This window comes from Pipistrellus hanaki (genome assembly GCF_964339955.1).
Source record: "Pipistrellus hanaki genome assembly, chromosome: 1".
NCBI classification, from domain to species: Eukaryota; Metazoa; Chordata; class Mammalia; order Chiroptera; family Vespertilionidae; genus Pipistrellus; species Pipistrellus hanaki.
Genome location: NC_140503.1, coordinates 8,447,172 through 8,577,517, shown reverse-complemented (window position 1 = coordinate 8,577,517; position 130,346 = coordinate 8,447,172). Strand labels below are relative to the sequence as shown.

The window sequence follows — 130,346 nt, the reverse complement described above, 5'->3', positions numbered from 1 at the left end:
AGTCCAAAGCTCTTAGACAAAGAGCCCAGCAGTATTCGATGGTTGTGTAAAAAGTACAAGAAAATTTCAAATTTGTGCCATGCAAAAATAAAGTGACCCGTTGGATTTTCTCAAGGCTGCTCACCCAGGAAGTGTCAGAAGAAGGAGGGAGGGAGGCATGTAGCCATCCCCTCCTGGCCTGACCTAGTGGTGTTCTGTCCAGCTGCCAGCTGAGGGCTGGGGGCTGCCTGCAGAGAGGGTGGGGTCACCTGTGGCACCAGAGGGGCTCTCCCTGGGAGAACAGCAAAGTGAGAGCATTAGAGATCGTCGGACAGACCTTGGGAAGGAAGCATCTAAAGTTTATCAACCAGCCAGAGGAAGAGGAGGGAATATGTTTACATGTATGCACACACACGTATGTATACATGTATGCACACAGTCCATCGATTCCCTTAGGAAGCTCTCACTGGTTTTGGCCAACCAGGTGCATTTACAGCCACCTATGCTTGCCCTCAGCTAAGGGATGGGTGTGTTTCCCACGTGAATCCCGCCATTCACGGCCTCAGGCACTCTTGGTTGGGGCTTCGGCTCCTCTCGGAGCGGCTCACTGGCCCATGGTCATGTAGCCAGTTAGAAGTCACAGTGAGGTTTGGACTCGGGGCTGACTGACCCCCAACTCTAGGGTTCTCTTTCCAGCCCCATGCAACCTCCCGAGTGACCTGTTTATAGAAATCCAAAGTCAGACAAGCGTCGCCTGTCACAGGGCCCAGCTCTGGGGACCTTCCTGAGGCAGCCGCCTTGGTGAGCATCACAGGGCTGAGCTAACCAAGAGGACCAGATGCAACTGCACGGGCTGTGCTGCTCTCGGGCCCAAGCAACAGGTCAGCAGTCTCGAGTGTGTGTGTGTGTGTGTGTGTGTTTGCGTGCACACACACAAGCACATGTGTGTGTCCAAGGGTTATGAGAGCACAAGCTATGACAAAAATCAAGCTCTTGTTTGTGTCTCAGCCCTGGCACTTGTCCCCTTTCCCCTAGGCAGACTGCCTGCACAGTGCCAGCCCCCTGCCTCCTGGCGAGGACATGCTATCACTCTGCCCTCACCAGGGTGGCAGCAGGGACCTCAGCAATTATTATTTTATAAGTAATCTCCATTTTAATTCCTTCTCACTTTTGCCTCATTGGTTTACTTAGGGTAATAGCTGCCCAGAACCCAAGATATTTGGAGATATTTCACCCAATACAGTCAACATGGTCCTACCTATACCCTGCCTTCAAAATATGCAGCGGGGCCCTGGTGGTGTTGCTCAGTGGTTGAGCATCAACCTACAAACTAGCAGGTCATGATTTAATTCCCAGTGAGGGCACATGCCCTGGTTGTGAGCTCCATCCTCGTAAGGGGCGTGCAGGAGGCAGCCGATCAATGATTCTCTCTCATCATTGAATGTTTCTATCTCTTCCTCTCCCTTCCTCTCTAAAAACAATAAAAATGTATTTTAAATAAAAGTGAGAAAAATCTCATTGCTTTTATGTATATTACTGAGGTAAATTTTGCTGATACCCAACTTACAGCATCATCTCTGAATGATTTCCTCAAACCTGCCGGTACAGTTACTGTGTCCCCACAGTGCTGAGTCCCTTCCACCTTTAAGTGTGAGCTGAGGAACCCTTTCTGCAGTGGCCTCGCAGCCTACTGCAGGAGATGACTTAGCACAGGATGAGTCTGAGGAGACTTTTCAATGTCATGTCAGGGAAGCTCACAGGAGACCAAGCGCACAGCCCGAGAGCAGCCTCCGTGGTGGGGGGAGAGGGCATCGGGCTGGCGGCTTTGCTTGGAAACTCCTTGGTGGAAACAGAATCTGTTCACCTGCGATGTGTGTGTTTAACCAGGATGGCGACTTTGCAGGTACATGGAGAGTGAAAAACAAGGATCCTTGTACATTTGTGCAACTTGAGCATTTGAGGTGTCTTGTTATCCAAGCAGTTATTCCTTTTACATTTAAACCAGCCAGATTACATATATATCTTTAATTGATTTCAGAGAGGAAGGGAGAAAGGGAGAGGGATAGAAACATCAGTGATGAGAGAGAACAGTTGGTCAGCTGCCTCCTGCATGGCCCCTATGGGGATAGAGCCCAGGTGCCCAGAGTAGAAATTGAACTGTGACCTCCTGGTTCATGGGTCAGTGTTCAACTGCTGAGCCACACCACCCGGGAGAACCAGCATGACTGAGAGTTTGTAGGGTAGAATGCTTAAATAACTGGTTCCAGTGTTAGTATACGGGCTGCTGACGCGAGCACAGACTGCTTAAAGAGATGGCTCGGCGAGCTGCGTTCTCCCGCTGAGGCTGAGATGGGGATTCTCTTTGCTTTGCTTCCTTGGGCTCCTTCCAACATTACGTTGGTGCTTCACACAGGATGGCTGTTGACAGCTTCTGGGGGCAGCATCAGATGCTTACTGTGGGCAGGAGCTGGCCAGTGCAGCAACAGGAACAGGTGGAAAAGGAGATTGTATGGACCCCCATCTCATCTGTTAATGGGCATCCTTACATCTACACATATACATGGCATGGGTATATCTCTATACATACATGTGATATGCATACATATCTCCATATAGATGGTCATCTCAGCTTGTGGCTGAATAAAACAAAACCGCTGGACCAGCCAGATAGGGTGGTTACCAATTGGTCTTGTCAAAGCCAATGCTTCATGGACAGGATGGATTAACTCCATTTCATTCTGACAACAGTACTAAGGAAGGTCTTATTATCCCTGTTTTAGAGATAAAAAAAACAAAAACAAAACTGGAGAGTAACCAGCTTATGTACCTTGCCCAAGACCAGTTGGCTGAGCCAGGAATTGAACCCCAGCAGGTCTGAGCAGAAAGACGTGGCTCTTAACCACCAGGCTGCACTGTCTCCTTCACATAGTGAGATGCAAGCATGTGCTGGTGAGCAATGTATAGGGGCCAAGGGGAAATCAGATGCTGGAGGGCCTCAGAGAGGCAATGGTGCACTTGAAACACAGGATGCACACCCAGGGCTGGCCTAGATGGGCTACAGCTGTCATGTGCAGGGAGCAGAGGCTGGTAAGGCCTACTCTCAAAGGCTTGAACAGAAAAGATGAAACACATTCACCGCCTTAGAAGGAGCCAGGGCCTCCTGTAAGAGCCTTGTGATGTTCTGTCCTCCCCGTGGATGCACGTCCCGCACGCCCCATTGCCAGTGGGAGTCCAGTGTTGTCCCCTCCAAAGTCGTAGTGATCAGCTGTGAAGCTTGCCTTCAGGAGTCAGTGCCTTATCTTGAGGGGCAGCTGGCTTGGGGGGCACAGGCACGTGTGAGGAGTGGCCAGTGGCAGCACTGGAGAGGATGGGAGGCAGCAAAGTCAGAGAACAGGATGGCAAAGAATGGGCAGTCCATTTGGTTTGGATCTTAATGGTGGTAAAACACACATAATGAAATTGACCACTTATCCAGGTTAAGATTGGCTGGAGAGGACACACTGAGGCTGTGCGGCTCCCTGCACTGCCGCCGCCCGCCAGCAGGGGGCCCCGCCCCGCTCCTCACAGAGCCGCTCTGCGCCCGGAAGTCCCGCCCCCGCAGGAAGTCAGCCAGGGGCCTCGGGAAGATGGCAGGTCCAGGGCCTAGGAGGGCCTGGCCAGAGTGGCTGCTGGCAGCACGGGACCCGGGAAACCTTGAGGGGGACGTGAGCCTGGGGCAGCAGGCGACCCCGGCCGTGCTCACTGGGGAGTCAGGCAGCTTCTGCACAAGATGGGGAGCGGGGGCCGCGGGGCGCGGGCTGAGGACCCCGCTCAGGCCCGGTCCTCCGGGTGGACGCCCCGCTATGCGGGACCAGCCGCTCAGGGCGCCTTCTGAGGCGGGTTGTTCCTGAGGAGACGCCTCCTCCCAGCCAGGCCGCTCCCCGCAGAGGGCGATGGCGCCTCCTCTGCCTGTGGCCCCCTCAGGGCGCTGCCCCAGGGCTTCCCGGCCCAAGTCCTGGAGGGACCGGACCCCCCTCACCAGAGGCTTTGGGCTCAGACAGAACGGAGCCATCGGCCTGACCACCTGCTGCAGCTCAGGGTCCCCTGGCCGTGAGCACAGGAGGCCATGGCCGCTCCCCACGGCAGCTGCCCTCCTGGCCGGAAGGCCACCGGGAAGGACTCGGTGCGGGGCCTCCTCATGGCGCCTCGGCCCATGGCGGCCCTGAACCCTGTGCAGAGCCACGAGCTCTCCGGGGGCGGCCAGGAAGCTCCAGTTCTGTGGTGACAGGAGCGGCCTCGTGGGGCCCAGTGAGTGTCCCGAGCCCATGGGTCCGTCCCCGAGCTGCTCCTGAGTCATTTGGTCAACCAAACATGAGGTCTCTGCAGGGCTGTGTGAAAGCCCCATCGGAACTAATGTACGTGCTTAACTCCTTCAGCAACGTGAATGGCATTGCTCCTTTTAAATGCTCTCCTAAGTTATAGTTTATTTTGAAGACATCAAATACATTCAGAATTTCAGGTATTTGATGTAGTTAAATAATTCCAATTGTGTGTTGAAAACATTCAACCTGAGAATTTTATACATAAATTATTGTTCAGCAGAATTCTAATTTCTCTATTTTAATTTATCTTTCTGTTGATTTCAGGGAGGAAGGGAAAAGAAGAGAGAGAAAAACATCAATGATGAGAGAGAATCTGATGGTCTGCCTCCTGCAGACCCCACATTGGAGACTGAGCCTCAAACCTGGGCCTGGGCCCTGACCAGGAATCAAACCTCGAGCCCCTGGTTCATAGGTAGACTCTCAACCACTGAGTGATGCCGGCTGGGCTAATTTCCCTTTTCTAAGTTACATTTGAGCATAATGTGTGGTCAGAGTATGCTCTGCAGGTTGGTTTTCGTGAAGGGGCTCAGTGGGGAGTTTACACGTTCCATTATTATTTGTTACCCACAGAGTGTCCCCTGTCTGTGGGCGCTGGCCTCTGTGAAGTCACTCCCTCCTGCCCATCTGCGCCTTTCTCTGGAGTCTTCTAGCCTTTAGTGTTTGCCCTTCAGCAATGGCACGTGTGTATCACACTCTCACCTGTCGGGTTGAGCTCACCTGCAGCCACAATTGAAGCAGCCCCCCATAGCCTGCTCTTCCCCTCCAGGTTTCCTCTTCCAGCTCTTGATCCTCGGAGTTTAACCTTTTATATCCAGTGGCCGAGTGGCTGGCCACAGCTGCTAGTTCTGTCTCGGGGTCTTCCTTCCCAGGTCCCGCAGGTCTGCGACTGTGGAGGTCTCACTTCCCAACTGGACCATGGACACCGCTGCATGCCTCCTCCAGGCTCAGCGCGCCTTCAGAATGAGTGCTGTTAGATGGCAGCCTTGCAGACAGCCGGGCGGTGGTCCTTCTCCAGTGAGCCAGGTGGCTGCTGGCCGAGGCAGTCCACCTGGACCTGGAAGACGAGAGGCTGTGCTTACAGGGAGGCTCCAGTGCTGTGGCGGATTGCTCTATGCGGCATCCACCAGTCCGTGTGGCCGTGTCTCCATACTGTACACTCAGACTGGTTTTTAAAGCGGTTACCCTGTGGGCGTGTGTGTCCTCCCATGTACATGGATGCGTTGATTTTAAAAGTACTGACTCTTTCAGCATAAACACTTCAGCTTGTTGAAAAGAAGGATCCCTGAGAGGAACTTGCTGCCACGATTGCCAGGTGTTTGCGATGACATTTGGTTGGTTTTATCTGTGCTGGTCAGATTATTGTAGGGAGGCCCCAGTGAGGAAGTTTGATGACGTCTATAAAAAGGGAAGCGAGGGCAGAGAGGGTGGCAGCCTGTTCACCATCATTGCCCATTTGTATGATTTCCACGTGATATAGTCCAGCGTTTTTCAACCGCTGTTGAGATGTTGCCTGGTGTGCCGTAGGTGCAGACAAGACAAGAATTTTATAATTTTTCACTATTTTGTTTACTTAATATTTCATAATAAAGTAATTATAAAATACTTTCTTTGTGTTTATTTGATTCCTATTCAAGAGAATTACTTTATATATAGTCAATATAGGCACAGAGTTAAATTTTTTAACATTTTCTAATGGTGGTGTGCCTCGTGATTTTTTTCATGAAACAAGGGTGCCTTTGCCCAAAAAAGGTTGAAAAACACTGATATAGTCTCTCCCCATTTGGAGAAACTTTAATTTGGAAAAACTTACTGGAACTTACGCAGAGAAAGGTATGGAACTGCTCCTATTAATGCTGAGAAATGTGGGCTTTTTGTTGATGTTTTGTCCCTGGAAGTGATCACAGAGACCCAGGCCAAAGCCAGCCGGGCAGGCGGCAAGTTCCAGGACAAGACCAGGTACCATGGGTCACTTGACCTGCCTCCTAAGTGCCTCAATCCTCAGAAGCTGACCAGCACATAGAAATAAGTGGGGTAGATGCTGTGTTTCATTTCCTAGTAATCTGTTATCTTCTGATTTTGTGATTTGATGTTTTTTGTTTTTGTTTTTTTTAATAAGTTTTTATTGTTCATATTATTACAAATGTTCCTTTTTTCCCCCCCACCATTGCTCTCCTCCACCAGGTTCCCACCCCACCCTCTGCCCTTTCCCCACTCCCCATTGTCCTCATCCATAGGTGCACAGTTTATGTTCAGTCTCTTCCCACGCCCCCCTCACCCCTTTTCCCTAAGAATCGTCAGTTAACTCCCCTTCCATACCTCTGATTCTATTATATTCAACAGTTACTATTGTTCATCAGATTTTTTTTTTAATTTCCTTGGTTTTTAGATTCACTTGTTGATAGTTACGTATTTGTTGTTCATAATTTTTTTATCTTTGTTTACTTTCTCTTCTGAAAGAACCCCCTTCAGCAATTCATATAATTCTGGTTTGGTGTTGATGAAATCCTTTAGCTTTTTTTTATTAGTGAAGCTCTTTATCTGACCTTCAATTCTGAATGATAGCTTTGCTGGATAGATTATCTTTGGCTGTAGGTTCTTACTATTCATCACCTTGAATATTTCTTGCCATTCCCTTCTGGCCTGCATGGTTTCTGTTGAGAAGTCAGCTGACAGTCGTATAGGTGCTCCTTTATAGGTAACTACCTTCCTTGCTCTTGCTTCTTTTAATATTCTCTCTTTGTCTTTTGCTCTTGGAATTTTAATTATGATGTGTCTTGGTGTGGTCCTCTTTGGATTCCTTTTGTTTGGAGTTCTGTGTGCTTCCTGGACTTGTAAGTCTAATTCTTTCACCAGGTGGGGGAAGTTTTCTGTCACTATTTCTTTCAGTATGTTTTCGATATCTTGCTCTCTCTCATCTTCTGGGACCCCCATAATTCTGATGTTGGTTCGCTTGAAGTTGTCCCAGAGGTTTCTTACATTATCTTCAATTTTCTGGATTCTCTTGCCTTCTAGCTTCTGTGGAGGAGTGTCTTCTGGCTCTTTATGTTCCAAATCTTTGACTTGATTCTTGCGATCTTCCCTTCTGTTTTTAGGACTCTGTAAAATATTTTTTATTTCAGACAATGTATTCTTTATTTCTTGTTGATCCCTTATCATTTCTTGATGACTCCTTATTAATTCTAGTTGATCTCTTTTCATATCCTCATAGGTCTTATCGATCTTTTCTAGGAAATTCTTGAAAAACCTTATAAGCGTAGATTTGAGCTCTATATCCAGACGCTTTTTGTCCTCCATTTCTTTCGTTTGTGATCTATTTTGTTGTCGCATTTGGAAGTTACAGATGGGATGGGGTTTCAGGGTGGAGCCTGCAGCTTTGGCTTCCGTCAGCCCCGCCCTATGCGGGGTCCTTCAGTGCTCGCTGCCGGCGCCTCTGAGAGAAAGGTGCCCTCGATTTTCGCCTGCTGCCAAACAGTCTATGCTCTCCCACAGTGAGCCCGGTATTGGGGTTCAGTTCAGTTGGAAGTGGAGTTGGAGGTGGCGTTCAGAGCAGTCTGGAGCCCCTGTCTCCTTCCCACCGGGGCAATCCCGTGGCACAGCCAACCGTCCCTTCTCTGCGCGCAGTGTGCGCCTCTGGGACCTCCTTTCGCCACTCCCCGGGGTTCTGCCTGACAGTCCGGCTCCCTATGGCTGAGCCTGAGTCCCCGGGGTCTGGCCTAGAACTGAGGTTCAGAGCAGTCGGGGGCCCAGCACAGTCGGAGTTTTATCTCCTTTCCGCTAGGGAACGCCCGCCAGGCACTCAGCCTCCCTCCTCTCCGGCTCCGTCCTCTCCGCACGCGCGCCGCGTCTCCGTACCTTGGGCTTTTCCAGCTCCTCCGCGCCTCCTTCTGGTTTTCTCCTTGCTTCTCGCTGTAGAATCTCCAGTCAGTCAACCTTCCTGTAGTTCTGGGCAATGTCCGTTTTATATTTTAGTTGTATTTTATTGAAATTGTTGTGTGCAGCTGCGCCTAGGTGTTCACCTGGGCACAGCCATCTTGGATCCCTCCGTGATTTGATGTTTTAATCTTTAAAACTAGAGGCCCAGTACATGGATTTGGCTCTCAGACATCCCCCAAGGATCCCAGATTGGGAGAGGACAAAGGCCAGGCCGACAGACCCCACTGGTGCATGTTCTCAGCTTGGGCCTTCAGTGGGCAGGAGTACATGCAGGAGACCCAGGTCCAAAAGGGAAGATGGGCTCTTTTCTGAAATCCCGTAATAGTCACTGGGAGGAATTGTGGTCTGAGCCCTCCAAGGAGGTCCTGAGGCCCTGTGGTGGGTAGTCTCAGGGTTAGAATCACTGACATTCAGACATTTGAGAGGAAGAGCAGGAGAAAGGTCACCTGGAAACAAGCCATAGTGTCCCAGAGAAGAAGCTTCCCCCTATATTGGATGCCCAGAGCTCAGGTTTAAAACAGAGACTTTGGCCTGGCCAACGGGGCTCAGTGGTTGAGCATGGACCTATGAACCAGGAGGTCCTGGTTTGATTCCTGGCCCTTGACAGCAATTGAGCCCAGGACATTGTGGTCCATAGGCTGACACTCTATCCAGTGAGCCAAACCAACTAGGGCAATAAAAATATGTTTTTAAAAAATAAAAAAAAAAACAATGTCAGCAGAGACAGGAAGTACTCATCGGGTTGCCTAGGGCTGGTGGGTTCTGGGGAATCAGGGGATGGCCTTTAATATGTTTTTGGAGCTTCTTTCTGGTGAGCTATGAAAATGTTCTATAATTGTGGAGATGGATGCACAACCTTAAATATACTCAGTGTACACTATGAGTGGATTTTGATGGTTCGTGACTTATATCAATAAAAAGTCAACATTTGGAGAAATCTCAGAAAGGAGTATGTGGGAAGAATCTACTGATCTTTCAACTTTTCTCTTAGTGTGACCTTATTCCAGATTAAAAGTTAAAGAAATGAAAAGGACAGGATTGGAGGAAGGAATGGCAACTATTGTGGAGAGGAGGGGTGACTCAGAGCACAGGGACAGGTGAGAGGAGCGCACGTGGATGCTCAGTGGGAGGAATTGGGATAGAGGAGGGGGAGAGGGAACTAGAGAACTGTGGGTAGTGGTCAAGGCCCTGGTGGAGGCCAAATTTATGTTAAATTACTGCAGAGGCTGGAGTGGGATGGTCAGCCTGAGACCATCTGGTGTATCAGCAGTGATGGCCACATGCAGAGTTGGTTGATTTCTTCCCAAGTTGAAGGTCAGTTATAAAGACAATTTGAAATGATGGCTTTCTCTTTCTTTTGTTTATATTTTAGGATTCCCTTTATGTTGGAAATGATGTTGGTACTGAAGAACAATAACATGCAGAGGATTCTGGGCTTTGACACTGAGCCGGTAGAGACACTGAGGAAATTGCAAAGAGCTTTGGTGAGTCACCTTTACTCCTAAGTGCTTTGAGTTCCTTGTGGACGTGAACCCACCGTGGACGTCTGGGAGGTAGTTGGAGCTGTGGGTCAGGTGGCCGGCCTGGTCAGCAGGAGTTCTGAGGGATCGAATGGCACCTGCGTTTCTGTGTGAGACCCTGTGAGTGGCCCGTGTGCAGGGGAGTCCCTGTGATAAGCATCCCCCACACTTAGCCTGTGGTGCTGGACTCGGCTGTGAAGCAGGGTCACCACAGAACCTTTTGATCACTTTGGAAGAGGGCCCCTCCAGGACCAGAGGCATTAGCCTAGGAGGAGAGGGGCCTTGTCTGTTTAACCTCCCTCGGTTTTTTTACGTGGGGCACAGCGGAGACGCACTGCTCTGTCTGGTCAGGGGAAATACTGTGTAACTTCCTTTTTTATTTTTACTTTTTTGAGAGAATTGTTATTTTATATATATATATATATTTTTTTTTTATTGGTTTCAGAGAGGAAGGGAGAGGGTGGAGAGAGAGAGAAACATCAATAGGAGAATCATTGATTGGCTGCCTCCTGCATACTCCACATTGGGGATTAAGCCCATAACTGGGGCATGCACCATGACCTGGAATCAAACCATGACACTCAACCCCTGAGCCAGGCCAAATAGGTTCAGGTGCCAGTAAAAATGCTTGTATAAATTAAAAACAAACAAACAAACAAACAAACAAACAAAAATATATATATATATATGTATGTATGTATGTATTGTATTACTGGTTTAGTTCTCTTCAAGGCATTCTTCGAAACTATTGGGAAATGTGGTAAGAATTTAGAAGTTAAAATTTGAAAGTTACTTTCTAAGACCTAATGGAACCCAATATTTCTTTAAATCCTATCCCAGGCATATGCTTCCTGATTTGAGGGAGAGAGAGAATCATTGATGTTAGAGAAAAGCATCAGTTGGTTGCCTCTCATATGCACCCCCACTAGGGGCTGAATGCCAAACCTAGGTATGTGCCCTGACTGAGAATTGAACCACAGCCTTCCATGTACAGAATGATGATGACCCACCCAATTGAGCCACCCCAACCTGGTCATGGAACCAATTTTTAGGAAAGAAAACCTTATATTCCTCCTGATATTTCTGCATATCCAAGGTCCAAAATACAGCTAAGTCAATAGGAATTCATAGAACAACACGATGACTTTGAGTGGGTTAAATGAGACATAATGTATACAACATGCTCATTGCTGTGCCAAGCTGGCACTCACTTACCGGTGGTTTTAGTCGGCTTCATCCTGTTTTCTGTATCTTTGTTATGTATTTTCCCTAAAATAGCTCTAAGTTCATAAATTTTGCATTATTTCTCTGAAACGTTGGCCCAAAAATTTGGGACCAGAGAGTTTAAAATTTTACCATCCACTTAACATTTCATTGTCATAAGCTCTAAATTTAACCATTATTGAAATCTTGACTTGTATATTGATGACAAAGGAAGTGATCTACACTAATAAAAAAGCAATATGCAAATTGTCCATTGCTTCACGACATCCAGCAGCCAATCAGGAGCAAGTATGCAAATTAACAAAAAATGTGGCAGCAGCACCATCCCCAGCTGCTCTGGACCTCTGGGCAGCACACATGCAGGTGTAGAGTGGCTGGGCAGGGCGGGGCGCCTGCTATGAAGGGGAGGGTTGGGGGCAGAGGGAGCTACAGGAGTGGTGCTCTAGCTGGAGCAAAGACTGAAGGCTCTGGCTGCAGCGAATTCTCCAGCCAGAGCAAAGACCAAAGGCCAAAGCCAGAGGGAAGACCTGGGTCCCGGGTGCCTGAGGAAAACAAGTGCCGGCAGCCAGGGGAAGGAAGGCCTATTGCATGAATATTCGTGCAACAGGCCTCTAGTTTTCAATAAATAAGACTCTCTCTCTTTTTTAAATCCTACTGGAGGATATTTTCCCATTGATTTTTAGAGAGAGTGGAAAAGAGAGGGAAAGACAGAGAGAAACATTGATATCAGAGAAACATATTGATTATTTGCCTCTAGTACCCTCCCAATCAGGGCCTGGGCCAGGGAGGAGTCTGCAACCGAAGTACATGCCCTTGACTGGAACTGAACCAGGGACCCTTTAGTCTGCTGGTCGACACTATCAACTGAGCCAGACCAGCTAGGAGAAGGTTCTTTACATTTATATGTTATTTGCTATGTGCTCAGTTCCGGTAACTACATCTATAAATTTGTTTCCAGTTTAGATCACATTTTGTTTGACATCATTTTAAATCTCATTATGCTTCCCATAAATTAAGACTATTACATTTATGAGACAGGTCTAGAGGAGCAATTGATTGAGGTAGTTATGAAATAATAACATCGTTAATTTTTTATTTTTAAAAATATATATTTTATTGATTTTTACATAGAGGAATGGGGAGGGATTGAGAGTTAGAAACATCGATGAGAAGGAAACATCGATCAGCTGCCTCTTCCACACCTCCCACTGGGGATGTGCCCGCAACCGAGGTACATGTACTTGACAATCAAACCTGGCATCTTCCAGTGCACAGTCCGAAGCTCTATCCACTGAGCCAAACAGATTAGGGCAATAATAACACCTTTAGGCGGGATTTTTTTTTCTTCATTTTTGTTCTTTTGTTAGGGGCAGGAATAGAATATTGGGGACTAGCTATAATAATAACTATTAATCATGCTCTGTTAACTATGATTGTTCTATTTGATCAGAGAAAGCACGTTCTATTCTGTTTGAGAGTTGTAGGCCTTGGGGCAGGGGAGCCAACATGGGAATGCAGCTCCTGAAAATGGCCTAGATCAGTGTTTTTCAACCTTTTTTGGGCAAAGGCACACTTGTTTCATGAAAAAAATCACGAGGCACACCACCATTAGAAAATGTTAAAAAATTTAACTCTGTGGCCAGGCACAAGGCAGTGGCAGCTGGGCCCGGAGCAGCAGTGGCGAGGCCCCAGAGCAGCAGCAGCCAGAACAAGAGCATCAACGGCCAGCACTGGAGCAGCCAGACCTGGGGCAGTGGCAGCCAGGCCTGAGGCAGAGGCGGCCAAGCCCAGGGTGGCCAGTCCAGGAACACCCAGACACGGAGTGGCTGGGCCCGGAAAAGCCGGGCCCAGAGCAGCCGGGTTGGGAGCAGCCAGGCCCAGAACAGCAGTAGCCAAGCACGGAGCATCCAGGTTGGGAGCGGCCAGGCTCGGAGCAGCCGGGTCAGGTGCGGCCAGGCCCGGAGCAGCGGCTGCCAGGCTGGGAGCGGCCAGGCCCGGACCAGCCGGGTCTGGTGTGGCCAGGCCTGGAGCAGCGGCTGCCAGGCTGGGAGCGGCCAGGCCCAGAGCAACAGCTGCCAGGCTGGGAGCGGCCAGGCCCGGAGCAGCCGGGTCTGGTGCGGCCAGGCCCGGAGCAGCGACTGCCAGGCTGGGAGCGGCCAGGCCCGGAGCAGCCGGGTGTGGTGCGGCCAGGCCAGGAGCAGCGGCTGCCAGGCTGGGAGCGGCCAGGCCCGGAGCAGCCGGGTCTGGTGCGGCCAGGCCAGGAGCAGCGGCTGCCAGGCTGGGTGCGGCCAGGCCAGGAGCAGCGGCTGCCAGGCTGGGAGCGGCCAGGCCCGGAGCAGCCGGGTCTGGTGCGGCCAGGCCCGGAGCAGCGGCTGCCAGGCTGGGAGCGGCCAGGCCCGGAGCAGCGGCTGCCAGGCTGGGAGTGGCCAGGCCTGGAGCAGCCGGGTCTGGTGCGGCCAGGCCAGGAGCAGCGGCTACCAGGCTGGGAGCGGCCAGGCCCGGAGCAGCGGCTGCCAGGCTGGGAGCGGCCAGGCCCGGAGCAGCCGGGTCTGGTGCGGCCAGGCCAGGAGCAGCGGCTGCCAGGCTGGGAGCGGCCAGGCCCGGAGCAGCGGCTGCCAGGCTGGGAGCGGCCAGGCCCGGAGCAGCCGGGTCTGGTGCGGCCAGGCCCAGAGCAGCGGCTGCCAAGGCTGGGAGCGGCCAGGCCCGGAGCAGCCGGGTCTGGTGCGGCCAGGCCCGGAGCAGCGGCTGCCAGGCTGGGAGCGGCCAGGCCCGGAGAAGCGGCTGCCAGGCTGGGAGCGGCCAGGCCCGGAGCAGCCGGGTCTGGTGCGGCCACGCCCGGAGCAGCGGCTGCCAGGCTGGGAGCGGCCAGGCCCGGAGCAGCCGGGTCTGGTGCGGCCAGGCCCGGAGCAGTGGCTGCCAGGCTGGGAGTGGCCAGGCCCGGAGAAGCGGCTGCCAGTCTGGGAGCGGCCAGGCCCGGAGCAGCCGGGTCTGGTGCGGCCAGGCCCAGAGCAGCGGCTGCCAGGCTGGGAGCGGCCAGGCCCGGACCAGCCGGGTCTGGTGTGGCCAGGCCTGGAGCAGCGGCTGCCAGGCTGGGAGCGGCCAGGCCCAGAGCAACAGCTGCCAGGCTGGGAGCGGCCAGGCCCGGAGCAGCCGGGTCTGGTGCGGCCAGGCCCGGAGCAGCGGCTGCCAGGCTGGGAGCGGCCAGGCCCAGAGCAACAGCTGCCAGGCTGGGAGCGGCCAGGCCCGGAGCAGCCGGGTCTGGTGCGGCCAGGCCCGGAGCAGCGGCTGCCAAGGCTGGGAGCGGCCAGGCCCGGAGCAGCCGGGTCTGGTGCGGCCAGGCCCGGAGCAGCGGCTGCCAGGCTGGGAGCGGCCAGGCCCGGAGCAGCCGGGTCTGGTGCGGCCAGGCCCGGAGCAGTGGCTGCCAGGCTGGGAGTGGCCAGGCCCGGAGAAGCGGCTGCCAGTCTGGGAGCGGCCAGGCCCGGAGCAGCCGGGACCGGAGCAACCGGGCCCAGAGCAGCCGGGTCTGTTGCGGCCAGGCCTGTAGCAGCAACAGCCAAGTCCAGAGCAACTAGGTTGGGAGCGGCAGTGAGCAGACACGGAGCAGCTGGTTGTGGAACGAACCAGAGCAACAGAGGCCAGGCCCGGAGCAGCCAGGCCGGAAACAGCTCGCTCCTCGCCTGTACCTGCCCACGGCTGCCTCTCAGACATGGCTGGAAACTTTTGCGGGAACTTGAGGGTCTGCTGAATCAAGTGATGAAAGCTTAGATCTGAATGTGTTGAGTTAGTATAGCGCTGGGGTGTTGATCTGTGAGTGCCTTGGGTGGGGCCTGGATGAGGCTGGTTGACCTATTTGAAAATGTCTTTTGTGTGAAGTGTATCATTGGGCATGTGGAGGTATTATTGATATGAGAAAATGCTAAGTAACAGATTTACTATCTGAAAAGGGATTTACTATCGGGGAAAGGGAGGGAGGAAGAGACTGAACATAAACTGTGCACCTATGGATGAGGACAATGGGGGATGGGGAGGGGGCAGAGGGTGGGGTGGGAACCTGGTGGAGGGGGGAAGAAATGAGGAACCTTTGTAATAATATGAACAATAAAGATTGATTTAAAAAAAAAAAATTTAACTCTGTGCCTATATTGACTATATATAAAGTAATTCTCTTGAATAGGAATCAAATAAACACAAAGAAAGTATTTTATAATTACTTTATTATGAAATATTAAGTAAACAAAATAGTGAAAAATTATAAAATTCTTGTCTTGTCTGCACCTAAGGCACACCAGGCAACATCTCGAGGCACACTAGTGTGCCGCGGAACAGCGGTTGAAAAACGCTGGCCTAGATTAACCTTTGTTGCCTCTAAGCTGGTCCCTGAGGCACCCGCCTCTGCCAACTCCAGCCCGCATTGCATGTAACCTGTAACCACTGTACATTGCCTACTTTCCCATGGGTGTAATTTCTACTTTCCCATGGAATCTGTGTCATTCTACCCAATATCAGCAGCTGGCTTATGGGGAGAGTAGAGCAGATGTTTGTGGATGACCTGCTGCTCTCCCATTCTGCCCACATTGATGGAATAAGCGCCATATATGAGCCAACCCAGTGTCTGCTACATTTGTTCCAGTAGTAACCAGCAGCCTGGGCCTATTGGTTGTCTGGTTTCACTTTTAAGTAATTTCCTAACAGTTATTGGAACTGGACAATTAATAATGCCAATCAGTACTCCCCCCCCCCCCAACATAAGTCCAAATATTGCATGTAGTTAAAATGTTCGAAATTTATTTTAAATTAAGAATGAATTTTTTAATTACCCAAGTAAAACTATTACTAGTTTTGAAATAATTAAAACACTCTTAGCACATCGGTTGACAGCCTAAATGTTTAAATTCTGTTCTGAGGATACCTGCATACGTATCCTCTAAATATATTTCTTGCATGTGCTAATTTAATACTCCTTGCACAGAGCACTATGTACAATACATTTTTAATTTTTTTTTTTTTTTTTTTTTTTTTTTTTTTGGTCTCAAGGTTTTTTTTTTTTTTTTTTTTTTTTTTTTTTTTTTTTTAAATAAGTTTTTATTTTTCATATTATTACAAATGTTCCTTCCCCCCCCCCCACCATTGCTCTCCTCCACCAGGTTCCCACCCCACCCTCTGCCCTTTCCCCTCTCCCCATTGTCCTCATCCATAGGTGCACAGTTTATGTTCAGTCTCTTCCCACGCCCCCCTCTCCCCTTTTCCCCAAGAATCGTCAGTTCACTCCCCTTCCATACCTCTGATTCTATTATATTCAACAGTTAATATTGTTCATCAGATTTTTTTAATTTCCTTGGTTTTTAGATTCACTTGTTGATAATTACGTATTTGTTGTTCATAATTTTTATCTTTGTTTACTTTCTCTTCTGAAAGAACCCCCTTCAGCAATTCATATAATTCTGGTTTGGTGGTGATGAACTCCTTTAGCTTTTTTTTATTAGTGAAGCTCTTTATCTGGCCTTCGATTCTGAGTGATAGCTTCGCTGGGTAGCTTATTTTTGGCTGTAGGTTCTTGCTATTCATCACCTTGTATATTTCTTGCCATTCCCTTCTGGCCTGCATGGTTTCTGTTGAGAAGTCAGCTGACAATCGTATAGGTGCTCCTTTATAAGTTACTACCTTCTTTGCTCTTGCTTCTTTTAATATTCTCTCTTTATCTTTTGCTCTTGGAATTTTAATAATGATGTGTCTCGGTGTGGTCCTCTTTGGATTCCTTTTGTTTGGAGTTCTGTGCACTTCCTGGACTTGTAAGTCAAATTCTTTCACCAGGTGGGGGAAGTTTTCTGTCACTATTTCTTTCAGTATGTTTTCGATATCTTGCTCTCTCTCATCTTCTGGAACCCCCATAATTCTGATGTTGGTTCGCTTAAAGTTGTCCCAGAGGTTTCTTACATTATCTTCAATTTTCTGGATTCTCTTGCCTTCTAGCTTCTGTGGAGGAGTGTCTTCTGGCTCTTTATGTTCCAAATCTTTGACTTGATTCTTGCGATCTTCCCTTTTGTTTTTAGGACTCTGTAGAATATTTTTTATTTCAGACAATGTATTCTTTATTTCTTGTTGTTCCCTTATCATTTCTTGATGGTCTCTTTTCATATCCTCATAGGCCTTATCCATCTTTTCTAGGAAATTCTTGAAAAACCTTATAAGCGTAGATTTGAACTCTATATCCAGACGCTTTTTGTCCTCCATTTCTTTCGTTTGTGATCTATTTTGTTGTCGCATTTCGCAGTTACAGATGGGACGGGGTTTCAGGGTGGAGCCTGCAGCTTTGGCTTCCGTCAGCCCCGCCCTCTGCGGGTCCTTCAGTGCTCGCTGCCGGCGCCTCTGAGAGAAAGGTGCCCTCGATTTTCGCCTGCTGCCAAACAGTCTATGCTCTTCCACAATGAGCCCGGTATTGGGGTTCAGTTCAGTTGGAAGTGGAGTTGGAGGTGGCGTTCACAGCAGTCTGGAGCCCCAGTCTCCTTCCCGTCAGGGCAATCCCGCGGCACAGCCGACCGTCCCTTCTCTGGGGGCAGTGTGCGCGCCTCTGGGACCTCCTTTCTCCGCTACCCCGGGGTTCCGACTTACAGCCCAGCTCCCTATGGTTGAGCCTGAGACCCTGGGGTCTGGCCCAGAACGGGGGTTCAGAGCAGTCAGGGGCCCAGCACAGTCGGAGTTTTCTCTCCTTCCCGCTTGGGAACGCCCGCCAGGCACTCGGCCTCCCTCCTTTCCGGCTCCGTCCTCTCCGCGCGCGCCGCGTGTCTCCGTACCTTAGGCTTTTACAGCTCCTCCGTGCTTCCTTCTGGTTTTCTCCTTGCTTCTTGTTGTAGGATTTCCAGTCAGTCGACTTTCCTGTAGTTCTGGGTAATGTCCATTTTATATTTTAGTTGTATTTTATTAAAATTGTTGTGTGCGGCTGCGGCTAGTTGCCTACCCGAGCAGCCATCTTGGATTCTCTGTACAATACATTTTTGATAAAATGTTTTCCAGTTCAGCAGGTGTGGCTCAGTGATTGAGCATCAAACTCTGAACCAGAAAATCACTGTTGGATACCTGGTCAGGGCACATGCCCGGGGCTCAGTCTCCATTATGGGGCATGCAGCAGGCAGCCGATCAATGATTCTAAAAGGAAGTGAATAAAATATTTTCCAAATATACAGCTTTACTTTCTTCATTTTGCTAATAAACTACACGTTAATGAATGGCCTGTCAAATTGTTTTTTAGGCAGTTGACTGGTGGAGTTCAGGTGCTCTAATGTGTGAACTTTTCACAGTTGATGATGAGAATTTGGGAGCTGCGCTCTCTAGGTAAGACTCCACAAAATAAAATGAATGTGTTGTTATCTAAAAGCAATGGATCGAACTTCTGTAATTTGGCTGATGGGAGAACAATAATTTTTAGAAATGTGGATAGACAAAATTAGAAATAAGCAGTTAATTTTTATTTTCATTGTTGTAGGATATGTATATTTATAACCTTTATGTTTCTTTATATTTTATATGCCCTAGACCTAGATGTTAAGTTTCATAGAGAGAGTGTCCTAATTCTGTGTATTCCAAAGCAGTTAGCATGAGCGTGAGCCGCTGGCAGAGCCATTTAGAATGCAGGGCAGAGGGCCGTTAGGAATGGGGGGCATGGAAACAGCGGAACGTGTGGTGCAGAGTTGGTGGGAGAGGAGTCGGTGGGAGAGGAGCTGGTTGTGTGCGGATTCGGTGGGTTCGGAGTCAGTTTGTGAAGAGGCGGTGGACGTAGAGTCGGTGAACTTAGAGTCGGTGAGCACGGAGTTGGTGAGTGCAGAGCCTCTTCATCTGTAAGAAGGGACTGTCCCTGCCTCCCCCTCGGGGCTGCTGTGAAGAGTGAATGTGCAAGGACAGAGGGCACCCAGCGCAGGGCCAGGGATGGGCAGAGAGGTGGTGCCCAGGTGAATCCAGGGTCTGTGAGCAAACCCTTCCTGCTGCCAGGCTTTGATCAGAACTGTGTCCACTGATGGCAGGTCCCCGGCTTCTCTTCTACCCAGAAGCTTGGGTTCTGGCCCCTGTGGGGAAAATGAACATGAGATGGAAAAGCAGCAGCTACCGCCCACTCCCAGTCATTAAAACCCATGAGTGGGGCCAGCCTTGGAGAACTGCCCACTGAGAGCAACGGTCACATCCCATGTATGCGTGTTCCCAGACTGTGAGGGCATTCAGGGGAGACTCGGCCCCTAAGACACCGAGTGGTTCTGGAAGGGCTCCTGGGGCGGGAGCAGAGATGAGGGGAAAGAGCTGAGCAGCTCCCCATGTGTGCTGGGCACTGGGACAGGAGTAAGTCCAGCAGACTCCTCCGGTGAGGGGGCCTGTGAGGGACCAGCCATGTCATCCCACACCCAGCATGTGCCTGACTCCCAGAAGCCCACAGTATTGTTTGTGTGTCTTAGCCCTCATGTCCAGGAAACTGCTGAGAGCTGCCGAGAGCTGTTGGCTTTCCAAGAGGACATGTGTGAACCGTTCAGATAGGAACTGTGTGTTAAACAAAAGCTCACCTGAATAGCCATTTATTTCCAGCACCCAACCAGTGGAGTGACTATGGAATCGAGAGGCCTAGACTCAGCCCTGAAACCTGGGATCAACCCTTAGTCCAACCCATTCCTTGTAAAGGAAACGGCTCAGCAAAGTCCCATGCCTGGTGCACTCGTCCCATAGACACGGCTGTGCATGTCAGACACTCTAGCGCCACGTGTACAATGGACTGGGGCACTTTCAGGGTTATGTTGTGCCCTTCTCTTACTGGGTTTGGGTTGCTGTCCACGCAGTGACCTATGATGCTGAAGAGTTGCTTGCTTAGCTCAGCAGCTTGAGTGGGCAACAGACAGGGCCTTCCTGGTGGGGGCCAGTTCACCAATTGCAGGCTCTATGCCCAGGAGTGGCCTGTAGGGGTAAGCAAATCAATCATTCTCTCATCATTGCTGTTTCTCTCCCTCTTTCTTCCTCTCTGAGATCCATCTATAGATACAAAAACCAAGGCTAGCAAATGCCTGGTCATTAGCTATGACACACACTGACCCCCAGAGGGCAGATGCTCAACACAGAAGCTGCCAAGCTGCTGTCACTTAATAGTGGGGTTCTCGGCTGACGCACCCAGAACCAGAGCGGAGGGAGACCAGTTCTGGGGTGTGTCACCTGGGAACCACGCTCTCCCAATCTTGGACCCCTCGGGGGATGCTAGAGAGGTTATTTCAGCCTGATTCCTGCAGGCCCGTCCTCTGAACCACACTGGTGCATGAATTCGTGCACTAGGCCTCTAGTAAAAATATAAATCCTATATAATCCTATATAATAAAAGCCTATTATGCTAAGAGTCCAATTGTCTAGCAGCCTTTCAACCAATCAATCAAAGCGTAATGTACTAATGATATGCTAAGGCCACTCAACTGCTTGCTATGACGTGCACTGACCACCATGGGGGAGACAGTCCTCTGGTCAGCCAGTTACTATGGTGTGCACTGACAGCAGGGGGAAGATGCTCCAACAGGTAGGTGAGCTTGCTGCTGGGGTCTGGCCAATCGAGACTGAGCAAGGCAGGCCGGAAACGCCCTGGAGCCCACCCATGGTCCCTCCCAGCTGGCCAACCTCTGGCATCTCCTCTTCCCCTCACTCCCCATCATGCACTCGTGGGGTCGATGGGCCTGGCCTGTGCCCTCTCACAATCCAGGACCCATAGGGGGATGTCTGAGAGCCAAATTCAGCCCGATCCTGCAGGCCAGGCCAACGGACCCCACTGGTACACAAATTCATGCCCTGGGCCTCTAGTGTGTATTTATACTTAAAGGAACAAACAAACACACAAACAAAACAACAGATAGGGCCTTACTGCTGTGTTGCTTTTCTGTAAGGATGGGTGTTTGTGAGTGAGTATTATAAAAAGGGTCTCTACAGAACAGAACAGAGGAGTTAAGTCACCTGCCTAAGGTCACACAGCTAGTAAGTGGTGGGCCTAAGATGTGAACTCAGGCTGCTGCATCCAGAGCCCATACTGTTAAAAAAATTTTTTTTAATTTTTAATTGTGTTAAAAAACAACAACAAACCACACAGAACTGACCATCTCAGCCATTTTCAGGTATATAGTATTAGGTATATCCACACTGTTACACCACCCCTGAGCCCATACTTAACCTCCTGCCAAGTGAGGAAATAAAAACATACGTATGGTAATATTAAAGGGAAAGAGAAGTATTTAAAATGCAGGGGTGCCAGGGAGAAACTATGTACAATGGGCATGCATGGAGCATGAGAACGAGAAGCTGGCCAAGATGTTAAGTTTCATAGGGAGAGTGTCCTAATTCTGTGTATTCCAAAGCAGTTAGCATGAGCGTGAGCCGCTGGCAGAGCCGTTTAGAATGCAGGGCAGAGGGCCGTTAGGAATGGGGGGCATGGAAACAGCGGAATGTGTGGTGCAGGGTCGGTGGGAGAGGAGTCGGTTGTGTGCGGATTTGGTGGGTTCGGAGTCAGTTTGTGAAGAGGCGGTGGACGTAGAGTCGGTGAACTTAGAGTTGGTGAACTTAGAGTCAGTGAGCGCGGAGTTGGTGAGTGCAGAGCCTCTTCATATGTAAGAAGGGACTGTCCCTGCCTCCCCCTCGGAGCTGCTGTGAAGAGTGAATGTGCAAGGACAGAGGGCACCTACAGGAGGGCCAGGGATGGGCAGAGAGATGGTGCCCAGGTGAATCCAGGGCATGTGAGCAAACCCTGAGGGCCATTTTCAGTTCGATCCTGCAGGCCAGGCCAATGGACCCCACTGGTGCACAAATTTATGAACTGGACCTCTAGTGTATGTTTATACTTAAAGAAACGAAACACACAAACAACAACAGATAGGGCCTGACTGCTGTGTTGCTTTTCTGTAATAATGGGTGTTTGTGAGTGACTGTTGTAAAAAGTGTCTCTACCGGTTTTTAGGATGTGGGTTGAGCTGTGCTTTGGGAGTTCCTACAGCCATTCCAGGGCATGTTAAACCTGCTAAGGGACCGCAGAGCTGCCCGTCATCATATTACCTGCTTTAAAGCCCTGTGCTGTGCGCCACTTTGTTCAGACACCACTCAGAGACGTTGGGTGTCTTCATCACCTAGGCCACCGGGCCAGCGTGTCTTTTAGTGGCTGTAGGTCTCCCAGCTGGGCCCTGTGTTGCAGTCATTTCTGTGCAGCTGTGTTTTGGGAAGTGAGCAGGTGCATGGAGCCCTTCATCCTGGGGAAGGAGGGTGGGTGCACAGGGGCGGGGCCTGTCCAGAGGGTGGCATGGGGGCATCCTCACCACTCCCTCTTTCTGCACTAGGATCGTGGACACGTTCCCCAGCAGTTCCCTGAGGCGCTGCTGGGGGACAGCATGGCCCTCGAGGCTCAATAGCTGCCCAGGATGAACCAGCCCGCCCACCGGAGCTGGGAGATGGAGCAGCTCTCTGAAGGTGGGTAGCAGCCCCTGCTGCCTGGGAGCCAGGCTGGTTGCGGTTTCTCCCTCCTCCAGGGAGCTAAGCCCTTGGCTCTGAACCTCATGTGTGAGCCCATCCTCACCCCAAGTGAATAGGGTTTTACTCAAGGGCCATTGGAACTGTTTCATTGCAATTCTCCCCAAGGGGAACTTGAAGGGTCTGGCAGCCGTGAAGTCAGGACATGAACTACAAAGTAAGTGTTGCCAGATTTCTCAGCTCCCATGCGGACAGCTCAGGGTGATGGTTGTCTCAGGGTCGGAGGCAGAGAGTGGAAGCCAGGCCCCGGAATCTGGGCTCTGACTGGACTTTGCTCTTTAGCCTCCAACAGTGCCATACAGTTGAAAATAGAAGAACAGACCATGGAGGGCACGGCCCAGAAGGTGCGGGGTGGCTCCGTGGCCCTGCAGGAGAGGAGCGTCAAGATCCAGGAGCTCCAGGAGGAGAACCAGCTTCTCCGGAAGCAGGTACCCGTGGGTGGTGTCTGGAACATACGGGCAAGCAGGTGGCCAGGGGGAGCACCCAGGTGTCGGAGAGGATGCGCAGCTGGGAGAAACGCGGAATGCAGGGCAGCCACAGTAGTGGGACAGGAGTCCTCATGGAGCAGAGTCCCTCGGCAGCATGACTGTCCCTGCAGCAGAGTGAGCGGACACTATGGACGCCTGTGTGCCCCATGGCCTTCATCTTCATCTGTGACATGGGTTCATGATGTGCCCTTGTAGGTGGTGTGAGGACCGTATGAGTGAGTGTGGGTAAAGGGTCCAAGCACATAGTAAGTGCTCACGGAAAGGAGACCAGCGCCCTGTTAGACAGCACAGGGCGGGCCTGGGAGGGAAGCAGTTGTGGAAGCCACGCCCATGTGTGTAGGACCTCGGAGGGGCCGCTTCACGGCTGGTCTTGGCCCTGCAGGTGGATGAGTTGCAGTTGCAAGTGCAGCTGGAGAAGGACAAGAGCCAGGAGTGGGAGACACTCACTGAGGAGCTCGTGAACGAACTAGAGCAGGTGCTCAAGGAAGTTGACACCCTGAAGGCGGACAGAGCCCTGCAGGTAGGTCTCCCTGGCGCCCCTGCCTGCAAGGGGGAGCGTCCAGGATCACAGCCCTGTCCTGGTCATTGATCAGTGATTCCGGGGTGACCAGTTCCTCACTCACCTGCAGCTCAGAGCGGCAATCCTCAGCTGCAGCAGGGGGATGGGGACAGGTATCACCTCCCAGGGACTCTGGCCATCTCGTTTTTGATTGACAGGACTTGGGGGAAGAGAGGGGAGGTGCTTCTGGCTGTGCTGCAGTGAGGCCAGGGATGCTGCTGAATGTCCGGCAGCCCCTGGCACAAAGAATGATCCCGCTCCATATGTCCAGGGTCGCCCTGAGAACCTGGCACACCTCCAGGACGGATCTGCCTGGAGCTACCACAAGTGCCATGGAAGGCAGCCCAGCGCCGGGGCAGTGGCTCAGTGACGCCTCCCAGGGGCCAGGCTTCCCTCTTCCTGCTCTGCCACCCTGTGGAGTGGCTGTTGTACCTCCCCAAGTGGGCAGGAAGGTTTTTCCTTGAGAAAAGGCCTGGGAAAGTGTTCTGTGGGGTGACATGTTTGGGCTGGGCTTTAAAGTTCCCTCCATGAAACGGACTCTCAAACGGGCTGGGTCTTTGGCTCTGCAGGTGGCAGAGTTGGAGATGCAACTCCAGGTCGAAAAGGATAATGGCCAAAACTTGGCAGACATCAACAAAGAGCTGCTGAAAGATCTAAAGCAGGTGCTGGGCGCTCTGGTCACCCTGAAGGCGGAGGCCCCACAGGTAGGCCCTCCAGAGCACATGCTCCCCTGGTGCCCCTGCCTGCGAGGGGGAGCGTCGGGATCATGGCTGTGTCCTGGTCACTGATCAGTGATTCCTGGGTGACTAGTTTCCTCGTTCAGCTGCAGTTCAGACCAGCATTTCTCAGCCGTGGCAAGGGGACAGGGACAAGTGTTGCCTCCCAGGAACACTGGCTATCTTGGATTTGATTGGCAGGACTTGGGAGAGGGGAAGGGAGGTGCTCCTGGCTGTGTTGGGTGGATGGTTGTTCTGTAAATATCCGGGTGAATTGGTTGGTAATGTTGTTCAGATATTCTGTATCCTTACTAATTTTCTATGACTGTCTTTTTCAGTAGGCTTTTCAAAGTAGTCAGAGAGGGCACCCAATGAGTTTATGCAGAGAAAGGGCACAAGTTTCCCAAAAAAGGTCCCGTGTATGGAGGGGCACAGGACTCAGTGTAGCACCATGTGATAGTCCTTCTATGCTTTGGGCCCTCCCAGCACACTTCCTTCAGTGCTGGTAGAACTGTCTTCAGCACAGCTGGGATTTGCCTGTCCTGAGGGTCCCTGCTATTTTGGTGCCTTCAACTTGCCCTGCTCTTGACCCCTCACTGCTTGTGGGGTGCGGGGATGCAGAGTCTGTGACTCCCGGGACCTGCACCCGGTGAGGCATCATCACCTTTTCCCTCCCGCAGGTGGAGCCTTCCTTCAAGGACCAGCAGGAGGCCAAGGACAGGGAGCTGGAGGAGCTGTACGAGGTGTATGATCTGCTGGAGCAGCTGATTGAAGCCCATGAGGCCCTCCTGCGGGACCACGGGAGCCTGGGGGCGCTCCATGAGCACCTGTCTGGGCAGTACCAGGCCCTCATGAAGGAGCATTTCCTCCACAAGACCCTGCTGCGTGGTTCTCTAGAGAGGGAGAGCAGGGCGTCCCGGCTCAGGTGGGTGCCAGCAACTGTCGGGGTGAGTAGCGAGCTCTGCAGGCCTTATCCTTCAGGCCCTAGAAGGGTAATATGCTAATTAGTCCTACCAGACATCCTCCAGGATGGATCCTGACAAAGCCGGGGCCTGAGATAAGCCATCAGTGTCCTGGGTGCCTGCGGCTGCCCAGAGGGATGAAAACCAGGGTTCTGGGCTCCTTAGGCTCGCGGGAGGAGGGAAGCCTGGATCTGGGGTCCTGGAGCTGAGGCAAAGACTTTTTAGGGGCATTCAGGCAAGCAGGGGAGAAGTTAGGGGTGATAAGGCAAGCAGGCAGAGATAGTTAGGCACAATCAGGCAGGCAGGCAGGCAGAGGTGGTTAGGGGCAATCAGGCAGGCAGGCAGGCAGAGGTGGTTAGGGGCAATCAGGCAGGCAGGCAGGCAGGAGAGCTGTTAGGAGCCAGCAGTCGTGGATTGCGAGAGCGATGTCCGAGGGGTCTGGAATTGGAGAGGTTCCAGGCTGGGCTGAGGGACCCCTCCGCCTCCTCACCCTTCACAAATTTCGTACACCGGACCTCTAGTGATATTCTTAATGTCTGCTCACATGGGAAGGTTTGTGCAAGTGGCATCTGACTGGCTCTGAAGGAGGAGTTCATTGTCCTTCTGCAGGTAGCTCCTTGCTTGGTAGACCTCCTGTGTTACTCGTGGTTTGGCTGGTTGCTCAGATAGCTGGAGCCTTGGTCTGTCTGCTGCAGGGCTGCAGGGTGGGAGGTGGAGGTGCCTGGAGCCCATGCTGGTGGCTCTGTGTTCATTTCACTGGACGCCTGACTGGCACCCTCACTACTTTGTCCCCAGCACACATTTCCTGGGTGTCAAGCCTCGTCCCAGAGACTCAGTGGAGAGTGAGACTCGCAGTTTCTGCCCTGCAGTAGGGTGGTTACCCACGGTTGGAATGTGCTTGATCTGTGTGTTTTCCAAGACACAACAGGGAAGCAGGAGTTGGGAACCTTATGGTCTATGGCCCTATTTGTCAAACCTGGATGACTTTTTCCAGAATCGTTATCCTGGATGAGAAAGATCACAGCCCCGAGAGCCAGGCAGATCCCCACCCACACTTGCCACTCCCCATGTTGGGGCAGCCTCCACCCACGGCTAAAGCCACTGGAGGCTCGTCTTTCAGCAGCTGTCACTGCAGGTTTCCGAGTCCGAGTTTCCCCGAGTCTTGGCTCCTGGCACATGGTACAAGTACAGCTGATGGGGGTGGTAGAGTGGAGGCGGAGGGCTGCAGACAGGCTGCAAATTCTGGAACCCTGGTGGTCTCTGTCAGCCTGTCTCTGGGTGTGGAAAAGTCAGGAAGGGGGTCTGGATATGGATTTGCCTTTGTGGGATGAGTGAAGGGATGACTCTTGAGGAGCTGCTGAGTCACCCTGAACAGGGGAGGTTTCAGCAGGTGGGAGGGACAGCCAGGGGCAGGTCAGGGACTCCCCTTGTTCTCTGCAGCCCTCCAGAGAGGCTGTGCGGGACCCTATAAACACTGAGGCAGGAAGGAAATAAAAGCCCTGAGCTGAGGGCGATCTGAAGGGGAGGGTAACGGCTGGACTGGGGTGCCAGGAGGAGCAGGGTGTGTGGGTGTGCACGTGCTTGAGTGCCACTGGCCCCTGGCAGCTGCTGTGACCCCAGCAGGAAGCCTCTGGAGCCCCCATGCTGCCTGGCTCAGCACAGGGAGACTGTTCCCAAGGTGGGCGGAGACTCATCTGGCCCCGTTGGGGAGGGGGGCAAGTAGAATTCCCTGAATATGTGCTAGATTCTTTGAGACGTGTGAGTTCAGAAAACAGTGTTGGTGCTCCCAGGGGGCTAACAGAGAGAGGCTGCTTAGACAGGGACCGGAAGGGACCCTGGAGAAGGGTCGGGTGGGAGGAAGGACACTCGACTCCCGGGCTGGAGGAGACCCGTGTCCATCCCCGCCACCCTCAGCTCTGCAGAGAGAAGCCGCTCATGGAGGCTGTGCAGTCTCCTGTCTGTGGGTGCCGAGCAGGTGTGTTTCCCTCCCCAGGGAGCAGGACCAGCTCCAGCACAAAACAGCTCTGCAGGAGCTGAGGACCCTCCTGAGCAGCGAGAGGGAGGCTCTGAAACAGGAGCAGGAGGCCAACGCCCTGGCCTCGCAGGAGAAGCACAGGCTGCAGCAGGAGGTCCACAGGTAACCGCCTCCGCCCCTGCAGCACATCCGCCAGGTTTCATTCAGAGCGGCTCACTCAGCACCACTGAGCTAAGCTCAAGCCAGTCTCCTGGCAATGGTGTATCTTCCCCTCCCTGTCATGTCACAGCTGGACGGTCACAAGGTAAAGGCCCGCCAGCTGGTGGCTGGATGGAAGGATAGCAGCACTGGGATGCCGCATTGTCTAGGCTTGGCTGCCCTCCCCTCCCACCTTGATGATGGTGATGACTGTATCGGGCATGGGCCCCTTCATCCTCCACACCAGCCATCCCGTGAGGGAGAGACGCTCGGTCCTCGGCATTCATGCATTCCCTATTGGTGCATTCACCTCCTCGCCGAAATGCACTTGAATCCCAAATCAGTAGCCGTGGCCTTTTATGGGCCTGTCCAGACTGTGAGCTACTGGAGTTTGCAGATGAAGTTGAACAAGACCATTGGCTCCTGCCTTGCTTCAGCTCTCACACTGCAAACCAGAGTCCCCTCTGTGGTCCATTGTGTGCCATGGAGTTCTGTTTTGTGCATTTTGGTGGCGACATTGCTGTTTGAAATGACCCCCAAATGGAGTGCCGAAGTGTCCCCAAGTGCAAGGCTGCGCTGGGCCTCACGGGGAATAAAGCAGCGTCACATGGGGTTCATTTTGGTCCCGGATGTGGTGCTCTTGGCTGTGAGTATATTATACAAGGCAACTTGACAACTTGATCAGTTGACAAAAATGTGGCCAGAGACTCACAGGAACTGGCGGGGACAGTTTCAGGATCCACTAAATGAGTGTTCTCGGTGGCTTGATAGGACATTATACTGTGAATCATGAGAATTGACTGCACTATTGTTATTCCTTTTCTTAAAAAGCACACACATACACACACACACACACAAAAAAAAAAAAAAACAGATGAGGAAAGAGGCTGAGATAGTAAACAACTTGTTCAAGTTCATGCTCCTAGTCAGGATTCAAATCCAGGTCTTGTCTCAACCCAGAGGCATGACCATATGAAGCCTTCCTTCCCACAGCCTGGTTTTAATATGTATCGGGGCTACAGGCTCAGGTGCCTCCGGTGGCCAGGCAGGGCCAGCAGGTGGGGAAGGAGTGTCAGCGTGAGAGCAGACCCTCATGGAGAATACACAGCCTCTGAGTGCTGTGAGCTGGGAGGCAGGCCCGGGCTGCCAGGTCATCCTATTTTTAATTATTCATTTTTTTAATCCTTAGCCCAGGATAATTTTTCCATTGGCTTTTAGGGAGAGTTAAAGGGAGAGAAGGAGATGGGGCGGGGGGGGGGGGGGGAGAAACATCGATGTGAGAGTGTCACCTCTCTTGGATGTCTACAGCACACAACCCAACTTTACAGGGGAACACACTCACAACCCAGCTCTGTTCCCTTGACTGAGACTTGAACCCATGACCTTTCTGTACATGGGCTGATGCTGGAACTGCTGAGCCACATCTTTTGTTTATGCTTTTTCCCCACCCTCTGAGGAGCTAGATATTTTAATGTTGATGTGAAACTTAACATTTTTAAAATATTGATGAATTAATTAACTTAAATTGAAAAAGACCGTGATGTGGGGCAAACAGGGCACATCTGTGTTCAAATTGAGTCCATGAGCCTATGGTCATGTGAGCTTTCTGGTATAAACCTTTCCCTGGAATCCAGTCGGGCAGGTATGACGACGACGACGACGATGATGATGATGATGATGATGATGATTTCAAGGGATTTACATAACACTCCAGAATCTCATATTTTGCTTGTCTCAGGAGTTGAAATTAGAAAGGGAGTTGAAACTGGGGAGAAGAGCTGGGCATATTTTATATAGATTTAGAGCAAAACTGTTCTGATTCCACGTATTTCAAAAGTATTTCAGCGGAAGAACCCTCAGTTCCAAGTCGACAGTCACGCCCACGCCTTCCCTGGGAAGGACTCTCTCGAGTGCTCTGTTGAAGTGGTGTCCGAGCCTGCCTGTCCTGTCCCCCTAGCCCACGGTGGGCAGCTGGGCTAGCCTCCTAGAGCCCCATGGACACAGTGTGAAAACCGCCGATTTTGTTCAATCCTCGTTTACACACTGGAAGAACGGGGGCCCAGGGAGGTTGTGGTTTTGATTCAGGTGCACACCGGGGACGGAGGCCGGGAGTGCTCCTCAGCCTTTGGCCCTGTGGCTCTCCTCCCCCAGGGTCACCTTTTGGACCCAGATGGTGGAGGGGGAGCAGAAGGAGCTGCGCAGTCAGAACAAAGACATGCAGGCGTCTCTGGAGCACCTTCAGGAGGAGGTGAGGCTGTGGCAGATCCGCTACGAAGGGGCCCAGGAGGACCTGCAGAGGATGGAGGTCAACGTGAGGAAGCTCAAGAGCCATTGCGAGGTGAGGCCTGGGCGGTGGGCTCAGGACACCGGGCTTGTGCCCTGGGCGACAGCCTTGGCTCAGCCAGGTCGGAATGGGTCCTCACTGGCGTCTGTGCTCAAAGACTGAGTGAATGCCACACACAGGCCGAGAGGAAGCTGGGGGCATTTGTGTTAGAAACACCTGTCACCTGACCTTGGTTGGTGCATGGTAACAACCAAGTACTATTTCTGAACCCTCAGCTGAACACTTTGCTCCGTGCTCACCTGTGTCCTCTCATTGAATCCTTGCAATGACATTGTGAGCTGGAGTACCCATCCTATTCCCTCTTAAGTAGTGGGTTGCAACCCGGTTTGTCTGAAGCCAAAGCTTGCAACTTTCCTGCTGTACCAACCGAATGCTATTCTAGAACAGGAGCATACCAACCTCAGCCCGAAATTCATATCCAGCCCCTCCCCTGTGTGTTTCTATGTCTGTGAAACAAGAATATTATATATATATATATATGAATTTTATTGATATCAGCAAGAGGAAGGTAGAGGGCGAGAGGGGTGGAAACATCCATAATGAGAGAGAATCACTGATGGGCTGCCTCCTGCAGACCCCCTACTGGGGATCAACCCCACAACCTGGGCAGGTCCTTGACCGAGCATCTCACCAGCAACCTCATGGGGCCTGGGAGGACCCTCCACTAACTGAGCCACACAGTCGGGCAGCTTATTAATAAGATGTTCTATGTTGTTTTTTAAGAGTGTGATTAAGGCCTCAGAATCAGTTGTCTATTTTGCACTTGCGACACATCTCAGCTCAGACCGGCTGTGTTTTCAGTGCTCGGTGGCCACAGAAGGCCGTGGTTGGCTGATGGGACGGTGCACTGGTTGTCCCCATGTCATTGGCTGGCTGGGTCATTCCCACTGGTGTAGATCACACCACAGTGGCCTCTTTGAGCACGTGGCCCGTTTCTTCTTTTGGGAACATTTCCCAGCAGTGGAATCACAGGGCACATGGTGTGGAAGACATTGCTGCCCTGTGTTTTAGATGCTGGTTGGTGAGAAGGAGAACCTAGAAGAAGAACAAGATAACCTGAGAAACCAGATTGAGACATTGACGGACAGGAACAAAAAACTTCTAACAGAGAATGAGGACCAGGCTTGGCTCATGTGAGTGGTGTGTGCTGACCTGTCAACACAGGGGTCCTGGCTTCCAGCTCCACGCCTAGGCCTGGCCTCTGGGCAGAGAGCCGCGGGCACACTGGTGTCCCAAGGACAAGGGACACACCATCTTCCCCATGCATCCTGCTCTCCTTTTCCTGGAATGGTTCTGAATTTCTGCAAGTAGGGGTGGTTGGCTTTTCAAAGATACTGCCCACTGCCAGAGTTTTCTTCATCGGCTTTTGGAATTCAGTTCAATTTTAAAAATATGACAGCAGTAAAGAGTGGTGCCCAGGGGAGGAACTCAGATGGTGGGCTGAGCCGTTTCTGTGTGATTTCCCTTAACAGGCTGGAGAGAGGGTCTTGGTGCACCGTGGTTATCCTCCCTCGGCCGACAGGACACATTCCTGGCTTTGGCATAGGCCCTGCGAGGTGCACAGACCAGTGACCAGGTGGCCAGGAATTAGTAGCATGATGGGATGTGAGCAGAACTGTGTGCACAGCAGACAGATGATGAGGAGCTTCATAGAGGCCTAGAAGGAAGCGTGGTGGTGGGAGTTGGGGTGCTGCTGCTGACCCGGATGGGGGACAGGGCTGGCCAGTGGGGGGACGTGAAGGTGGAGCACGGGGGTCTGGGTGCAGGGAAGGTGCAGGCAGTGGCAGGAGGGAAGGTGGCAGCAGGTGGCGCCCAGCTGTGGAAGGCGTCCATGCCCGGCTGCCAGAAAGGAGGGCAGGAGGAAGAGCCTTGGTGTTGGAAGCCTTGTGGTTGGAAGTCAGGTAACCGGAGATGCATCTTGTGGGTCCAGGGTGGTCTTCCCCCCTCGGTGCCGTGCTGCTGGACTGTCCTTCCCTGTGGTCAGGAATGGCTGGCCATGTGGACAGAGGGACATGGCCACAGTGACCACGGGGGCACTGTCCCAGCTCCCCGGGGTCATGGTGCTGCTTTCCTACTCTCTCGGATTCTTCTGCTCGTCTACAGGTGGTTGGCCACCTACCCAGGATGCTGACATGGAAAGCCACACTGTAGTTTTGGGGTAGAGATGACTGTGGCCTGAAGTTGGCTCTCTGTAATGCAGCGGGTAAAAATGACCAGCAGAGGTTGGGCAGGTGCCAGTGAGAATCATGGGCCTGGTGCCCAGTGGTTTTGCATTAGACAGTGTCTGCAGGAGGCCAGGGAGATGGCAGGCTTGCTGAGCCTGCTCTGAGCAGAGTGTGCCCCAGTCCGGGGAGGGTGTGCTGCCTGCCCTGGGGGAGTCTGTGCGCCCAGGGGTGGAGGGCTGGTCAGAGCCCTATGGGAAAGCGCTCTGGCAGAAGGCCAAGCAGCAGGGCCGTGGGGAGAGAAGAGCACAGACGAAGAACAGTGCCAAGGGCGCTGGGAGCAGAGAGGGTGCTCAGGGGTCCAGTGGTTGAGAGCCATCACTTTCTCACGGGGCGCTTACTTCATGGTGAACTCGCAGAAATTTCCTTGTGCTGACGGAGTCTGAGCAGCTGTCAAGGCCCACGGTTTCCGACCCTGAGTGTCACATGGTCGGGGCTTGCTCTCCTGAGCTGACGTTCAGCCTGATCCTCGGTGCTTCGGGTCTCCTCACCTGTTAGGGTTCCCGGACCCACGTCACATGCTTCATCCTCACAGTCCGGACCCCGCGATCATAAAGGCCATGAGCACCGTGATGTCCGAGTCCCAGGAAAATGCTGGTCCTTCTGGGCCGGGTCCCAGGCTGGGCCGGTGAGTCTATTTGCGTGTTTTATTTTACAAACCAGATTGTTTTTCTTTCTCTCTATTTACAGAGAGAAAGTGAATTTACCCACAGTCAAAGTGGAGGAGGAGGAGGAAAGAATCCTGGATTCCTTCGAGTCCCAGGCTCCGGTTCATAAGAAGTGAGTTGATTTGATGGCAGTAACTTAAGCCCAGAACAGAGAGCTTGCTCTTTCACGAGTGGGAAAGCTGTGGCCGTCTAGAGCAGGGACCCGTTTGTTGGCCCGCACCTTCCCCTCTATGGCAGGTCCAGAGCGGGGTCTGTGTGAATTCACTGCAAATTGTGTTCTACCTCCTGTGCCCCACATAGGAAGATCATGTTGCTAGCAAAGAGCTCCATCCTTCTGAACCCCAAATTAACAGCCACTTGCCCGGCTGGAGGGACAGTGAGGGTTGGAGTATCCTAAACCTCTACTTCTAATAGGAAAAAGCGCTGGATGCGAGCTAGAGCGATTGTCAAATTCTTCAAACGCAAAAATTGTGATTCGAGAAAACCAGCAAAGCTGACCCCCAACTGTCCTCCCGAGACCGTGGAGGCCACACCATCGTGCTCACAGTGGCTGGAAGAGTGAGTCACCCACAGTGCGCCTGTGGGGAAAGGTAGGAGGCTGACTTGTCTGCAGGTGGAAAACAAAGGGGAGGACCTCAGGTCTCCTTCGTGGACAGGGCAGCACCAACCACATGGCGTGCTGGGTGTGCACACGTGTGAGGAGCCTGAAGGGCGTGTGCCCTTCTATCTGGTTGTTCACATATCCTTATATCTGGTTGTTCACATATCCTTAGATATGTGAACAACCAGATAGAAAATATAAGCCCACGTCAGTGTTGGGGCAGTCTCATCCCAGAACAATTTAGTTCCTTCAGCATGAGACCTTCCCCCATCACACACAGGTAGCGGGTCCTGGAATGTCCATAGCAGATCTCCATACAGTTCCCACAGAGAGAGCTCAAGAGGGTATGATTTGGGGTTCCTTGTGTCTTCCAGGCCTAGGATAAGCCACTTGTGGAGGGAGATCCCAGTGCATTTAACATGTGATGGACATGTGCAAGGTCTTCAGCAAGGCCTCGGGGGCTCTGATCTTTCTGTCCCTCTGAATAGTAGGTGGGATTCTCTTCTCCCACCTTCCTGGCCTTGAGTCCTCCCACCAGGGGGCGCTGTGCCTGGTCATTCAGGGCTGTGGATGGGAGTGAGCCAGAGGTTCCACAGTGGATGTCCAGTTGCATGAGCTGCATGTGTTTCATGAGATCTGAGAGCTGTCAGTTAGAAGCTGCACGATTATGTGCCCATAAAAAGAAATGAATGGGTGGTGGCAGTGACCATTTTGTCAGAATTGCCACCTAGCCGACAGTGACTGTGAGAGATGCTCCAAACTACATCCTGATTTCAGAGATGTGAGGTTTGGAGGTGAAAATGTGCATCTTATAATCAATTAAACAAAGCCCTCATCTTAAACGTGGCTTCCTTTTTAAATTCACTTTTAATTAAATATTATTGTGTAGATTATTTACCTATAAACCTGCCCAACTTGCCCCCTGAGAAAGCTAAATGTTAGGAAGGACACTAGGTCTTTCTGAGGACCAGGGCCGTGCCTGAGACTCGTGTGCTCTCAGAGGCTGGCATCACAGCACCTGACAGGACCCAGGGCCTCTGACAAGCCGCCTTCGGAATGTGACGTGTGCACAAGCCTCTCCGGGTGGCATTCACCACTTCAAGTCCTGGTGTGTCACTCAGGATGCAAAGGTGAAGTGTGCACACGCATGCCCCCTGTGTGGGGACTGATGCTTGCATCCCCAGTCTGTACAGCAGGTGAATGCTCTCGTGCAGGTAGATGATCATGAAGCTTACTAACATCTCTTTTATCTAGAGGGGTTGTGTTGCCTCAGGATTTCATACGGCTCCTTAAATGTTGTGACATTTATCATCTCAACTTGTGTTACATTGACTTAAAGAATGAAATCAGCCTAATTGAGTTAGCAACCCTTTCAGAGAAAGAAAAGCTTGACTGATCCAAACTGTGGTTGGGCTCCATGAATGAGCAGGTCGGTATAAATATTAGTAACGGCAGCCGTGCAGTGGTGCTTCCTGGGCTCAGCACCTTTAGGTAGTGAACCTGCTTTATCTACCGCCTTTAGGTCTAACTGCCGGGGAGGTAGGCACGACTCCTACCCCCTTTCCAGAGCTGGGAAAGTGAGGTTTGACAGGGGTAAGCACTGGCCCAGAGAATAAGTGGTGGATCTGGGATCCGAACCCAGGTCTGAAGGGTTATGGGGCTTGAACTTTACCCCTTGAGCACTGCCTGCACTTCAAGCTGCTTTGGTCCCTGAAGATGCTGAACCAGCCTGGGCCCCTGCATTGAGTAGTCAGTCCTTATCTTGTGCTGTGAGCTTTGGCCAGCAGGTGGCGCTGTGGGGAAAGAAGTAACCAAGTAACCAAGGTTCCTCTATGGACTTTGAACCCTCAATCAGAAATCATGGTATAAATCAGTTATGTTCATGTATGTGTGCATGACATGCTCAGAAAGTTAGACCACTTGTATGCTCTGATAAGACTATAATTTAAAGGCCATGAAGGGCAGGTTTAGAGTAGAGGATGTGTAGGGATCTAAACAGGAATATTTTTTCAAAATATATTTTTTATTGATTTCAGAGATGAAGGCAGAGAGAGAGAGAGAGAGAGAGAGAGAGAGACAGAGAGAGAGACAGAGAGAGAGAGAGAGAGAGAGAGAGAGAGAGAGAGATAAATCAATAATGAGAAAGAACTATTGATTGGCAGCCTCCAGCATTCCTCCTAGGGATTGGGCCGCATTCCGGGATTGTGCCCTTGGGACCTTTTACTCCACAGGCCTATGCTCTGTCAACGGAGTGAAACCAACTAGGGTTAAGCAGGAATAATTCTTGATGCTGAGACTGTTTTGGCATCAAAAAGAGGTAGAGACTTATCTGCTTTGTCAGAGGTAGTTATTTTCATTGTTTTCAAACTTATCCTCTATAAGAGGTTATGTTAGATGTATAAGAATTACTGGTGAGCCCTGTCTGGTTTTGGCTCAGTGGTTAGAGTGCTGACCCATGGTACGAAGGGGCACAGGTTTGATTCCTGGTCAAGGGCATGTACCTCGGTTACAGGTTTGATCCTGGGCCCCATTTGGGATTCATTCGAGAAGCAACCAGTCTCTCTCACATGGATGTTTCTCTCTCTCTCCCTCTCCTTCCTCTGCTCCCTCTCCCTCACTCCCTTTCCTTCTATCTCTCCTTCCCTCTGTTTCTCCCTCTCTCCCGCCTCTTCCACATTCTCTCTAAAGATCAATGGAACAATATCCTCCAGTGAGGATTTAAGAAAAAGTTAATAGTGAATAGTGGAGGTAGACAATTTTACTACAGAAACATACCATTAAGTGTTTCAAGCTCTTGGAACAGGAGCAGGAGTTAGTTGTGTGTGAGCCTAGGTGTCAGGGAGCCTGTCATTAAAATGGATGAGGAAGCCCAGCTGGTGTGGCTCAGTTGGCTGAGCATCATCCCATGAACCGGGAGGTCACGGTTCGATTCCTGGTCAAGGCACGTGCCTGGGTTTCAGGCTCCATTCAGGTGGCAGCCAATCCATGATAGAAACATCATTGATCTTCCTGTTTCTCTCTCCCCTTCCCTTCCTTTCTGAAATCAATAAAAACATATTTTTAAAAAAGGATGAGAGGGAAAAGCCAAGTCCTAAGTTAACAAACATCTTATTTAATAATCTAACACATTGAAACTGAAAAATGATCTAACACATCAGCTCCTAGAGCAATATAGACTTCTATAGTGTCATTTGTTAATATTCAGTTCATTTATTGGCTGTTTTGTGTTGTTTTCTTTTTTCCTTCTTCTCTTGGTTATCTGGGGATAACCCTTTAGCTGCTCCGCCCAAAAAGAACAAAAAGAAGAAAAAGGACAAGTCACCAGCGGCTGCCTGGCTTTGCTGAAGCGCCTTCAGTTCTGGTCATCCTTGGACACCCCACCCCCTTCCAAATAGGCTCTCCCTCTTCCAAACACTACATATTCCGTTCCCTTTACCAGTTCCTCACCAAATACCCTCCCTCGTTTATAAAACAAAAACAAAACAAACAAAAAATCCAAAAAAAATAAATAAATAAAATTCTAAAAAAAAATGCCCCCCCCCCCAAATCCAAAAAAACAAAACAAAAAAACCATAAAAGACCACCAGTGACCTATAACGAAAAGGCAAAGGACCCATAGTGGCCCCCTCCTCCCGACCCCAAAGAAGCTCCGGAGCCTTCAAACTACCAACGTGCCCTCGAGGACAACAGCCTCCTCTCCTGTCGGCCTGCGGAGCCTGGAGCGGCTGTAGAAGAGGAACGAGGTTCCCGGGCTGCTTCCATTTGTCTGTTAGTGACAACGCTGCGCCATTCCTAAGGATCACACACCACATGTGGGACTCCGTCTGATCCTGCAGCCACTGCTGTCTTTGGAACAAATCCACTGCGGCCTGGGGACGCTCACAATGCAAACACTTCCCAGAGGCAGACACTATGTGAGCGGGCCCCTTAGAACGCGTGTTAGCTACATCACCTCCATTAAAGCGTGTGTGTGCGTGTGCGAGTGAGTGGATACACACATGCACGCACTCTCTCAGGGCTGGGCCCTCGTGGTCCGGAAACTCGACTCCCTTTCCCAGAAGCCTGGTGGTCCCAGGGGAAGCCCAGACCAGCCAGACTACAAAGACCTTGAGTCCTGGCTGGACCCCGGAGTCAGGCTCACTGTTAACCCAGAGCGTGGCCAAGCCCGGCCGGGCCCCATGTCCTGCAGGCCAGGGTGGGCTTCCAGGCAGGTGGCCTCAGGCTTTGCCTCTGTCCAGCTGGCTCCTGGGGCCACACGGGGACCTGCCTCCCCTGCTCACTTTTCTATAAACACTGGGTCTGCCCGGCCTGGTGATGGGGCAGAGAGAAGCCCTGCCCGCCCCTCCCAGCAAGTGGCCACAGTGTGCAGAGGGGAGCGTGTGCGAGAGGCAGGGGCAGCCTGATTTGGAAAGTGGCTGCAGCTCCCCAGTGTCCCCATGGAGATGAGACTCTGATTTACTGTCTCTGAGGGACTTCCTGGGGTAGAAAGCACATTTAATATATTACATTCAGGTGTACCCCCTTGTGAAATATATGTGCTTTTTAAAAATTCTATTTATTTCTTTTAATAAATGTTTATTGTTCAGATAATTACAATTGTTTCTCTTCCCCCCCCCCCCCCACATAAGCTCCCCTCCACCTGGTCCCCACTCCACCCTCTGCCCTTTTACTCTCCCCCCCCCCCCCCGCCTTTCCTCATCCATAGATATATGATTTTTGTCCAGTCTCTTCCCATTCCCCCCACACAGACACCCCTGTCGCCCTGAGAATTATCAATCCCCTCCCATTCTATGCCCCTGATTCTATTATATTCACCAGATTATTCTGTCCCTCAAATTTTTAATTCACTTGACTTTTAGATTCACTTGTTGATAGATATGTGTTTGTTGTTCCTAATTTTTATCTTTACTTTTTCTTCTTTTTCCTCTTTTTAAAGAACACCTTTTAGCATTTCATATAATACTGGTTTGGTGGTGATGTACTCCTTTAGCTTTTTCTGATCTGTGAAGCTTTTTATCTGCCCTTCAATTCTGAATGATAACTTTCCTGGGTAGAGTAATCTCTGTTGTAGGTTCTTGCTATTCTTCACTTTGAATATTTCTTGCCACTCCCTTCTGGCCTTCATAGTTTCTGTTGAGAAATCAGCTGATAATCATATGGGTGCTCCCTTGTAGGTAACTGTTTTTCTCTTGCTTCTTGTAAGATTCTCTCTTTGTCTTTTGCTCTTGGCATTTTAATTATGATGTGTCTTGGTGTGGTCCTCTTTGGATTCCTTTTGTTTAGGGTTCTGTACACTTCCTGGACTTGTAAGTCTATTTCTTTTACCAGGTGGGGGAAGTTTTCAGTCATTATTTCTTCAAATAGGTTTTCAGTGTCTTGCTCTCTCTCTTCTTCTGGCACGCTCATAATTCTGATGTTGGTATGCTTGAAGTTGTCCCAGAGGCTTCTTACACTATCTTCAACTTTCTGGATTCTCTTCTCTTCTTGCTTCTCCGGAAGAGTGTCCTTTGTCTCTTTGTATTCCAAATCTTTGACTTGATTCTTATGTTCTTCTTGTCTGCTGTTGGGTCTCTGCATAATATTTTTTATTTCAGTCAGTGTATATTTAATTTCTAGTTGGTTTAATTTCTTTTTCATATTCTTGAGGATCTCGTTAAATTTATCGGCCTTTTCTAGGAAATTCTTGAAAAACCTTATAACTATGGTTTTGAACTCTATATCCAGTCTTTTGTTCTCCTCCATTTCTTTTGTTTGAGATCTCCTTCCCTTTCTTGGCATTTTCGCTGCTTATGCAAAAGCAGCTGTGTGGAGCCTGGGCAGGTTTGTAGAATGTGTGGGGTGTGGCCTCAGGGTGGGGAGGAGCCTAAGGTTGGGGTGGGGTCTCAGGACATCACTAGGCTGGGGTGTGGCAAACAGCTATGGCTGCTGTCAGCTGTCTCTGCCTTTCAGGGTTTCCAAGTCCCCGCGCTCTAGTGCAGTAAACAATGATTGCTGCGCGCACCTCTGCAAAAAAGTCACCCTCACTTTCAGACCCGATGGCCGATAGACCAGCTTCTCGCCTTCGGTGTCTGGGTTCCCCGAGTGACCCCAGAAACTGGATTTCAAAGTGATCGGGAGCTTGATTCCCTGCGGGTTGAAAAAAAGCCCCACGCCCAGTCGCAAGCCACCAGCCCGATTCGCGTGCCTCCATACCTAGGCTTTTTAGCTTTTCAGCATTTATGCTCCTTTCTCTTTCAGCCAGCTTTCCCATGGTTCTGGGTGATAGATGTTTTTGTCTTTTAGTTGTAGTTTTGAAATTGTTGTGCAAGGCGGCAGATTAGTTGCTCACCTATGCCTATGTTTTCTTATAGAATCTTTATTATTTTACATTTCACACTTTGCTCTATAATCTATTTGAAATTTTATGTATGGTATGAAGTAAGGGTGGCTTAGTCCATTGGGCTGTTATAACAAAAGTAGCATAGACCGGGTGGCTTATTAACAACAGCAATTTATTTCTCACAGTTCTGGGGCTGGGAAGACCCAGATTAGTACCGAGGCAGATTCAGGTTCTGATGAGGGTCTGCTGCTGGTCCTCACAGGTGGCCACAGATGGCCATCATCTCAGTATAACCTCACATGGCAGAATGGGTGAGGGAGTTTTTGGGGGTCTCTTTAATAAGGGTGCTAATCCCATTTATGAGGGTTCCATCCTCATGACCTAATCAAACTCAAAGACCCCTCCTCCATAATCCATCACATTGGAGATTGGGATTTCAACATGAATTTTGGGGGAATACAAGCATCCAGTCCTATAGCAAGAGATTGATATATATTTTCCCCATGTAGATATCAAACTCAGCCAGGGGCTTATACATTTTATTTTATTATTTTTATGCTGATCAGTCCAGTACTCCCCCTCCCCCAATAAAATTGAGGGTCAGAGAGATTAACTCACTTGAAAGTAGTTGCTAGCCAAATAAGAACCCAGATCATCTTATTTCTGCGTCTTTATCATGCCATCTCAATTCACTGGACATTCTTATTCATTACTCCAACTTCCCTCTCACCCCTTCAGTGGTTAAGAACATTGCTTCTGGAGTCACACTGACCTAGGTTGGAATCCCAGATGTACAACTTACTCCATGTAACTTGACTCTGGGCAAGTAACTAAAGCTCTCTGAAGCTCACTGCCTTCATCTGTTAAAATGGGGGTACATATTCATCAGATTTATTTAGGTAAGGCTATATAAGAAGTAATCTCAAATCCCAGTAGTATCCAAAAGCAAAGTTTTGCCACTGGTGTGGCTCAATGGTTGAGTGTCAACCTATGAACCAAGAGGTCCTGGTTCAAAGCCTGGTCTGGGCACATGCCTGAGTTTCAGGCTCTATCCCCAATATGGAGCATGCAGGAAGCAGCCTATCAGTGATTCTCTCTCATCATTGATGTTTCTGTCTCTCTCTCCTCCCTTCCTCTCTGATATCAACAAAAAGTATTTCTTAAAATATTTTTTGAAAGAAAGAAAAACAAAGGTTTATTTTTCACTCATGTGACATGTTAGATGTGGGCTGATTCACATCTCTTTTTCCTTCCAGGATCCAGAGGGAAGGAGGGAGGGAGCAGCCCCATCCGGGACAGGGAATTCTCATGAGAGTAGAAATAGATCAAGAGAGTTAGTGAAAACACATAATGACTCTTAACGCTTCTGCTCAGATGTGTTGAAAGTCACTTCTAGTCACATTCTATTGGCCAAAGGAAGTCACATGATCCATGTTGACATCAGTCAGGCTGGAAAGGACACTCATAGGACACATTGCAGTTATCTGGTGACAGGTGGTGATATATAATCCTTAACAGAAAGAGCACCTTCCTGGCAGCTATTGTGAGAATTAAATGAGGTGAAGCACATTCAAATGCTTAATAAAATATTCTGCACTTAATAAGGACACAAAAACTGTTAGATGCTATTGTTGTTATTACCTCCCATTTCTGTTGAAACGTTTTCTGTTCACTAGACTGGGCTAATCCCGACTTGTGAGGAAGAAAACTTGTGATTACTCCTGATATGCAATCTTTAGACAATAAGTCTAATGGCACAGGTTTTGGAGTCATATGGACTCCTTATTAGAGCAGGTGATCCTAGACAAATTACTCTCTCTGATCTTTAGTTTCCTCAACATGAAAATGAGGATCCTTGGGACTCTGTTGTAGACTTGCCATTAGGGCTAAATTAGCCCAATCCTCTGACACAGTACGTGCTGAGTATCTGGTGAATTACTGAATGTGGATTTTAGACTGCCTTCAAACATTCAATGAACTGTAATAGTATAACTACAAAACTGCTTTTGGGTCTCCGCTCAATTGTCACTTCCTCAGAGTCCTTCTCTGGCCACACAATTAAAAGTGCCTCCCCCACCTCCAGTCACTTCTCTCTGTTTTCTTGTCGTCACAACCCTGGTAATGTTCTGAAATTGTCTTGTTCACTCATTGATTTACTTAATATCTATCTCCATCACTGCAAAGGAAGCTCCGTGAAGTCAGGGATCTTGTTTTACTAATATGCATCCTCACCTCCTGCCCTGGGCCTCAGCATCCTCACCCATAACCTGCGGGGCGGAGCCAGGAAAAGAGAAAGGGGAATGTCGCCTGGTCCGCCTGAGCCTCACGCCCCGCCCATCTCAGGCCCCACCTTCCTTCCCGGCTGGGCACGGCTCTCACCACCCACCTGAGCTGCAATGGGACTCCGCCCCGCCGGCAGGATGGGCGTGGTCTCCAATGTTGTGTCCGCCGCGTGCTGGCTGTCGTCGGGGGAATAGAGTGACGTCATACGCACGCGGGTCCGGCTCTGCCCCAGGCGGAAGAGGGCGTGGCCAGGCTCGAGGTCCCCGCAGCCGCCGGCGCGGCCGCCTGAATCGCCTCCAGGTGGCTGTCTGCTCTCCGCTCTCGGCCGCTCAGGCAGCTCGGAAGCCACTCTGTTTTGGGGTCCTCGCTGCCCTTCCACGTCTCCCGGAAGAGCAGCCGGGCCGTGGCGGGGCCGTGGCAGGTGCGGATACGGCTTGCTCAGCCTGGGCGCTCTCCCGGCGGGCTGCTGCGGGGGCGGCCCAGGAGTCCTCAGGTGCAGCCGCTCGGGAGTCCTCAGGTGAGGAGGTGGCGGGGCCCCGGTGGGCAGGACCGGTCCGCTTGGGGCGTTCGTGGCCTGAGACGTGGGGGCGGCGTCCCCTTAGCCGAGTCTTTGGTCCCCGCCGGGTGACGGTGGCCTGAGTGAGGAAAGGGGTCTCAGCTGACTTTGTTTAGGAGCCTCCCCTCTCCTCCCTTCCCCGCCCCCAGTCTGGCAGGACCGCTCTTCGCCTTTCCGGGGCTCGACCAGGTAGGTGGTGGGAGCGGAGTGGGGATCTGCACTCGCCTCCCTGGGATCCGCTGACGGTCACTCCCTGGGACCGACCCTCCGACGCCAGCTTTCCTTCCTCTGTGCGGACGCCTGTCCTTCCGGCCGGCCCTGCGCCGCAGCCCCGTCCCCGTCCCCGTCCCCGTCCCCGTCCCCGTCCCCGTCCCCGCGGCCTCTCCTCGCCCCCGCGCGGGCCGGGCCCCGGGGCATCGGCCGCGGGATGCTTGGAGGGGTTTGGACCTCTCAGGTCCGTTCGGGATGTTTGTCAACCGGGCCGGTCAGTGCCCAGGGCCCTTCTCGGTATTTGTTTAATTGGGTCATTACCGTGACGCCACAGGCCTTCGCTTTAAAGCCCTGTTAACTTTAAAATGAGAGGTGCCGTGTAAGGAATTAATAAGTGTTTGTGCTTTATTAGCAGAGAGACTTTGCCTGCGACGCCACCAGTGTTTACGTGAGAATAAGGGATCCTTTACGTCTGTAGGGGTTTTAGATGTTACAAAGCATTTCAGCTCCATTTTTTCACTTGATTTCACCTACACTCTCTGAACTACCCAGGGAGTTTGTAGTCCCATTTCTTTCATAAGGAACAGCTTTGGAGGGTTTCTTGAGGTTATTCGGATACTGAGCCACTAGATGGGAAAGGCAGGGATTAAAAAGTGGGTCTGGCTGATGTAGGCTTGAGTATCTGAGCTGCCATGTCAACTGCGATCTTTCTAAACCTTTTCCCCAAGTGTGGGGGAAAAAAGATACATGTGTTGCCACTTACAGCATAACGTGGTTGTGAAAGTCATGTGCTGAATGCTTGCACAGAATCTGACATAAAAATTCCATTCGGCAGTATTTATGGGTGCTTACTGTGTGCTAAATGCTGGGAATTAATTGGTGAGCAAAATAGGGCTTTTACCCACCTCCTCCCCTTCCCTGAGAGGGAGAGAAAGAAAAGGAAACATAATTATAAAACAAAAAAGGGCCTATGACAGAAAAGAGTAAGTGTGAGCACAGAATGATAAGACCCGATTTACATGGAAATAAAAAGGTTTGGGGAGCAGATGACAATTCAAGGGGAGATTAAGAACCAGAGATAAAGTGAAAGTGTTCCAGGCAAAAGGAACAATGTGCACATTCAAGAAATGTTGTCTTTCTTGAGATATATATATATATATATATATATATATATATATATATATATATATATATATATTTCAGAGAGGAAGGGAGAGGGAAAGAGAAATATCAATGATGAGAATCATGGATCAGCTGCCTCCAGCGCTCCCCCTACTGGGGGTTGAGCCCCCAACTCCAGCATGTGCCCTTGACTGGAATCGAACCTGGGACCCTTCAGTTCACAGACCAACACTATCCACTGAGCAAAACTGGCTAGGGCTGTTTGCTAACTTTTTAATACAGGACTCTTTCTTCTATATCACACGGATTAACTACTTGTCATTACTCAGATTCATTGTGTCAAGCTGTAAGTACTCAAATATATATCAAATGAATGTCTATGCAGTCTTATTTTTTAAATTCTTAATTTCGCATAATGTGCATACGGTAGGTAGTATTTAACTTATTGAAAGTGTGCTTTAGACAGATATGTGTACACCTTAAATTATCCATTTTAGTGCTGCATTTAAAAAATAGATTTTGTATTAATCAGAAGTTTCTTCAAGTTTTAGCACAGTAAAACAAACTTCAGGGGATTGTTTTTATTGGGTTGCACTGAAATTTTGCTGTAGTAGATGCTCTTTGGATGCTTTTGCTCCATTACATTTATCCTTTGTTGAAATGGAAGTAATAACAATAGTGGATAGTGGTAGTTGTAATTATGGCACTAGGAGCTACTAAACTGAGTGCCTCTTGTGTACCAAACTTCCCTCAGAGTGTTTTTATTTATCATTTCATTAAAAAAAATATCCTATAATGTAGGTACATTTATTTTACTCGTGTTCTAGATAAAGTGTCTTAGTTTCAATAAAGCAGTTTACTCAACATTACATAGCTAGTAAGAAGCAGAGCTAGGCATTCAACCCAGGTGAGGCGGGGGCCCAGTGGCAGGACCCTTGGGGTGTTAATGGCCTGAGACGCGGGGGGAGGAGTGGGGGGTGTCCCCTGACTCCAGGCTCTGCTGTTACACCACACACTGATCACTTCGTGTCCTTTTTACAGGTTCACCATAGGACTATTCTGCTGCCATCATGTCCTGGCTTGCTGACCTTGCTGGAAAAGCAGAAGATCTTTTAAACCGAGTCGATCAAGGGGCTGCAACAGCTCTCAGTCGAAAAGAGAACACCAGCAGCAGCATATACAGCAAAAATACCGACTATCCTGAACTTCACCAGCAAAATGCAGACTTGACTTACCAGCCTGGATCTAAAGCTAATTATATCTCCTCAGCAGCTGATAACATTAGGAATCAAAGAGCCACCATCCTAGCTGGCACCACAAATGTGAAAGCAGCACCGAGGACATCAGTGGAGGCCTCCCATTCTGTTGAAAACTCATCTGTTCCCAGGCCTTCGTCCCAATTTGTTCGGAGAAAAAAGTCAGAACCTGATGATGAGCTGCTGTTTGATTTTCTTAATAGTTCACAGAAGGAACCTGCTGGGAGGGTGGAAATAAAAAAAGAAAGGGGCAGGCCCCCTGCCCTCCCGAGTTCTCAGACTATAAGCGCCAGCGCCGGGAACACCAGCGTAACCACCGTCAAAGCCACTGAAGAAAATGCTGGGAGCCAAAGCCATGGTAGCTAATCAGTCCTCATTTCTTGTAGAGTTAAGCACATTGGATGTGTCATCCCAGCCCAATACGTTCTGGCAGTGTTTCTCGTCCTCGTGTTGTCACCTGTCCCCATTGGGGGAAGGGCAGGCTCTCTGTCAGTCAATATGCAGTTATAGTAGGGACCTTTGAATTTTGTCTGTAGGCTAATTACCCCAGCATCTGAGAAATTACATCCAAAACGATCCTCTAAAACGGGGGGGGGATTCTGAAATACGAAAGAAAACGTAATTTTGGATTTGGAACTTTCTCAGTTCATTTCTTTTTGTCGTTGAGATTATAAAAATGGCAGGAGGCTGTACTTCACATATATATTTTTTTCCCACGTATATTCTTCATTATCAGTTTTTTCTGTATTCCACCCAGAAGTATTATAAAACAGACTGAACCGTGATCCAAGTTCATTTAAATTTCTGTGAAATTACCTCTACCTGGACATCTGCTCATCTGCAGAAAGGAGGTTAACGTGTTAATGTGGCTAATTCAAGTACCTACTAACTATTTTTAAATGGCAATAAATATGATAGGTTCCTACAGGGATTCCTTATAAAGTTGGTGATTAATGGAAGCCTGTTATGTTCTTAAATGTTACAGTTTCTCCCACAGTCTTGGCTGCCAGGGAATAAAATATGCCTTGTATCTGTAAGATAAAAAAAGTGATAAAGGTGACCACTTAGGGCTTTTAGGACAGGCGCATGTAGTAGCAGTTGATTAATTATGCACACTTCTAAATTTCTTCTCAGCTATCTTTTCAGTGGTTATACAAACGTTGAGAACCTAATCGAAACCTAATAGTTTCAAATACACTATGTAAGTGAATGAAGTGGTTCAGAATCTAGTGGGTGAGGTAGACGTGTTAACATAATTTACATATAGTGTCATAAATGCAGTAATTGAGGTATTGCCAGACGGTGCTGAGAATATAAAGGAGAAAGCAACTAATTGCCCAAGATTTCAGGTCAGGGTTCAGAGGGTCTGTCATTGGAGCTTGGTCTTTAAGAATGGATTGGAGAGAGCATCCCCCGCAGAGATCCTTTACGTTTGTTAGTGTTGTTCTGGGAACCCGGAGTGTAAGATAGATTCCTATAAATCATTTTTTGTTAAAAAGTGGTCCCTGGACTTCTTGCATTAAAATCATTTGTATGCTTAATAAAAAATGAATTATTGGGTGTCTCCCCGGACCTCCTGATTCAGATTTTCTGGGGATGGAGTCAGGGCATCTTAAATTTTTTTTGACTTTTAGGTGGTTGCTAGGCCAGTAAAAATTGCAAGTACCATAGCAATGTGATACTAAGAGAGGTCTTTTAAGCCTAGATTTGACTTGAGTTATTTTTCTACTTTTAAGGAAAACAGCTTACATTTTAATTGTAAAGGAGGGATCAACCTGATTGACAGGGATGTTAGTGAGAGAACCAGTTAATACATGGGAGTTACGATAATTGTTTTGTTTCTCTAAGGCAGAGTCTCTCAATTTTGTGACTATTGACAGTTAGGCTGCATAATTCTTTGTTGTAGGGGACTGACTGTCCTATGAACATTAGATGACAGTAGCACCCTAAGTTGTGACAAGCAAATATGTCTTCATACATTAGCAAATGTCCTTTGGGGGGCAAAATCACCCCAGGTTGAAAAGTTCACTCTCAGCTCCTTAGAAGTGGAATTGTAGGATGTGACAATGTTCAAATACACTAGTAACAAACACTAAGCTGTTTTCTTAAAAGGTTGTACCAATTTATAATTCACCAGCTGTGACTAAGAGTTTCTTTTGCTCTGTGTTCTCACCAAAATTTGATCATTTTCAGTGTGACTTTTTATATTTTTCTAATCAGGTGTGAAAATGTCATTACTTTTTTACTTCTCTCATTGCTCTATGAGGTTAAGCATCTTTTCAAATATTTGACTATTTGGGTTTCATATTTTGGGAAGTAGCGAAAACCTACTTTTTCAAAATCATTTTTCCCCAGTGGATTATTGATTTAGCTTCCTTTGTAAAGGCATTATTTTAGTCCATTTTAATAATTAACTATAGTCCACATTTTAGTATCTATTTTTTTTTTTAGTAAGGAAAAATATATTTGCATCATATTTAGTAGCAAATTAAAAACAGGATGATTCTGAATTCCTGATTCATCTGAGGGTTTCTTTGAATAAGGTATTTAGATTCCAGTTTGCTCTGACCTATTATTAACTCTCCTTGCCTTGAAACCCACAGCTGTTCTTTTGTGCCTTTCCAATATTTCAATATTGAGACTTCTTTTTTTCAAAAAAGTTTGGAGACAAATGTGAGACTAATTCTAGTCACCTAAATTATCCCTGATTTTATACTTTCCAGAACTGTATTCTTTATATATATATTTCTTTATTGATTTCAGAGAGGAAGGGAGGAGAGAAACATCAATGATGAGAGAGAATCATTGATTGGCTGCCTCCTGCCTCCCTACTGGCGATTGAGCCCGAAACCCAGGCTTGTGCCCTTGACCGGAATCAAACCTGGGACCTTTCAGTCCGCAGGCTGACCAGCTCCATCCACTGAGGCAAGCCAGCAAAGGGTTTATTCTTTTTAAGTGTATTTTTTAAATGATTTCAGAGAAGAAGGGAAAGGGAGAAAAGGATAGAAACATCAATGATGAGAGATAATCATTGATTTGTTGACTTCTGCATGCCCCCTACTGGTGATCAAGCCTGAAACCCTGGCACGTGCCCTGGTTGGGAATGGAACCATGACCTCCTGGTTCATGATTTGACACCGAACCACTGAGCCACACCAACTGGGGCAGAACTGTATTCTTGTATCTATTCCTTATTACCAGTCAGTGTATCCAGGATCCTTATAAGCCTATAGGTTCCATCAATAAGAATGAAATTTCATCAGATGAAAGTCTATTGAGAATTTAAGTTTTCTTTTTATGGTATTTTAGCTATAGTAGTCCACATGAGCCAAAAGGCATTCTACCAAAGTAGACTATTAATATCTATGTAGTAAGCATTTCAATGTAACAAAAATGTACTCCCTTTTCACAGAAGCCTCTAGTAATTCAGATTCTGGCCATGAAATCCAAGAGGATTCTTCAAAGGACACTGTATCATCAAATGCTTCCTGCATTAATCACAACCAATCATTATCTACTGATGATGGCAAATCCCATGAACTGTCTAATCTTCGACTGGAGAATCAACTGCTGAGGAATGAAGTTCAGTCTTTAAATCAAGAAATGGCCTCATTACATCAAAGAGCCAGGGAAACTCAAGAAGGTAGGGCCTTATACTGCCCAAGATTAGAAAGTTAAAATTTCAAAAATAAACTAAAACATTGATTACAGCTAAGCTATTAGAAATACGTTAGATGTGCTCAGTTGATTAGAACTTTATCCCGATACCCCAAGGTTGTGGGTTCAATTCCCAGTCATGACACATATAAGAAATACGTTAGATGAGACTTGTAAAATAGTGTTTTCATAGAAATACAGGGTCCAGATTTGCAGATGGGGCCAATCTTCATCTCACCAACCCAAAAAAGAAAACATGGGCTTGTTCGGTCATGTTTTTCTTTTTTTCTTTTTCAATACTAGAGGCCCAGTGCATGAAATTGGTGCATGGGTAAAGTCCCTAGCAGCTATCAGCTGCTGGCCAGGGTCTCCCTTTGCATTATCCTTGGCCTAGCTCTGCCCGCTCACCTGCTTCACCATCCTGCCACGGTCCCACTCTTGTCAGGGCCCATTGGGCCTGGCAGCACCTCCACTGCCAGTGCCATATCACTGACACCCGCCATATTCCAGGCCACCCCTGGTGGTCAGTGCATGTCTAACTCCTGGTTGTTTGAACTCCCGCCCCTAGGGACAATTTGCCTATTAGCCATTCATTATATAGGATATTTTTATTGATTTCAGAGAGAAAGGAAGAGATAGAGAAACATCAGTGATAGAGAATCATTGATGGGCTGCCTCCTGCACACTCCCTAGTGGGGATCAAACCTGCAACCTGGGCATGTGTCCTGAATGGGAATCAAGCTGTGACTTGGTTCATAGGTTGATGCTCAATCACTGAGCCACACCAGCTGGGCAAAGCTTGTGCCTTTTTTTTTGTTGTTGTTAATTCTCACCCGAGGATATTTTTCCATTGATTTTTAGAGAGTGGAAGGGAGAGGGGGAGAGAAAGAGAAACATTGATGTGAGAGAGACATTGATTGGTTGCCTCCTGCATGTACCCCAACCAGGTCCAGGAATCTGCAACCAAGGTACATGCCCTTGATCAGAATCAAACCCGGAACTCTTCATTCAGCAGGCTGATTCTCTTTTCATTGAGCCAAACCAACTAGGGCTCCATTGATTTTCAGAGAGTGTGAAAGGGAGAGGGAGAGACAGAGAAATATTGATGTGAGAGAGACTCATCGATTGGTTGCCTCCCACACATATCCCGGTCCAGGGGCAGGGATTGAGTCTACAACCAAGGCATGTTCCCTTGGCTGAAATTGAATCCAGGACCTTTTAGTCCATGGGCTGATGCTCTATCCACTGAGCCAAGCCAGCTAGTGTTGGTTATTCTTTTAAGAGCTATGAAATTTAAGAACTCAGGAGAACAGAACATTAGTCATCATCTGATTCATTTGGCTGATCTGTTTTGAACCTTCTAGGAATTGTTTAAACAAGGTAGTGGACACTAGCCAGTGAGGCCACTGTTTTGCCCTGCTTTAGGGGACATAAAATGAATATGGATTATGCAGTGCGGTGGCTCTAGGGTACAAAACCCTCCAATTGCTCAGAAATGGGTAATTAAAAAAGTAATTCCATAACAAAAAATAAAATAAAAATAAAAAGTAATCCCATGATAGAGGTAATGATGGAGAAATATAGTAGTGTTATTGTAAGTGTGGCTGAGGAAAAAAACAAAAGGAAAGAAATCTGCCTTGATTCCTGGGAGTGATTAGAGGAAATGTGGGAGGGTAGAAAAGTTTTTGCCAAGACATGGATGAAGGCCCTGAAGAGTGCCTTAGGAAGGTAGTTTAAGTCTTGTTAGACTGACTTTAGAAAAAGCTTTACTTTACCCAGACTAATGTAGACATAGAGATAGAGCATTTCCTGAGATCCTGTAGCGTTTTTTCAATATTAAAAACTAAGTTTGTTTTGCTGGAAAACTCAACCATAGGTGGCATACGAGGGTATGGAAAGCTGTACTGCATTGCTCTTTCTGAATCAGTTTCCTAGGTTAAAAGAATCTTTTTGTCACAGTAATGGAAAGAAACAGATTCTTTTCTGTGCTGCCTTGGTTTGGTTTGGTCTTGCTGGGGTGTACAATATCTACCCTTATTGGGGTCTACATTTTTTGTTGTCTCTAGCAGAACTCTACAAATTCACTGGCCTAAAACTTTCTGCTATTTCTGTTTTTTTGGTCTCCCAATGGTTTATGATATATCTGCCGAAAAAAACATTTGTAGAAGAGCAGTTGGCATTATGCACCTTTCCAACCTGTTACCGGTAATACTAGTACAGATGTGAATATTGGCCTTGAAAAATGGGAGCAAAAACTTTAAAGATATTTGTAAGCTTCTAATTTCAGCAAGAAGTAAAGTTCTAAAGAGACTTAAAGGAGAATTTGTGTGTGCTCTGAAAAAAATGTTTGCTCTAATACAGAAACAACTTTTTTTTTTTTTTTTTTTTTAGAATTAAACAAAGCAAGAGCAAGAGTTGAAAAGTGGAATGTTGACCATTCAAAGAGTGATCGAATAACTCGAGAACTTCGAGCCCAAGTAGATGACCTGACTGAAGCGGTGGCTGCAAAGGATTCCCAGCTGGCTGTGCTGAAAGTGAGACTCCAGGAAGCTGACCAGCTACTGAAGACACGCACAGAAGCTTTAGAAGCTTTACAGAGTGAAAAGTCACGGTAGCTAATGCTGTTAACAATGAAAAAAAATGAGCTAGATGGTTCTCTCTTTCCAATACAAGTAATGATAAGCACTGTAGTGCATACTACCTAATGAAAATTTAACTTTTGGAAATTTATATTTCCAAAATTCAGCTTTTATTAATGTTGGAAATATGTGTGTTAAAAGTGGATTTATTATTTGAATCTTGAGATGCATTGTTAGCAAATTCTGAATTTAAAAATATTTCAAGAGTGTCAAATATAAGTGGTGTGTAGTTATATTACCTAAAAATATAGATGACATTCCATTAGAGGGAAAATATTTCTTTAAGAATGTTTTAGTCAAACCACCCCTTTTGTGCTAACAAGCCAACACTCTATAAAAATTGTTCTACCTTGTGGAAATGAGTTATTTCAAGTGATGCATTTTCGTTTAGAATAACGCAGGATCACAGCGAAGGGAGTAGCCTGCAGAATCAAGCTCTGCAAACCCTTCAGGAGAGACTGCATGAAGCGGACGCCACTCTGAAGAGAGAACAGGAGAGCTATAAGCAAATGCAGGTTAGAATGGGAGACAACAGTTCTTTTGTTATTTGACCTTACACTGTTTCATCGTACATTTACTCTTTAATAAAGTTCTGCAGTGTATTTCTGAAAATTCTGTTTCTGTGACAGAAACAGAGTATTTGAAAATTTAGCTTGATCCTTGCTAAATTTACTTTAATTTTTTATATATTGAATACAATTAAAATAGGTTTATTTGTGTATCAAATTATAAGAAAAAGTTTATTTAGAAAATTACAGAGGTAGCTGGGCCATGTGGACTTACACTGTAACAAGTTACAAAGGCAGGAAGAAGGGCCCTTGGAGCTTATGAGAGAGGCAGGCAAAGGTAATGCGCCCGCCTTACACCTCTGTGGGGAAGAAGAGGGGGATGGGAAAGGCGCTAGCTTGCGAGAGAGAGAGAGAGAGAGAGAGAGAGAGAGAGAGAGAGAGAGAGAGAGAGAGAGAGAGAGGGCTTAAAATAGTTAATATTCACTAGAGGTAGACATCTTTCCTTTAATGTGGTTTGCAACCAACATTACCATTATTTGATTAAAAGCTCATTTGGAGCATCTGGTTTATTCTTTGTATTTAAGCCTTTAGTGATTCCAGTTTAATCTGATGTTTTTAAGACAAAATTGTACATAATATTTACTTTTACTCTTAAATTAATTTTGCATCTATTTCAGTGATTATCAACCCTGTCTACACATTAGAATTACCTGAATAGCTCTTACTACCTTCTAATGCCCAATGTCCACTCCCAGAGAGTGGTCCCATTGTAATGAGGTAGGGCATAGGTGTTGGAGTTTTGTCTTATGGATTCACAGACACGCACGCGCGCGCGCACACACACACACACACACACGCACACGCACACACGTAATAGGCAGCCAGGGTCCACTGGTCTAGGCTAGCTATTAAAGAGGGGGAAATAATTTAGCCCTGAAGTAAAATATCAGCTAATGTGGGTTAAAAGAAATTATTGATATATTTTAACACATTATATATAAAGTGCTACATCTCATGTAGTTAACGTTAAAATTTATTAATGAGATTTTAAAAAAATATATTTCATTGATTTTTTACAGAGAGGAAGGGAGAGGGATAGAAAGTTAGAATCATTGATGAGAGAGAAACATCAATTAGCTGCCTCCTGCACACCCCCTACTGGGAATGGGCCCGCAACCAAGGTACATGCCCTTGACTGGATTCGAACCTGGGACCCTTCAGTCCATAGGCTGAGTCTATCCACTGAGCCAAACCGGTTTCGGCTAATGAGATTTTTTTGCATTCTTTTTTTTGCCTACTGAGTCTTTAAAATAATAGTGTTTTACACTTAATTCAGTCATTTTTTTCTGAAATATTTGATTTGTATTTAGATTTCATAAAATTTACAGGTGAGCCGAAACTGGTTTGGCTCAATGGATAGAGCGTCGGCTTGGGGACTGAAGGGTCCCGGGTTTGATTCCGGTCAAGGGCATGTACCTTGGTTGCGGGCATATCCCCAGTAGGGGGTGTGCAAGAGGCAGCTGATCGATGACTCTCTCTCATCAATGTTTCTAACTATCTCTCTCCCTTCCTCTCTGTACAAAATCAATAAAATAAAATAAAAAAATTTACAGGTAAAAGAATAAATCTGATAACTACATTGTTCTAAACATACTCAGAAATTTTTCAATAATAGGCAGTTCCTTTAAATGTTAAATATAAACCTACCATATGACCCAGCAATTCAACTCCTAGGTATGTACCTAAGAAAATTGAAAATATATGTCCACACAAGAACTTGTACATGAATTTTCATAGCATTCATTTTTTCTTTTACTTAAAAAAATTATATTGTTGAAAGTATTATAGATGATCCCTTTGATTTGTTTTCCCATTGACCCCTCTCGACCCCACACCCACTCCTCATGGGCTATGCATATATGCATGTAAGTTCCCCGGTTAATTCCCCCTCCCCACCCCTCACCTTCCCTCTGAAATTTGTCATGCTTCTTTGTTTCTGGATCTATTTTGTTTGTCAGTTTATTTTGTTCATTAGGTTCATATGAGTGATATCTGTGATACTTACCTTTCTCTGAGTGGCTTATTTCACTTACTATAATACTCTCCAGTTTCATCCATGCTGTTGCAAATAGTAAGAGTTCCCTTTTTATTTTTTATTTTTATTTATTTATTTATTTTTAATAAATTTTTATTGTTCATATTATTACAAATGTTCCTTTCCCCCCCCCCTTCTCACCCCACCCTCTGTCCTTTCCCCACCCCCCATTGTCCTCATCCATAGGTGCACAATTTATGTTCAGTCTCTTCCCACATCTCCCTCTCCCCTTTTCCCCAAGAATCATCAGTTCACTCCCCTTCCATACCTCTGATTCTATTATATTCAACAGTTAATATTGTTCCTCAGATTTTTTTTTTAGTTTCCTTGGTTTTTAGATTCACTTGTTGATAGTTATGTATTTGTTGTTCATAATTTTTATCTTTATTTACTTTCTCTTCTGAAAGAACCCCCTTCAGCAATTCATATAATTCTGGTTTGGTGGTGATGAACTCCTTTAGCTTTTTTTTATTAGTGAAGCTCTTTATCTGACCTTTGAATCTGAGTGATAGCTTTGCTGGATAGATTATCTTTGGCTGTAGGTTCTTACTATTCATCACCTTGAATATTTCTTGCCATTCCCGTCTGGCATGCATGGTTTCTGTTGAGAAATCAGCTGACAATCGTATAGGTGTCCCTTAATAGGTAACCACCTGCTTAGCTCTTGCTGCTTTTAATATTCTCTCTTTGTCTTTTGCTCTTGGAATCTTAATTATGATTTGTCTTGGTGTGGTCCTCTTTGGATTCCTTTTATTTGGAGTTCTGTGTGCTTCCTGGACTTGTAAGTCCAATTCTTTCACCAGGTGGGGGAAGTTTTCTGTCACTATTTCTTTCAGTATGTTTTCGATATCTTGCTCTCTCTCATCTTCTGGGACCCCCATGATTCTGATGTTGGATCGTTTGAAGTTGTCCCAGAGGTTTCTTACATCATCAGTTTTCTGGATTCTCTTGCCTTCTAGCTTCTGCAGAGGAGTGTCTTCTGGCTCTTTATGTTCCAAATCTTTGACTTGATTCTTGCGATCTTCTATTCTGTTTTTAGGACTCTGTAAAATATTTTTTATTTCAGACAATGTATTCTTTATTTCTTGTTGATCCCTTTTCATATCCTCATAGGTTTCATTTATTTTATCGGCCTTTTCTAGGAGACTCTTGAAAAACCTTGTAAGTGTGGTTTTGAACTCTATATCCAGTCGCTTTTTGTCCTCCATTTCTTTCGTTTGTGATCTATTTGGTTTAGGCATTTTCGCAGGCAGCTTTCCTGATGGGGCGGGGTTTCAGGGTGGAGCCTACAGCCTTGGCTTCCGTCAGCCCCGCCCTATGCGACTCCTGAGACTCAGGGTACTTCAGTACTTGTTGCAAGCGCCTCTGAGAGAAAGGTGCCCTCGATTTTCGCCTGCTGCCAAACTGTCTATGCCAGTGTTTCCCAAACTTCTCTCATGATGAGAATCACCTGGTGGAGTTGTTAAAACACAGATTCCTGAATCCCAACTAAGAAGTGCTAAACTAGAATTTTTGAGAACATATAGGTAAAATTGCATACCTAACTTAGTGCTCTGTATATAACATCTGTCTTAGAGCACTAGTTAAGTATACAATTTTACCTATATGTTCCCAAAAATTCTAGTTTAGCACTTCTTAGTTGGGATTCAGGAATCTGTGTTTTAACAACTCCACCAGGTGATTCTCATCATGAGAGAAGGTTGGGAAACACTGGTCTATGCTCTCCCCCAATGAGTCCGGTATTGGGGTTCAGTTCAGTTGGAAGTGGAGTTGGAGGTGGCGTTCAGAGCAGTCTGGAGCTCCTGTCTCCTTCCCGTCAGGGCAATCCCGCGGCACAGCCAGCCGGCCCTTCTCTGTGCGCACTGTGCACGCCTCCGGGACCTCCTCTCGCAGTTCCCTGGGGTGAGCCTGGGTCCCCAGGGTCTGGCCTAGAATTGGGGTTCAGAGCAGTTGGAGCTGGGCCCAGCACAATCGGAGCTTTTCTCTGCTTCCCGCTTGGGAACGCCAGCCAGGCACTCGGCCTCCCTCCTCTCCGGCTCCGTCCTCTCTGCGCGCCACGTGTCTCCGTACCTTGGGCTTTTACAGCTCCTCTGCGCTTCCTTCTGGTTTTCTCCTTGCTTCTTGTTGTAGGATTTCCAGTCAGTCGACTTTCCTGTAGTTCTGGGTAATGTCCATTTTATATTTTAGTTGTATTTTATTGAAATTGTTGTGTGCGACTGCGGCTAGTTGCCTACCCGAGCAGCCATCTTGGATTCTCCCCAAGAGTTCCCTTTTTATAGCCACATAGAATTTCATTGTGTAAATACACCGCAGCTTTTTTTTATCGCAGCATTATTCATAATCACCCCAAACTAGAAACAGTCCATGTGGCTATGAGTTGCTGAGTAGATAAACAAAATGTGGTACATCTATACAAGGATATATTTAAAAGGAACTCTTACCATTTGTAACAGCATGGATGAAACTGGGGAGTGTTATGGTAAGTGAAATAATGAGTTGTTGATTTATGCTAAACATGAAAATATTAAAATATTTAAAATATTATGCTAAGAAAGAAAACAAACACAAAGGCCACATATTGGATGATTTCATTTGTATGAAGTGTCCAGAATAGGCAAACCCATAGAGTAAGAAAGTAGACTAATGGTTTCCAGGGACTGAGAGGGAGGGAGAAATGGGTAGGAGATTTATTTTGGGGGTAAAAATGTTCTGAAATTAGGTAATGGTAATGGTTGCATAACTCTGTGAATACACTAAAAATTACTGAATTGTATACCTTAAAAGGGTGAAATTTATGGTATGTGAATTATATCTGAATAAATCTGTTGTTAATTGAATTGACTAATTAAATTAACTAATATAATGTGACATATTAGTTTTTATGTTTAAATTTAAATTAGTTAAAATGAATAAATGTAAAAATTCCATTCCCAGTTGAATTAGACACATTGCACATGCTCAGTAGACAGCAGCAGTAGTTCTCTTCTTTTCTTTAAAAGAGGAGCTAATATTGGATCAAAGGTTTGTGGGCTATAGTTTATTGTCATGTAACGATAAATGCTTTCTGACTTCTGCCTCATCTCCTGCGTTATTTCAATGATGGGAGCTTTTGAGAAAAAGGGTAAATTATAAATCTCAGAACCACATAGGCTAGTAAGCGACAGACATGTTTTCTTGAGTGTGCTTTAAAAGTTTCTTAAGTTAAAATATTACATTGACTAGCTTATTAGAAATTTTAAAATAAAGGGAAAACATTAGCTATGCTGTTTGAAAAGATATAACTGTTTACTTAGGTCTTCTATTTGTTTTCATTTTTTAAAATATATTTTTATTGATTTCAGAGAGGAAGTGGGGGAGAGAGAGAGAGAAACATTAGTGATGAGAGAGAATCATTGATCGGCTTTCTCCTGCATGCTCCCTACTGGGTATCAAGCCCATAACCCAGGCATGTGCCCTTTGACCAGAATTGAACCCAGGACCCTTCAGACCACAGGCTGATCCTCTATCCACTGAGCCAAATCAGCTAGGGCAGTGGTCGGCAAACAGAGCCAAATACCAACAGTACAATGATTGAAATTTCTTTTGAGAGCCAAAGTTTTTAAGCTTAAACTTCTCCTAACGCCACTTCTTCAAAATAGACTTGCCCAGGCCGTGATATTTTGTGGAAGAACCACACTCAAGGGGCCAAAGAGCCGCATGTGGCTCTTGAGCCACAGTTTGCCGACCACTGGGCTAGGGCTTTCATCTGTTTTCTAATAGACTTTCTAGTTCTCTGTAAACCCCATTCTTCATCGATCAGCTAATATCAGATCAGATCTGGTATCCAAATGACCAGATTCACCTGGGAAATTCTTAAAAAACAGATTTCCAAGCCCAGTCTTGGAAATTCCAATTCAATAAACCTGGGGAGACCTTGGATGGCTGTATTTCTAACAAACTCCCTAATTATTTTGATACATTGCTGTGTTTAGGAGCACAGTTTTTAACAAATGAGTGTTTTTTTTGTGTGTGTGTGATTAAAAATATATATATTCTTATTGATTTCAGAGAGGAAGGGAAAGGGAGAGATAGAAACATCAGTGATGAGAGAGAATCATTGACTGGCTGCCTTCTGCGCACCCCACACTGGCGATTGAGCTTGCAACCCAGGCATGTACCCTGACTGGGAATCAAACCATGACCTCTTGGTTCACAGGTCAAAGCTCAACCACTGAGCCATGCTGGCCTGGCTGAAGAGTGTTTTTTACCTGAAGAGTGTTATGTTATCAGGCTGAGCTACTAAGTCCCATAAGATACCTGAACAGATGGTTGTAAAATATATCTCAAAGCAGACTGTTACAAGGATGATATAAAAATTTTTCAGAGTGAGTTTGCTGCACGCCTGAATAAAATGGAAGTGGAGCGTCAGAACTTGGCAGAAGCAGTTACTCTGGCAGAAAGAAAGTATTCCGATGAGAAGAAGAAAGTTGATGATCTCCAGCAGCAAGTCAAGATGAATAAGTCCAACTTGGAGTCCTGTAAGCAGGAATTAATTGACTACAAGCAAAAAGCTTCTCGAATACTCCAGGTAAGCATGAAATGTACATGTTTGAATGTTAAGTATTATGCCCATTAACTGGGAGACACTTTGAGACTATAAGTCTGTGAGATGACTTGTTCGTGTTTGGCTGGATTGGCTAAACATGGACAATATTCCTAAGTACTCTACTTAAAAATACTATAAAAAGAAAGAAATGTCTCTTATTCCTACCACTTTTTTCTTTAAAAATTCATGCTGCCACTACCTAATTCAGGTCTTCCACCTGTCACCTTAATAATCACTGTGAGAATATTAATGTTTGTTGTTAAAACAGCCATTTTATTCTTCCTTGTTAATCCTCTGTTGAATTTTTAAAAATAACTGGTCTAGGTTTCTTCCAGCTCTCAGAATTGCCTCATCCATCTTTGTTCCCCTTCCTTAGATCCAAGGTGACCTTACCTTCCTTACTAAAAAAGAATGAAGTCAACAAGTATAGTTTTCACCTTCTCTTTCCTTTCCCTCTCACATCAGAGGGAAAACGTGTTCTTTCATTTTCTAGGGTAATTTTTCCGCCTGAGTATTGACTCCATTTCCTCCCATCTTATTTAAGCCCTTTCTCCACAAGTCTGTCCTCTTGCTCTGTCTTTCTGCTGCTACCTTTTTCTGGCTCAGCTTACTCAAGAGCACATGCTTTCTCAGTGGAAGAACGAAGAAAAAGCATTTTGGCTTTTTGGACCACTTTGATCCCTTTACCTGTTCTCCTTTCTTAACAGAATTATTGTATAATTACTGTCTTCATGTTAGAATTATTAACTTTAACTCCCCCATGCAGTTTCTGTCCTCACTACTTTTCTGAAATTATCTTCTCAAAAGTTTTTAATGACCTAAATGTGTATTTCCTGTCCTTTTCTTAATTTCCACCCACTTTGGTTTTGGTAAAACATTTGATAATGTTAACCCTCCTACCTTCTTGACACTCTTGCCTTCTGATGTGACCTGCACTGCCTTACCCCTCTTTTCTCTCTCACTGATGTTTCTGTCTCTGTTGGGCCTTCTCCCCTACCTCCAAAGAGGAAGTGTTCTCTCAAGTTCTTAAGCCCCTTTTGTTATTCTTTCTTACTTTGCACTATCATATACTCATTCTGCTTCTGCCTCAGTGTGACTTCAGCATGTGTCCAGTCCTAACTTTTCTACCCCAGTTTAAATACCTGCCATGGGACATTCCAACCTTCAAACCTGCTTTTCCTTCATTCTCCTATTTCGGTAAGTATCGCCATCTTCCTAGACAATAGAGCTTGAAAGTGCGATCTCATTTTGACTCCATCTTTTCCTTTGTCCCCCACCTCTTATTGGTTATAAGCACCCTTTTTATTCCACCTTCATGAAATATCATGTCTGTCTCCTTCAAACTCTTCTTTCTAATTACTTTTGTTGTATCATTCTAATTTATTAACTCACTTAAAAGGTACTAATTGAGCCCCTATTTCCTAGGCACTATGGTAGGTGCTGAGGTACAAAGCTTAAAATATGTTCCTCTTTCTTAAAAAAGACTGTTTGGTGTAGTGGGAAGATACTGCAGTGATTGATATGATGGAGTTATTGATGCATTAAGCCCTTAAAATCTACCCGGGAGTGAAGAGGTTGATATGATGGAGTTATTGATGCATTAAGCCCTTAAAATCTGCCCGGGAGTGAAGAGGAACTTGAAGGATGAGTAGTAAGACGCGTGGTAGGGAAGAGATTTCAGATAGAGCAGCCTGTGACATAGCAAGGGGCCCTGGGAACATGGCATATTTAATGAATCACAGCTAGTTCTCTATTGCTGGTGCATAAAGTATTAGAGATTAAAGAGATAGGAGTTAAAGCCTGGCCGGTGTTGTTCAGTGGTTGAGCATCGACCCATGAACTAGGAGGTCATGGTTTGATTCCCGGTCAGGTCACATGCCCAGGTTGTGGACTCAAACCTCAGTAGAGGGTGTGCAGGAGTCAGCCAATCTGTGTTTCTCACATCGATATTTCTCTCTGTCTTTTCCTCTCCCACTCTCTCTAAAAATCATTGGAAAAATATCCTCCGGTGAGTATTTAAAAAATAATAATAAAAAATAATAAAAAAATGGAAGTATTCTAAAAAAATTGATGTGAAAATTTCAAGAAGGCAATCAGAAATACAGGCCTGAAGCTCAGCAAAGGTTCTGGGCATTAACCCTGTGAGGTTAATATATATATAATAGTGAGAGACACTATTTTTATTACACAGGACACTTAGCACAATGCCAAACCCATCATAGATGCTCCATCAGTATTTGAGTGGATTATCTTGGGAAAAATAAGGGTGAGAAAGAATGAGAAAAAAAATATTAGAAAAATCTTTTTAAAAAAATATATTTTATTGATTTTTTACAGAGAGGAGAGGGATAGAGAGTTAGAAATATTGATGAGAGAGAAACATTGATCAGCTGCCTCCCACACACTCCCCACTGGGTATGTGCCCGCAACCAAGTTACATACCCTTGACTGGAATCGAACCTGGGACCCTTGAGTCTGCAGGCCAACGTTCTATCCACTGAGCCAAACTGGTTAGGGCAATATGAGAAAAATCTTAATAATTTTTCAGTAACATGGTTCTGGGGATTAAAATCCAAGGACATTGTATAGCAAGGCTGTTTTATTTTTATCCCAATGGATTTCCTCCATTGGTTTCTTCTATGAAGGATATAATTGGAATATTTTTATAGTGGTTTAGTTGGTATGATAGATGATATTCAATATACAAGCTAATCTCTGCTTTGCTTTAAAATATTTCTTTTTTGTGCTCGCTTCGGCAGCACATATACTAAAATATTTCTTTCTTTTTTTTAATGTAATAGTCTAAAGAAAAATTGATTAACAGCTTAAAGGAAGGATCTGGTTTTGAAGGCCTGGACAGCAATACTGCTAATAGCATGGAGCTAGAAGACCTTCGGCATGAAAAGGAGATGCAAAGGGAAGAAATACAGAAACTGATGGGTCAGATACATCAGCTGAGGTCTGAGTTACAGGTAAGATTCCTTACAGTTCACTTGAGAGACAGCCATTTACCCCAGCTGTTAATAGTTTAAGAGGTGCTGGATTCCTTACTTTAAGGCAAGGGTATTGGTGAAATAACATGTGGAACTTCTGGAATAATAGTCACCATATAGAAGTAAACCTAAAGCAATAGGTATCTTGTCCTTTGATTGACTTCAAGTTATGGCAATAATAAATGTAGGTAACAAAAATCACTCAATCAACAAATGCTTACCAAGTGTCTGCCATGTGCCAGGCATCTTCTAGGCTTGGAATTGTAACAGGGAACCAGGCAGAATCTTCATACTTCTGCATCTGACATTCTAAGAGTTAAGTACAAATTAGATTTTGGCTTGTCTGTATAACTGGAATGTTTTCTGATATTAAAATGGGATCAGGGATGGTCTTTTAATTATAATCTATACATAATTTTATAGTTTATTTATAACTACTATATTTAAGAGTAAATTGAGCCATTAATTTAAACATAGGGTCTTTGACATAAATATAGGAGTAGTCTCTGAGGATGAGAGAAGATAAAGTTACAGGGTAGCAAGACTTCTTTAAAAAAAAAATTCACAAAGGTCGTTCATCCATGCATTAATTCAGAATTATTGATTTGTAAGACATACATAAATCACAAAGGAAAGTGAGGAAATTGTGAGAATAGGCTAGCTTGTCTAGAGCATGGGCCTGAATATCAGATCTGGAGATAGATCTCATCCTGGGCCCTTAATTGACGTGTTACCTTGCACAAGACAGTTTATCTCACTGAGCTTGAGTTTTCTCATTTATAAAATGCAGATAAAGGCTATTTTGAGAATAAGGATATGTATAAAAGGCTCTCAGTAAGTAGTAACTGCTATTATTTCTGTTTTTTGTTTTTTCTTTTTTTTTTCTTTTGGCCAACTAGAAGAGCCAATAAAGACTTCTGTCCTTGTAGTCTTTAAAGTAGGATTTTTTCCCCTGTAAATAATTTTCAATTCTAAACAGTTTTAGTCCCATGAACTTAGAAATTGAGTAAATGCTAATTTTATTCAGGCCTTGCCTTCTTTATAGCATATCTTTTGGGTAGAATTGTGAAAAATATGATTTGTTTATTTAGTATCACATCCTTCCCCAGTGGGTGTGGCTCTCAGTGGTTGAACATCAGCTCATGAAGCAGGAGGTCACCGTTCAGTTCTCTACAGGGCACATTCCTGGGTTTTGGGCTTGCTTCCCAGTAGGGGGCGTGCAGGAGGCAGCTGATCAATGATTCTCTCTCATCATTGATGTTTCTATCTCTTTCATTCTCCCTTCCCTTTCCTCTTCTGAATTAGTATCTCATCCTTACCCCAACCTCATTGATGACATTAACCCAATTTCTACCTTTTCTCAAGAAGCTTATCAAGTTTATAATAAAGATTATAGTATTAGGTCTAGGTCTAGCAAAATTGAAGAATGGTTAATAATTACAGTAGCTATCATTTACTGAGCACTTTCATAATAGGCACTGCACTAAGCCACTAAGTGCTCGCGCGCGTGTGCGTTCTCTCTCTCTCTCTCTCTCTCTCTCTCTCTCTCTAAACACACACACACACACACACACACACACACACACACACACCCCTATATATACATATCTCCTTTCATTTATTCTTTACCATAACCCTGTAAGGGAAATAATATAGCTTCATTTGACAGTGAAGAAATAGAGGTATGGTGGAGGAAAGTAACTTCCCCATGACTTATAAAGGGGCAGAGCCAGGATGCGATCTCTAGTCTGTCTGATTCCAGAACATGTGTTCTTGTTCTTTTTTTTATTATTAATATATTTTTTATTGATTTTAGATGTTCAGCCACTGAGCTATGCTGGCCAGGCAGTTCAGTTCTTTTAGAAACTGTTAGCTTTTAAATACAGATATAAATCTCCCAATGGGGCACTGTCTTCTCATACTTCTTCTTTTTAATTCTTTATTGTTTAAAGTATTACATATAAGCCAAAACCAGTTTGGCTCAGTGGATAGAGTGTTGGTCTGTGGACTGAAAGGTCCCAGGTTCAATTCCGGTCAAGAACCATGTACATTGGTTGCGGGCACATCCCCAGTAGGGGGTGTGCAGGAGGCAGCTGGTCGATGTTTCTCTCTCTCATTGATGTTTCTACCTCTCTATCCTTCTCCCTTCCTCTCTATAAAAAATCAATAAAATATATTTAAAAATTATAATAATAAAAAATAAAGTATTACATATAGGATTACATCTGTCTCCTTTTTCCCCATTGACCTCTCCCCAGCCACACCCACTCCCATCTTCTTGTACTTTATGTGCTATGGCAGCTATGCTATCCTGTTCATTGCTCTCACCATTTGCCATCTATACTAATAAACGGGTAATATGCTAATTAGACTGGACATCTTCTGGACATCCTTCCAGACAAAGCCATGGTGGCAGGGGCCAAGACAGAGGTGGTTAGGAGCGATCACACTGGCAGGGGAGCAGTTAGGGGGTGATTAAGCTGGCAGGGAAGAGCAGTTAAGGGGCAATCAGGCCAGCAGGGGAGAGCAGTTAGGGGGTGATCAGACCGGCATGGGAGCAGTTAGAAGCCAGGAGTCGTGGATTCGAGAGGGATGTCTGACTGCTGGTTTAGGCCTGATCCCTAAACCAGCAGTCAGACATCCCCCAAGGGGTCCCGGATCGGAGAGGGTGCAGGCCAGGCTTAGGGCCCCCTCTAATCCCCCCGCTCCCCCGCCCCCCCCTCCGTACATGAATTTTGTGCACTGGGCCTCTGGTATTATATAATGAAGTGTCAGTTTATGTGCTCCTTTTAGGCTGATACCGTCTCTTTCATCTTTGTCCCTCCCATGCCTGCTGACTCCAGTTCATAGTGCGTGATAATTGCTCAGTACATATTGGACTGGACAGTTAATGATTGCTTTCACATATAAAATTCATCTTTTTAGGATATGGAGGCTCAGCAGGTCAGTGAAGCAGAATCAACAAGAGAACAGTTGCAAGATCTGCAAGACCAAATAGCTGGACATAAAGCATCTAAACAAGAACTTGAGGCAGAATTGGACCGACAGAAGCAGGTAAGGATTATAGATTGATTATCAGAGAAGACTATCTCCCAGCTGTCACACGAGGACACATCCCAGTAAAGCAGCTTCCTGACATTTTTAGGGGATATGCTAAGAGAACTAGTGATAGACAGGCCTGACTGCCACTGCTGTCCTACATTCATTTGTTTTTTTTAACAGCTGAAAAATAGAGGCACAAAATTGTTATGAGACTTGCCTAATTTCACACAACTAATTACAGAATAGAAGAGAATCCATGATTCTTGTCCCAGAGTTTTTTTTTTTTTACTATTACTCTGTATTTTTTTATATGTTTGTCAGAGTATATACATATAGAAAACTTTTTTAAAAAATCAGTTGATTTTTGTACTTTACTCCATTTGTACTTTCTAGACACAACAGTAATTGCTAGTTAATAAAGATATAACATTAGTACTATATTAGATTACTTTTTCTGATTGAGAAAAAGTTCTTATATAGATTATATTTACAAATCATGGTTTAGATTCTCTTTCATTGTTCAATTAGCAGTTGTCTGCTCCCCAAGTATATTTTACTTGAATGTCCTGCTCCTATAAATAAAAGGCTAATATGCAAATTGTCCCCTTAACCGGGAGTTCGACTAGGAGTTCAACTGGGAGTTTGACCAGGGGGTGGGGTTGGCTGGCAACTGCCCATAGCCCTCCCCCTCAGCCGGCCTGGCCCCACCTGTGCACGAATTCGTGCACCAGGCCTCTAGGTTTCATATTAATACAGTTAAACATGTTTGTAGCCACATTTTTAGAATAAGATTCTATATCTAATATTAATCCTATCTAATAAAAGAGTGATATGCAAATTAACCATCACTTTACAATAAAGATGGCTGTGCCCACAGCCAATAAGAAGGGAATATGCAAATTGATGCAACAAAGATGGTAGCACTGGCTGGAGTGGGTGGGAGGCTTGGCTTCCTTGGTCACCCCAGCTCTGTGGCCGCTGCCCGGACAAAGCCATAGTGGCAGGGCTGAGGCAGAGACGGTTAGGGTGTTCAGGCCAGGAGGGGAGGGCAGTTGGGTGATCAGGCCGGTGGTGGGGGAAGTTGGGGGCTAGTAGGCCGGCAAGAGGGGCAGTAGGGGGCAAGCAGGCCATCAGGGGGGGCCAGTCGGGGGTGAGCAGGCTGGCAGTGAGGGACAGTTGGGCGTGATCAGGCCAATGGGAGGGGCAGTTTGGGGCAAGCATGCTGGCATGGGGGGCAGCAGGGGGTGAGCAGGCCAGCGGGGGGCAGTAGGCAGTAAGCAGGCGTGATCAGGCCAATGGGAGGGGGAGTAGGGGGCAAGCAGACCATCAGGGGGGGCCAGTCGGGGGTGAGCAGGCTGGCAGTGAGGGACAGTTGGGCGTGATCAGGCCAATGGGAGGGGCAGTTTGGGGCAAGCATGCTGGCATGGGGGGTAGCAGGCCGGCGGGGGGCAGTAGGCAGTAAGCAGGCGTGATCAGGCCAATGGGAGGGGCAGTTGGGGGCAATCAGGCCAGCAGAGGGGTGCAGTTGGGGGTGATCAGGCTGACGGGGGGAGGGGGCAGTTGGCGATGAGAAGGCTGGTGAGGGGGCAGTTGGGGGTGAGCAGGCTGGCAGGCAGAGTGGTTAGGTGTAACCAGGCAGGCAGGTAGGCAGATGAGCGGTTAGGAGCCAGCAGTCCTGGATTGCGAGAGGGATGTCCGACTGCTGGTTTAGGCCCAATCCCAGGGACATCATCCAAGGCAGTCGGACATCCTTCAAGGGGTCCCAGATTGGAGAGGGTGCTCTTTATCAGTTTTAGATCATTTCAACCTTAAATTTTGTGCTAGCCTAGAGCTTTAGAAATAAGGCATACCTGTAAATTGTTATTCTTCCACCCTAATTACCTTCCTCATTTTCTCTCTCTTTTTAAAATTTCTTTATTGATTAAGGTGTTACATATTTGTCCTATTCCCCATTACCCTTCCTATTCTCCCCCCCCCCCCCCCCCCCCCCACACACACACACACATTCCCTCACCCCTCTGTTGTCTGTGTCCATTGGTTAGGCTTATTCTCTCTTTTAAAAAAAAAATTTTTTTTATTGATTTCAGAGAGGAAGGGAGAGGAAGAGAGAGATTGAAACATCAATGATGAGAGAGAATCACCGATTGGCTGCCTTCTGCTCTCATCCTCTACTGGGGATTGAGCCCACAACTCAGGCATGAGCCCTTGACAGAAATCGAACCCAGTATCATTCACTGAGCCAAACTAGCTAGAGCCATTTTCTCTTTCTTCACTTATCTCAGTTTTCACAGTCTGTGAAATGAGCAGGTTGAACTAAATGTCTAAAGCAGTCTTTGGCAGTTTAGTCCATCTCACATGTATGTCTTCATACAGCTCTCTTTACTGAAGGAGCTATATGAAGCTCCCAGCTCAGTGAAGCATAATACATTTTTAAATTGACATATCTTTGACATACAATATACCATTAGTTTTAGGTGTACATTATAGTGATTTGATATTTATATACATTGCAAAAGGATCCCCAGGATGTTACCATCTGTCACCATGCAAAGTTATTAACAATATAATTGACTATATTCCCTATGCTACATAATGCTTTTGAAGGTATTTAGCTAACTAATTACTTTTTCTTTCCTGGAATGTGTTTTGTTCTTAAATTCCGACTTGACTCTGAATGATCATATTTATTATACAGACTAGCAGTGGTTTAATGCAGTTGATAGTGAACCCGGCGGTATTTCTTTGTTTCTTTCTCCCTCTTTTATTTATGACAGTGCAAAAAAGGTACAAGATATTGCCTTTGCATTTCCTTATGATTAATGGGGTTGAGCAGCTTATTCACAAATAAGCATGTGAATAAGCTGCTCAACATCATTAATCTTTAGGGAAATGCAAAGTGAAACCTCAGTGAGCTAGCACCACATACCCAACCAGATTAGCTACACTTAGAGAGACTGACACCACCAAATGTGGGAAGGATGTGGAACAACTGGCATGCTCTCATATTGCTTTTGGAATGCAAACTGGCACAGGTATTTGGGAAAAAATTCAGAAAACAATTGGCAGGTTTTTTTCCCTTTAAATTAGACATACACTTATTATATGATCCAGTAGCAGTTCTAGAAAAATCTAAAACAAAGACCACGTAAAGACTTGTGCTTAAACGTTCATATACAGATTGATACATGATGCTGAAGTATAACTTTTCATTAGACCCATCCTAATACGTTCATTTATTCATTCAGTATATACTCAGCACATATTGAGTGTCTACTATATGTCAGGCACTGTTTTAGGTTCTGGCGATGGAATAGGGTACGCTGTTTCAACTTTTATTTTGTGCCTCACTTTGTAGGAATTCCATTATATAGAAGAAGATCTTTATCGAACAAAGAATACATTGCAAAGCAGAATTAAAGATCGAGAAGAAGAAATTCAGAAACTTAGGAATCAGGTATGTGTCATTTACAACTTGGGCAAAAATACCATTCATTGAAAAGACACATTTTTTCCAGAGAATACAGTAAGACCTTCTTTTCCACATTTTCATCTGAGTTTTCTTGTTGCAGTGGTACAATGTTATTTTCAACCTGATATAGACTTTCCATCTAATGCCTGTGAGTCTGCACTTGCTGTATTCTGTGGCTTGCTTCTTATAGAAGTACTGGAGGCCCAATGCATGAAATTTGTGCAAAGGGGCTCAGCCCTCGCAGCCACAGAGGCTGCCCTCAGCCCTAGCAGCCTGGCTTCATCTGGAAGGTTGTCCGGTCTAATTAGCATATTACACTTTTATTATTATAGATCTTGTAGCCAGAGTCACTTGAGGAGATGTGAATTATCTCAACACTTTCTAACTTCAGTGGGGATTGTGCTGATTGCCAGTTTCATAAGTGTGTTTTCTCTTTCTTAAGAGAAATCCAGGGATAAACCTTTCTGTTAGCAATTGATAGGTCTTCCATGAAGTCAGCAAGACCTCTTTGTAACTCTGAAAATGAGAAACACAAAGAAAACAGTCTGTGCCTAGCACCCAGATTTACCAGTCTTGATCACTAACTGCCAAAATCCTGCATTCACTTACTCTGTAGTTATAGATTGTCCTTTCCTCCCTTCTCTTCAGGCGATTGACTTAATAAGTAATGGACTCCTTTAAACAGTGTTACCAAAGTGATTGATGAATGCTATGGCAGTCTGGGGGAGTCTAAAAGAAGGCTGAAGTCAGCTTGGGCTAGAGTTGTTGGAAAAGGCTTCAAGGAAGAGTCTTTGAAGGCAGGTAGAGGCTAGATAAGAGAAGGGGACTGAATTTTCCAACCAGGAAATGTGGCCAGCTGAGTGGAGGAGGGAATTGGTGACACATGAGAACAAATAGAAGATGCAATAAAGGAAGTTACTAAGAACTGTCAGCCAAACCCTGCTAGGAAAATTCTCATTTAATATCCCTAAACACCATGTGCAGCAGGCACTATTATCTTCAGTTAACGCACGAGGAGACAGACAACAAGCACATTCATCCTCACTTGAGGAAACAGATTCAGAGAAGTGTAGCAGTTTGTCCAAGTCAGATAAGAGGAAATCGCAGAGCGGGGATGAAAACCACCGGAAGTGAGTGGTCTTGGCACAACCGTTGAGTTATCCAGGTTGAAATGTTTCAACTACGTCTCATGGATCAGTGCTTTCAGATATATTTTTTAAATATATATTTTATTGATTTTACACAGAGAGGAATTGAGAGGGACAGAGTTAGAAACGTCAATGAGAGAGAAACATCGACCAGCTGCCTCTTGCATACCCCCCACTGGGGATGTGCCCGCAACCAAGGTACATGCCCCTGACCGGAATCGAACCCGGGACCCTTCAGTCCGCAGGCCGACGCTCTATCCACTGAGCCAAACCTGTCCCGGCGTGCTTTCAGATATTTTTGACTGTGATGTTACAGTAAGAAGTAAGGTTTATATCATGTCTCAGTACTCACACATTCTTACAATGTACAAAACTAATACAGAAGTTTCACAAGATAATACTCTCACATACTATGTGCTGTACACTCTGATACATTCATTCTGTTTTATTTTTTAACATGTTGATTGAAGCACCAAGTTGATTTTGTGGCTCCCTAATAAGTTTGAAAATTGCTTCTGTAGTCAGTGAAAGAACCATTACAGAGTTTTGAGAAATCAGTGAACACTACAGTTCACCTGTGGGGATGTGGCAGTGTGGTTTCTGTGTTGTATGCCTGGTTTTATGTAATGCTTTTATGAACTGTTGCCTTTCAGCTTACCAATAAAACCCTAAGCAATAGCAGCCAGTCCGAGTTGGAGAGTCGACTCCATCAGCTGACAGAGACTCTCATCCAGAAGCAGACCATGCTGGAGAGCCTCAGCACCGAGAAGAACTCGCTGGTCTTCCAGCTGGAGCGCCTCGAGCAGCAGATGAAATTGGCCACTGGAGCTGGGAGCACTGGGTCTGCCATCAACATGTCCGGAGTTGACAATGGCGAAGGTAAAAAAAAGCGGCCATTCAGTTCCAGTCAAGGGCTTGGACCTTGATTGCAGGCTCCTCCCCGGCTTGGGCCCTGGTCGGGGTGCATGGGACAGACAACCAATCGATGTGTTTCTCTCACATTGATGTTTCTCTCTGTCTTTCCACTCTTCCTGAAAATCAATGGAAAAATATCCTCAGTTGAGGATTAAAAACAAAAATGTTTTGTTGCCTTAATTTCTAATGTTGTTAATTCAAACATGATTTTGATAAGTTAAAAGAATATCATTTTTATTAAGAAAGAGGTTTCATCCAACAAAGCACCCACTTTTCTCCTTATGTGGAGATGGGCCATGTGCTGTTGGATATGATCATTAATAAACTGGACTGTGGACTGATTAATATCCCTCACTAGTGTGAGACTTGGAGGAAAGAGGCCCAAGGATCCATAGTCATATTGAAATACATAGGACGCTCAGTAGGATGTTACAGACAAAGCAAATGATTCAATACAGAGGGACTTTCAGGAATGTTAAAGCAAAATTTGCTTTAATAATCTTCCAATCCATAATTATGAATACATATTTTTTAATTTTTATGAGCAATAGGTTGAAGAACCCCTATTTTTCTTTTTTTTATATATTTTTATTGATTTCAGAGAGGAAGGGAGAGAAAGATAGAAACATCAATGATGAGAGAGAATTGTTGATTCTCTCCTGTACACTTCCCATTGAGGATTGTTGAGTCTGCAGCCTGGGCATGTGCCCTTGACTGGAATTGAACCAAGGATCCTTCAGTCTGCAGGCCAATGCTCTATCCACTGAGCCAATGCTCTATCCACTGGCTAGGGCTATAATTATTAATATTAAAGCTGATACATCTATATATATATAAAAGCCTAAGCAGCTGAACAACCTAACAACAGAATGACAGGTCCACTGGTCACTATGATACGCACTGACCACCAGGGGACAGATGCTCAATGCACAGAATGGGGCTCTCTCCTGTCTGGATTGGGCCTGTGGGGATCGCGTCAGAACAGGCTATCCGACATCCTCCGATGGGTCCCAGATTGCAAGTGGGCGCAGGTCAGGCCGAGGGACCCCACCAGTGAGTGAATCTGTGCACTGGGCCTCTAGTAGTCATAGAAGTATATCCATGCTCAAATTTTAATAGAGAATCTGTACTCCCAAAATACATACTCTAAAAGAACATTAAAGCCCTGGCCAGTGTGGCTCAGTTAAGTTGGAGTGTCATCTCATATAAGATGGAGGATTCCATTCCCTGTCAGGGTTTGATCCCTGGTTGTGGCATGTATAGGAGGCAACTGATGCATGATTCTCTCTCTTAAAAAAAAAAGAAATCACCAGTGAAAACATATCCTCGAGTGAGGACTTAAAAAAGGGGGGAAGGAGGGATGTTAAAGATTTTAGTGTAAGCTTCAACAGCCTTGATCCTAGAAAGTCCTTTTAGACTTTTTCCCTATATGTGTTTATATTATCTGTTTTATTGACTTTTAACTTTTCTCATATTAATAAGTTTCATAATATAGTTTATACAATAGTTTATACATTACTTTATAGAAATCTATTGTGTAAATACTGTAATTTGTTTGATCAGTTCTCCTTATGGTTGGGAATTTAGATTGTTGCTAATATAGCAGTTCTGAGGAAAATATTTTCTGGGAACGTCTCTTTTATTTTCTTGGGATTAATGAGTAGAAATGGAATTGCTGGCTCAATAGGTGTACACATTTGAAGGCTTTTTTATTTTTGGTGGCAGAATCAGCAAATAATTACAAGTGCTTTATACCAGGCACTGTCCTAGACATTGGGCCACAAAAGAGACCAAAATCTCTGCCCTGTGGGTCTTCTGTTCTGGTGGTGTGGAGAGGAATGCAGGGGGAGGACACAGCAGTAAATGGATGATGTAAGGTGGTGCTATGTGCTGCCGAGGAAGGGAGACATGGGGTGCCAGCTGTGGAGATGGGATTGCACTTTAGGGTGGTCAGGGGAGACCTCATTGAAGAGCTAGGAGGTAAGATAGTAGACAGTGAGGCAGGGAGAAGGGAGCTGCAAAGGCCCTTAGGCGGGAATGTTGCGGGAACAGCATGGAGTTCAGGGCCGCAGGAGTGAGGGGAGCGGAGAGTAAGGTGAATTCAGAGAACTTGGAGGAGGCTGTTTAGGCCTGTGGGTGACCTCTGAAGGAAGGGAAAGCCACTGGAGGGTCTTGAGAAGGGTGGCTGATGCAGCTGTATTTTAACACGATACCTCTGGCTGCTGTGTCCATAGCAGACTACAAAGAATTAGGAGTGGAGGCAGAGGACCAGGAGGAGCTGTTGTATTAATCTATGTGAGAGATGAGGGTGGTTCAGGACAGAGTGGGGATTGTGAGGGTTCATTTTAAAGGTGAGCTGACAGCATTTGCTAGCAGATTGTGAAGTTTGACAGGAAGAAAGGAGTCAAGGTTGGGGGCCTGAGCGGCTGGAAGGATGGAGTTCTCGTGTCTGAGATAGGGAGAACTGCAAGACGAGTGGATAGCAGCAGAGGCAGGAAGTCAGTAGCATGGTCTTGGCATGCTGAGTCTGAGATGACTGAGACATCCGATGGAAATGGAACAGGTGATTGGACAAGTCTAGAGTTGGGAGTGGTCTGGGCTGGAGATGAAATGTGGGAGTCCTCGGCTTTGTAGAAAGGCCATTCTTACCAGCACAGGAGTTGTGTCCATTAAAATTGACTATTGGCAACACTTGGTATTTATAAACTTTAATTTCTGCTAATTTTGTAGAGAAATAATTTTTTTAGTTTTTACATTTTGATTTTTTGGTTTATGAAAGTTCAAACATTTCATATAATCAAATCTACCTTTTTTTATGATTTTATCTCTGATGTAATACTTAGAAAGTTGGCCTTGAGAATTTCTTTTTTAAGTAATTTAACGTGTAGTCAACTGTAATTTTGTTTAAAATTTATCTTTGCTGTCTGTACCTCCATTCATTATTCTCTTGTTTAAACAGGGGCACGTCTACGAAATGTTCCTGTTCTTTTTAATGACACAGACACCAGTCTGGCAGGAATGTATGGAAGAGTCCGCAAAGCTGCTAGTTCAATTGACCAATTTAGGTAAGTCCTACCAGTAACGATGAGTGATGGACCATCAAATATTTTTATAACCTTTTCTTGTGGTTTCAATCATTGTGAGTCCCATCAGATAGAGCTGATATTTAAAGTGACATTTACCTTATTCCTTTCATGGTACTTCATTGTCATGAAATTGCTTTAAGAGGTCTGCCAGTGTCTATACTTATAGAAGATGATTAATCCTGACCATTTCTCTTCTTTCTGTAATAAACTCTATTTAAAAACGCATTAAATTTCATTGAGAAAGTCTCTATTGCATGTAAATGCATCCATTTGAATGCTTTATCTCAATACTTGGTCATAGAACAAAAGGTGCTACTAATGAACAGTACTTATTGCAATATGTTTTTATAAATTACGTAAGTAATGCATAATTTATGTTATGTATATACTTATAAATAAACTTTTTATACTAGCAGATATCTACCTTATATAGAAAATGTTTTAGTCTCTATCGGGGGTGAAGAGAGGACCCTAAAGAGCTCCAAGCAGCACCACTGCCATCGCTCCGGCCTAGTTACCATCACATCCTGTCTGACTACTGCAGACAGCCCCAGTCACCACCACCCCAACCGTCAGCAGTGAGGCCCGCCACCTCCGCCCTCGGAACTGCCAACACCCAGCCTGGCACTACGGGCAGTGGCACAGGGCATGCCAGCCCAGGTAGCCTCATATCCTGGGCACCTACCAGCAGAGACAAAATCATTGCAACGAAGATTTGGAAACAGTAAAATGGTTCAGTGTAAGAGACAGATATGGTTTAATCAACAGGAATGACCCCAAAGATGTGTTTGTACACCAGATGGCCATAAAGAAGAACCTCAGGAAGTACCCCCACAGTGTAGGAGGAGAGGCTGTGCAATTTGATGTAGTTAAATGATGCTCCATTCGATGTGGAGGCAGCAAATGTTACAGGCCGCTGTGGAGTTAGTGCAAGGCAGTAAATGTGCAGCAGTCCACAAGCATGTAGGTGCTGTCCATGTCAGAGTGTCCTCCACACAACTGCCGGCAGGATTACCAGAGACCCAAGGTCAACAGCTACCTCCACATCAGTACCGCTGTAACTTGTGCAGATGCCTGGAAAACCCGAAGCACAAGATGGCACTGAGACTAAAGCAGCTGGTCCACCAGCTGAGAATTCATCTGCTCCCAAAGCTGAGCAGAGCAGGGCTGAGTAAACGCCAGCTTGCCATCTCTGCTATCCAGTTTAGTCATCCAGCAAGAAGAAATGAATATAACATTGTAGCAGTATTTTTTATTTTTTTTATTTTTTTTTTTTTTTATTGATTTTTTTACAGAGAGGAAGGGAGAGAGATAGAGAGCCAGAAACGTCGATGAGAGAGAAACATCGACCAGCCGCCTCCTGCACATCCCCTACCGGGGATGTGCCCGCAGCAATGTACATGCCCCTGACCGGAATCGAACCTGGGACCTTTCAGTCCGCAGACCGACGCTCTACCGACCGACGCTCTACCACTGAGCCAAACCGGTTTCAGCAACATTGTAGCAGTATTAAATGACCAAGCCTGGCCAGTGTTTCTAAGTGGTTAGAGCGTCAGCCCATGCACCCAAGGGTATTGGGCTTGATTCCCAGTCAAGGGCACGTACTGGGCTGCGGGTTTGCTTACTGCCCCTGGGGCATGCACGCACACACATATATATCTCCCTCTCACTCAAAAGCAATGGAAAAATAGCCTCACGTCAGATTAATAACAACAACAAAAAAGATGGGAGCTGAAGACCTTAAGTATTTGCTTTTTGCTCGTGGACCAGCTATGCAGCATGGTTTATTATTTTTACCTAAAGATGTCTCTTTTTTGGTAATGACAAACACGTTTTTAAAAAGCCGAGTTTTTCTCAATACACGTGTAGAGGTTTTTAAATTGTTACATATCTAGCAAGTTGAGATTTTTTAAGAAACTCATTTTTAATTTGTAAAAAAAGTTTACAACTTGATATATATTTTTTTAAAGTCAACAAACTGCAAGCACCTGTTAATAAAGTTCTTAAATAACTGTCAAAGAAAGGTTTTAGGTCTCCCTCTGCCGCAGTGCCGTGGCTGCCCTTGGCAGCATCACCCCCACTGGCGAGTGCTGATGTTACGCTGAGTACTCACCTCCCTTGACTAAATGGGTGGACATGGAGATCGACCAAGGATGCACAAAGCTTGAGGCTGTAGGACTGGGTGTTAAAGCTTTTGCAGGTCACCGTGCATTTCAGGTCTGGAAACCTGTAGAACGAGTAATCGCACAAGATTTCACATCTAGCCTTTCATCCTACTATAAAGGAGGATTTGAACAGAAAATGAGTAGGCGAGAAGCTACTCTTATTTTGGATGTAAACCCATCTGCTGGCAAGGCCGAGATTAGAATCACCCAGATGAAGGTGGAGCTCCGTGCTTAGCAATCAGAATAAATGAAGCAAAAGACTTGCTAGAAGAAACCACCAAACATTCATTGAGGCTCAGGGACTCCTGCATATTTAATCTAAACCACCCTGTTATCATTTTCATACATGTGCTAACCATATATAATAATTTCACTGTTAAGTGGTATAATAATAAAAGATTAATAATCTTTTATTATCTTTTATGGAAAAAATGTTTTAATAGTTTATATATAGCATTAAACTCTTTTGTCTTTTAGTGTTTATAATTAATCACAGTTTCAATGAACTATTGCATAAAAGAGCAATCTTTTCTTACCTTTATGTATCAGAATATAGCTGTGATGTTACATATTAGGAGGAGGATTTACTAAGATTCCCAAAGCCATGGACCAAGGATGCCATAGTCATTTCCAAATTAATATGCACGTCTATTTCAACTTTTCTTTATTCAGTCTACATGACTTTTAGAGAACCAGTATGCAAGGCATTGTGCTAGTGGCAAAGAAACGGAAAGGCAGAGAAGGTGTATTTGCTTGTACCTGTGTCCCTCTTGTAGGGGAAAATGTAAATAGGCATGAGTGGCAAGGTCTGGACACCACATTGCTCCTCACACTTCATTTGTTTAAGTGTTTATTTGGGTTTCTGTAGTTTTGTGTCGTTGGGAAGCAGGTATCAATACAAAAGCTTTCTGATTAGTAATTTGCAGATTGATTCGAACTAGACTTCCCTATTCTTGTTTTCACGTTTGCCTTATGTTTTATAACTTAGTTCCTAAAAGCAAAATGATTTAGAGAGGGACCAAGTTGTTTAACAGCTAAATCCAAGTAGTATTTGCTTGCACTAAGGCATTTCTATATGATTATTTCAAATAACTATTTAATCTACTATAAATAAATCTTTATGGTGGCCGCAGAACTAGTATAAATGAGTGGAGTGTTAAAAAGCATTATTAGATATTACTACAGGTAGATCTATTGTCAGTCTAACTCTCTTCTCTTCTCTCCACCCCACCACCATTTACATAGTATCCGCCTGGGAATTTTTCTCCGAAGATACCCCATAGCACGAGTTTTTGTAATTATATATATGGTAAGTGAACTTGTTTAAAAAAACAATGTTGCCGGGACCGGTTTGGCTCAGTGGATAGAGCGTCAGCCTGCGGATTGAAAGGTCCCGGGTTCGATTCCGGTCAAGAGCATGTACCTTGGTTTCGGGCACATCCCCAGTGGGGTGGGAGGTGGGGGGCGGGGGAGGGGTGCAAGAGGCAGCTGATCGATGATTCTCTCATTGATGTTTCTAACTCTCTATCTCTCTTCCTCTCTGTGAAAAATCAATAAAATATATTTTAAAAAATAAAATAAAAAATAAAAAAGCAATGCTGCACTTGATTTTTTCAGCTGCTGGTCTTTTTAAAAAAAATGTTTTTATTGACTTCAGAGAGGAAGGGAGAGGGGGAGAGAGAGACAGAAACATCAATGATGATGATGACTAGCTGCCTCCTGCATGCTCCCTACTGGGGATCGAGCCTGCAACCCAGGCATATTCCCTCACCAGGAATCAAACCATAACCTCCTGAGGCTCAACCACTGAGTATACCAGCCAGGCAGCTGCTGGTCTTTTTGACTAAAAGTTTAGCAATCAGTTTTGAAAGAGAATTCAATTTTAGTAATGCAAGTGAAGATAACAATTTGTTATTTCTAAAATGTAAATTGTTCAAAGACTTTTCCTACAATTAACTTCAGTGCAGTTTAACAGTTAACTCCATTGCTAAAGCCCTTCTTAGGATAAAAAATACAAAACAATTGATTTCTTATCTTGATGTAAAGTTGCTTTCCATGTGTTTTGCTTTGTTTTCTAAAACAGTCTCAAGGTTGATTTATTTTCTTTCATATTGTTTAGCTCTAATAATGGTTGCCAGAGTCAGGCATGCCATTTCACGTGTCCTGTGAGCCTAAAAAACTCACCGTTCTGAATGGGGATGCTAAAAGTAGTTGAGTTGAATTAAAACAGGCAATTTTTTCTTCAAAAGGAATAAAAGCACCCCGAGAAAGAAATTTCTTTTTGATCCACTAGAGGGAAGAGTTACATAAAAAATAAAAAGTTTTTTAGAAGCCCTAACAGGTTTCGCTCAATGGATAGAGTGTCGGCCTGCAGACTCAAGGGTCCCAGGTTCGATTCCGGTCAAGGGCATGTACCTTGGTTTCAGGCACATACCTGGTGGGGAGTGTGCAGCTGATCTATGTTTCTCTCTCATCGATGTTTCTAACTCTCTATCCTTGTCCCTTTCTCTCTGTAAAAAATCAATAAAATATATTTTTAAAAAATTTTTAGGAAGAGGGGGATGGAGAGAATGAGAGGGAAAAGATTGGCCTCAGAAAGGGTTCAGAATATGCCACATCTGGGTTGATTTCCGGGTGGAGGTTTTGAGGAACACGGACTCTGTCAGCCTGAGACGTGGTGCCTAGGCCAGCAATGCCTGGGCGATGGAGCCTCGTGCTGTTGTCCCAGGACCATGCAGGAGCCAGTGAGACTGCCGGTGGCGGTCCTGTGCTGGACCCCAGGTCACCTCTGGAACCCGGCACAGCGTTCCTGTCGAGCATGGCTGAGCCCTCTTGCAGAAAGCCAGCTCTGACTGCTCTTAAAAAGCCTCTCCGGCCACTTCATGGCTCTCTAGCCATTAATCACCTGATTGTTTTGGGTACATGTGCTTATCATGAATGAATTGAGGACTTTTCTCCACTCGACTGAGCAATGTGCTGGAATTGTAACTATTGCCCTCATCGGTTGTACATCTATTTCTTCATTGGTCCCCAGTAAACACGTACGGGGCCCCTGGAGTGTTGCACACACAGTGCCGGACAGGAACACAGTACACAGACGTCCCTGCCCTCCATGCGCCTCACCCTGGGCCTGTGGTGAAGGTGGGATCCTTGACTAATCCACAAATTATCTTTTCTTCCTTAGGCTCTGCTCCACCTCTGGGTCATGATAGTTCTGTTGACTTACACACCGGAAATGCACCATGACCAGCCCCATGGCAACTGAACTGGACCTAGTTGTTTCAATGACTGGTTGTCTGTTTCCAGACATTGGATCTGTAAAAGGTCAACTGCTTCAAATTCCTCAAGAGGGTGCCCAAGATTGTTTTATCACTACAAGCTTTTAACTTTTTAAGTTATTATACAAGTACTCTGCTACCTAAATCTTCCTCTAATTTCCGTCAAATGGTAAGAGTTTCTAAAACAGACGATAATTTAACAAGCTCAGCTCTGCTTTTTCTGAGATGGGTGGCTCCGTGTATATATGTACACACAGATGCTGGGAGGTTCACCTCTACAGACCAGCCTGTATTTTACTGATACTCATTATGGGTTGTAATCAGGGAAGCTAATTGTATTTAGTGACATAAATAAAAGGTTTTCTTTTTGATAATTCAGTCTGCTTTTGTATTTTCCTGTATTTAACTTTACAAATACACTTTTTTCCCTTTTGGTATGCCTCACCCAAGGAGTGAGGATATAGTTTCCATTATTTTTTAGAGAGAATAGAAGGGAGGGGCAGGGAGAGAGGAGAACGAAACATCAATGTGAGGGAGATACATCAATTGGTTGCCTCCTGCATGCATCCCAATCTCGGGGAGGGGTGCCAGGCAAGGATCAAACCTGCAACCCAGCCGAAACCGGTTTGGCTCAATGGATAGAGCGTCGGCTTGGGGACTGAATGGTCCCGGGTTCGATTCCAGTCAAGGGCATGTACCTTGGTTGCGGGCATATCCCCAGTAGGGGGTGTGCAAGAGGCAGCTGATCGATGACTCTCTCTCATTGATGTTTCTAACTCTCTATCTCTCTCCCTTCCTCTCTGTACAAAATCAATAAAATAAAAAATTAAATAAATAAATAAATAAATAAATAAATAAATAAAAACCTGCAACCCAGGTACGTGCCCTTGACTGGAAATTGAACCTGAGACCCTAGGGCACAGGCCAACACTCCAACCACTGAACCATGCTGGCCAGGGCAAACTTTGCACATTTACTTCTGACATGTTAAAGGCCTGATTGGTAGAAAGAAATCTTCTTATAAAATTTACTATGCATTTATCTTTTTAAAAATAATAGGTTTTTTTATTCCCATTAAACCAGACCTTTCCAGATGGCCAGATGACAGAGGCAATGGCAGCAGTTGGCATCACTCATGGTTGGTTCTCAGTGGGCTGCCCCTTCCCCAGTGTGGGGTTTCCCCTCCCCGACCCCTGCACCCAATTCCTTCCACTCTCAGTCATTCATCGCCTTCCTCCGCCCTTGTTTCCTTCCTCAGCCTACACCTCCAGCCTCTGCCTCAGGACATCCGCAGCCCCTGCTTGTGCATTTACAATAGGAATCGAATCTTTCAGCAACCTTTACATTTTTAAAACACTCCAGTGCAGAGACAGAACAGAGTTATTCTTTGAAGAGAGACACTTCCTTTGCTTTAAGTCCAGTATAATGTCTGTTCTGACTTTTTTTCTACACGTCTCAGTTCTTTTACTGTCCCCTGGGCTCTCTTCAAATGTAATCAATATGCATGGTGGGACAAAAGTTGTTTACAGTTCATATGGAAAAAACACAACCATCCATAAATAACACGCCACGTTTCACATCCTCACAACCGTAACCTCCCCTTGCCTCACCCCACGTGTGGCTCAGGCTGTGAGAGAGAGAGTCCGTCCAGTCAGAGGTGTCTGAGGCCTCCTGCCGATGCCCCTCCAGAAACCTGGCCGGAGTTTCTGCTCTTAATGAGATCTCTCTGTGAGGTCCGTTGACCTGTGACTTTAGTTAAGAATTGTTCAAGCGTTTGGGTGCACTGCTGCATGTACCAGAAAATGTTTAAAGGCCATCCTAGGTGTGTTCGGGCTTTTTCTCCACTTAGTGTGAATGGAAAAGGCGCTTGGGATGTCAACTCACAAACCTGTAGGATTTGTAACAGGTCTGTTCTCAAGGGTGCTAGCCTGTCAGAGTCTGAGCTGCAGAGTCAGATCTGGTCTTACGGAGTAAAAAGTTTATCCTTGTTAATATCTTATTTTTAAACAATGTTTTTCTTTAAAAATATTTTTTTAATTGATTTCAGAGAGGAAGAGAGAGGAAGAGGGAGAGAGATGAGAGAGAATCATTGGTTGGCTGGTCCTACACGCTCCATACCAGGGATGGAGCCTGCAAACAGGAATGGAACTGTGACCTCCTGGTTCGTGGGTCGATGCTCAACCAGTGAGCCAGGCGGGGTTTGTCAATACCTTTTAAAGGTTGCCCCCCTCCCTCTAATTTGGAAACGTTTCTGGAAAATGATTAAAACCAGGTTACATACTTGAAATGGAAAACAGCACATGCTCCATCATCGTGTATTCCAGACTTCCCGTCTCCGCGTGTCCTGGCTTTTGTTGGTATGGCTCTAAATCTTTTGTTCAGTTTTTACACATTCTTGGCTTTGGAAATAGTTTGACAAAGTGCTTCCGAGATTATTACTTAAATCTCTCATGAGTTTCAGGTTTGGTATTCTTGACCACTAACAGACTCTTCGGGGGATTTTTAAGGGCTGTCCCTTACCCTCAGAGAACACAAAACCTTTGGCCTAATTAAAAGGATTGTGTGAGGGCCGAATTTTTTTCCTTCCTAACACAATGCGGTCATTTAAGGACATCCTATGTATGTGCACACACACACACATGTTCTCAGAGCTCTTGTACTGCTCTGTATAGATGTGTCAGTGTAATAACAAGTTTGTTGTCATAAGAAAATGTCCCTTTCTCTAGACTTGGTGGTTACCAAATCCCACCATTTCTATTGCTACGGAACAAAAACTTCCAAGGAGGAGCAGGGGCTTTGTTAAAATGTGTGGAACCAGGCTCACCCTGTCTGTGCTGTTGATGGGGAGTAGGACGCTGGGCTGGGCAGTCTGGCCTTGACTTAGGAAGGCTTACATCCATCTCGCCCTGTGGGCAAACCACTGGATTATTCAAATGTGCCTCATCTGCTGCAGCTCCCGTGGCGAGAGGCCAGCTGTCTTGGAAAAGGCCAGGAGGGCCATGCTGATCTGGATGGACTGGAAGGAAAGACCTGGAAAAGCCAAAGAAGACTGTCAGGAACTAAAGGCCTAAGGCACATGAGGCTGTAAGAAGTGACAGAGAAGGAAATCTTCACAGTTGTTCCGAACACGTTAATTCCTATAAACTCCTGAGTAAGCACAGAGTAAATGAGCCTGCACTTCCACAGACACGGACTCTAATGCCTCACAGTAAGCGAAACTGCCTTTTGTAAGAACACTTCGAGTGTCAAGTGTATTATATACAGAAGCCTCATTTATAGAAGATGCCTCAAAAAAAGTGCCTGGCCGGTGTGGCTCAGTGGTTGAGTGTCAACCTATGAATCAGGAGGTCACGGTATGATTCCTGGTCAGAGCACATGCCACGATTTTAGGCTCAATCCCCCATGGGGGCATGCAGAAGGCAGATAATCAATGATTCATCATCGATGTTGCTATCTCTCCCTTTCCCTTCTCTCTGAAATGAATTTTTTAAGTGGTAAAATAATTTTAAGCCATAACAAGACTACCAGGTGATTCAGATTATGGGGACCTGTGTGCTGGCCCCTTCCAGGATGTGGGAATAGAGTGGTGAACAACAGAAGTCCCTGCCCTGGTGAAACTTACATTCAGACAGGGAAGGCAGACCATAGACACATCACTGAGTATAAGTACCATGAATACAAATCAAATGAGGTGAAGGTACAAAGAGGTGACGGGGAGAAGGCAGAGGTGACAGTTGTGCAAGACCTGGATCTGAACTGGGGCCTGCTTGGTGTATGACAGGAGCAGAGCAGCAAGGAGGCCAGCCTGGCTGGAACAGTGAGGGCCATGGGGGAGGCATGGGAGCTGATGGGGGGCCGATCTGGTAGGGACCTGTCGGCCAAGGTAAGTTTGAATCTGAAATCCCCTTTTGTTTCTCTTCAGTAACACTTTCTGCCCCTGAGCCACCCATCACCTTGTTTAGGGAAAACCTTTAAAAGCCTATGTTTCAGAATAAATCTAGAGACCATAGTTGTTCTACATGCAAATGTTAAATAGTAGAGAATACGTTTTGTTGAGGTGAGGGCAGGCTAAACCTGAGAAGGTAATTTTCCTCTGAGGTTACAAAGAATTCCAAATCGATGAACTTGTGCCTTCTCCCATCACTTTTTGGTCTCCTCTGCTTAGGACACTTCCCTTCTTGGCTCCTGTTCCCTCTTGGTGTCAGCTGAATGCCACTTTCTCTATAAAGTTGGAACCCCTCCTGCTCTTCCCCCCCCAAAAAAAAAAATAAATAAATATTAGGGTAGGTATGTACAGAAGGCAGAAAAATGACCTTTCCAAAGATGTCCCTGAAACCCATAAATAATGGCAAAAGGGACACTGCAGATATGGCTAAATTAAGGATTATAACACAAGGACATTATCCTGAGTTACCCAGCTGTGCCCAAAATAAGGGTCTTTAAAAAAACGGAAGAAAGCAGCAGAGATGTGATGACAGAGTCAGAAATCAGAATGATTCAACTGCCGGGCTTGAAGATGGGAGAAGAAGCCATTGGCCAAGGGGTGCACGGGGCCTCTGGAGGCCAGAAGAGACCAAACAGTGTCCCCCCTGGTCATGCGCTCCCCTAGTTCCCACTGGTTCCCTAGTCACAATCGGAATTGAATTGCCTCTTCCTCTCCCCTCCCTCCAGCCAGACTCTAAGTTTGATGTATCTGCCTCATCACTCTTGTATCTTCAGAGCCTAGAAGAGCACAAGTTACTTATCAAGTACTCCATGTAAATTCTGGGATAAACAATTTCAAAACTAGGACTAACGAGGAACAGTGACCATGTGACGACAGAGAAATATAAACTTAAAACCGGCTGCTAGCTTCTGGTTTGCTTAATGAGTTGTGGTGCTGGGCAAGTCACTAACCCTCCCTGATCTCAATCTCCTCATCTTTAAGAATGGAGAAGCTGAAAGAGCCACATGGAGTTTCCCCGTAGATAAAAGGCATTTTCCAAGGTGAACACGTATTTAATGTCAGTTTTTCATTGGGTGGTGTATATATGGGCTGAGAAAGTGGAAAACAGCCCTGCTGACAACCCGCCATGCCCCCAGCAGAGCATAAACAACACTCAGAACAACACATTGTCAAGGCCACTCCTGTGAGCATGAAAATTGCTAAACACCCGCCTCTCCAGACAAGCATCGCTTCTTCCTGGGCAATGGCTGCTGCTTCACCAATAACAACTCAGTCCCCCCTGGAACTCCTCCGGGATGCGTCAGGGAGGCACCCAGTCACCACACGGCCCCTGCCTCTCCACAGCATCCATCCCAGGCTGGCCCCTGATTCTTTTTTGATTCTTTTTAAAATAGATTTTTGTTGATTTTAGAGAGGAAAGGAGAGAGAGAGAGAGAGAGAGAGAGAGAGAGAGAGAGAGAGAGAGAGAGAGAGAGAGAGAGAGATTAATGATGGGAGAGAATCATTGATCGGCTGCCTCCTGCATGCCCCCTACTGGGGACCAAGCCTGAAACCTGGGCATGTGTCCTTGACTGGAATCAAACCTGAGACCCTTAAGTTTGCAGGCCGATGCTCTACTCACTGAGCCAAACGGCTAGGGCTGGCCTCTCATGATCATCCAACGCAACACAAACCTGGTAAGAAGCCCCTCTAGTCTCCCCTACTGAGGTGCCCCTGAGGACACATTCTCCCTTGCTGCAGCAAGCTTGAAAAGCCTCATTTGGGGAGGAATGGAGGGGGTGTCTGAGTTCTGTTTGTTTGTTTTGTCTGCAGATGTGGTCAGGTCAGTTGACTTTGATAGAAGTTCGTAATCAATTCCATGATTTTACAGACAAGCAAACAAGTTTAGCAACCCATTAAGGCCCTCCAATTAGCTATAAAAATGAGATCAAACATATCTTTTGTTTGTTTTCAGATAGCCATGGGCTTGAACTGTCTGGTTGCTGAACATGTCTGCTTACCAGATCTGTCTGGGACAGAGTCTTCTATTTCCCATCTTGGCTAGAATCTTCCAGGAGCTTTTTAGTTGCTGGAGAAAACCTGCCATATTTTTTTTTTTCAAAAAACACTTAGTCCTGGGGCAAAGCCAGATATGTTCCGACGAGAGTTAATTGTTCTGTATCAGTGTGAGAGGAAGCAGGTGTGTGCTCCCTGCTGCCATCCGATTATCCCTCTGCTCTCTAGGAGCCCACGCTCTATCAGCCACCCAGGCAGGAAATTGCCTTTCTGCAGAAGGTAAACAAGAGGGTTTGCTTTATTTTTGGCCATAAAATGAGACCTACAAAAACATTTTAAATCCTTTGGGTGTTTTCTTCATTATGAAAGTAATATCCCTTAATTGTGAAAAATACAGTAAAGTATAAAGAATAAAGCTTCACCCTAGCCTAGATGGTTTGGCTCAGAGGACAGAGCGTAGGCCTGCAAACTGAAGGGTACCAGGTTCGATTCCGGTCGGGGGCACATGTCTAGGTTGTGGGCTCGATTCCCAGTGGGGGACTTGCAGGAGGCAGCCGTTCCATGATTGATCCATGATTCTCTCTCATCATGGATGTTTCTCTCTCTCTCTCTCTCTCTCTCTCTCTCTCTCTCTCTCTCTCTTTCTCTCTCTCTCTCTCTCTCTCCCTCCCTCCCTCCCTCCCTCCCTCCCTCCTTCCTTCCTCTCTAAAAAAAAAAAAAGAAAAAAAAAAAGAATAAAGCCTCATGCATTGATAGACCAACAGTCCAAACTAATAAGTCTTCACATTTGGCCTGTTTCCTATAGAATAAAGAGGTAATATGTAAATTGACCCTCATGCCCTTGCACAAGATGGCCACCCCCATGTGGCCAAAGATGGCCACCATAAGATACTGGCAGGGGAGAGGTTAGTTGTGGGCGATCAAGTCAGCAGATGAGGACAGTTGGGGCAACCAGGCCTGCAGGGGAGGGCAGTTGGGGGATCAGGCCTGCAAAGAAGGGCAGTTAGGGGTGACCAGACCAGCAGGGGAGGGCAGTTAGGGGTGCCTGGGCCAGCAGGAGAGGGAAGTTGGGGGCAATTAGGCCAGCGGCCTCCAGGGGGCATCTCTGGTTAGGGGAATATCAGGCTGGCAGGGGAGCAGTTAGGGGCAATCAGGCAGGCAGGCAGGTGAGTGGTTAGGAGCTAGCAGTCCTGGATTGTGAGAGAGTGCAGGCTGGGCTGAGAGACACCCCCCACCCAGTGCACAAATTTCACACACCAGTCCTCTAGGTACATAATACATGCTCACTGTAAAAATTCCAGGCATTCCCGTACACAGAGCAAAAAGTTCCAGTGCCCTTTTAGCACCATCCCATCCACGTCCTTCCCAGGATAACTACTGTTAAATTAGGAAGAGATCAGCTGCAGTGCTCACCTGTAAGTCCTCGGTAAATGAGTGCTCAGCAGTGGGTGGGGGTAGGGGTGGCAGTTGTTGGATGGTTTCCATCCCTTTGTGGCAGCCAGACCCTACGCTGACTGACAATGATTGCCCACCTCCTGGCGTCCATGCCTGTGTGCAATTCCCTCCTCATGAGTGCCGGTGGGACCAACAGAACATGGCAGACGTGATGCTATGTCACTGTCTCGATTTGGTTACATTAGAAGGCAAAGGTGCTAGGACGCCAGCCTGGTGATTTCATTACACAGTGCCAGATTCTGTCCTAGCAGGCTGGGTTCTCCTCGTTGGCTTGATGGAGTGAGGGGTCCTGTTGAGGAAACCTAGGTGCCAGTGAACTGTGGGTAGCATGCAGCACCTTGTGGCAGCCTCCAGCTGATGGGCAGCAAGAAGTTGGGGCCCTCAGTTACACAACTGCAGGGAAGTGAATTCTGCTGAATGAGCTTGTCAGCAGATGTTCCTCCAGTCGGGCTTTCAGAGTAGACCACAGCCCTGGCTGCCGATTGCAGCCATGAAAGACCCAGAACAGGGGACCCAGCTAAACTATGCCTGGACTTCTTGACATTTATCCTGTAGAAGGGCCCACAGTATGGATTTGTCTGATTCCTAATGATTAGATCCAGGTTTAATATTTTGGGGATGGACACTGTATCGGTGATGTCGGGTTGACACGTCCATTCAGGAGGCACACAATGCCAGTGATGCTAAGATTAATCACTTGGTTAAATTGGTTCCTGCCAGATCTTGGCTTATTTGTTTACTGATCAATAAACAATCATCAATAGAGAATGCTGGGAAGCAAGGTAGAGGTCACCCATGTGAGTTGCAATGCTACCATTTTGTGGCTGAACAATTATTACTAACTAAAGGCCCGGTGCACGAGGGGTCCCTCAGCCTTGCCTGAGTCCTCTGGCAATCTGGGACCACTCGCCTCTAACCACTCACCTGTCTGCCTGCCTGCTCGCCCCTAACCACTTGCCTGCCTGCCTACTTGACCCTAACAGCTCGCCTGCCTGCCTGCTTACTCCTAACCACTCACTTGCCTGCTCAGTGCGTGTCGTAGTGACCAGTTGTTCTGCCTTACTGGTCGCTTAGACTTTATATAGATAGATAGTTGTTCAGTAATGATAGATAGGCCTGCTGCTTCAAACCAAGCATCTATGCACAGGAAGTCTTTGATCACATGCAAAGCTAGTGGCAGTTTAACACTGCCACTTTCAAAGTCGTGAATGAGTGTCAATAATTCAGGACGTCTTCAACAACTGTAATGTGATATAGAAATATCTGTGACTTCCATTGGTAGCAAATTCACAGGTAAGTGGTTTGTTGTCAGGACTTATCATTAAAGAAATATGCTAAATTTTAGTTAGAGAATAAAGAAAATGATCATGTATTTAAGTTAATGGGCCTCCTGAATTTGATCTCAAGGGTACAACAGTGGACTCTACGCCCACAACCTCTGCATAGATGGAAGGAGCTCGGGTCCCTGGGCCACGCTCATGGCAGGTCCCTGAGGGCCACCCACTTGCTCTGAGTGAACAGTAAATGAACTCTAACTCTTCTGGGCCTCTGAGGTTTGAAAGTTGCTTGTTGTAGCACAGGGGTCCTCAAACTTTTTAAAGTGGGGGCCAGATCACGGTCCCTCAGAGAGCTGGAGGGCCGGACTATATGAACTACTAATTCCTATTGTAACACCTCGGCTGCGCTCACTGCCCAAAAAACCTGGCGGGCAGGATCAGACTCCTCTGCGGGCCGCATGTGGCCCGCGGGCCGGAGTTTGAAGACCCCTGTGCAGCAGCTAGCAAGGCTTACTCTAACTCATGTAGAAATTGAGCCCTCGGTTCAAGAAGTTTAAGGAACCCCTGAAGGACGAGCCAGGACTTGAACCGGGCAATCTGACCCAGGTCCATTGTGGGGTTGCGTGTACATCCCCATTTCTCTAAGCTTCACATACCTCAGCTTTTTTCTTAGTAAACAAACGTGAAACTGAAATGAAACATTGCTTAGAAATGCTTTGGGGAGGGGGGGGACTTACAAGTTCAAGGTCAGCATGTCATTAAGACCATTCCTCCAGCAACAAGTAGTGGAAATGGATGGGCCTGCGACTCAGACTGAACTGGTCCTGCTAATGGCCTGGCCAGTCACTGGTTCCCTCTGAGCCTCTGTTTCCTCCCCTGTGAGGTAGAGACCGAGCTCTGCCATGGTTGCAAGGATTCGCTGAGATGACCTGTGCGACCATGTCTGGTTCAGCTGGGTAAGTGCAGGCTCCCCTCGCCAGGGTCTCCTGCTCACGGGGAAAACCCCAGGCGCTTAGAAGGAGCAGCTTTGCCAGGCCGCCCGATGAGAAGAGGGCATCTCTGCAAATTCCGTTTCCTCAATCACCCTCTGCCGAGTGCTATTTCCTGCCAAGGCTTAATTAAATTTGGAGCAGCGAGCACACATAATTAATGGTGAGGCTCGTTAGGCGGGGCTTTGGTTAACGTCTACGACGGCGGAAGATTCTGGTCCCGGGCAATTAGTATTTATTGTGTAATTAGGATGCTCAGTTGGCAGGGAGAGGGTGAACAGCTTGCCTGTCTGAGTGGCAGATGGAGGGCTGGGCCTCCCTCGGCTGGGCATTGCAGGCCGGATGCGGGCAGCAGTCCTGGGAGGGGGTGTGGCCTGGCTGCCTTCTGTGCATGGAGGCCACACGACAGCTCGAACCCTGAGCCACTCTACCTTCAGTGGGCAGCTTTCAGGCCAGAGTCAGCATCAGAAGCCTGGATGGGGCATACTTGAACTTTGAGTTGCGATAAAAATGGAAAAAGGAATTAGTTAAGTTTTTGAATAGGTAATACTTTCACATGGCTCTAACATCAAAATGTGTGAAGAGACAGACTGGCAGTCTTTATTGCACCCTGACCCCCATCTGCCTAGTTCCCACCCCCACTGCCCGCACACACACACATCCACACGCAAAATAGGTAACTACGGGCCCTGGGTTTCTCTGGATCCTTTTCAGAAGTCCTATTATCCTCCTATATAATAAAAGGGTAATATGCAAATTGACCCTAACAGCACGCTCACTGACCACCTGAGCAAATGCTCAATGCAGGAGCTGCCCCCTGGTGGTCAGTGTGCTTCCACAGGGGGAGTGCTGCTCAGCCAGAAGCCAGCTCATGGCTGCCATCCCAGCGGCGATGGCAGGAGCCTCTTCCACCTCCGCAGCAGCACTACGGATGCCCGACTAACGGCTTAGGAGGGGAGCGGGCCTAAGCTATCAGTCAGACATCCCCTGAGGGGTCCTGGACAGTGAGAAGGTGCAGGCCGGGCTGAGGGACACCTCCCTCCCACCCTCCCAGTACATGAATTTTCATGCACTGGGCCTCTCTAGTACATATATAAACAAATCCAAATATCTACCCTCCCACTTTCTTTTAAAAACACAAACGTTGCCTAGCTGGTGTGGCTCAGTGGTTGAGCATTAGCCTATGAACCAGGAGGTCACGGTTCTTTTCCCAGTCAGGGCACATGCCCGGGTTGCGGGCTCGATCCCAGTGTGGGGAGTGCAGGAGGCAGCCAATCAGTGATTCTCTCTCATCATGCCCGACTCACTTCTGGTCCCATTCCGCTGCTGAGGAATGGTGCCCCGGCTGGCGCTGGGAAGTGTGTCCAGCTGTAAGTGTGCCAGCAGGAAGGAGGCAGGGGCTCGGAGGGTGGGACAGTGGCTACGCGGAGCACAGGGGTGCTCAGGGCAGCGGACTCTGCCCACGCCGGGACGCAGGCTGCGCGTCCCTGTGCACTGAGCACACACAGCGCGCACCCCTCGGCGAGCCTTCGTGTTCTGGGCCCAGGGCTTCGGTGTGGGAGTTGGACGGTGGCGACGGTGGCACACGGTGTGGACTTAGAAACGGCTACAGCGGCACATGTGTCTGAGCTCTGTGTGTTTTAGCACCACTGACCCTCAGAGTGGCCTCTGGGACCTACAGATGTTACATTAGAATTGGGGAGCCACACTGGTTCGTGGGCTTTCCCGGATGTGCCGCCCGCAGCACAGTGCCTGGGGGGGGGGGGGGCGCCGTATGGAACCGTCCTTCCGCTCAGTGTTTCCGTCGGCTCACAGCGGCTCTGAGAGGAGGCCCATCCATCTAAAAGCCCTCCCCTCGCTCTGCCCTGGACACGAAGCCTGGGTCTTGTCAGCCGCCGTCCCGCAGCGAGCCAGCCGCCGGCTGCGTGTCTTCCCGACGGGCCTGGACAGGCTCCGGGCGGAGAGGGTCGGCCGGGGCGCACCCCGGGGTCAGGGGGTGACGCGGCTCAGCCAGCACTTGAGATCGGCCGTTCATCACCCCGGCGGGACCCTGCTCCCTCCAGGAGCTCACAGACGGGGGACACGGGCGAGGGTCACCCCCGGGGCAGGGCAGTGCTCGGGCAGTGTCAGCGGGCTCAGGAGGGCGTCGGGAATATGGGCGTGGGGGTGGAGGGACCGAAGCCATAAAAACCAGCCCCTCTGGGGTTCGGGTTCCAGCGTCCGGGCCTCCGTCTTCCCGCCTTCAAATGGAACAGCCACTGCTCCCGCCCTGCCAGGTCTCCGGGGCTAAGGAGGGGCACTGACTGCCCAGACTATGCTGGTGCCACACGGATCCCCACCCGCCCACAGGGGAGGAAGCTGAGGCCACGGAGACCTGGGGACCAGCTCCGGGTCACAGCCCCCTCCGTGCCGGGGGCTGGGGAGTCCTGATGGGCTTTGAGGGCCGGCTGGGGTCATGTCCAGGGGGTTTAGGACATTTTTTTCAGACAGATCCTGTATCAAATTGCACCCCTCTCCCCCCAAGATTGAAGCTACTTTTTTTCCTGCCTTGAATTCACTGTTTTAAATAATTTACAATTGTTTTAAATAACTCAATTGCTTTAAATATTAGCTTTTTTGAAATTTTTTATTGATTTTTTACAGAGAGGAAGGGAGAAGGATAGAGAGTTAGAAACATCGATGAGAGAGAATCATCGATCAGCTGCCTCTTGCACACCCCCTACTGGGGATGTGCCGCAACCAAGGTACATGCTCTTGACCAGAATCGAACCCGGGACCCTTCAGTCTGCAGGCCGACGCTCTATCCACTGAGCCAAACCGGTTTGAGCTTTAAGTACTAGCATTCATTGTTTTAAACAATTTACTGGAAAACTGGTCAACATTCTTTGTGGAGCATTTCCATAGAAAGGAAGATAAGACCGCCTGTATTCAGCCCTCCTGGGAATATTGCTGACACAAGTACCTCCTCCAGGTCCTTTACACATGGCTCTTCACTCACCCACGCAACAAGCCCTTCCCGGGCACTGTCCGGGGCACCAGGACTCCGACCAGAGAAAAGCACCGATTCCCGACCTCAAGGAGCCGGCAGTGGAGACACAGGCTCACACGCCCAGGCCGCAGTTTGGTCTGGTTTTGGCGGGTGCTCACAGGGTGTCGCAGAGCCCGTGCTTCCTCAGGGTTTTAGGGAAACAGCCACTCCATGGGCACGCTGTGTTCCATCCTGCAGACGCACCATCGTTCATCTCCCCGGGCCGCTGTGGAGCCAGCAGGGCTTCCGTGACCATCTTTCAGCTCAATCTTTGTGCTCATCTCTGCTCCCTTCCTTAGGCCAGCGGTTGGCAGACTCATCAGTCCGCAGAGCCAAATAACAACAGCACAACGACTGAAATTTCTTTGGAGAGCCACATTTTTAAATCTTAAACTTCTTCTAACACCACGTCTTCAACATAGACTCGCCCAGGCCGTGGTGTTTTGTGGAAGAGCCAGACTCAAGGAGCCAAAGAGCTACAAGTGGCTCTCAAGCCGCAGTTTGCTGACCACGGCCCCAGGCTAACTACCTACCTAGCGGTGGAATTGCAGGGTCGAACGTGCAATGTGTTGCTCGTTCTCCATCAGCATGGATACGCCGGTTTCCTCTCGCTTCGGCATGACAAGGGCTCTCAGGTCCCTGCTCCCTGCCAGCACTGATCAGCACTTCGTTACTTTTCTTACAAGTTATTTTTTTAAATACGTTTCCATTGATTTTAGAGATGGGGAGGGAGAGGGATAGAGAGATAGAAACATCGATGTGAAAGAGAAACATGGATCGGCTGCCTCTTTCGTATTCCCTATGGGGGCGGGGTGGTGGGGGGGAATCAAGTCTGCAGCCCTAGGCATGTTCCCTAACCAGGAATCAAACCGGCAACCTCTTGGTTCATGGGTCACCACTCAACCACTGAGCCACACTGGCCCAGCCTTACTTTTCGTATAATTTCAAATTTACAGCAAGATTGCAGGAATAGCCGGGACTGGTTTGGCTCAATGGATAGAGCGTCGGCTTGGGGACTGAAGGGTCCCGGGTTCGATTCCGGTCAAGGGCATGTACCTTGGTTGCAGGCATATCCCCAGTAGGGGGTGTGCAAGAGGCAGCTGATCGATGACTCTCTCTCATCGATGTTTCCAACTCTCTATCTCTCTCCCTTCCTCTCTGTATAAAATCAATAAAAAATATATTTAAAAAAAGATTGCAGGAATAGCACCAAGAACTCCCCCTTTACCCAGATTGACCAAGCGCTAATGTTTCCCCCTTTGCGCCCTCCTTGTCCTCCTCCCTATTTTCTGAACAATTTGAGAGTAAATTGCAGGTGTGTGACTCTTCACCCTCAAATATCTCAGGCTGTGTTTCCCAACAACCTCTTGTGTAAACACCGAACAGTTACAAACGTCAGTAATTAGCCTCGGTTCAATGCTACCGTTCTCTAATCCATAATCCATCGTCAGAATCTACCATTGACCCCAATCACGTCCCCCGAAGTCACCCCCTCCCCCGGTCCAAGCGTGTGGCTGGATTGCCACGTCCCTCTGGTCCCCTTGAACCGGGCAGAGTGCGTGTTTTCCAAAAGCTCGGGCAACTCGACGGGCCCCAAACGGTTATTTTCATGCCTGGTGCCCGGCGAGCCGCGGTGTGAACGGCTCACTGGCGTGCCTCCTTCTGTGCGCTGCCCGATGGGGTCCCCATTGCTTGTGCCCGTCAGGGCGTCCCGCTCTATCCCACGAATGTATACCCGCCTTTTAGGAATCCGACGTGACCTTTCCCAAGCGGCCCTGACCCGGGGAGAGAAGCGACCGGCCCTCCAGGCGCCTGCGTGTCCCCGATCAGCCTCTTGGCCGGGGTTTTGAAAGAACACAGTTGCCTGTTCCCGGCGAGGACACCCCATCCGTCCTCCAGAGCGCCGGGAGGATGGATGATTCCTGTTTGGCTTTGACGTTTCCTGTGGGTCTGACCCTCCACCCACGCAGCTCTGTCTCCCCGAGGCCGCCTGCTGCGTGTCAGCGGCCCCCAGACTGCTCTGATCAATGGGTCCTGGCGCAGCGGCCGGGCTGTGTCCCAGGAGGGGGCTGTGTCCGGGAGGGGGCTGTGTCCCGGGAGGAGGCTGTGTCCTGGGAGGGGGCTGTGCACAGAGACAGCTCCTTGCAGGGGCAGACTGCACCCGCCCTGGGCTGCAGCAGCCCGGCCAGCCCAGCCCGGACCCAGCTGGGCACGGTCCCTCCTCTGCAAGGCTCCACACCTCCCACACACACTCACACACATGCTGATCCACGGCCTCCAAGACACCAGCCAGCAATAACGCAGCTGTCACGTTGCCAAGGCACCACATGATGGCTTGTAATTATGATTTTATATGTAGATTTTATCGAGCCAGGTGTCACTCTTTTGTGCAGTCATATAAAGGCAACTACAATATTAAAAACAGGCACTTCTTCCATGTTCACGGCCGCACTCTGCTGAATCACATGTTGTTTTCCTTCTTTCGTGGGCTAATCTTTTAAATGAGGGAAAATTCAATTACATAAAAGTTAGAAGAAACAGGATCGTGAATCTCCAGGTAACCGTCGTCATATCTGGCCTCAAGCACACACCCCTTGCCACCCCCCACCCCCGGTTAGTGGAGAAGGGACTTCCAACACCGTATCATTTCCTCTATAAGCTCTCGTGCAGTTGATAAGGTTTCTTTATTTTGTTAAACGTGGCCCTGATATCGGGTCACACCTAAGAAGAACAATTTCTTACTGCCGCCAAAATACCGATCAACGCCGAATGTCCTCGTGCGCCGACGGTTTGGTCAAATTGGACCCAGACGAGGCTGCGCTTTGCATGGGGTTGATGCGCCTCTGCCGTCTATGCCCCTCCCTCGTTGTTTCCCTGGCGATTTATTTATGGAAAAAGCTGGGTGATGTGTCCTGAAGAGATTTTGCATTTTGGATTTTTCTTTCATTTTTTTTTTCTCCTCCAAATATATTTTTTATTGATTTCAGAGAGGAAGAGAGAGGGAGAGAGATAGAAATATCAAGGATGAGAGAGAATCATTGATAGGCTGCCTCCTGCATGGCCCCCACCAGGAATGGAGCCCACAGCCCGTCATGTGCCCTGGCCGGGACTCAAACCATGACCTCCTGGTTCTTAGGTTGATGCTCAGCCACTTTGAATCACTGGCTGGGCATTTTGGGTTTTCCTGAAGGCATTTCTATAGTGTCATTGAGTGCTCCTCTGCCCCCATGTTTCCTGGGGCCTGGGAAGAGTTGGGAATGACTGCATCGATCGGGACAATAGAGACGGGAGTGGACGGCCCAACCCTGCTCCCGACCTGCTGGGTCCGCGCTTGGGTGGGACACGCACATCCTTCGGGTCTGTCTCAGCCGGGGTGCGGGCCGTGGGGGTCCACGGCTCCTCCATGGTGCTGGCTTCTTGGACTCAGTTAGGTAACGCGGCCTCCAGGGGCATCTCTGGTTGGCAGTGATGAGCTTGGCCAGCCTCTCCAATCCAGGAAGTGAAGGCCGCTGGCTCAGCTGGTGCCGGAGACCCAGCTCCCGTGCAGCCACCGTGAGAGCCTTGAGAGGGCGCCGGGGGTGGGGCTGGGCCGCCAACTCGGGTTCCCGCTGGTGTTTAGATGCACTGCCTCTTGGTCACAAATACTGGGACCTTTCTTCCCAAGGCCCCCAGGGAATGCTGGCTCTCCTCGCCCCCCTTTTTATTGACTTTATTGAGATGCTTGGTTAGCAAAGTGATACAGGTTTCAGGTGCACAATTCCACAGCACACCACCTGCACCAGTGCTGTGTGTTCCCACCTGCTCCAGCGCTGTGTGTTCCCACCTGTACCAGCACTGTCTGTTCCCACGTGTCCCAGCACTGTGTTCCCACCTGCACCAGTGCTGTGTGTTCCCACCTGTACCAGCACTGTCTGTTCCCACGTGTCCCAGCCCTGTGTGTTCCCACCTGTCCCAGCGCTGTGTGTTCCCACCTGCACCAGTACTGTGTGTTCCCACCTGCCCCACTACTGTGTGTTCCCACCTGCACCACTACTGTGTGTCCCCATCAGTACCACTACTGTGTGTTCCCACCTGCACCACTACTGTGTGTCCCCATCAGTACCACTACTGTGTGTTCCCACCTGCACCACTACTGTGTGTTCCCACCTGTCCCAGCGCTGTGTGTTCCCACCTGCACCACTACTGTGTGTTCCCACCTGCTCCACTACTGTGTGTTCCCACCTGCACCACTACTGTGTGTTCCCACCTGCACCACTACTGTGTGTTCCCACCTGCTCCACTACTGTGTGTTCCCACCTGCTCCACTACTGTGTGTTCCCACCTGTCCCAGTGCTGTGTGTTCCCACCTGCACCACTACTGTGTGTTCCCACCTGCTCCACTACTGTGTGTTCCCACCTGCACCACTACTGTGTGTTCCCACCTGCACCAGCGCTGTGTGTTCCCACCTGTCCCAGCACTGTGTGTTCCCCGCCCCAAGTTCCTTTCCTGACCCCGGGGCCAGCATCAGCAGGACGCCTGGGACTCCAGTCACAGCTCCCAGACCGTTAGAAAGGTCCCTTCTCTTTCCTTTCTTCCTTTCTGCTCACTCAGCTCTTCCCTCTTTAACCATCAATCCCGGCGTGTTCAGTGCACTAGGGGGAGCTGCTATTTAACCAAACCTGCAGGGACCTTTTGCAACTGAAGAGCAGCGGGACCAGGGCCTGAGGGGAGGGATGGGTTAGGGCAGAGCAGGCAGAGCGGCACAGCGTGGAGCCCACCGCCTTGAAATGGGCTCCTTGCCCACAACATACAGGTGAGGGAACGGGCTGTCTGGGGTCAAGTTCCCCTCTGCCCCCACCAGCTGTGGGAGAGCCATCCCCTCTCTGGGCCCTGGTGGTCAGACCCTGCCCCATCTCAGGGCCAACCACAGAGCCCCGCGAAGCCGCCAGCGGCATCATGGCGACACGGAGGCCTGGGACGGGCTCCTCCAGTCCGTCTGTGAGTCCAGAGGATGCTCGTCCATTCACGCCCCCGCCTGTCAGCTTCGTGGCATGGGATGTCGGGTTACTGTGCTGTCCAGGTGGTATTTGTCCCAATAAAGTGCCGCCCCCACCCCCAGGAGACTGGCCTAACGGGGCCCTGCAGGTGGCTCTCACATCTGCTAGAGGCCCTGCTCCGCTTAGTGTCCTCCTGTCCATGGTGACCTCCCAGGATGACGTTTTTCCGTTTCTGGAGTGGAAAGAACTGGGCTTGGAGCTCTAAGTTTGGGTATAGACTTGACCACTTGCTGGCTGTGTCTGTTCGTTCGTTCATTTGTTCATTCATTCATTCATTCATTCATCATTCCATACTGCCTGTTAGTGCTAATGCCGAGCATTGTGCTGAGAGCCGGAGAAAGGACATGAAGGCCCTCATTCTCCGGAGAGACCACCAACAGGCGAAGAAATAAGAAAATGAGACACAAGTTATTTGTAGAAACAGAGTAAGGGGCTGCGATTACGAATAAGGAGGAAATACTCTCTGGAGGGGATGGGGAGGATGGCCTCTGGGGCAGACATTGTGACCCGTCACCTGGCTCTGCTTCTTAGAGGGCACACTGCCTTCTTCCGAGAACTGCCCTCGGGCCATTGAGCAGGAGAGGCCCGGAGTGTAGGCCCCTCCAGCAGGGGATGGGGGCTCAAGGCCACTGACTGACTGACTGGTGCAGGAGTTCAAAGCCCAGACCCCTTACCTGGAGTCAAGGAAAGCTCCAAGCTATCGTGGACTCTGAGGCTCCCCGTGGGGTCAGACTGAGGGTCACACACTTCCTGCTTCCCCAACTCCCGTCACTCTCCCTTCCTACTCCAGTGCGTCCTTAATCGCTCACTCACCGCACTCCCCGCCTCAGGCTCTGCTTTACATGAACCCGACTTAACATAACCTCTGTGAGGAGAGGGTCCTGACGCCCAAACCTCAAATACAAGAAGCAGCTGGTCCTGGGAAGAGCCAGAAGGATGAGGACGAGAGGGTGGGCTTGGGGGACAGGAAAGAGTGTGCAAAGGCCCTGAGGAGGCGGAGGGTTGGAAGTGCATGTTCTGCTTGGGAAGTGCTGTGGGCGGGAAGACAGGGCGGAGCTGCAGGGTGAAGGGCTTTGCATCCGTACCGCCATCCTTTGATTTATTTTTTATTTTATTTTATTTTTACAGGTTATTGGAGGAGGAATTTTTATTTTTTTATTAAATTATTATCTGTGTATAATACATCCTTAGATTTTAAAAATATATATATTTGTTTATTTCAGAGAGGGAGGGAGAGATCGAAACATCAAAGATGAGAGAGAATCGTTGAGCGGCTGCCTCCTGCAAACCCCTACTGGGGAATGGAGCCCAGAACCCTAGGGCATGTGCGCTGATCAGGATTCGAACCTTGACCTCCTGGTTCATGAGTGGACGCGCAACCACTGAGCCACAGGGGCCAGGCCATCCTTATATTTTTATTTTGCAAATAGTGGGGGCTGAGGAAGGAGCCAGAACAGAAGAGGCAGGACGGGGCCTGTGTGCTACCCTGTGAACCTGGGGCTGAGTTCCAGAGCAGATCTGGCGGGAAGACAGCCGGTGCCCCCTTGTCACTGCCGCCCCTCTGCCCTGGGAGACCCCTGGGAGGGCCCAGAGCTGCCGGAGACAGAGCCACTGGGACTGTCAGGGAGAGACGTGGCCAGGCTTGCTTTTGAGAAAGATCACAGCAGAAAAGCAGAGGACATCAAGATTGGGGACCCGGAGGTCATAGGGGCGGAGTGGGCGAGGCAGGGACTCTGGCACCAAGTGATGTGGGCCTGAACCTGGTGGCCGGGGAGGAGGGTGAAGGGGAGCAAATTACAGAGAGATTAGGAGATAAAATGGAGAAGACTCGGGAGGCCGGTTAGTGTAATGGAAAAATGTCAATTACAAAAGTCATATTGAAGATGCGGTTATTTAGAAATGATTCAAACGAATCGAAGCAAAGGCTTGAGCATCAGACCGTCTGGATTGGAACTCAGGTGAGCAAGTTCACTGCTCTGAGTGGCAGTGGCAGCCTCTGTGGCCAGCAGGTGAGCCTGTTCCCCGGGGGATGGTTGGGAGAAATAGATGAGAAACAGAACTCATCACATTCTCTCTCTCTCTCTCCCACCCCCCCACCCCCCACATCCCCCCGGGAGCTGAGCGTCAGCCCTAATACTCTGTCACTTCCATCATCCTGCAGAGGGAGCTGAGGGTGGAAGGCCTGCACCGAAGAAGGAGGAGGAGGAGAAGGAGGAGGAGGAGGAGGAGGAGGAGGAGGAGGAGGAGGAGGGGGAGGAGGGGGAGGAGGGGGAGGAGGGGGAGGAGGGGGAGGAGGGGGAGGAGGGGGAGGAGGGGAGGAAGGGGGTAGGGGGAGGAGGAGGAGGAGGGGGAGGAGGGGGAGGAGGGGGAGGAGGGGGAGGAGGGGGAGGAGGGGGAGGAGGGGGAGGAGGGGGAGGAGGGGGAGGAAGGGGGGTAGGGGGAGGAGGAGGAGGAGGGGGAGGAGGGGGAGGAGGGGGAGGAGGGGGAGGGAGGGGAGGAGGGGGAGGAGGAGGAGGAGGAGGAGAAGGAGGAGGAGGAGGGGAGGAGGGGGAGGAGGGGGAGGAGGGGGAGGAGGGGGAGGAGGAGGAAGAGGAGGGGAGGAGGGAGGAGGGGGAGGAGGGGGCGGGGGAGGGGAGGGAGGGGGAGGAAGAGGAGGCGTGATTCCAGGTAAGCAGAACTGGATCACAGAAAGAGGCAGTAAGTGGCTCCTGATGGCTGCAGCCTGATTAACTCACCACTTAACCCAATTGCTTTCTATTGCCTCCCTCGATCGACTGCAATTGCCAGGCGATAAAGGGGCTTAATGGGAAAAGCTTGGCCGGCCTGCACGTCTACAAATGAACGGTTCCCGGTTCCCTCCCCCTCCGCAGCCTCCTGCCTGCCGCGCACGCAGCCTGCCTGCCCGGCTCCCGCAGAGGTCACTGGCGTCAGGGGTGGCCAGGAGGATGGCCAGCACAGTGTCCTCACTGCGTGAATCCTGGCCCTGGCGTTTCCCCCTTAGCACCCTCTGCCCACAGCTGACATCAGGCTGGTCTCTCAGGAAGGGCAGCGTGGTGGGGTAGGAGAATACTTACTGAAACAGGCTCTGGGGACGGCGCCCCCACTCACTAGTGTGGAACCTCTGGAAAGCTGCTTAATCACGAGTTCCGGGGCCTGCGCACGTACAGGCACCGAGCCTCCTGCGTGCTTGGCCACAGTATGCCTTTCCGCGCCCCCTCCTCAGGGCTGACAGCAGCGCCAGGAGGGCAGGCAGATGCCTTTGTGTTCCCAGCTCCAAGCCCAGAGCCTGGCACACGGCAGACCCTGGGGATGTGGTCTATGTAAAATGATGGGCGGGGTGAGAAGATGAATAGTTGGAAAATTGATTAGATGTATAGATGGATGAGTCATGGGATGAAGGATAAATAGATGAGTAGAAGGATGGATGGACTGACAGATGGAAAGAAGGGTCAGTGAATAGAGAATGAAAGGATGAATGGGAAGGATAGGTGGATGGAAGAAATAATGAAAGGATGTACAGATGGATGGAAGAAAGGATACATGGATGTATGGAAGCATGAATAATGTTCGGATGGGTGGGTGATGGATGCATGGGTGGGTAGATGGGTGGATGGGTGGGTGATGGATGGATGGGTGGGTGGATGGGTGGATGGGTGGGTGATGGATGGATGGGTGGGTGGATGGGTGGATGGGTGGTGGGTGATGGAAGGATGGGTGGGTGGGTGGAAGAAAGGATGGGGTGGAAGAATGAATGATGTTTGGATGGGTGGATGATGGATGCATGGGTGGGTAGATGGGTGGATGGGTAGGTGATAGATGGATGGGTGGATGGGTGGATGGGAGAAAGGATGGGTGGAAGGATGGATGGATTGAAAGATAGATGGATGCTTGCAGACCCTATTCCTATAGGGAGGTACCAGCCTGAGAGGTCAGCCCACAGTTTTTGTCCAAAGCCATCTGACACGTGTTGAGATTGACTCTAGAGTCCTAAACTTAAGTGTCTCTTACCCCCACCTGCAGAATAATGAGTTAGACAAATGACCTCTACAGTCCTCATTTCCATCCCTGTCCTGTGAGATGTTGACACTTCAGAGTGGAGGGAAAAAGAGAATAGTTAACATTTATAGTTTGAAAGGACATTCACTCACAAGCATCATTTTATATGAACCTCACACAACCTGTGAGAGTTGCACAGCAGCTATATTATCGTCCCCATTTTCCAGATGGGGACACTGAGGCTCAGAACAGTACCGCATGGTATTAACAATGCATATTCTTACCTGGCTGGCATGGCTCAGTGGTTGAGTGTTGACTTATAGAACAACAAGTCATGGTTTGATTCGGGGTCAGGGCAATGCCTGGGTTGTGGGCTCGATCTCCAAAGTGGAGCATGCAGGAGGCAGTTGATCAAAATTCTCTCTCATAATTGATGTTTTTATCTCTCTCTTCCTCTCCCTTCCTCTCCGAAATTAATAAAGGTATATTTTTTAAGAGGACGAAGGGTGCCACATGTTGTGAGAGCTCAGTGATGAGAGATGTGTAGGGTGGACGTCCTTGGCCACCCGGTCCAGCACGGTTTCAGGGGAGCGGGGAAAACTTGACTAGAGAGGCTACAGAGAGGAAATGGAGACCGGCATGGCGGACGCCTGGTCTGGGAGCTTTGCTATAAAAGAAAGGACCTGCGCACTTACAGGCACCGAAAGCCTCCTGGGTGGTTGGCCATAGTATCCTTTTCCATGCCCCCTCAGGGAGTAGGGTTAAGGGGGTTTTTGTTTGTTTTTAAGGTGGGAGAAATTATATGTTCATATATTGAAAGGAATAATGTATTCCAGTATCTATTCATCCACCCACTCACTCACCTACCCAATCATCCACCCACCCACCCATCCACTCATTCATTCATCTATCCATCTACCCACTCATCTACATCCATCCATCCATCCATCCATCATCCATCCATCTACCCATCTATCCATCCATCTATCCATCCATCATCCATCCATCTACCCATCTATCTTTCCATCCATCCATCCATCCATCATCCATTCATCTATCCATCTATCCATCCATCCATCCATCCATCCATCCAACCATCATCCATCCAACCATCATCCATCCATGTATCCATCCACCTCCCACCTACTAGTACACTGGCCCGCCGGCCGCGAGTTTGACAAGCTGAGTGTAGAGTGTGAAGCTAAGAGAGGACCTAAGGGGACACAGCCTGGAGAGAGAGGGAGGGAGAGGAGTGGTCAGAGGAGGTGGGCTCCCCTCTGCCCTGACCTTCGGCAGCTGGTCTCAGCATGTGGTCCAGGCCCTCACAGTGAACTGGCTCACTCTGCCCACTTCCTGGCACCCGGGAGGCACCTGGTCCTCCTCCTCAGCTTCCAGACCGGAGCGGGGGACTCTCTACCTGGAGGGCTCATCACCGGGGGAAGTGTCGGCTCCCGCCCCCTCCCCTTGGCCCCCGCTGGCCCTTCTGGCCCTGTCATCTCAACCCTCATCGGCCCCCCGAGGGCCCCCTGACCCCAGAGTTAGAGTTCTCCATTTGCAGAGAAAGGACATTAACTGGTTTTGCAGATTGAAAAAGGAACACAGGCTGGTTTTATGTTTATGATCAGCTAATCCCGAAAGATGGAGATAAAATTAAAATCACGTACAATCTCTTCCCCGGAGGAAATCACTGTGCACATTTTGCTGTGTGTTTCTCCAGAATGTTTTCGGTTGATGGGCACACGGCTGCGCCCACACGCTCTCTTTTGTTCAATAAAGACAGCGAGACGCGGCCCGTGTTCTGAGGCACGCATTGTGGGGCCGCCTCCGCGCTGGCGCACCCCGCTCTCCAGCTGCGGCTTTTATTGTTCTGTGGCGAGAAAGGGCCTTGGTTTAATCACACCTTCCTGGCAGGCACGTGGGGTCAACGCCTCTAAAACGCGTCTCCTGTGACACGCAGTGCTCTGGGCACATCCTTGCTCATACGTCTTTGAGCACGAAGTTGGACTATTTAAACATGGGGGTGAACCCTGTTTAAACGCGGGCTCATCTCATAAAGGAAATTGGTTTTTATTTTCAAAGGCAAGGGCGATTACAGGAACAATGGTTGCCAGGCAACCTGTGGATGGGGATTCGGCGTGGAGGCCAGCAGCCTCTACCCCCGCCCCAGGAACCAGGAGCCTCTCAGGCCGCCAATCTAGGTAGCAGCACCCTCTCACCCCCCTCCCTGAAGCTCCCCACCCCAGCCACGCCCCCACCCCACCTGTCCCTCCCACAGGGAGCCCAGGCTTCCCACACACAGCCTCAGTCCCTCTGTCCCCCCCTGTCCTGCAGCAATCCTGCCTCCTGCTCTTCCTCTCCTGGACATCAGCTTAGCAGCCATCGGTTCAAGGCCGTCAGCTTCCGGCCAGGTGGGTGCTGGGGCTCCACCCACATTCTCTCATTCAACACGAGCAGTAGACACTGTCACCCCCATTTTACAGATGCAGAAACTGAGAGCTAGAGCATCCAGTTGTCTGGGCCAAGGAAAAACAGCCAGCGTTGGAGCCAAGATTGGAACCTGTCTGGTCCACAGACCCTGCTCCCTCCTACCGTTTTCTTTCTTTTTTAAATATATATTTTTATTGATTTCAGAGGAGAAGGGAGCGGGAGAGAGAGATAGAAACTTCAATGATGAGAGAGAATCGTTGACTGGCTGCCTCCTGCATGCCCCGCACTGGAGACTGAGCCTGGAACCCGGGCATGTGCCCTGACCAGGAATCTAACCACGACCCTCTGCTTCCTAGGTTGACACTCAACCACTGAGCCACCCCGGCTGGGCTACACCACTTTATTTTTTATTTTTATTTTTTAAAAATATATAAATATATATATATTTTTTAAAGACTAACAAATATTTTATTTTTTTAATATGTTTTATTGACTTTGTACAGTGAGGAAGGGAGAGAGATAGAGAGTTAGAAATATCGATGAGAGAGTCATCGATCAGCTGCCTCTTGCACACCCCCTACTGGGGATATGCCCGCAACCAAGGTACATGCCCTTGACCGGAATCGAACCCGGGACCTTTCAGTCCCCAGCCCGACGCTCTATCCATTGAGCCAAACCGGTTTCGGCTATTTTTTTAAAATATATTTTATTGATTTTGTACAGAGAGGAAGGGAGAGAGATAGCTAGAAACATCGATGAGAGTCATCGATCAGCTGCCTCTTGCACACCCCCTACTGGGGATATGCCTGCAACCAAGGTACATGCCCTTGACTGGAATCGAACCTGAGTCCCTTCAGTCCCCAAGCCGACGCTCTATCCATTGAGCCAAACCAGTCTCGGCTACACCACTTTATTTTTATTTATTTATTTTTTAAAATATATATTTTATTGATTTTTTTACAGAGAGGAAGGGAGAGGGACAGAGAGCCAGAAATATCGATGAGAGAAACATTTTGATCAGCTGCCTCCTGCACACCCCCCACTGGGGATGTGCCAGCAACCAAGGTACATGCCCTTGACCGGAATCGAACCCGGGACCTTTCAGTTCGCAGACCGAAGCTCTATCCCCTGAGCCAAACCGGTTTCAGCTGGGCTACACAACTTTAAATGAGCTTTTAAAACAGCCCTGGTCGCCCTGGCCAGAGCTGCTCAGTGGTACAGCATTCGTCTTGGGTTCTATACCTGGGATGCAGGTTCGTGCCCCAGCCCTGGTTGGGGCATGTGCAGGAGGCAACCAATTGATGTGTGTCTGAATAGTCCCACTGTTCCGTCTCCTGGCACTTCCTTCTCCACACCCAGCTTCAGGATTGGCCGGGGCAGGAAGAGAACAGGTAGTACCTGGCTCCAAACCGCTTCATCCCGAAGTGAAACACATCGCTTCCGCTCACATTTCACCGCCGACGAGTCAGAGAGATGCTCACACTCTCAGGGGATGACCGGGTTTGTCTAGAAATGGTCGGTGAATGCCACCCGCTGTCTCCAAATCTGCAAAGCAAGCCACACAGTCCCTGCCATCCTCCACGCCCGTTCCCTGGCAGACTGGGCTCACTGGGCTCCGTGGTGCGAGGTGCTGGGTCTTCTGACACCGAAGCCAAGGCTCCGCCCTCCTCGTATTCACCTTCCCCGCCAGTCCCACCCACATTCTGGTCTCACTTCTGGCTTCTTCCTAACTCGGAGCCTGGGTGCAGCGCATGTACTCGGGAGGTGAGCCCAGGAAGCCCCAGTGAGGGAGCCAGAGAGGGAGACCGACCACCGACGGGCAAGGAGAGTACGCCAACCGTGTGTGCATAGCAAGCTGGTCCCTGTGGAGGCCGCTAGGCCCCACTCACCAGGGCCCCTCTGAGGAACCGTCCTGAGCAGTGGGAGGCTGGAGTGCGTACCCCTGCCCGCTGTCCCCCACTGACGGGGGGCGATCCCAGGGGGAAGTGAGCGCCCCTTTTCTCACGGGGGACAGCGCTGCAGCCCATGTCCGGGGAGGGTCCACAACAGATGCTGGAGGGAGAGCCACGCCGGTCACGAAGCCACATGGACACCCAGGCAAGCAGCCCTGCGTGGCCCCTCAAAGGAGGCAGCTTCCCGGCAGCTGCGAGCTATTTTCTTCTCAGCTCCGTCCGGATTTGGAAGGAGGCAAATGCTCTGCATGGAAATGAGGGGGAAACAGCAGCAATGTGGTGCCGGCCGATTCAGGCGGGAGCAGGGTGGGGTGGCCCCGGGGGCCCCGGCGGCTCCCCCTGCTGGCGGGGCACACTGTCCAGAAGTCAGGGACGTGCGAAGAGGCTGCACAGGGACACAGAGACCGGCCCCCGGGCTGGAACCCGGGCATGTGCCCTGACCAGGAATCCAACTGTGACCTCCTGGTTCATAGGTAGATGCTCACCCAGTGAGCTATGCTGGCTGGGCTCCGAGGGCAAGTCTTGGAGCCAGACTGCAGGCCCCGAGCCTAGGGGCGGTGTGTTTATCTTCACGGGGCTTTGCATTAAAAGCACAAGCACATGCAAGATCGCCGAAACCGGTTTGGCTCAGTGGTAGAGCGTCGGTCTGCGGACTGAAAGGTCCCAGGTTCGATTCTGGTCAAGGGCATGTACCTTGGTTGCAGGCACATCCCCAGTAGAGGGTGTGCAGGAGGCAGCTGATCGATGTTTCTCTCTCATCGATGTTTCTAGTTCTCAATTTCTCTCCCTTCCTCTCTGTAAGAAATCAATAAAATATATTTTTTAAAAAACAATAAAAATAAATAAATAAAAGCACAAGCACATGCAAGATTGATGCTGACATCAGGAACCAGGAAGAAGAGGTGGCCTGCTTTGGGGCGGGGGTCTTAACTCTAGTTCTGATTATATTTACACTAAGAGGCCTGGTGCACGAAATTCATGCATGGGTAGGGTAGGGTCCCTAGGCCTGGCTGGCAGTCAGGACCAATTGGGGCCTTCCAGCTGCCGACCGACCAGGGCCTTCCTTCATTCCGCACCGCCCCCTGGTGGTCATCACACCTCATAGGGAGCGATCAAACTCCTGGTCTCCAGGTCAAATTCCTGAGGGAACACTTTGCATATTAGCCTTTTATATATATAGATCACCCAGAAATCTGATGATGATTACCTGCCCAATATCACTCAGTGGGCAAAATCCTTATTACTTCTGTCTCATCCCATATAGGGCACAATAGCAGTTCCTTCCACAAAGGGCTGTGGTGGGGGAATGAATGAATGAATGAATGAATGCGTGTGAATCCTTAGAACAGTGCCTGGCACAAAATAAGTTTTTGATACACGTTATTTTGGGGGTTTCTTTTTTTTATGGTGGCAGTTGTTACAAATATTATTACCTTATTTGTTCAAGTATAGAGCCTTATAGGTATTCTGTTAACGTTGAATGAGCCATTGAAATAAATGCAGGGGGGATAAGAGGCTGGAAGCGGATCATAGCAAAGACTGAAACAGACACTTGGTTTGCACTTGATTTGGTCTATTTGTTATTGTGATCTGGTATCCATGGAAACTGCTGAGCAGCGAACTCAGAACAGACAGTTTTCCTCTGTGCTGGGTACACCAAGGTCCGTGTGGGCCTCTGCCATGTGCAGCCCACAGAGGGGGCCGGTTCCTAACCAGCCTGCTCCTCTCTCTCCTCACCTGGCGGCGAACTCTCCCAGGGCGGGACCCGTGACTACGAACACCAGAAACCGGCGTCCACGTGTCTGCTGGAACAAGCACGTGCTCATGCCTCTTAGGGGAAGGGAGGAGTGAATGAATGAATGAATGAATGCTGTCTGATTGGCTCAGGAAATGGCAGGACTGAACCTTCCAGGAAGAACGGCAGACCCTTCCACTGGGAGGGGCTGGGGAAGGTGGGATTAGCCATCACTTTGCACCAGATCAGATCAGGTGTCAGCATGATTGACACCATTCATGGAAGCAGGATCAGACCCAGTTCAAGTTCAATTCCAAAATGGCGACGAGCTTGGGCTTTGGGGGCCATGAGATCTGGGAGGAAGTCCTGGCCCAGCCATACCCAAGCTTTGTAGATGCAGGCAAAGGATTTCCTTCTCTCGGCTCAGCTGCAGCGTCTGTACGCGGGGCCGATGGCAGGTCCGTCGCAGGGGGGATGTGCAGGAAAAGTGGTCCCATAACCCTTTGCTCCCGGGGAAGGGAGCATCCGCTTTCATTTTAAAGTCTGTGAAGCGGGATTCGGGAACGCTGGTGGCGTGGGGGAGGGGAGAGGCTTTGCAGACGGTAGGGCGCAGCTCACACATGCGGGGCCGTGAGGATGGCTTGCGCAGCAGAAAGAGCCTGACCCTGTTGGACCAGTCTCCCAGGCGGGAGGAGGGGGTAGCAGAGAAGGGAGCACAGGACTCAGAAAAGGAAAGACCCCAGAACCCCCGTGGGGAGCTCTCCAGGGCCATGACTCGGGGACCAGATGCCTGGGCTCAGGCCTCTCTCTCCTGCTTTCTGAGGCTGAGGGGAAAGCAGCCATCGGGCAGGGCCGCGGCGCCGTGCTGTGGAGCGGCGGGCAGTCTCGGGGCTGCCGTGGGGTTGGGGGGACCCAGCTGTGCGTGGCGCAGTTCACATTCGGTAGATGTGGCCGCCCCCACCTCTCCACCCGCCCTCCCCTCTCAGGGGACAGCGCGTCCTCCACAGCCTGTCCAGTCTCTGCTTTGCACAGTGCGATGAGAAAGTAAACCAGGACAGCAAGGGGACAGGCAGTTATGGTGAGGCAGGGACTGCTGTTACCCCCATGTCCCAGGCCGGGTGGCGGAGCCCAGCTGGCACCGGCTTCCCATCCAGCTCTGTCCGTGCACAAGGCTAGTGCCCGTGCCCTCAGCCAGGGTCCCTCTCCAGCTCCAGCTCCAAACTTGGCTGAGAGCACAGGGACAGCCCACACCCCCCCCCAAACCCCCCACCCTTCCTGCTCCCCAATGTGACCCCTCAGCCTGGGGCCCTTAAGCCTCCTCAGAAGCTAGGGAGGGGGTCACAGTGTGGCCTCTGCCACAGATAACAGGTCATTAGGAAATTGCATTTGTCCTTATCTCCCTCTCACCCTTTATTACTTCCCCGGGGAGAGCTGTAACCATGGCCTCTCTGCAAATCAAGCCAGTCTCCTGGCGACAGGCACAGGCCAAGGGGGAGGGCGATGAGGGGAGAGATTACATCTTCAGGTGGAGGGACACCCTGTCCCTCAGCGCAGGGCGTGCTGACAGGCCCTGAGGACTCCCGGAGCACAGTCTGTGCCGCAGGAAATGTGCGGTCCGGAGGAGGGGGTGGGGGCAGGGCTCGCACCTGCCCTGGGCTTGCTGTGTGGCTTCAGGCCCCACATGTAGCCTGTCCGAGTGTCAGAGTCTCACGGGTCAGAGAGGACCATAACTCTTCCCCATGATAGTCCAGCCAGCTGGCCTGGCAGACACCCACCACTACATGCACTCTCCATGTGCTCTGGATCCCGTGGGAGCTGTGTGTGTGTGTGTGTGTGTGTGTGTGTGTGTGTGTATGTGTGTGTGTGTGTGTTTTAGCGGTATGTACTGGTGGGATTTTTAAAATTAAAATAGAGCAGCCACATCTATAATAATAAAACCATCATATGCTAATTAGACCGGACAGCCGAGCCACCTTCTGGACATCCTTCCAGATGAATCCGCCACAGCAGGGGCCAAGGCAGAGGCTATTAGGGATGATCAGGCAGGCGAGTGGTTAGGGGCAATCAGGCAGGCAGGCAGAGTGGTTAGGGGCAATTCGGCAGGCAGGTAGAGTGGTTAGGGGCGATCAGGCAGGCAGGTGAGTCGTTAGGGGCAATTCGGCAGGCAGGTAGAGTGGTTAGGGGCGATCAGGCAGGCAGGTGAGTGGTCAGGGGCAATCAGGCAGGCAGGTGAGTGGTCAGGGGCAATCAGGCAGGCAGGCAAGTGGTTAAGGGCAATCAGGCAGGCAGGTGAGTGGTCAGGGGCAATCAGGCAGGCAGGTGAGTGGTCAGGGGCAATCAGGCAGGCAGGCAAGTGGTTAAGGGCAATCAGGCAGGCAGGTGAGTGGTTAAGGGCAATCAGGCAGGCAGGCAAATGGTTAAAGGCAATCAGGCAGTCATGCAGCGTGGTTAGGGAAGATCAGGCAGGCAGGTGAGTGGTTTGGGGCAATCAGGCAGGCAGGCAGGCAAAGGGTTTGAAGCCAGAGGTCCCAGATAGCAAGAAGATGCAGGCCAGGCTGAGGGATGCCCCCCCCCCATGCACGAATTTCCTGCACCAGGCCTCTAGTAATATTATATTTGTTTCAGGTGTTCAACAAAGTGATTCCACATCGTGGCAGCTGTCTTTGAAAAAGGCGCTCTGTTGGCATCCATTTGCACCGATTGAAAATGTTCCATTTGAAAAGTTCTAACATATGCGTGCCCCTGGGAAGCCATCAGCAGAGTCAAGCGAGGGGGGCCACCCACTCACTGCCTCCCCGCATTCCCTCCTGGCCCTGTGGCCTCTCCTTCCCCGCCCCACCTCCGAGCCCTGGCACCCAGCGAGCTGCCTTCTGTCGCTGCAGATCCGCGTGCGTGTCCCCGTTTTACGTACGCGGGATGGTACGGCCTGTACTCTCCGGCTGCTATTCTGAGCCGTCCACACGAGGTCCTATCCGTCGTTCACATCTTCTTATCGCCAAGCCCGGCCCAGGAGACGGAGCAGCGGCAGGGCTTGCCCTCATTTCTCTGATGGTAGATGTCCGGCTTGCTCCCCGTGTGGGGCTAATGACAGGGAAAGCTGCTTTGATATTCACGGACCAGCGCTGAAGGTTTCCATTTGTCTGGGCGAACCCCCGGGAGCCCAGTGCTGGGGCGGACCGTAGGTATAGGGTTCATCTCTGAAGACATGGCAAGCTGCTTCCCAAAGTACGTGTACCACGCTACACCCCCTTCACCCCCAGCAGTGTGCGGGCTCAAGTTCCCCCACTTCTCCACAATGCTCAGTGCAAGCAGTCTTTTACATTTAATTAGTTAATTTTTATTGATTTCAGAGAGGAAGTGGGGGGGGGGGGGAGAGACAGAAACATCAATGATGAGAGAGAATCGTTGATCGGCTGCCTCCTGCACCCTCCCTACTGGGGATCGGGCCTGCACACCGGGCATGGACGCTTGACTAGAATCAAATCCAGGACCCTTCAGTCTGCAGGCCAATGCTCTATCCACTGAGCCACACCAGCGAGGCACAGTCTTTTTCATTTCAGGCCTCCTGCTAGTCGTGGGTGGAATCTCATTCCGCCGTGAAGCGCCCGGTTGTCTTTCTCAGTTAGAAGGCAGCGGGATCGCTGTGACCGGTTTGGCTCAGTGGATAGAGCGTCGGCCTGCGGACTGAAGGGTCCCGGGTTCGATTCCGGTCAAGGGCATGTACCTTGGTTGCTGGCAAATCCCCAGTGGGGGGTGTGCAGGAGGCAGCTGGTCGATGTTTCTCTCTCATCGACGTTTCTAACTCTCTGTCCCTCTCAGTTCCTCTCTGTGTAAAATCAATAAAATATATATTTTTAAAAATTCTTAAAAAAAAAAAAAAAGAAAAGAAGAAGGCAGCGGGATCAGAGCCCTGTGGTTCTGTGTGTGCACCCTACACGGGACTGGCGATTGTGGCCCAGGGCATTCGCGGCTCAGCTCTCACTGAGCCCTTGGCCTCGGTATCCCGGTCCCGCGTGCCCTCGGGCATCATTACCGACGGGCACGGGTGCCTCCGCAGTCAGATTGCTCCCGGGGATCCCAGGAGGGGGTGGCCGAGTAGCCTGGGAAGGTCCGGCCGGAGCCAGAGCTCCCTCGAAGCACCAGCCCGAACCACCTGTCCCGGAGCTGGGAGCCGGGAGGACTGGGAGCCAGGGCGGAGGGCGCGGCTTCTTCAGAGTGTCCTCCTCGGGGCACCACAGCAGCTGGCCCCTGAGGACCTCCGGGCGGGAAGGTCCGGGACAGGTGGACGAGGCTGAGGGCACCAGGCGGACACCTGGGCTTACCTAGGTCTCTGTCAGGGGAGGTCAGTGATCCAGCCCACGTGGTCCAGGACTCTCTGCCGCTCCTGTAGGGACTGGGGGCAGGAGGAACAGGAACCCAGCTGGGGGGGGGGGGTGAGGAGAGGCGGGGGACAGGCTGTTCTCTGGGGGACAGGCTGCTCAGCTAACTGGCTAAGAAGCAGTGAGAGAGAAGAGGATCCTGCACTGCCTTGCAGGCCCCAGGCAGAGGGGCTCCCTGGCCTCCTTGTAGGCCGAGCTCCCCCTCCTGCGCCCCTGCCCCCAGCTGGGGAGCTGCTCTCCCCCTGCCCCTCTGTGCAGAGCAGACCCAGCCCAGCCTCGGCACTCCACGGCTCTACTTCAACATCCCTTCCCCAAGGCTCACTCTGCCGGCACAGACACTGCCGGGGGAGCTGGGCCACCCCCAACATCAGGCCCTCGGTCCTAAAGGAAACCACCTCCGGAAGTTCCTGTGAGCAGGTCCGTGCTGACTTGGCTCAGCACTCGTCCTGGGCCAGGCCTGTGTCCACACACCCGGCTCCCCACGATTCCCTGAGCCGTCCCAGAGCCCGGGAGGCGGGTCTAGCATCCACACCCCCATTCTACAGATGGGAAAGCTGAGGCGCTCCCGGAAGCTGAGGGGCCCAGCTCTGCTGATGCTGAAGTGGAAGAAGGTAGCTCTCACTTGGTCAGTCAGTGAACTACAAATGGAACCACATGAACCAAATGCCCTGAGAGAGAGAGAGAGAGAGAGAGAGAGAGAGAGAGAGAGAGAGAAAGAAGAAGAAGAAGAAGAAGAAGAAGAAGAAGAAGAAGAAGAAGAAGGAGGAGGAGGAGGAGGAGGAGGAGGAGGAGGAGGAGGAGGAGGAGGAAGAGGAGGAGGAGGAGGAGGAGGAGGAGGAGGAGGAGGGAGGGGGAGGAGGAGAGGGAGGAAGCTGTGACAGCCACCTGAGACACCCCATGAGCCACCCCAGACATAGCAAGTGCCACCGATGTCAGTGACTGAGTTTCTCAGCTAAAGTCAGAAATCACACAGGAATTATCCTGGCCGTTTTGTGGAAGAGGAAGCAAAGGCTCCGAAAGGTTAAGTGACGTTTGCAGGTGACACGAGGCAGAGCCGGGACTCAGACCTCGGTCTCCTGAGGCCACAGGGCAGCTCTGTGCAGCATCACAAGCTGCTCCGCCGGCGGGAGGGACTCTGGGACCGGGAGGGCCCTGCCCTCACCTGAGGACCCTTCTCTGGGGGCTACAAGCAGCCTTTGGGGGCCCATAGGGTGGAGAGCTCAGGGCCTGAAAAGGGGGCTGTCTCTCCCCCAGAGTCCCCGCTCCCTGGCCCCTCCTAGAGGCCCCCCTACATTGCTCTGACCCTGATCTGAGGGGAGGGGTGCCATGGCCACGTGGTCAGACCCCTCTGAGCCTTCCGCTCACCACCATCTCCCCAGACCTTGAGTGTCCAGTGTCTGTCTGCTTGGCGTGACCCTGGGATCTGCACTTGGCTGAGCCGTTCTTCCCCAGCATCTCTCTGTGAAGCCTGTGCAGACCCGCCTCCCCTGCTCTCCCTGTGACAGCCACACACGTTTCTGACCCAGAGGAGCCCGGATGGAGACGCCCTGCCCGGAGTGAGGCCTCTGGGCACTCCGTGGGAAGATGTCCGGTCCAGGCTGGTCCTTCTGTCCAACCTGCTGTCCTCACGTCTCCAGGGAGCCAGCCTCGCGTCCAGGGCGCGGTGCCCCAGGCCCCCTCCCCCGCGTCTCCCACCGGCCCCCCGGGCTGGGGCCCACGGAACCCTCGTCCACCCAGCTGCGGCCGGTAAACAGCTTTATTAGATTAAAGCAAACATCTGCCGGAGGAGGGAAGGAGGGCCTTAATTGGAGGCCCCTGGAGGTGTTTGCAGAGGCAGGCGGGAGAGGGCCTGATGCAATCACCGCGCCGGCCTCCGCGCAGATAAACAGCATTGCCCGGCAACGGGCTTTGCCACCTGGAGGCTGATAAGGGGCTCGGGGAGCGAGTGTTTGGAAAACAGGGCTTTGTGAGGCAGCCGAGGCCGAGGGCGTGTTGACTCTGCGGTCCAGGGCCCTGGCTCCCCGTCAGATAAGCAGCTGCCACTTTCCCCGCAGGAGAGAGGGCTCCCAGGGCCCTGGCAGAGCTCCCGCCTGAAGATGTCCGAGCAGCCGGCACTCCTGGGCCTGGTGCTCCCCGAGGGGGGTCTTCCTGGCCCCTGGGACAGGTGGTGGCACGGCTCCTCCTCATGCAGAAGCCTCTCTGCAGGCCCCTGGGGCAGGGAGTGTGGGGGCAGCTGGGAGCCAGCGAGGACTGCGGGCACCTCCATAGAATGCCCTTGGGCATCCGTCATCCCAGCCTCCGCTGCCCCTCTTCTCCCAATGACTCCTGCTTCTTAAGAGTCAAAGCCCAAACCCTCCCCGTCCACAAGGCCCTGCACAATCCGGCCCGATCCCACCTCACCCAGGACCCCCCACCCGCCCTATTCCTGCCGCCTCGGGCCTGCCCGTTTACCCGGCCCAGGGCCCTGGCTCCGGCTTTGCGTGCTGCCTGGACGCTCTCCTCCGGGAAGCCACGGGGCTCCCTCCCTCAAGCCCTTCGAGGCCTCGCTTAAGTGACGGTCTCGGCCAGGCCTCTCCTGCCACCTGCCTGAGGAGGCCACCCCTCCCGCCCTATTCCCAAGCCCCTCACCCTGCTCTGCTCTTCTCCTGTTTAAAATTAATTTTTTAGAGAGAGAAGAAGTAAGAGAAAGAGAGGGAAACATGGATGCGAGAGCAAAACATCGATCAGCTGCCTCCTGCACACCCCCCACCGGGGATCGAGCCTGCCACCGGGCATGTGTGTGCCTGACCAGGAAATGAACCCGCGGCCTGTCGGTGTGAAGGATGGTGGCAGTCATCTCAGGTAGAAACTGCTGATTGGGCTCTGTACTTACTTGTTTGCTAAAACAATAGAAAGTTATTTTGATTTTCTGGATCCCGATACTCCACTGACGATGGTTTGAATATCCAATTGATTGTGATCTCACTGGTCATCGAAGCACATTCTTCTGAGAACCAGATCAGCTCAATTGTCCTAAATGGTCTCAGTAGCTACAGATAACTGCGTTTCAGTTGACTCAGTGGTCCCAGAATCAGAACAGACCCTAAATTGCCACAGTAGCTACAGATAATGCATTCTGGTGGACTCAGTGGTCCCGTCATCCCAGCCTCGGCTGCCCCTCTGGACAGCAGTTATTCTAAATTGCCCAGGTGGTCCCACCTGAAACTCACGCAAAATAATACTGAATGTAAACTGAAGTTGAAAAAAAAAACTAAACTAAAATTTAAAAAAAGGACCATCAAGCCCAGAGCCAGGGGTGGAGGGAAAGCTATCAAGGCCTGAGAAGGGGTGAGTGAGGCGTGAGGGGCACTGAGCTCCGTGTGGCTGCAGGACAGGACCATCGAGGCTCAGGGAGCTGTCAGACCTCACCCCAGGCAGAGCCCATGGGGGTCAGCATCTGGGCTTGGGGTCCTTGAGTCAACCATGCGAGTGGACAGGGTTCACGGGAATTTCAGGTCGAGAAGGGGGGAAGGACCCGGGGGGAGGGCAGAGGGAGGAGGAGTGAGGAGGAAAGTCAACAGGTGTGCTTACACCACAGTGTGCACCCTCCCAGGATGAAACCCTGCAGGTTTGGATGGGTTTGAGCCCGTGCTGTATGGGGATTGGAAATAAATAGCCTGGCACTATTCCTTTCCTTCAACGTAGTGACAGGGGCCTACACACACTCCCACTGTCAGCACCCCATCCACCGGCCACCCTCCACTCCAGGGTTGCTATTTGCTGTCAGAACTGCTCGCTGGCCGGCCTGGCCATTTCCTTGTTTCAATCGGGGTTCAGTTCAGAAAACAGGATAGTAAGTGGCTTTCAGAATCACTGGAAGAACTGAAGGAGCTGACTCTAAAGTGTGTTTCCAGAAACCACTCGCAAAACCTCGTCCGAACTGCGCTGCCACGGGAGCTGGCGCCACAGCTGTCTCAAGAGCCACCCACCCGGTCCCATCCACACCCCACACTGGCAACACACAACTCCAAACCCTCTTCCTGCTCCTCTGGTAGAACCTAAATCACAGCCGGGTCCTAAGGTGCAAGGATATCTGGGAAATGTAGTTTTTAGCTTTCCTATTTCTGCCCACCACAAGACAGTTGGGATGAAGGTGGAGAAGTCTAACCCACATGCTCTTGACATACAATGCAAAGAGCTCCTGACTTTGCTTTTCTCCCTCTCCTCCTCTCTGTGAGCTATGCTACAGCTCCACCACCCATTCAGCTCAATGCTTCATGTCACATACAGAACAAGGCAGTATATGTATGGAGTGTGTGCGTGGATCAAAGTTTGGCAGCAGATCTTGGGGAACCAGAGGGCAATGCGCAGGTTGAGACCTGCTGGTCCCTTGGCACTCTAACGTGACTCCAAGGTGGGCAGCTAAGCCCATCTCCAGAGCAGACCATACGCCTCCCTGATTCCCTCCTACTGCAGCCCAGAGCAGAGCAGAGTGCTGGTAAATCAAGCCTCCAGGAGAGACCCCCCATAAGGAAAGTACCCAGCTTCCTCGCCCCATTGGCACAATTCTGAGGTGCTGCCCTCAGCGGTGACTCAATCATCTACACAACTGCCAGCGGCTTTTCTCTTTTCCTTGTCCCATCTACTACTTCCTTATTGTGCTTCCTGGAATCACTTCCAATTGAACTCTTTGAAATCCCAAATCCTTGTCTTGGCATCTGCTTTTGGGGGAACCCAAACAAAGACAAGAATCGAACCCAGTGCCTGGCTCCTTACAATGTGCCCATCAAAAGCCCCATACACGGTTCCCCATACAACACAGAGCTTATCTGAGACAATTTCCTCAGTTCTCCCAAGGGCGGTGCATAGTTAGTGCCATTCTAGATGCATGCAGGAGGCATCAATTCACTACATACGGTGAGTGCCCTCGGGCATCTGGGCTTCATCCTCTTGCAGAACTCCACCTGTATACAGTGCAATGATGGCACCTGCAAACTCTTAGAACGGCGCCAGGCTCACAGGAAGTTTTCCACGAGGTGAGTTACTGTCACCATCCCCATGGGATGTGTAGTAAGAGAAAGGTCATTGTCCTCCAGTATCCCCTTCCTTTAGTAATCAGAACCACCCCAGTGGCTGTCCTGCCTCCCTTACGGCTGTGCCTGAGTGCTCACCCCTGGGAGAAGTGATACATGCATCATATCCTTACAAAGAAGCTGCTCGGCCTCCACCCCTTGTCTCTATGTGATGACGGATAAATGGTGGTGACTAGAGTAGCTGCCTTGGCATCAAAGATGGCAATCTCATGTGGAGCCACCCCATGACTGTTCACGTCGTGGCTGCTGTGTGACAGAGAAATAAGGCCCATCTTATCCCACTGTAGTTTAGGGGTTTTTGTTCCAGAAGCTTATCCTGACCTCACTGGTCCAGCTCAAAGATGGCATCAAGGGCTGTGACGTTCTTCCTTCTTTTGTTTCTCCATTGTGCCTACCATGTGCCCAGCACCATGCCAGGAACCAAAGTCCCAAGATGCAAAGTATGCAGACCAAACACTAAGGAAATCAAAGTGAAATGAGATAAAGGCAAATACTTTCTCTTTACTTACCTATTAATTTGAGAGAGAAAGAGAAACATCCTTTTGTTGTTCCATTTATTTATGCGTTCATCAGTTGCTTCTTGTACAAGCCCTGATGGGGGATCGAACCGGCAACCTTGGTATATCAGAACGATGCTCTAACCAACGGAGCTACCTGGTCAGGGCCTAAAGGCAAATGCTTTCTATCTTTGGTGATGAATACTCAAACAAGTGTTGTGGAGGCAAGGAAAGGAAGGAGGTACCTCAGGACTTAGGAGGTGTGGAAGTGTGCCAGGCCGCAGGGGAGGGGTGGGATAGTAATGGGAGGCCTTCCAGAGAGAGGGAATGGCATGGGAGAGGTCATGAGATGGCGGGACACATGGGGCATTTGGGCAAGACAAGCTCTACATCCAACGTCCCCATTCGCTTGCCGTGGTGCTCACTGCCGCTTCCCGGGTCTCTGCTGTTTGCAAACTTGCAAAGAAGAATCCAGTCCCTCTCTGATGTAGGCCCAGGGTGCTGGGAGGGATCAGCGATGGGCCATCAGCTAGGATGCACAGAGCAATGCTAACGAGTGTCACTGTCACTCACAAAGCCTGGTTTGGGACGTCTTTGCTGACTTTGCTCAGTCTCATGACAAACAGGGTCTGGCTCCTAGAGAACAGACATTCCCAGAGGTTGGCAGCGGCTCTGGAAGTTTCCATGAGAGAGGCCCACTCCCTTGGAAAGTGGTTCAGCTTTCTTCACGGCAGTTGGGCAGTGACCACCCACCGCCTTACACATGTGGCCGAGCACGAGGGCCCGAGGGCAGAGGGAAACAAGCCAGGGAACCAACCTTACACACGACACTCGGGGTTTGAGAACGCTCAAGAAGAGGTGAGAGCTGTTCTCAAACACAGGATGGGTCACAGCGGCACGAAGGTGGTCCTAAGGGGTTGATCAGGGCTACTGAGTAAAGTCTCAAGCCCACCTCTTTTGGTTTGACATCAAGAGCTGGCCCCCACCCCTCCCTCACCGCTCCCCACAACCCCCCCGAGAGCGGCCCAACAATGGCCAGAGCCCAGGACTCGCTCAAGCACGGGTTGAACTACCACTCAGTATATTCAACATCATCTCTTAAATGCATCTCTGTGCCAGGAGCTGTGCTGAGCACTGTGGAAGCCATGCAGACAGAATGTTATTCAAATAAATATATAGATATTTGGTACAACAAGAAGTCACGAAGGCACAGATTGGGTTGCCAGAGAGAGGCCTCACTCAGACAGGAGTCAGGAAGCCACTCCTGCATACTTGAGGGAGCCCCTGAATGGATGCCAGGGGGAGCATGTCGGAGGAAGGATGGCGTGCTGTATGAGGACTGGCAGGGATCTCACCGCGCAATGGAGGAACCCAAGGCCCAGAGACCAGGAGTGTCTTGCCCAAGACACACAGCAAGTCGGTGGAGCCTTGAGTGGCGGAGAATCAGCCACGTCTCTGGTGCCACCTCCTGGAAGCCAGATGCCTGCCTGGTAGCCAGACTTACTAGCTGTGTGTGCAGCCTGGGCCAGAGGGGCGAGGATGGGGGTGGAAGGAACCACGGCCGGACCCCCAGAGGGGTGGAGCCAGGGCAGGGGCGGTCCGATGACGTCATTTCCGGGGTGGGGTATATAAGCGGTAGCGGGCGCACGCCTCTGCTGTAGCTACTGCAGTGTCGCAACTCTGTGCAGGGAGGCTGGTGGGTGCACCGACAGACTCTGCGACCCCCATCCCCGCTCCAGCGCCTGCGGTAGCCCATCCCGCACCGCCCGTCCAACCATCCGCGCCCGGGTGCCCACCGCGCCCGGCCCCAGACCTCGGGCTGCTCGGCGTCCCGGCTTCGCCATGCGCTCCGCAGCGGTCCTGGCGCTTCTGCTGTGCGCCGGGCAAGGTGAGCGGAGTGTGGGGGAGAGGGTCCTGGGCGCCCCTCTGGCTCCGGCCCTGCCTGCCCTGCGTCCGGCCCCGCGCAGCGCCCGCGCCCCTCGGTCCCTCCCCTCCGCGCAGCGAGTTTCAGCACCGCGGACAGCGCCCGCCTCCCTGCAGACCCAGCTCGGTGTCCGGGGCCCAGACCCGCAGACCCGATCCTTCCTTTGGGCTGGACTCCGGGCCCCTAGGTGCCCCCACCTCATCCCTGGGCCGGGTGTCCGGGCTGCACCCGGCTCCGCGCCCTGGCTGGCCAAGGTCATTGGGGGAGATGGGAGGGCTGCCGCGGGCTCTCGCTCTGCCTCTCTCCCTCTTCCATCCCACCGCTCTTCCTGCCCTCGACTTCTTCCTCTCCTCCTCGTCCTCTCACACTCCTCCTCCTCCATCTCTTTTCCCTCGCCGCCGGGTCTCGCCACCTCTCCCTGCATGCTCCTCCCGCCCCAAGCCCTGCAGCCCTGGGCCTTGTTTTCGCGCTTGCCTTCAGCTCCCGTTCTGAGCAGCTTCCCCAAAGGGAAGGGCCAAGGCTCTCAGATGCAGCCTCTGCGAGGCAGCTGCCAGGGGCGGGAAACGAAACCAGCCCCAGCATCTCGCTTGGGTGGGGGCAGTTTTGAGGGGGAGCGAAGAGGTGATGGGCCCCTGGTGAACCTGGCCAAGGCCTGGGCTGTCCCCTCAGGACAGAGAAGTGACCCCAGCTCTCTCTCTCTTTTTCTTGCCAGTCATGGCCCTCCCTGTGAACGGCCCTATGACTAAATTTGACGACGAGGTAAGAAGGGGTGTGGGGATGCCCCCGGAGGGGTAGGAGGCTCCAGGGGACACCTTACAGCCAGTTCTTGGGCAGCTGCAGAAGTGAGCTGGCAGAAAGCCAGGAGCCAGCACTGCGGTTGCTGAGCCTGGGACAGCTAGTGAACCAAGAGACCAAAGACTGCTCCACTGCCCTCCCGCCCGCAGCGGGATGTCCCCAGCGTCCTCGGAGCTGAGTCTGCAGCCCAGTGGGGCTCGTGTCTTACCTGCTGGGCTGGGGTGCCAGACCCACCATCGAACAGCCCGGATCCGGCAGACCCGCCGAGGGCTGCTGGGGGTGGCTTCTCTGTCCGGTGGTTGTGGTTGTCCACAGACAGGGGAGAGCCAGGTCTCCCCCTCCCCCTGTGCTACCCCCCCTCCCACCCAGCGCTCTGCCAGAAGCACACCCCACCCCACAGGCACTCAGGCCATGGCTCTCCCGAAGAGCCACAATGGTCACACCCTGGGTCGATGGTTTCTGCACCCTGGGCCCCAGCCAGGTAGGGCTGACGGTGGATGTCACTCGGGAAAGAGACTTAGGAGACGCTGATGGAGGCTCTGTAGCCGGCGAGAGGTACTTCCTGTTAGGTGTGCACTTGGAAGTTCATTCCTGAGCTGGGGCCGCTTGTCCAGCCTCTGGTGCTCACAGATACCTCCACCTGAGAGGCGGGTAAACGTCTGCTTCCCACCTTCCCAGGAGCCGTTCCCTTCCATCCCAGAGCGGCATCCATTTGCTCCATGGTGGTTCCTATACTTTAGCCTGTATTAAACCTCCACCACCTGTTCTAGCTGTGAGGTTTTGGGGAAATCTCTTAACGTCTCTGAGCTTCTCCCTTTCCCACCTGTAACAGTATTTTCCTTGTGGGGAGCTGTGAGGAGTACCTGGCACACAGTAGGTCCTCAGTAAACGGGCGCTGTTATGTCTAGAGCTTCCCTCCTGAATCTCCCTATTGTTCCTGGGGCCCAGACCCAGTGTCTCTCTCGGAATCTGGTCTCGGGATCTCTGGGTTGTCTGCTGTTCCCGGTGCAAGGTCTGGGGCTGCAGGGAGATGCAAGGGGCAGGCTGAAGGGCCCTCCTCGCCAGATCCCTCCTGGGAGACATTGAGGTCACCGTATTGTACGCTGGAGCCTGGGGTCAGGGGCCCCAGAACAGCTGTTAGAGGCCCGAATGTTCCATCCCCAGGCTGCTGAGGCAGTTGTACAGCCTGTTTGCCAGCTTGCCATCCTGCATCCCTGGACAGGTTGCCTTGGTATCCCATAGACACAGCCTTCCACGCCCTCTCTCCCTGCCAGCACTGCCTGATGCCTGTCTGACACCCCCTGCCCTGCCCTGCCCGCCCCCCCTTCCCCCAGCTCTAGCCAGCTGAAGCAGGTTGGGAGTTGTGTCTCTCTCCCTGGGTGTATGTGGCACTTGAGCTTTATAGAGTGTTTTCCCATCTGTGCCTTGTCACCCTGGGAGGGGAGTTGGGAGGTTCTTCTCACTCCCATTTCACAAGTGAGGAAACTGAGGCTCAGAGAGGTCATCCCCAAGATAACACCGCTAGGATACCACACTGGAGCTGGCACCATCCTCCAATATCCATTTATCAGGCGCCCCATTGTCCACAGCACCTTCCGAGAGAGGGCCTGGGGTGGGCATCCAGAGCTAGCCAACAGTGCCCACCTCCAGCCAGCAGGTTCATCCAGGCGTGAGGGTGGAGCCAGACCATGCGGCTGTCGCCCCGGCATGGGACAGCCTGGGGATGTTGGGGGACAGCCATCCACATCCTGTTCCCAGCCAGGGTGGCGCCAGGGAAGATCTTTGTTCTCCTCTGGGTGGTCCAGAAAGGCTTCCTGGACAGAGCTGATTCTGTGGGCATCTGCAAGACGGAGATGCTTTTGCAGAACAGATGTCTGATGCTGGGAGCAGCTTCCCCCTCATTAGAGAAACCCCTGGAGACGAGAAGGCCCCAGGTACCCACCCCCCTCAGAGGGGCACCTGCTGGCCAGGGGATTGGAGTGCCTGGCCTGTAAGTACCATCTGAGGGTTTTCTCTGGTCGTTGCTATTGTTGTCTGAGAGAGCAGAGCTGTACCCTGGAGCCAGGCATTCATGAGCTCTTGGAGAGAAGAGCAAATGGCCTTATGGCCTCATTAGGAATCTGCCCTGGAGCCTTCAGGGGCTGAGTGCCATACCCGAACCCACCCCAACTGCCCCACTCTCTTTCCAGTTGATGAAGTGCTTCGCTGAGGTGATCTCTGACACGCTGGCCAATCCCGGCCCCAGGCCCGTGAGCGCGAAGTGTTCTAAGACACTCCGAGCAGGTATGGGCCGGGCTGGGGGGAGGGCTGTCGCCTGCTGGGCTGGAGGGCTAGGGCATGGGGGTGGGGCTTTGGGTGGCATTCCATGATTTAACTCAACTGTCCCTGACCAAGTGCCAGCCTCGCCCAGGCCTGTGCTGCAGCCTGAGGGGTCCAGGGAGATGGAGGAGGTCCGGGCCCCGTGCGTACAGATGGGCAGAGGGACAAATAGGAACACAGTCAGTCAGGACTCTGCGCAGAATGAAACCAGGTCTGGAACAGCAGCCGCCAGAACGCGAGCTCCCTGTGGATGGGGGTTTTGTGTGCTGTAGCCCCCGTGCCAAGAACAGCCGCTGGCACCTGGCAGACGCCTTAGACAGGTGATGAGAAAAGCAGCATTGCAGGTGGGCAGGAGGAGAAGCTTTGCTATGCAGGCAGTCACGTTTTGAGCAGCTGTTGGATGGAGCCAACATCAGCATTGGGGCTGGCAGCTAAAAGTTGGAAACCAATCGGTGGAAGAATGGAGGAAGGGCACTCGGGGTGGGGAGTCAGCCAGCATGAGCCAAGGCACGGAGGCGGGTACCTCAGCTCGGGGCTGCCCTCTCTGGGCCAGGGTCTGGGTGCGGGGACAGCGCTGACCTTTCTGCTGTGGTAGGACACCGATCGACAGCTGGGAAAGGGGTCATTTCTAAAGTGTTATCGCAAGACCCCATCTTGCCGCTGCCACCCAGGCGTTGCGTTTCCAGAACGAAGTCTGCGTGCTCAGCAGACACGGTTGATGGCAATCTCTCCCCCGCCGTCCTCTGGCCGTGGCCCGTGACACCCTCCTTCGTTGCAGATGAGCGGATCCTCTCGATGCTGCGGCACCAGAACTTGCTGAACGAGCTCCAAGACCTCGCTCCCCAAGGTACTTGCAGCCGCCGCGCGTGAATCTGGGCAAACTCCAGCGACCGCGCGTCAGGAAGTCGGGACGGAAGGTCTGGGTTCTCTCTGGTCCGCAGTTATTTCTGTTCAACTGGGGCAGTGGTGGGCAAGCTCATCAGTCCACAGAGCCAAATATCAACAGCACGGCGATTGACGTTTCTTTGGAGAGCCACATATTTTTTAAACGTAAACTTCTTTCTAACGCCACTTCTTCAACATAGACTCGCCCAGGCCGTGGTGTTTTGTGGAAGAGCCACACTCCAGGGGCCAAAGAGCCACATGTGGCTCACGAGCCGCGGCTTGCCGACCACTGAACTAGAGAGTGGAACGGCAGGGTCCTCCATGCCACCTGGTCAGGTCGGCCTCCATAGAGTGGAAGAGATCAAGGCCCAGAGAGGCCGAGAGCCTTGCCCACGGCCACACAGTGAGCTAGGGACATGCCGGACCGCACGCAGCTCTCCTAATGCCGCCCAGGCGCTGGAGTTGGGCTGTACGTTCGAGATTGGGTGGCAAAGAGGACCTCTTTCCTCTGGGCACACTCCCTTGCCCACAACCACGGGGTCAGGCTCCTTTGGCCATGCCAGAAACTCCCAGCCTGGGGGGGCACATCAGTGCCAGCTGCAGAGGGCCGGGTGCCTGGGCAGGGGCCACGGTCAGGAGCCAGGCACCGGAGGGGACAGTCCCGGCGGCAGCTGCAGCCTCGGGCTGATGCGGGGAGTGGGGGGTGTGGCTCATGGCAGCAGATGCCAGCCCTGGGCTTGGACTCGGGCACGTGTTTGGCTTTCTCCCAAATGTCTGGACTTACGGGGACCCTGAGGGTCACCGTCACCATTGCCACCTGCTGCAGGGTTCCCTAGCTCCCGGCCAGGTCCCAAGGGGGCCCCCTCTTTGCCTCGGCCCCTGGGACCCTCTGCTCCATCCGAGTCTTTGCCGCTCTGTGAGGCAGCAGGCAGGCTTGTTCTCAGTTCCTAGGTGAGAAACTGAGTCTGGAGGTGGTATGGCCACCGATGGGCGACAGCTCGGAGGGGACAGGGACAGCCAACCCTTCCGCCGTCCCCACGCTCTCACTGCCTCCGCCTCTCGCCGGGCAGGCCTGGACCGTGCGTGCCCAGTGCCCAGATGAGCAAACGGCGGCCTTCGCCGTCACAGACAAGTGCGCCAGCTCAGACCAAATTTATTATTCCCTCCTACCAGGTGCCACGGAGAGGGCACGTCCGGAGAAGAAACACAGCACCTTAGAGGAGGAGCTCTCCAAGTTTCTTGAGCGGCAGAAGAACCAGCAGAACGACCAGGCCGAGCTGAGAGGTCAGTGCTGGCCAGTCCTGCCAGAGGGTGGGGGGGCGGGAAGGGGACAGGAACAGCAGCCCTGATAGATGGAGGGTCCCAGGAGGCAGGAGCCCCTCCTGGCCGCCCTGGAAGGTGGCTGCTACTTCCTTCCGTTTACAAACGAGGCCCAGAGAGGGTGAGCACCTTGTCCGAGGCCTCACTGCACCGGTGGTCTGGGTCTGCCTCACTCCGAAGCCCACCGGCGGCCGACACTCAGAGCAGGAAGGGTCCGGCCGGCAGGTGAGCCGCTGTGATGCTGGCTTTCCCGTGGGCACCACGCAGGGCGCCCGCCCCGAGCATGTGGCCTCCCGGGATTCGGTGCCTTAGCATCGCCAGTCACAGGAGGGTACAGAGGAGCAGGCTGGAAACGCTAAACGAACCTGGGTCAGCTCTCTTTTTACTCCCCACTTGGGGATATGTTCATTGTTGATTTTTTTTTTTTTTTTAAGAAGAGGAGGGGGTGGGTGGGAAGAGAGAGAGAGAGAGAGAGAGAGAGAGAGTCCAGGAATTGAACATGAACCCTAGGAGTATGCTTTGACTGAGAAACCCACCACCTTTCAGTGTGTGGGACAATGCTTTGACCAAATGAATCATCTTCCTTGAAACCAGAGAGCTTTTAGGGTCAAAGATCATCGTGTGCTCACCCTCCCACCTGCAAACTTCCAGACTGCCCAGCAGGCCCTGCCCCGTGCATGGGGAAGGGGTGAACAAGGCCGTTTGCAGGAGCCGGGCTCTCAGGGGCCGGCCCTCAGGAAGCCTGCCGGGGGGCATGGCCGGACCCCCACCCTGGCTCTGGGGAATGAGGGTCTAGATGGCTGTGGATGCCTGTGGGCTGTGGGTGGGCAGTGGGGTGTGTGTGTGTGTGTGTGAGTATACTAGAGGCCGGGTCCATGAATTTGTACATGGGTGGGGTCCGGCCAGCCTGGCCAGGGGGAGGGGACATGGGTGGTGGGCCGGCCTGCCTGCTGGTCGATCTCCTGGTCGAGGAGACAATTTGCATATTAGACTTCTATTATATAGGATATACACTGAGTGGCCAGATTATTATGCGTTCAGAGATCATCATCATCTGGCCACTCAGTGTATACTGTGTGTGTGTGTCTCTGTGTGTGTGTGTGTGTGTGTGTGTGTGTGTGTGTCTGTGTCTTTGTGTGTGTGTCCCTGTGTGTGTGTATCTGTGTCTGTGTGTGTGTGTGTGTGTGTGTGTGTGTGTGTAAGCTTCAATAAGGGAAGCAGCCACGTGTCAGCACAAAGAGCACCCCGGACTAGGCACCGGGAGGCGGGGACACAGGATAGCTGTGAGTTTCTGTAGGTGGGAGGGGAGCACTAAGGATCGGTGTGAGTTTTTGTAGGTGGGAGGGGAGCACCGAGGATCGGTGTGAGTTTCTGTAGGTGGGAGGGGAGCACTAAGGATCGGTGTGAGTTTCTGTAGGTGGGAGGGAAGCACCGAGGATCGGTGTGAGTTTCTGTAGGTGGGAGGGGAGCACCGAGGATCGGTGTGAATTTCTGTAGGTGGGAGGGGAGCACCGAGGATCGGTGTGAGTTTCTGTAGGTGGGAGGGGAGCACCGAGGATCGGTGTGAGTTTCTGTAGGTGGGAGGGGAGCACCGAGGATCGGTGTGAATTTCTGTAGGTGGGAGGGGAGCACCGAGGATCAGTGTGAGTTTCTGTAGGTGGGAGGGGAGCACTAAGGATCGGTGTGAGTTTCTGTAGGTGGGAGGGGAGCACTTTCCCCGGAGTCCTGGCGCCAGAGGGACCGGGTAACCTTTCCAGTGATGGGAGGGGTTTCCACTGTTAACGGCTGTCTCCAGAGCAGCACAAGGAAACCCTCTTAATGGAAACAGCCATTGAAGAGCCGAGCACGTCCACAGGAGGCTCCAAACAGGCCCGCAGGGCAGGGGCAGCGCGGTCGCAGTGAGGTGCCTCTTACACGGAGAGGTTAGGGACTGCCCCAGGTCACACAGCAGCTCTGCTGATGTCCTCATTCTCCATTCAGGCTCTACCTTCTGGGGTCCTTTTCAAGGTCTTTTTTTTTTTTTTTTTTTAAATCACCTCCTTCTTTAAGAGGTAGAATTACAAAGAAACAGGTCATCTGTGCTCAGGTCAAAGCCAGACACGGAGAGGGTAGCCCTCATTCTGCCCGGGTGTCCGGCTGGACGTGTTGGCATCGGAGAGACACAGTGACTGGGCTCTGACGCCGGGCTCTGGGGAGACTCTGGGTGCCCACTGCGCTCTGTTGTTTTTGCAGAAGGCACAGAAGAGACGCCCTCCCAGGATGCCGAGAAAAGGGCCGATTTTCCTGAGGTGGAGAAGAGCGGTGAAGACACAGACAGAGCCGGGCCCCAGGCCTCCCCGGAACTCGGGCAGGGGCCCAAAGACGAGGAGGACAACCAGGTCCCGGAGGAGGAGGGGGATGCCAACACCCACCCCCCAGCCAGCCTCCCCAGCCAGAAACAGCCAGGGCCCCCGCCCGAGGGGGGCAGCGAGGGCCCCTCCCAGGGAGAGGGCGACAGAGAGGAGGGCCAGGATGCGGAGCGAGGACAGCAGGCGAGGAGAGAAGAGGAAGAGGACGATGATGACGAGGAGGAGGAGGCTGGAGAGAAGGTTCTCTCTGAGGAAGAAGACCCCACCGAGGCAGCTGACCCCCACCCAAGCCTTGGCTACAAGGAGGTCCGGAGGGCCAAGAGTATGTATGATCTCTGAGACCTCGACAGATGTGTAGGAGAGCGGGGGACGGGTGTGGAGGGGGAGGGGGGAGGGAGGGCGGGGCTCATCCACAATCTCATTCTACCTCATTATGTCCATTTTCCAGATGGGAAACTAAGGCTCAGAGAGGGTCAGTCATTTGCCCAAGGTCACACAGCTAATTTGTAGTAAAATCTGAAATTCCAACCCAGGTTTGTCGGACTCCAAACCATGCATCTTCACTGTTCCACACAGATCCCCTCCCCAACCCAGGAGGCTGGAGGGGCTTTGCGGGGTGGGATGGGTAAGGTTTGCAGGGGGAGTGGGTGGGGTTTGCAGGGGGAGTGGGTGGGGTTTGCAGGGGGAGTGGGTGGGGTTGGCAGGGGGAGTGGGTAGGGTTTGCAGGGGGAGTGGGTGAGGTTTACAGGGGGAGTGGGTAGGGTTTGCAGGGGAAGTGGGTGGGGTTTGCAGGAGGAGTGGGTGGGGTTTGCAGGGGGAGTGGGTGGGGTTTGCAGGGGAGAGGGTGGGGTTTGGAGGAGGAGTGGGTGGGGTTTGCAGGGGGAGTGGGTAGGGTTTGTGGGGGGAGTGGGTGGGGTTTGCGGGGGAGTGGGTGGGGTTTGGAGGAGGAGTGGGTGGGGTTTGCAGGGGGAGTGGGTGGGGTTTGTGGGGGGAGTGGGTAGGGTTTGCAGGGGGAATGGGTGGGGTTTGCGGGGGGAATGGGTGGGGTTTGCGGGGGGAGTGGGTGGGGTTTGCGGGGGGAATGGGTGGGGTTTGCAGGGGGAGTGGGTGGGGTTGGCAGGGGGAGTGGGTGGGGTTGGCAGGGGAGTGGGTGGGGTTTGCAGGGGAGTGGGTGGGGTTTGGAGGAGGAGTGGGTGGGGTTTGCAGGGGGAGTGGGTGGGGTTTGCAGGGGGAGTGGGTGGGGTTGGCGGGGGAGTGGGTGGGGTTTGGAGGAGTGGGTGGGGTTTGCAGGGGGAGTGGGTGGGGTTGGCGGGGGAGTGGGTGGGGTTGGCAGGGGAGTGGGTAGGGTTGGCAGGGGGGTGGGTAGGGTTGGCAGGGGGGTGGGTAGGCTCTGGGGACAGAGGGACAGCATGGCCGATGGACAGGCATCTCTGGGACGGTGTCAGGGTTTAAGAAAGACCGTGGCTCCCCCATGGGCCGTGTCCAGGCCTTTCCTCCTGCCCAGCACGGCGCCCCGAGTCCCGGGCTCCCAGCTGCTGGGGCTGAGGAGAAGCGGGCTCCGGTCACCCCCCCTCGGGGCTCTGAGAGTCCTGGTGTGAGACGGCTTTCCCTCCAAGGAGAATGCTGGCGGGCTGAGCTGCCGTCCAGGAGGGGCCCGGGGTCAGCGCTGGCCCCGGAGCGGCCGGGCATGGCGGGGCCGGGGAAGTGACCATTTCCCCCTCCTCGCCTGCTCCAGGTTGGTCCAAGGACGGAGCCGGAGAGCCTGGGGCTGAGGAAGCTCAGGCCCCCGAGGGGCAGGGGGACCCGGAGGCCCGGCCGGAGGAGGCGATGGCAGGGGCCCCGCGGGGCCTCCTCCGGGGCGGGAAGAGCAGGGAGCCGGAGCCGGAGGATGAGCGGCTCTCCGAGGAGTGGGCGGACGCCAAGCGATGGAGCAAGATGGACCAGCTGGCCCAGGCGCTGACGGCGGACAAGCGGCCGCACGGGGAGGACGAGGACGACCCCGACCGCTCCGTGAGGCTCTCCTTCCGGCCCCGGGGCTTCGGCTTCCGGGGCCCCGGGCCGCAGCTGCGCCGTGGCTGGAGGCCGTCCTCCCAGGAGGACCCCGAGGGGGGCCTGGCCCCCCAGGGGCGCAGCTACCCCGAGGAGAAGAAGGAGGAGGAGGGCAGCGCCAACCGCAGGCCGGAGGTTGGTACGGGGCGGGCCTCGGGGGGCAGGCCCGGCCGCGGGGGCAGCCTCCCCCAGGCGCTGGCTGCCGCCCACGGAGGGTCCCGGCCCGGGGAGTCTGGGACCGGAGAGGTGCTCAGTCAGGGAGCCCGGGGACCGAGGGGCCTGGGTTCGAGGCCGGCTGGACGGGGCACGAAGAAGGGAGGGAGCCCAGCTCACAGGGGGCACTCAGCGAAGCTGGCAGACAGGTGCTCAGGTCAGCGCCCGGACGGAGGGGGTGAGGTGCTGAGCGCCATGCCCCGAACAGCCGGGCCTCTGCGGGCGTGGACCTGGGAGAGAGCAGGGAAACCAAAGAACCCGCCCCGCACTGGCCTGAGGAGGGCCGTTTGCTGCCCAGGTGACCCAGGCCCAGGGCACCCGTGGGCCCGGAGCTGGGAGGGCCTGAGAGGACGGGACACCAAGGGACAGGGTGTCCTGGGAAGACTGTGGAGATCCAGCCGGGCCCTGTCCCCAACCCCAGGCAACCCTCGCACCCCTCCTGCCCCCAGGCCCAGGCCCTGCCTCACCCCTGAAGGGCAGAGGCGGAGGGGCAGGGGCAGGGCCAGCTGGACCTCCTGCAGGGGGTGAGGGAAGCAGTGGGTGCCCGGAAACCTGGGTTCTGCCTCCTCCTGGCTGTGTGGCCTCCTCCAGGCCACTCTCCTCAACCTCATGGGTCCCCCTGGGGGCACCTCATTGTCACCATCAGAACCAGGGCAGCCTGGAAACCTGGCCGTGCCCAGGGCTGCTTAGCTCAATGGGGCGCAGAGACGCAGCCCCACAGGAGGGGATGGGGGGGAGCTGGTCCCTGGCAGGGCTGGCCACAGCCTTGGAGCTGGAGGAGGCCGTGGGGGGCGGAGGGCTGTCCGTGGCTCAAGCCTCAAGGCCCAGGCGGGAATGGAGACCTTAGGAGGCTAGGACCTGTCCCTCCAGAGAGGACCTGCCCTTCCTCTGGTCTCCGCCCCTCCCTCTGGCCTGGGACCAGGCCTTGGAGAGATGGAGACGAGAGAGAGACTGAGGCTCTTTCCTGGCGGCTGGAGCCCAGGAGGCTGAGGGTTGGGGCTCCAGGAAACAAACTTGCTCCTCACCCCGGGCTAGTTGCCCTCAGCCCCGCCGCAGCTGGGTGCAGAGACTGGGCCCCTTTGGTCACCCTCTTCCCCGCACTCAGAGCTGAAACGAGTGAGGGGCCCCAGGCGCCTGCCAGCTCCCTTCACAGGCAGAGGGAGCCCCGGCTGCAGCTGGAGAAGCGGGGACCCCTCCCCCAAGCCCAAGGGTCTTCTTAGAAATGGCCCCAGTGGCTCCTCCCAGAGGGAGGGCTCTGGGCTCCTGTTTCCATGGCAACCACTGATGTCGGTTCCAGATGGGCTGTCAGTGCGGGCCTCGGGGCTGGGTGGGGAGGGGCCTGGGAAGACCACCCCTCCCTAGTCAAGGCCAGGGGGTGGCCTGCCCTGACTCCTGCTCCGAGTTCCAGGGCACAGTCTCATGGGCATCAGGCCCGGCTTTGGGGACCTGGAAGCTTCCTGAGGCTGGGGCACCCCGCCAGGCCACACAGAATGTGCCCTTGAACCACCCTGTCGAGCCCCCTGATTGGGCTCAAAAATTGAGGCTCAGCCTTAGGAGGCTGGGACCTGTCCCTCCATTCCCACCCGGTCCTGGGGCAGTTCTCACAGCCTCCAGCCCCTGCCACGGGCCCCTGGCTGCTCAGGTGGGAGGCCTGGAGCAGAGGGAACCAGGCCTGGGCTCACCCCAGAGCCGTCGTCAGAGCCAAGGTCGAGGGGGGCTGGAAGGACTGAGCCAGAGGCAGTGTCTTCCAAGCACCCACCTGGAGCCATTCAGGAGGCAGCAGGCTGGGTGGAGGGGTCCCCGATCCTCCTCCTCCAGCCCAGGGCTCCCTCTGACTGTGAAGAAGGGAGCTGGCAGGCACTCATTGGGGTGGGGGCCCCCCTTTCCCCGTGTTCTTGCACAATACTCCTCAGCAGCCTTGTCCAGTGGCATCACTGTCCACGTGGTACACAGAGGCCCCGAGGCTCAGAGGCAAAGCCACATGACCGAGGCCACCTGACCGAGGCCACATGACCAAGACCACATGACTGAGGCCACATGACCGAGGCCACACAGCTAGCCATGCCACCCATCTGCATGCTGGCACAGCCCAGCCAGGCCCCGCATAACCCTCG

The 130,346-nt window shown here is 50.2% G+C and overlaps 3 protein-coding genes and 1 long non-coding RNA gene across 5 annotated transcripts in view; all 4 read left to right on the top strand.

Annotated features, from left to right (window-relative positions):
- Positions 1-22,425: 22,425 nt before the first annotated feature.
- Positions 22,426-29,882, top strand: LOC311612843 (uncharacterized protein; the record flags this gene model as incomplete). Its single annotated transcript, XM_084866135.1, has 8 exons — positions 22,426-22,474; positions 22,817-22,962; positions 23,405-23,542; positions 24,151-24,285; positions 24,978-25,222; positions 27,253-27,396; positions 29,584-29,770; positions 29,874-29,882. The coding sequence occupies 8 exons, from the start codon at positions 22,426-22,428 to the stop codon at positions 29,880-29,882; spliced, it is 1,053 nt and encodes a 350-aa protein (XP_084722261.1).
- A 928-nt stretch (positions 29,883-30,810) lies between these two features.
- On the top strand, positions 30,811-33,167 carry LOC311624615. Its single transcript, XR_014795352.1, has 3 exons — positions 30,811-30,909; positions 32,689-32,778; positions 33,081-33,167. It is a non-coding gene; the product is annotated as an uncharacterized lncRNA (long non-coding RNA).
- An 8,957-nt stretch (positions 33,168-42,124) lies between these two features.
- GOLGA5 (golgin A5) lies at positions 42,125-78,968 on the top strand. Of its 2 annotated transcripts, none has more exons than XM_084885949.1 (13): positions 42,125-42,386; positions 44,799-45,371; positions 48,426-48,656; positions 51,062-51,281; positions 51,701-51,824; positions 58,277-58,480; positions 61,300-61,470; positions 64,417-64,545; positions 67,889-67,987; positions 69,804-70,029; positions 73,025-73,130; positions 76,562-76,625; positions 78,501-78,968. In XM_084885949.1, the coding sequence occupies exons 2-13, from the start codon at positions 44,828-44,830 to the stop codon at positions 78,579-78,581; spliced, it is 2,199 nt and encodes a 732-aa protein (XP_084742075.1). In that variant the 5' UTR covers positions 42,125-42,386; positions 44,799-44,827; the 3' UTR covers positions 78,582-78,968. The 2 variants fall into 2 exon arrangements, with proteins under 2 accessions (XP_084742075.1, XP_084742074.1); XM_084885948.1 differs by lacking the exon at positions 42,125-42,386 and adding an exon at positions 42,453-42,614.
- A 39,071-nt stretch (positions 78,969-118,039) lies between these two features.
- Positions 118,040-130,346, top strand: part of CHGA (chromogranin A) — a 12,689-nt gene continuing 382 nt past the window's right edge. The window contains exons 1-7 of the mRNA XM_084902739.1: positions 118,040-118,267; positions 119,016-119,062; positions 121,288-121,381; positions 122,196-122,264; positions 123,476-123,586; positions 125,855-126,292; positions 127,706-128,154. Of these exons, the coding sequence (XP_084758865.1) occupies positions 118,222-118,267; positions 119,016-119,062; positions 121,288-121,381; positions 122,196-122,264; positions 123,476-123,586; positions 125,855-126,292; positions 127,706-128,154 (1,254 nt within the window). The 5' untranslated portion in view covers positions 118,040-118,221. The remainder of the gene's footprint in view (positions 118,268-119,015; positions 119,063-121,287; positions 121,382-122,195; positions 122,265-123,475; positions 123,587-125,854; positions 126,293-127,705; positions 128,155-130,346) is intronic.

Bases quoted from the DNA above. Each gene is read 5' to 3' on its own strand.
- GOLGA5 (XM_084885949.1), top strand. From the start codon at position 44,828: ATGTCCTGGCTTGCTGACCTTGCTGGAAAAGCAGAAGATCTTTTAAAC. The intron at 51,282-51,700 runs GTAGCTAATGCT...ATTTTCGTTTAG, and splicing joins TTACAGAGTGAAAAGTCACG to AATAACGCAGGATCACAGCG. The intron at 70,030-73,024 runs GTAAAAAAAAGC...TTGTTTAAACAG, and splicing joins CGGAGTTGACAATGGCGAAG to GGGCACGTCTACGAAATGTT.